Raw genomic sequence first — 144,179 nt, 5'->3', positions numbered from 1 at the left:
AGCAAACAGTATCTTCCAGTAAGGTTGCGTAAGGCTGTCGCATTGAATGGAGATTATGTTAAAAAACTGGGTTTTGTTCAAAATGGCTCTGAGCACTATGCGACTTAACTTCTGAGGTCATCAGTCGACCGAGTTTTGTAGCCAAAAGAGCGGGGAATAATACAGCATATTGGAACCCTGAATAAAACCAACCTGCTTTCAGGGGGGGGGGGGGGGGGGGGGGGGGGGGGGAAAGTGTTGTACCTCTTGTTGAACACCCCTAGTAGAATCTGTACTGAATCAGGCAACTGTCACAGGTGTCAGTCAAGCTTCATGCATTATTGTGTTTTGCCGAATTCATGTGCTTCAGCCACTTTGCTTGCCTTGAATTTTGTTGCTCCTAAAAGTAATTGGTAACACTGAATGATTTGTCAATCCTCCCTTCATACGTTTAATAGTGACATATTCTATTATCTTGAGTCCTTTGACAATTTAGTCATACTGTAAAACGGTTGTTTAATTCAGTAAGTGCCTCTGGAGCAATTTTCTAATATTTATAAATTTTCAAGAATTTTCTTGGGTTTGATTCAAAATGGAGATTCTTTTCTATTATAGAAACTGTTATTTAAAATTTATAAATGCACAGCACGCACAGATGAAAATTTGGTAAAGAAGTATCTTTAATAGAATGAGATCCTACATGCCAACCAGTATGGATATTGTAAACATCCGTCATGAGAAATACAACTCACATTTTTTCACAAGACATAGATCAAGGTGTAGCCACTACGTAGCTCCATTCTATTAATGATACTCTCATTCCTATTCTTCATGTTCAACTTTATTCTGATGCAGTGAGCCAGACATTAACATAGAACATCTAAGACAAAACAAACAAAAAGCAAAGAGTAAATGATTATGTGCACCCTAGAGTCTTTGCCGCTGCCCCTATACTGTGCACACACACAACTATTTGTCTGTGTGCTCCCACACAGCCCCCTCCCTGAAGAGCGGAGCTCCAGGAATGTGCAGGAACTTTTACCGGACCCTTCATCCGGCTCTTGTGCGAATTTCCGGCTGTACTTCCTCCATCGTCGTATCCTCTCGCAGCTTCATCCGGCTCGCTGCCCTACCATCCGTTGCACGCTGCAGGGGCCCCTCGTCTTGCTGCAGGCTCGCCTCCTCTTCTTGTCTTGTATCTTCTAGCAGTAAGTGAGCTGGCTTCACCTGGTCTATTGACACAGTAACACTTATCGGGAACTAGTATAGTCATGGCCTGGTCCGTACGGTGTAGTACTTTATAAGGTCCCGTATACGGCAGCTGCAATGGAGCTCTGATTGCGTCGGTTCGCAACATTACATGTGAGCATTTACTCAATTCCCGATGTACGAACGATGGCCTAACTCCATGCCGTGTCACTGGTTGTGGCCTAAGCTCAGCCAGTTGAGCCCTTACTCTCGTTAACAAGTACGTTAGGTCCATCTCGCCTGTACTCTTCTGAAAAAACTCTCCAGGTAGGCGTAAGGTTTCCCCGTATACTAATTCCGCTGTAGATGCTCCGAGGTTTGAAAACAGTGCATAAGCCTAGGAACACTAGTGGCAATGCTGCTGACCAATTCTCGCCATGGCACATTAAAGCGGCCTTAAGTGTTCGGTGCCTACGCTCTACCATGCCGTTGCTTTCCAGATGATAACTAGTGGTATGCTGACGGCGGAACCCGCACATGTTTGACAGCTCCAGGAACAAGGAGGATTCAAACTGACGCCCTTGGTCCGTCGTGACATGTACCGGACATCCGAACTGTGCTATCCATGTCGTCAAGAATGCCCGACTGACTGTCTCTGCTGATATGTCTGAAATGGGGATTGCTTCTGCCCACCTCGTAAATCTGTCAATTGCTGTCAATAAATACCGATAGCTTTCGGACATTGGCAACGGTCCAACAATATCCAGATGCATATGTTCGAAACGACCAGTTGGCCCGTCAACTTTACGCACTGGCTTCTTCACATGGCGCCCCCACTTTACATCACTGACAATCCAGACATGTCTGTGCCCACTTCCGACAGTCTCTCTTAATTCCTGGCCACATGAAATGCTCCGTCATTAATTTTACACTCGCTTGGGGTACCGGATGAGCCAAACCATGTAACCCTTCGAATACTTCCCAGCGCAAATTCTCCGGCACAAAAGGTCTAGACCATCCCTGTGGGGTATCGCACCATAATGGTATTGTCTCACCTTCCGGACACAGTTTTTTTAACTTCAACCCGGTGGGAGTGCTCTGCCGAAAAACTTGCAGTTGCGCATCATCCTTCTGCTCTCTTGCCGTACGTGTTCTTTTGACTTTGGGGTCACCACTACGTAGCTCCATTCTATTAATGATAGACTCGTTCCTATTCTTAATGTTCAACTTTATTCTGATGCAATGAGCCAGACATTAACACAGAACATCTACGACAAAACAAACAAAACAATGAGTAAATGATTATGTGCACACTAGAGTCTTTGCCGCTGCCCCTGTACTGTGAACACGCAACTATTCGTCTGCATGCTCCCACAAAGGTAATCAGGTGGATGCAGAAGTTTTTGACTTGCAAAAAGCATATGCCTTGGTATTATACCAAGTACAATCAAATTGGGTAGAAAATTAAATTTGTGACTGGATTGAGGATTTCTTGTCAGGAACAGTGCAGCATGTTATCTCACATGGAAATTCATCAAACCTCAGGTGCCCCCTGGGCAAGTGTCTTGTGATGCTTGTTGTTCACACACTACAAACTAATGACCTGGCAAACAGACTTAATGTTAACCTTGGACTTTTTCAGATAAGATTTCAAAAGAATGCAGAGACTGGCAAGTTGCTTTTAAGTGTTCAGAAATGAAAAAATAATGAACTTCACAGAGTACCATGTAAACAAAATATCAATGGCTCACAATTGTAGTAAGTCAGCTGATACAAAATATCTGTAGGCTATGTAATGATTTGTGAGGATATGAAATGGAATAGGGTGAATCATAGTTTCATAATGTAGCAGACTCTGGTTCATTGGTAGGATACTGGAAAATGCAAGAAGTCTAGAAATGAGATTGCTTATAAAATACTAATGTGGCTCATCCTAGAATATTGCTCAAATGCTTGGAAACCGTATCAAGTAAGAGTAACAGGGGATCCTGAATGAATACAAAGAGGGGCAAGCACAAATGGTCACAGGTCTACCTGAATTATGAAAGTGTCTCGTGGAAACACTGAAAAACTTAAACTGGCAATGCTTGAAGACAGACTTCAACTTATTAAGCTTCAGACTCACATACTTTGTGAAGAACCCAGAGATATATTTATCAGATCATTTGTATCCCTTCCACAGAGACCACAAAGACAAGATTAGATGAATTACAGTGTGCACAGAGTAATTTAAGCAGTATTCATCTCGTGTACTATATGCAAATGAAATATGAAGAAACCCTCATATGGTACAATGGGAGTAATCTCTGCCATGTACTTCACAATGGACTGGAGAGTAGGGATAGGAATGTATATGTAGAAATGGGGGCACCTCAGTGTTATTATCCACTGTTAAACATGGAATTTCATGTGCACTCACTTATCTCTATTTCTGGTACCTGTAACCATTTACTATGTGTTTAGGATTGGAAAACATGTCTCTTTTTTCCTGTGTACAAGTTTGATCCAAGTTCCATTATTCTCTTGGCTGCATCTGGTAGGGACGCTTTTTGGTAACTTTATCAGCAAACATCACAGTTTTTGAAGGATCTTACAATCTCCCTTGGAAATCATTTATGCACGCCAGAAACAAGAGTGGACCAAGTATCAAAAGTTGCCTGACATTAAATATAATGTTTTGCCCACACTGAACGTTTATTTTATTCTTGTCTGATCATTACTTAATGTGACCCATTACTTTCTATTGCTACAATATGATGTTATCAATGGAAGAAGAATGCCATCATCTCATTTATTTAGCAAAGTAGAATTATATGAGCTACATGATAATCTTTGCACAATCAGACAGACAGACTTACCGAAAACATTTATGCTTAGTTATACTGAAACTGATTCATCATATTTTCTGTTGAAAAGCATTTTAGGAATCAAAAGTTAGCTGCCTTTAACAGATTATTCTCAGGAAGGTCGTTCAATGTTCTATTACTAGCTATTTTCAAAAAAATTCTGTTCCAATGTGTATTCAGACTTTTTAGATGGAGGAAAATGAGTGCACAATTAGGAAACACTTTCTTATCTCCAATTTTATGGACAGGTGGAAGTAAAAGAAATCCTGTGTTCACACTGTGTTTATACCAGGAGAGAGATACCAGAAGTGAAACAGGTCCTGGATGCCATGTAGAATACAGGGTGTAGCCAACTGCAAGTGTTGACTCTTGTCAGAACCAATGATCAGTGCTGCTCTGTATCAGAAGAGATTCTTTCTGGCTTCTTGTAGATATCTAAAATGATGAAGACAGCCACTCTTGCTTGCAAGATGTAGACAGAACTCACCCTTTGTACCATCACTGACAGGACTAATGGCGAATCTTTAGTACAGAGCCAAGTGGAGGGTCTGGATCAGAGGTGTAGATGGTTCTGTGGCCAAGTAGGCTGAAGATTCCTTGACTTGCACCATAAGGTGCAGAGGTGTGTCGGGATTCACTTAATAAATCAGGAGTCCACTACTCTCAGGAGGTGGCTACATGGTTAGCAAGGGCTGTATGGAATGAACTTGTGGATGACTTCAGAAGTTCACCGATGCTTTTTGCGGATGATGCTGTGGTATATCGAGAGGTTGTAACAATGGAAAATTGTACTGAAATGCAGGAGGATCTGCAACGAATTGACGCATGGTGCAGGGAATGGCAATTGAATCTCAATGTAGACAAGTGAAATGCGCTGCGAATACATAGAAAGATAGATCCCTTATCATTTGGCTACAAAATAGCAGGTCAGCAACTGGAAGCAGTTAATTCCATAAATTATCTGGGAGTACACATTAGGAGTGATTTAAAATTGAATGATCATATAAAGTTGATCGTTGGTAAAGCAGATGCCAGTCAGATTCATTGGAAGAATCCTAAGGAAATGTAATCCGAAAACAAAGGAAGTAGTTTACAGTACGCTTGTTCGCCCACTGCTTGAATACTACTCGGCAGTGTGGGATCCGTACCAGATAGGGTTGATAGGAGAGAGAGAAGATCCAACGGAGAGCAGCGCGCTACATTACAGGATCATTTAGTAATCGCGAAAGCGTTACGGAGATGACAGATAAACTCCAGTGGAAAACTCTGCAGGAGAGACGATCAGTAGCTCGGTACGGGCTTTTGTTGAAGTTTCGAGAACATACCTTCACCGAAGAGTCAAGCAGTATATTGCTCCCTCCTAAGTATATCTCGCGAAGAGACAATGAGGATAAAATCAGAGAGATTAGAGCATACCGACAATCCTTCTTTCCACGAACAATACGAGACTGGAATAGAAGGGAGAACCGATAGAGGTACTCAAGATACCCTCCACCACACACCGCCAGGTGGCTTGCGGAGTATGGATGTAGATGTAGATGTAGAACTGGGCATCTTTTTAAGTTAACAGTTCTCAACAAAGTAAACACAGGTTAAGGCCCAAAGGGCGCACGTCAAACACAGGATGAGAGCACACTGAGATTATAGTTGTAAATTGTTATATTTGTGTTGGGAAAGAACCAGAGCTCCAAGTGCTAATAGAAAGCACTGAAGCTGAAATGGTTATAGGTACTTAAGGGGGGTAGGACGTCAAACGGGCCGACTTATAGCAGGAGAGGCACCACAGGACATTTTAATTTTCACTATCTATACTTTTACAAATAAATTCATAAAAATTTGTCAGCATGACCAAGAAGTATTCAGGGTTCACATTGATAGAAGTGGACGTTGAAAAACATAAAACCAATTTGTTTTATATGTGAAATTCGACCATTTTTTCCCATTACCATTGGCTGAATTAATTGCTTTAGGTGCACTTTTCTTCATAAGTAAGAGACTCTTCAACGAATTTTCCACAGCACGCAAATCATATTTAAAGGAGTATGAAACTCTAGAATTTATTTAATTTATGAAAACTGACTGTGTTATTACATTTTAAACTTCAGGTTTAGAAAAAACTCAAATTTTGTAGTTAATTATCCCAATTTTTACCACAATTTTTAATAGATTTGGAAAATACTAGAGTTTTGCATTAAGGAGTTTGTGTTTAATAAGCATACCAGGTTTGATAGCAATAGGATATTTATTTTGGATGCTACATGTACCTAAGTACAGAAAATTGTGTTTTGCGGGAAATGGCCATTAAAGTTTCTGCTTGTATTTGACAGTTTTAGAACTGTCCAGCACCATAAGCATGGTTTTTTTTTCGTTTTCAATATCAGTTTACTTCCTCTTCACATTCCTATGATGCACTCTTCTTGATTTTGTGACCTCCAAAAATGATTTATCTGCTTTCACTACATGCGTTCTGTCTATCGCATACAAAGCTTTGATACAGTTCACTCCGGGCTTAATTCCCATTTTCTCTAACGCATATTTTCTGCTTTGCACACCGTCATTAAAACATGAAACTGCATCATAAACACCAATAGCAAGTGCATTTTTTCCCACAAAAACGGTTTTTGGCAATCTTTCCCATATACATTGGTTAAAACTTTCATTTGGGTTTTGGGTACCACCAGGAAGGCATTTCTTCAGTAAGTTTTCATTTGCAAGGTCCCCGAATATAGGTTTGATGGCTTCTATTACAGCGGTTAGTAGAGAATTCATATGATGATATTCTTCACCACCAGCAATTGACCTTTGGTAGCCACACCATGATTCACTTCCTTTTGGGCGTAAGTTGTTGATGGGATTATTGTCTGTGGACATTTTGTGGAAGTATAAGGCCCAAACTGCTTGCTTCATATTTTTCAAGTCCCCTGTGTTCCTTCTTATTGCCAAACCATAATATCTCTGTAGTTTGTCAGTTTCTGCGTCCGTCAGTCACCCTCTCTCTTTTATTCCCTTCCCATCAGATAATTTTTTTCCAGACAAATTTTGTCTAAGACTTCTAAGCCTAGTGCCAAGTCTTTTCTGTACATGTCCCACACATTCTAACTTCTGCACAATAGTCTCAGCTGCATATGGTGCACACTTTTGAACCTCAAGGAAAGCTTTACTGTCACCATCACCAAGGTACTTCACATAATGCAGACCACGGGAGGGCATGGCGCTGCACCTTCATACACTTAAGACCAAATTACATACCTTATAACTCGTCAAATATATATGTTTTATATATCAAATTATTCAGGAAGATGTGCACTACAAAATAAGCATATTTTTGAAAAATCGATTTTTTAAAAATTTTTGACATCCTACCCCCCATAAGGCAAGCTAATGCTAGTCGTAAGTTCAGTTCTTACCAAGGAGCTAACAGTGTTCAGAAATGACAGGTTACATTCAGTTGGTGGTGGCAAATTTGTTGCTATTCGTAGTAGTTTATCTTGTAGTGAAGTTAAAGCAGCAGTAGTTCTGATTTTGTATGGGTAGAGGTTATATTTGACAACTGGAATAAATTAATAATTGGTTCCTTGTACTGACCCCCCCCCCCCCCCCCCCCAACTCAGATGATGCAGTTGCTGAAAAGTTCAAAGAACACTTTAGTCTCACTTCAAATAGGTACCTGACTCATACAATTGTAGTTGGTGGCAAATCAAATCTACTCTCAATATTTTCAATATTTTGGTGAATACACATGTTTTAAGTTGATGGTTGGCATAAAAACTGTCTGAAATTTTACTAAGAGCTTTCTCTGAAAATTATTTTGAGCAGTTAGTTCAGGAGCCCACACATAAATGGTTGCGATAACACACTAGACCTCTTAGCAACAAATAAATCCTGAGCAGATAGGAAGCATGATGGATACAATAATTAGTGACCACAGTATCGTCATAGCAAGAGTGAACTCCATAACATCTAAATCCACCAAAAATTAGTACACAATATATCTATTTAAAAAGCAAATAAAAATTCACTTGACTTCTTCCCTAGAGACAGCTGCCATTCTTTCCAAACTATGCAGTAAGTGTAAAACAGATGTGGCCTACATTCAAAGGAGGAGGATTGACAGCACTTTAGAGACTCATACCAATGTGGTTAATGCAAGGCAGAGCAGATCTCCCATGGTACACATAAGTGGCTAGGGCACTGCTGCAGAAGTAACACAAAAAGCATACCAGATTTAGAAGATCACAAATCTCCAAGATTAGTGACATTTTATAGACACTCAAAATTTGGTGTGGGGTTCAATGAAATGAAATGATCGTATGGCATTTATTGGTCGGAATATCCCCTTCGGGGTTCGGCCACCGAACTGCAAGTCACTTCAGTTGACGCCACTTCAGTGACTTGCGTGTCAATGATGATGAAAACTATGATGAAGGACACACAACACCCAGTCCCATGCTGGGAATCTAACTCAGGCCCCCTGGCATGGTAGGCGATAACGCTACCGCTGCGCTACTGAGGGGGTTCAATGTGAGACACTTAATACTTTCCACAAGGAAACCCTTACTCTAAATCTGGCATAAATTTTCAATACATTCCGGTTGTAGTAAACTGCACAGCACAGACATCGGCATCTGTATGGCACCCTCCTATGATTATCTGTTTATCGACCATCTAAAGGAAACTTTCCTAGCCTCCAAAAACTTCCAACCCCTACTCTGGGTCAGGTTCATTGATGATATATTCATGATCGTGACTCAGGACAAGATACCCTCCCACATTCCTTGAAAATCTCAACACCTTTTCTCCCACCTGTTTCACCTGGTCTCCCTCTACCCAATGTGACACCCTCCTGGACATTGACCTCCACCTCTCTGATGGTTCTATCTATACATCTGTCCACATTAAATTCACTAACCACCAACAGTACCCGTATTTTGACAGCTGTCATTCCTTCCACGCCAAAAAATCTCTTTCGCACAGCCTAGCCACCGGTGGACGATGTATCTGCAGTGTTGAAAACTCCCTTGCCCAGTATGCTGAGGGCCCCTCAAAGGCTTTCACAGACAGGCAATACCCATCAAACCTAGGCCACAAATAGATCTCCTGTGCCATATCCTAACACACCCACAACCCTCACACCACCCCCAAGAACCAGCTACAAAGGTGTGCCCCACTCATCACCCAATATCATCCTGTACTGGAAAAACAGAACTGTAATTCTTCACCAGGTCTTTGATTACCTCTCATCCTGCCCTGAAATGAGCAACATCCTACACAAGGTCCTTTCCACCCCCCCCCCCCCCAAAAAAAAAAAAACCTTATGTTCCATCATTCTCCCAACTTACACAACGTCCTAGTTCACCCCTATGGCACCCCCACTCACAACCTCTTGCCACAGCGATCAAATACCTGTGGCAGACCAAAGTGCAAAACCTGCCCAATACACCCACCTAGCACCTTCCCCTCCAGTCCTGCCACATGCTTATCATACCCCATCAGACAGCAGGCCACCAGTGAAAGCAGCCACGTCAAAATACCAACTCTGCTGCAAACACTGCACAGTCTTTTATGTTAGTATGGCTACCAATAAGCTGTCCACCTGTATGGATGGCCACCAATTAAATGTTAACAAGAAAAACATTGGCCACATGATGGCATAACATGCTCAATTTCAATGGCTTCTTCACAACCCAAGCCACCTGGCTCATTTCCTCCACCACCAGCTTCTCAGAACAAAGTAGATGGGAGTTACTCTTATAACACATCCTTGACCCTCGTAATCATCCTGGCCTCAATTTCAAGTAATCCACTATAGGCCTACTCCCATATCCTCTTCCTCTACCCAACAGTTTTCCCTTCCTCTGTCTTGTCATCCTCTCTCAAACCACTTCCCCATATCGCCTGCAGCATGTGCCACTAGTGATGTCACTACAATTGTGCTATCCCATTTACCAGCAACCCCTCCCTCCTGCATTATTTGTTAACAAAGCAGATGCCTCTTTCTGAGCCACTAGCTACCCACCCTATGTCTCTCTACCTGCCTCCCTCCAGCAACACCACCCGACACTACCCCCCCCCCCCCCCAACAACCATTTCACATGCAGCAAAAGAGCATTGGCATTGTCAGTCTAGCTGGAACTGTGTAGGGGTATAGGGGCGTTGCGTGTTTTGTGTGTGTGTGTGTGTGTGTGTGTGTGTGTGTGATTTCACTCTAGCTCGTCAAAGGATAAAATCCAAAAGCTAGCACAAGCCTTCACATTTTCTTCCTTTTTTTGTGCGCCTATCAACAAGTCAATGCTTCTGCTTTTCAGAGAGTGGTCTCCTTTGAACCTAAAATATGAACAGATATTTTATTAAAGTCAAAGGCATCCTATAGTCTTGGGTATTCTAGAGGAATTTTACCTGAACTATTATTGCTAGTCACATGTGAAATCAACTATCTATAAACACCAGTTCATCCCTAATGATACAACATAATAAGGCCAAAAATGCAACTTTCTATGATAACTGAGTACAGGCCTCAGCTGTCTTAAATGGCAATAATTTAAGTTCCAAGGACACCATTACTAGTCACACTGACTTATCCAAAAATATTTAATGTGACGAAATATTGAAGTGAATAACCATCTATGCAAAACAATCCCCATCAGTTCACTCGGTTACATGTATAAAGTCGACCACAAAAAGTGTGCTGAAAATATTCCGTTACAGCCAGTGGATCCACTGTTCACATACATATGGTACTTGGCTAACTTGATTAATCCTAACATACCAAATGTGAGGAGGGCAGGGTGTCAGTTTTATGCCCACCTTTTGCAAATATTGTAATCTAGTTGAGTACTTTATAAAACTTCAAAAAATCTATTGTTTTTAATAAACTCTTCTAAAAGGGTTCAGTGACTGTTAGAAATTTTTCAGATCAACTTACGTCTAATTGAGGTGATCATAAACACCTCCCCCGACCCACAAGTAGGAGATGTTACTTTTCACAACAAATGACTTATTGAATAAACAAATAAGATGCCTAGACATCAAATTTCACTGTGTGAATAACAACCAGGGTTGCCACGGGTTCTGGAAATCAGGAAATACCAAAGAATTTCCAACACATAAGGGAAATTTGAAATTATATATATATATATATATATATATATATATATATATATATATATATATATATATATATATATATATATATATATATATATATATATACACACACATACCAAACAAAAGCGCTGGCAGGTCGATAGACACACAAACAAACACAAACATACACACAAAATTCTAGCTTTCGCAACCAATGGTTGCCTCGTCAGGAAAGAGGGAAGGAGAAGGAAAGACAAAAGGATATGGGTTTTAAGGGAGAGGGTAAGGAGTCATTCCAATCCCGGGAGCGGAAAGACTTACCTTAGGGGGAAAAAAGGACAGGTATACACTCGCACACACACACATATCCATCCACACATACACAGACACAAGCAGACATTTGTAAAGGCAAAGAGTTTGCCCAAAAGGTCTTTAAATATGTCTGCTTGTGTCTGTATGTGTGGATGGATATGTGCGTGTGTGCGAGTGTATACCTGTCCTTTTTTCCCCCTAAGGTAAGTCTTTCCGCTCCCGGGATTGGAATGACTCCTTACCCTCTCCCTTAAAACCCACTTCCTTTCGTCTTCCCCTCTCCTTCCCTCTTTCCTGATGAGGCAACAGTTTGTTGCGAAAGCTTGAATTTTGTGTGTGTGTTTGTGTGTCTATCGACCTGCCAGCGCTTTTGTTCGGTAAGTCACCTCATCTTTATATATATAATATATATATATATATAAAAAATTGCTTCGTCCCTTCGTATAACTCCCCTCAACTTACAGTCAGTTCTGCAACCACTTTTTGTTGCTAGCCTAGCAGCTGCCGCCAAGAAGCATGACTAGTGGTTTGTTTGGATCTGATTCTCAGAGACTGTGGATGCTGTGGCCTTAGACAGCAGTCATGTGTGCACGAGTTGTGTTTGAGTGATTGTGTGAATGTGTGGGCACTCTCATTTTAAGACAAATGGTATGGCTGAAAATTTAGTTGTGAGAGGATTATTGTCTTTTCTACATGCCTGCCTGCAGCTCAGCAATCATTTTTATGGTGAGCTGCTCCCTATCCTCAACATTATTAATTCTCAGGGTATTTTAAAAAGTTGTCTGTTGCGTGGATTGATCACCATGGTTTCATTTCGTCGACATGCTGTCAGCAGCTCGTAAATAGCTGGCCACATGAGTGGATTTAGAAGACAAGCCAAAACTGCAGGCCGTTTCTGCAGATATCTGCAATGGATGAGGCCTGCCGATCTGAAGCCATTTGGTTCCATCAATGTCCACACCCTGCCCTTTGGGTCTAGTCTCACAAATCTGCCAGCAGGCCAGATTTGTTTTTGTGTGGCATAAAGTAGCAGATTTTCGTGGTTTATCCATGGACTCGACACTCCAACGCTCCTCAGTGGGCTAGAGGCCATGGGTGATGGATTTTTCAGGATAGCGACTATCTCACCACAAGTATGTTGTGCAGTGTGGTGTTTTATAGACATTTTATTTGTTCTAGTACATTCTGGCACCTCAAAAGTAGTTCATATGTTAGAAAGTATTGACGATAAGAAGATAAAAATTGTGTCAGTTGCTGGCGGTTTGTACACTTTGTATTCACGTATTTCTCGAAAGAAAAATCACACGATACCCGTAAAATAATAGATATAACACATTGGGTAATAACCAACAATAACAAACATAGTAGAAACAATATTTTATGGGGGTCACAAAGTGTTGGTTTACACAATTCTTCTCCACCTTCTACACTTCTTTCAAGAGGCTCACTTTTTTTCTGAGATTATTTATGAAATTAGTGGAGGTATTTTAAATCTGTCTTAACTCCAATGAAACGCGTACATAACATCAATGGTCTGAATGAAACACATACCATTTGCCTTGCTTTCTCCATCTAAAAACAGTTCATTACAAAAGATGTTGACATTGGTAGTTAAGATTTTTGCTCACAGGCCAATCCATACCAAGTGGTCCAAGAAAAAAATAATTGGTTTCTTGACCATCTCAGAAAATTTTTATTTTTGCTGGGTGAATTCCCAATGTTTAGTAGTCACAAAAATATTTTTAAAAAATTTATTGTTTATTATTTTGAAATGGCAGCCATATTTGTTCCAGGCCACATGAGGTTTTTTTGTATTTGCAAGCATCTACATTTTTTACCCTTATTCAGTAGTGGATTGTCCTATTGTCCTAAGCTTGCATTTAGTTCAACACACTCTGGACTACAAATTAACATCATCATCACTTAGATGAATGTATTCTTTAATATATATTTAATAGTTCAAAGTTATCAGCCATAAATTAAAAGTCAATTTTTGAACTGTAGTTTTCCAAAGAAAGATTAATTTTTCTGCTATTGCACTGTATAGTATAGTTACTTTTTATAGAGTATCAACGGTGAGCAGCTTACACCTAAAAAATAAACTATTTTAAAAATGTATTTTTTTAGAAATTGAGTCATTCCATGTCAAATCAACACACCTATTCTACCTCACCCTCTTATATTTTGCTGAAAGTTGGTAACCTTGCAGTGGCCACTGAGACTAAGAAAAATACCAAATTTCAATTTTTTTACCTCAAACCATTCCTGAAACATGGCTATGTAAACTTTTCAAAAACCAGCCAAAAATGTGTGAATGGACTTTTTTTAAATTGTCCTAGGAGCTCCCCTAATTGAGCTAGAGAACTGGGAAAGGTGTCATTTTGCAGCATTTTGCATGCTCTTTCCAGGGATATACAACAAAACAAAGCTTCTAATTAATAACCTTTTTCAAAATACTAATTAATATTTAGATTTAATTTTTTTACAAAAAGTACATAATTGAAAATTTTCAAAATATTTCCATAACTACTTCATACTATTGTAAATCACATGGCAAAATATAAATCTGGGATGATGATGGGTTCACTGTTAAAAAAAATTATTCCGGACTCTGTTTTTCACTAACGGCCCTAGTTTGACCAAATTGACCTTTAACAAACAGGAATTTCTTTAAAATATACTGAAAGGTAAGTAAAAAAAGTATTAAAAATATCAAAACATCACCTTATTAAACCAAAACTAATCAGCATATTTTATAATTAAGTTGATTGCTTATTTTAATTTCATACAACTTCACTAATAGTATATTAACAGATATAACAAAAACAAGAAATTGAGCATTTAACTACAAACTGAAATAAAGTATGAATAAATACAAGTATTTACATAATAGTTCTGGTCCATGATGTCTGAAATGGAACTATTAAACAAATTAAATACATAATGCTTGTTTTTGAGCAACAGGTATCTGTACATAGCTAAATTTAACACAATAGGTACTAACAATAATTTTGAAACAACTTTCTGTAAAATAAACATTAACACTAACCTGAGACAGAAATTAAGTTTTGAGTTGAAATCAGTTTCCCAATAAATTGTCTTGGAACTTCACATATTACATTTTAATATAGCTGACCGAGTTTGGTTTACATCATTTTCATTAAGAATGTATGTTCTCCCTGTCGGAGTAAATGGATTCACTTTTGTGACAACATCTGCAACTGACACCCACAGGACATCTGCATGTGCAGGATAAGAGAATGACTTAGCTGGTCCACATGGATGAAGAAAAGTTATTTTCACTTCATCAAGTTCTTCGTTTTTTTCTAAAATGTACCCAAGCCTTCAGTTTCTGAAATATACAGTGGTGACACAGCCTGATATATCTTGTAACTTCAGTTTGTCTGGTGATGTAGTTACTTCCCTCTCCCAACTCTGCATATCACCTGAGAAGTATTTGACTATTAATTTTGATGTAGTGTTGGGAATGAAAGGATGAAATTGCTGAGTTCCTTTGATTGTCAATGCCTCTTCAAGTCGCCTTTTTAAGAATATTTCTGAAGCAGCATAGTCTTCTTGAGTGGAATACGCAAAATCAACATTTGTGATATTATCTACTGCCCACTCAAATAGATCTCGTGCGGTTTGGATCTGATTTTGGTATGGCATTTCCAAACTTGCACGAGCTGCCAGTCTCTTTACTGAACCCCCTACTCCATCACAAGGCCCTTTCCCATGTGCTGTGGCTGAAAAGTGCCACTCAGCTTTTATGTTGAAGTCTTCCTCATGAAGGCACAGGTTCAGGAAGTTTTTCTTATTTTTATACTGAGCGGCAGAACCGTCAGAATAATACCATATCTTTTTTGGAATCTTTTGAAATTTATTTGTTAGATATGAAATTAGCTTCTTTTGAAAGGTGTAAACCGCAGTTGTATTGTGCTCCAGGCAATCGGAAACAATTACAAAGCTCGTATTCTCAATTTTGTCTTCTTGGTAATCTGTTGTCTTGTCTAGTGGAAACTGAGCTTCATCCTGTAGAACTATACTATAATTTTCTGAAAAATCACATATGACAACAAATTCAGATTCCATAAGGTTTTCTCTTGTGGAGTTAAGGAATGTTCGTTGTTGCTTGGCAATGAAGTCATGCCGAATCAAAGTCGACATCTTACTACAAAATAAACCTATGAATTCTTCAGAAGTATTCTGAACAATTTCCAGATTACATCGGTCAACTGACATCCACTGTCTGAACTGAACTTGTTCAATTAAGTTTACATGAAAAGAGTCTTTTAAAATTTTACGTATGACAGTTTCTCCTGGGCAGTATTCACAGTTTCCCATGTTGCAATCAACTGATGGATGAGTTGCAAAACATTTTTGCAATACACTGGTTATAATTGTTTAAGCTGCTGTTTGTTACTGAATTTAGTTTGGCATTTTCTATCATTAATTTTACGTTTTGGTGAGTTGTGCACACGCAGACAGTGTGTGTGCCACTCCGGCCAGCTAATACACAATGTTTTGGTCTCAACGCAGCAAATTTAGAGAAAACTATTTTTATGTTAGGAAACTTATCTTTAAAATGCTTGTAAGCTTCTTTAAGGTTACACAAAATAAGTCTTTTTGATATTTTTGTTTTATTTCCATTTGTTTCTGTAATTGTCACACAATCTTTAATACCTGGCATTGCACTGCTAATTTAATCGTTTTCATAAAATGAATGTACAGTTCTGACAGTTTCTGTTGGTAAACACTTCCCTGGTTTTGGGTTTGGACCTTCCACGAATCCTTTCTCTTTCAAAATTTTTTTGGACTGCCGAACAATGTAATTTGGAGCATTAAATTCCCTCATTTTCCTGACGCTCCACTTTTCAGGTAAACTTGTAAGAATCATTAGTTTTTTGGTCTACTTATAGAGTTTTTAAAATTTCTTTTAAGATTTTCAAGAATGGATTCATCAGTATCAGTATCTGACGAAGTTTCAAGAGCAACAAAAAGTTTACGTGTCATGGATGAGATTTTCTTCACTTTTGATTTGACGTAATGCCTGGATGTTAAGTTTTATCTTGTCAATTGGGGACTCACCTAGTTCTTGAAGTGTTGTGTTAAATGTTTTAACAGCTACTGAAGTTGGAGTGAAGTCAGGGTCTTGGTATCTGATGATTATCTCTGATCCAGAAGATTCTTCAACACTTTCATCACTGATGGGCTCTGGTGTATTTTTCAATTTGGTTACATCTTTCCTACATTTATCACAAATCTTGGCACCACTTGGTATTTGAGGAAATAATTTGGGCATCCATGTTGTGACATTTCTCAGTTTTTTTCTGTCTCTAGTAAAATGATTTGACTTCTTCAATGGATTACAACACTGCCCTCTTACAGCACTGCACTTTTTTACTTGGTTCCATATTTATACAAAAAATCACTTATAAACTGTCTTTCAATGTATAGATTTCCTTGAAAATGAACTATTAAATATAATAGATACAGACTGGTCAACACAGAGGTAACAATTGATTTGCACTAAAACCACAGTGCACAATAATGCTGTAGGCACACAAAGCCTTAGAAGGTAACAATGCAGATTACATCATCTCAACAATGGCTCCAGTCTCTGAATTACTGTACAGACATCAAGCCCTATGTTTACGGTCCTCTACTGACGTACTACCTTAAAGGTCAGTTTGGTCAAACTAGGGCCGTTAGTGAAATTTTTTTTTTAAACAATGAACCCATCATCATCCCACATTTATATTTTGCCATGTGATTTACAACATTATGAAGTAGTTATGGAAATATTTTGAAAAAGGTTATCAATTAGAAGCTTTTTTGTCTATCACTGGAAAGAGCATGAAAAATGCTGCAAAATGACACACTTCCCAGTTCTCTAGCTCAATTAGGGCAGCTCCTAGGACAATTTAAAAAACGTCCGTTCACACATTTTTGGCCAGATTTTGAAAAGTTTACATGACCATATTTCAGGAATGGTCTGAGGTAAAAAATTGAAATTTGGTATTTTTCTTAGTTTCAGCACCAAGTATACCAACTTTCAGCAAAATCTAAGAGGGTGTGGTAATTTTTTTTTTTTAATGTGTGTTGATTTGACATGGAAGACTCAATTTTTCCATTTTGTGAGCTGCAAAATCTTTGTTGTGGGACCAGATACAAATTTGAAAATTTCACAGTTAATAGACTGTTATGATATCAAACTTCAGAAAAATTTCAACTTTGAGATTGAATAGGTAGTTACGGAAAAAAAGATTACAAACACAAGTCAAAAATACAATTGGGTCATTCCATATCAAATCACCCAATAAAAAATAAATTTTACACCCACCTCCTTAGATTTTCATGAAACTTGGCTCAAATGGTTCTAATACCGTCCTGACAACACCTGCAATTTTTTTTTTCTGTATCTCTTAGTTTTTTTAATAAATTTTTAAAGTTTGTATGTTTTGCGTTTTCCGAACCTTCGGAAATGGTAAATTTAATTTGTATTCAAAACTTTAAAATTGCTTATCTTAAAAACTCTTTTAGATAACTTCATGAATTTTTGCAGCAAGTTTATTTATTATACATATTTGAAGATAAAAATGATACTATTAAAATATATTAATATTTTCTATGAAAAAAAATATATGTATTTTTTTCTTTTTTTTTTAACGGATGTTTTGTTTTATAAGAATTGCAATATCTACAGTCTCAGATCTGATAGAATGCTCAAATTTGTTTTAATTTGCTCTTAAACATATAGGCTACTTGATAAAAACAAAAATAATTATGGCTTTTTATTAATTATAGTAGATTACATTAGAATTATGTACAAAGATAGTGTACTTACGACACTTCTGTATAACCCAACTGATTGCTTGAAATATTGAATTTTTTGAGTAATTTTGTCTTTTTAATGAACATTAATGCTGATTCAAACTGTTTTTCCACTTCATCCAAGAGCTTTCAGTTCTTTTGATACAGTCTTTTTTGAAGTAATACATTCTTCCAGTGCCGCTTGATTGAGGTGCGTCTACTACACAGACTATGTGCTCCAAAGGCACTATGCAAGAATCTTCTCTTTCAGGCCAATAAAATGATGCAGCTGGTCCTGAAGGATGTAGAAATAGAATTTCTGCATCTTCTTCATCATTGAATATTGTTTTTACCAGTCCAAAGTACCAGTTACCATCATAATTTGCAGCCACATAGCTATTTATGGATGGTTCAACACGAACCGAATCAGAAGAAGAATGGAAAGAAAAGACTAAGGAGGATTTTACACTATCTGTAGTCCTAATTTCAAGGTTTTTTGTTGGAAGTGGTTTGAAGTTATGAAAACAACTTGTTCCAGGAATGGTTCGGGTTGCTGAAAAACTTTTTTCTAGTTTTAACCGTAACAAATCAGCTTCTTTTTTGTCAATAAAGTGAAAATGAAATTTTTCAATACTTTTTTCACAAAACTTGTACACATCAATTGCTGTCATTATTTGTTCTTCATCTGAAACCTGTAGACTGGCTTTCCTTAAAATTCTTTTAATCGTTCCTCCTAGGCCATCACAAATTGACTTCCCATGACTTGTTGCAAAAAGAGTGTTGGGCCTTCAAATTAAAGTCTCTCAAGTGTTCAGTCAAATTTTTAAAACTGTTTCTATTTTTGTACTGCTCAGCACAACCATCTGTAATGAACTGAGTCAATGTCAGTGTGATGTAATGGTAGCCACTTTGTAATTTCTTTTTGTACAAAGTTAACAAAACCTGTGTCATGTTCTTGGTCATCACTAATAAAACAGTGGTTGGAAACAAAAACATTGTTTTCCTCATTTCTTAGAAAAACTCCAACTGGGTGTAGAGTACAACCACCTCTATTCCAGTGGTAACTTTGGATCTCATTTTGTATAACAAAGGAATAATTTTCCCTGAAATCCATCACAATAATTGCTATTTTGGGTGGTGGGTCTTCTTTCAATCTTTTAAAGGCTGCTGATTGGGATTTTGCTATAAACGAGTGCAGGGTGAGCTTTTCCAATGACCTAACCAATAAAGAAATGTAGTCTTCAACACTGATAGACTGTTTGATCATTTCTGCCCTGTCTGTGTTAACCCACTGACTGATTACAATTTCTTCTTCTAAATCATAATCTTCACTTAGTTTTTCAGTTAAGTACTCAGTTAGTGCAGTATTTGCAGAACAGCTGTCGCACAATGATGTAGCATGAATTTTTGGTTTTCCGTGTTGCACACAAGCATCTTAATTAGGTCTTTAAAAGATTGTTCAATTTTCACAGCATCCAGTAATAGTTTAACATTCTGATGGATACTGCATACACATACAGTGTGTGTACCTGCAGCACCAGCAAGGATATACCATTTAGGTCTCAAGAAACAAAATTTTGAAAATCCTACTTCTACCTCGGGATTCTCCCATTTGAAAGAGTAATAGAGTTCTCTCAAGTTATTCAAAATGAATCTTTTTTGCATGTACACATTTTTTTGAACACTTTGTCTTTTGTTCCAGGTAGCACTCTGGAACTTTCATCCTTTTCATAAAAATCTGTTACAAGTCTAACTGTATTTTCAGAAAGAGTTTTACCTTTTTTTGGACCAGGAGTTTCCAAAATACCCTTTTCAGATTTTAGCTTTCTAGCTTGTCGCACCATGTACTCACTCACATTAAATTCTTTCATCACTTTATTTCGACTCCAAGAATCTGGAGCCAAGGTCAGAATCTGGATTTTTTTAGACCTCCCAACAGATGAAATCTTCTCTTTCATAAGAGAAATCATTACATCAAAATCCTTTGCTTTCTCAACCACACTTTTATCTTCTTCGTCATCATCAGAACTTGGTGCATCATATTTTAATGCTTTTGAAACCGCCTTTTTTGCAGTCTTTTCAATACTGCTAACCTTCCTTTTAAAATGAGACCCTTTACTTTGTTCTGACAAGCCATGAAGCTTTATCGGTGTTAAACCTAAATTATCAAGAGCAATGTTTGTTTGTACGAGGGATTCATTTCTGGATTTCAATGATTCTAATTCAACCATGACTTCATCACCTGTTTCACTTTCATTGACTTCAACTCTTAATTTTTCCTCACAAAAGTTACGGCATGTAGAGCAAAGCTTTTGTCCCGGTTTTATGCTAATATTTTTTGTCAGTATTGTTTAGAAAGATCCAAGCCTACACTTCAACGATTTTTCGATGGGCTTTTTGTGTTTTTTTTTTTAGTGGGTCTACACATGCTTGATACTTTTCAAAAATATTTAAAAAGTAGTAGCTGTGGTGTGAACATATATTCTTAAATTCACACAGATTAATTCCAGATCGTAAGTCAATCAAATCTCTTCCTTCCTGACTCAATTCAGATACCGGTTGTAACTTTTTTGAAGGTGTGTAGGTTGCTTGGAAACAGTCAGATTTTTTAAATAACCCTACGCTACAGGTTTGAATATCTGACATACTGATTTCACTTTTGGTCTGATTACTGTTCTGGTTACTTTTATAGGATATTGGAAAAGAATCTCTGTAAACTAAGTAACAGTACTTACTGAAAGTTCGAATAAACTTAATAAAATACTATCCAAGCACTATTTAACACTGTAATAATTTTGTACTTCAAAATACAGGAGTAACAAAACAAAATCCAAGCGTACATTGTTACTCCAAGAAGACAAAAACTTATTTTCGGTGTCTAAGTCACTTGGTACTTTTTATTTTTAAAATATAATTAATATTATTTTAAAAATTAGATAACTATTAAACAGGTTAAAAAGTCAACATAATTTTTCTTTTATCTAGTAGCCTATACAATTAAGAGTATTTTAAAACAAATTTTAGCTTTCTATCAGGTCTGAGACTCTAGATATTGCAGTTTTTGTAAAACTAAACATCCGTTAGCTTTTAAAAAACACACAACACACACACACACACACACACACACACACACACACACACACACAAAACAACAACAACAACAACTCTTAAATTTCTTTCATTTGGAAGATTTTAATATATCTTTATGGTAATTTTTTTTAACATTTAGATATAATACACAAACTTATTCCAAAATTTCATACTGATATCTTGAGTATTCTTTCACATACAAATTTTTTTATTTGTGAGGACACGTTTAAGTTACGATTTCCGACTGCTGAAAAAACGCCAAATCTAAAAACTTTAAAAATTTATATATAAAAAAAAACTATAAGAGATAGAGCAAAAAAATTTTACAAGTGCTTTCAGGACGATAAAAGAAGTAATTGTACCAAGTTTCATCAAAATCTGACATGGTTGGTGTCAAGGCCTGGGTGACTTGACATGGAATGACCCTTATCCAAGATAGGCAAATTTTAATTACGGCTCAACGCTTCCAGAAGGTAGGTAGGAAGGTTTGTACTGCTATCATGAACTGAACTACGTTCCAGCAGTCAACTAAAGTAGCAAGATTTGAAGACAAAGAGACGCAAAATGTGGGCAGGAAACATGACAAGCTCTCTGCAACATGAGAAAAGCACAGTAACTCTTGTGGGAACATAACATACTAATAGATAAGTCCAGGATGGAATAACAGTAACATGGAAAGGACATATTACTACTCACCACCTACAGGGGCAACTGAGCCATAGACATGCACAATGAAAAAGAATGCTAGAAATACTCCGACAAAGTCTTTCTTCACAATCAAAAAGAGACACTTAATATGAAAGCTGAAATAGTTCTAGCATTCTTTTTCATTGCGCCTGTCCTTTAGTCAATGCCTCCCCTATGTGGTGAGGAGCAACCTACCCTTTCCATATTACTGTTATAGTAATAGGAAACATATACCTCAAGAACTGAACAATGCCTCAAGAAGAGAGACACCGTATATTCTAGTTAACTTGTTTTCAGGGATTCGAGTATTGAAAATATTCCAATCACAACTGTCTCTCATATTCCCCATGAAAAAATCCAAAGGAAACTCCCTGTTGCACGTGCATTTTAACACAGCAACTGAGCCACATACTAGCATTAGGAAAGCAAAAAGCTGTGTTATAATTAAACTAAAAGCAGTGTTGACCGATTTATCGAATGTGTGAGGAAACCTTCAACTACGTGGGCTAAAGATGATGTTGGCTGACTGTTTCCTTTGCTCTTGTGCACCCAGCAGCGATAAATGATTATAAATTGTTCCTATTAAAAAACCAGAATTAGAAAAAAAAACCCTAACAAGCGACAATTTCTTCAAGAATTGGGACTCTAGGTCACGAAACCAAACTGCAGGAAGGGTTGCATACATTGAAGTACTGTAGAAGTCTGTAGTACGGCATGTATTCTGGGATGGGAAATCGTACAAAACTATGGTTCAAAGGAAGTTCGAGGAGCTAAAGATAAACGTCACCAGTGCACTGCTGAAAACTGGTAAAAAGAAGAAAAGTTCACGAAAGTGCGCAAGCCAATCATAATATCCAGCTCTTTTACGAGCTAAGCATACAGTAAATATTGCAAGGAAAAATGTTGTATGTCCCAGGTGTGAAGGAGATTCGCAAGAAAGTGATTAACAATTTTTCCCCTGAAACTATAAAGTGAGAATCCTTTCAGTTTTACCTCAGATACATAAAATATTATAGAATTTTACTACAGTTTTTCATAGTGATTTATTCAAGAGTTATAAAATTCCTTTTACTTGTGATTTAAACAGATTGCTCAAGAGTAAACGAAAAGTAGAAAAAACATTGTTGAAGACTGTGCTAAAATATATTTTCGGATTCTGGAACTACTTACACATCAGTATACCTTTAAAAAGTGTGTTAGTAAAAGGCAACAAATATTAACGAAATTTCTATTTCTCGTGGTAGTCACAGATTACAGTCTCGTTGGTTACATAAATTACCGAAAATGCGTTGGTACTGCTGGGATTAACTGAAAGTAGCAAATGTTTCAGTGGCGGCGGAAGAAAATACTCAAATTCAATTCGTATTAAAGCGCGGAGAGGAATAACAATATTTAGTTTACTCGTCGCCAAAGTAACAGTACTAAACTCGTAATAAGAACTTACAATGTCGGTAACAAATTCTGAAATACGAACTTTACATTTATTATCGGCACCAGATATTTACGGCTACAACCATTCTCCAACTTTCATAGAGAATTAATTTTCCAAGACAGCTTGCGGAACTACACCATATTTCATACACTCCACACTCTTCTATTAACACAATTACTGCAGCACAAAACTTGATAAACCCATTCGAGTTTCGACGCACCTGAGGATACTAGTCAAAGATACTACAAAGTACCGCGCGGTTGATTATACGGGACTGAGATCTGCTTCATTTGTGAATGATCTACAAAAGCATGTTTGCAACCATCACTGCATAGCTAAACCTCCCATCGATAAATGCGTATTTTAAATCTTGAGATTAAATTTTAACAGGCAAATTTTAAGTATAGCGAGCAGCTGTTGTTAACTTGCGATCGACACTACCTGCTTTTCTGCTACAGATTTTATATTAGGTTTAGATAAGAATACATTTCCTTGTTCGTTATAAAATATTCTCTTTAGTTTAGAATGAAGACGACAGCGTAATATTCATGCTTTTGCAGCAGTGTGAACTAAGATATTACTAACTGTTGGATCTATTTCCGTCGCTCAATCATCAATGCGGGCAGTATTTGTGTTTTGGTTGACACCGCGAGAAGTGTGACCATAGCAAAGTAGTTTTGCGGTTGACACAAAATGATTAATGATGTGCCATGCTTGACGTACATGGCACTGTACATTCTATCGTTTCACGTACTTCAAAGTAATTCGAGAACGTCAACTCTATGGAAACTAAATGCAGAAGAAGGAAAAATAATGGAAGCAAGTCATTTTCCTGGGATTGTTACATTACCTGACGTTAACAGCGATTCGCGGATCGCTGACAGTGACCGGATATTTAACATTATTACGTCAACAATACATTTTGGAAAATCGTGGACTAAACAGAGCATGGAGTATTACTGCACAGATTGTCAAGGAATGAATTATGCCCCTAATGATATGTAAGTCCTATACTCCTCTATAACATTTTTAGTTGTTTTTCGTAGAGCTATTGTACCTGTGACATTTATGGTGCTTATGGGGTTGGATTTGGACGTGCTTCACTGGTATGTTGTTCTAGCGCTAAAGAAGTTCACCGAATACGAGCAACCCCCTGTTACTAGCCACACAGCCCGTGTGTGTGTGTGTCCAATCTGACACTACCAGAACCGAAATCTAGGAGAAACTAGTGTGTGACATGCTACGTCATTGCTGTTTGTTTATTCGTTAGATACAGTCTTTTAAAGAGTACCGACAGGTGGTCGCTGGCCTGGAACTAAGTTTGTAATCAAAGAAGCTGTGGACTGCATATGTTAAACGCTAACGACTAGCTATCATTGATGTTAATAGTCTCGGGCTATCATTACAGTCTTTCAGGGACCGTATGTGAAAGATGTTGGTGAGCAAGATTTGCATCTGTTGTCTAACATTTTATTGTAATCACCACAGCTTTACGTCTGTGACTTGCAAAATCTTTCATTATGCTCCTTCTTTTAAGAGAGAAAAGCTTCTGAAGAAAGCAGTTTAGAGTACTTATACACAAAAATTAGCCAAATCATGGTGAAACAAAACACTGCATACATCACAAATAGCACAATAAAGTACTCCAGCATGCCACGAAAAGCTAAAAAGTACCTATTTATTCTTTATAGTAGAACATTTATCATAGAACAATAGTATCATGTAAGAATGGAGGCTTATTTACTCTGAGCATTGCTTCTTGGCATGTAAATAAAAGGTACAGATGTTTTTAAAATCTAGACAACCAGATAGTTTTTTTTTTTAATGACAGTTGGCTAATAGGGCTTGTTTTAGTAATTTATCTTGTATGTATAAGGGTCCTCAGTCTCTCTGTTTACAGGGTTTGGACAAAAATGTGGAAGCATGAGAAACTCAACATATTATTGTGCCTAATACAGTGTAGAAAACGTCCAGCCATCCTGATTTAGGTTTTCCATGATTTCCCTAAATCGCTCCAGGCAAATGCTGGGACGGTTCCTTTGAAAGGGCATGGCTGACTTCCTTCCCCGTCCTCCCTAATCCGACGAGACAGATGACCTCACTGTCTGGTCTCCTCCCCCAAACAATCCGACCCAGTATAGTAAACATGGCATTCAGAACTACTTCCAGCCATCTCAGAATGGCTAAATACAGGCCCTGTATACCTTTCAAGAGAATTTTATACCATTCTTCCTGCAAAATACTACCAAGTTCAGGTAACGATGATGGAGGTGGATGGTGATCTGGTACTATTCACTCCAAAGCAGACCACAAAGGCTCATTAATACTGATATCTTGCTGCCTTTGGTGGCCACGAGAGATGCAACAATTCATCCTTGTGCTCACAAAACTAGTCCAAGACAATGTGAACTGTGTAAATAGGGGTGCTGTCATCTTGGAACACAGCATCACCATTGGGGAACAAGTATTGTACCATGGGACAAAAATCATCAGGCAGAATGGTCACACAATGCTTGGTAGTAATAGGACCTTCCAGAATAATCACGGGCCCCATGGATTGCCGTGATATGGCTGCCCAAATTTTCATTGAACCCCCACCATATTTCACTCTTGCGATGTAATCTCGACCAGAGGTAGGAAGCCATGTGAAACAACACACATCCAACCAAATGACTTTCTTTCGTGACTCCATAGTCCAGATTTTATGGCATTGATTCCATATTTTCCTGTTACAGGCATTTCATTGCTGATGAATGGACTTTGAATTCCAGTTCACTCAGCAATTCCCTGCTAATGGAGCTCCTTTCATGTTGTTTTGGTAGTGACAGTGAGAGGGTTCACAAGTACAACATTGAGTTCTGCAGGTGCCGTCCTTGTCAAATATAACAGTGTAACCTGCAGACTTGGCTACAGTCTGCACTTATGTTCAAGCATGCATTTTCTGCACTGGATCCATATTTTTGTTTTCGTCAAAGACCACATCCTGGATTGAGTGGAGTCTAGATAAAACTCATTTTTGTATATTTTTTTGTAGTTGTGAAAATAACACTTTAGTTGACACTTGTTTTCATTTGTAGCAACAAATGTTTTCAGAAGAAAAGCAACTTGATGCTTAACTGAAGCCTATGATACTGCTTCACCAACTCACAATAAAACTGTAACTTTTCAATGTGATAGTCCTTGGGATGCTTCAGGGATCAATATGTCAGCACAACTAAGATTTTGTATCTATATTTGGTGGTGTCACCTACTCACAACCAGTTTGTCACCTTTTAACTTAACCTAACGCATGCTATGCCTCAGTATGTCACCACAAACTACATTAGAAAAAGTGATACAGACACCAAAAAAATATGGGCAATGTTCGGTTCTCTTCTGTTTTCATATGTATGACATCACAGCATCATTATGCCATATGACTAAGTTGACATCCAGTATCAGTAGTTTCAATTGACCCCAGTGGGGAAGTTAGTGGCTGACCTTTGAAGCTGAACATATTCAAATAATGCAGTACAGACTTACTAAAAGTCAAAACCGATTGTGATACCATTTATGTAACATGAGGTTGAAAAATATAATCAAATAATTTTAGTAATTTGATGAAAGGATAGATCGCTACTCTCTCTCTCTCTCTCTCTCTCTCTCTCTCTCTCTCTCTCTCTCTCTCTCTCTCTCTCTCTCGGGAGAGAACACAGTGACAGAGTAGTCGCAGAGAGAGAGAGAGAGAGAGAGAGAGAGAGAGAGAGAGAGAGAGAAGCTCAACTAGAACATGACCACTCTCTCTGGCCTCATTGGCTGGACTTTTGTTGACTACTCTGTCACTGTGTTCCACTAAGGCAGTCTACCTAGTCTGTTTATATTCTGAAGAGGTCTTTCTATGACATTGACATATCTACTTTACGTAGTATTGTTATTGCTTTGCTAAATAAGAACTTGGTGACCTTAGTTGTTTTACTCCAGAGTGCAATTCTGTAAGAGTGTAGAGAATTAAAGTTTTCAAGAGAAGCCAGTATGCTGGTCTTAAAATGAACGAACTGAGAGATGTCATTTGGCATGTGTTGGTATGAAGTCAATGTGTATGTAGAAATCTTACTTACCTTCTTTTGTTTGGTGGTGGTGGGGGGGATTCATCTGTTTTCCCAAAACTTAAATGCATCTTGATTTCTTTGTATAAACACATCCTCTTGTTTTTTTCTGATGAGAATATGATTCCATCCTTGTAAAAGGGTGCCATTACTGTGTTTGTTTCCCTAGTGTAATTTTGTGATCCACCTGACTGAAGGCCTTTTTAGCATCGCAGAACACTACCAGAAGGGTAGTTCTCGTTATGTCACTCTGTAGAGTGTCTTTCTTTGAGAAGAAATGAACAACTTATACTTCAAAAGATGAATCAGTTTTCTGCTGTAACCCATGTGACTAAAAAAGAATTGAAACAAGTGAAAGAAGTTAAATGGGCTTGTAATTATTGGTGTCACTTTTTTGTGTGAAATTATTTGTCCTGAAAGGCTGTATTTAAGTGTAGAAAAATTTCAGTATTTCGCTGATTATGTTTTTGTTGTCCTTTTCAGATGCGCCTGTATATCGTAGTCGCATATTAAAATCAAATGGAGTACATTCAGAGTTTTATATGATGGTCTATGCTAATGTTTTGGTGTTCTTCTAATGCACCTAGGAAAGTTAACTTTGGCTGCTAACAAATAGGAAGGAAAAATAAAGAAAAGAAAAGGGAAAAAAAAGAAAATCTAAGACTGTAATAATTTTAAAAGTACACAGTCATAGCCAGAATGGTTTCAGTATTGGCAGCATAACAACCTTTTTTTTAAAGAAAAGTTTTATTTCAGTTTCCCAGTGCTTCTGATTAATAATTATTTATTGACTATAAGTTCTAGTCTAAAGATTATCTTCAGGTAGGCCCCTACATTAAAGTTATGTACAACAGATACTTGAAGATCAAAACTAAATATGTGTAAAGTATTATTTATCAGCTGTTCTCTGCAGTTGAAATTGACTCTTTCAAATATTTGAGCCACGAGACACCAACTGCACTAAATGTAGGGCTAATGATTTTTGTTACTTTTGTAATTGTTAAAATTTTAAACTGACAAGGATTTGAATTTTTGAGGCCAGTGCCTGTCGGTATTTACAAATAGCCTCTACTAAAGTCATTATGTATTTGTGTTTGTGTCTGAGCAGGTGCTATGTTTACTGCCACTGTGTGGAATTAATAGAGTAGATGCTGATGTATGATTATTTTATTCACATAATGTATATCACAGCCAATACTGGGAACAAAGCTCCTATTGCCTTACTAGTTTTATTTGACTGTTGCTTGATAACGTCCTAGACTGATTTTTTTTGTCTTGAAGTATATTGTTCTTTACTTTCTTGATAACAAACTGTAAGATCTGACAATAGTTGTGTTGTAATGAGCTTTAACTCTTCATTTCAGCTTGTTCTCAGAACTAGGTGGAGATTTCTTTTTATGATACAAGGTACTTTAATACCACATGTTATCTATCCTTGGCCTCTGCTTCTGTTTACTTTTTTCTGCTTATGTTTTATGGAAAAAATTACTCCAAATGCTGAATAAGTACTACTATATCCAAGAAAATTTGATTATTTTTTATTAATACTGCTTGCTTAGTAAATGTCTTCCCATTGTTCTTCTCAAATGTTTTCTCTGAACATCGTTATTGAGTCATTGTTTGTTTTTCTGTTGCATGTTTTTGTTCTTTCATGGAATGAGCATAATAGTTGGGTGCATATTGTTGTCAGTATTAAACCGTAATTGTACATCACAATCACCGAGCAAAACCGTTATTTTTCAATAGCTGTTGCCTTGACATTCAATCAATGCAGTGGGAACTCTATTGTGTGAAAATAAACTGAAGCAGCTTATGAGTGTGGTAGTGCTGCTTCATACTCCCCATCCACCCTTTGTTGTTGTTGTTGTTGTTGTTGTTGTTGTTGTTGTTGTTTGAAACCTACGTTATTGGCATTGCCATTCCTAATTTTGGTATGAGTTCTCGTAGCCAAGATATGTCCAATATTTAATGCACTTTCCATTATAAATACCTAAAACTACAAGGTAAATTCAGAAGCACTATATTACATAATATACAAAACTCGGAAAAGTATTTTGATGGATATTATGCACATATATGGTGCATAACGCAGAAGGTCGCACCGTTTTAGTAGTGGCCCAGGAATGGCACTGCCTGGAGTCGAAGTCTGGACCAACAGTGAGGAGCAAGAGCAGGTGAAAGGCGCGGTATTGCCTGTCTGGACTGGGCAGGTAGGCAGACGTTTCCCCTTCACATTCCAGTAGTGGCAGAATTCACAGTAAGAATGCCTGGCTGACACACAGGACGCGCTGGGTGTTGGTCTGGCGTGCCGAACATGATGTACTCAGCTGGGCTAGCTTTTAAATGCTGGTTCCTTGCACTGAATTTGCTGAAGGACTGCATTTATGGGCCACTGTGAACCATCTAGAACAGGGCAATGACGGGTCTGGCATAATTTTCGACGACGCAGAACTCAATTGAGTCAGAGTGGCTTCTCAAAGGCTGGCCGCAGGGCATTGATGCCCAGGACGATGTCGCGGAAGTCTTGCTGCTGAGGGCTGCTGATCAAGCAGGAACAATGGCTGGCTGTAGCCGATGTCCGTGTCTTGTGGCCTAATTTCGGCGCTCGTGGTCAAACAACACAGGAGCCAATTGCACATTTCAGTGACCAGCATTTGCTCTCTGTCTGCGGGCTTGTTACAGTTCTGGTTTCTGACTTCTGCTTCAAGTTCTCCTATAATTTTGTTCCGTACAGTATTCACAAACCTTGTAGAACCCGGGGCTTAAGATTTTTGTATCTCTAATAACCAATATTTTCTTTTGTGTTTATATAATCATCTTGTCATCATCTAGATGTTTCTGTTCAGTTTTAATGATTTTAAGTGACATTCATATATGCATAACACATGTGCCGAGTCTCACTCACCCATTTATTTTCCTTTATTGAGAGACAATGTCAGTATTTTTTAACCATTGCCGTAGTAGGGTGGCTAGGGTGCTTCAGGGATACAGATAGTTGTACTGCAGTTGCAGTTTCATCCACATTTGGGGGGGGGGGGGGGGTGACTGGTATCTTTTAGAGGGGCCAGGCACAAATATGATTCCCAAAAAAGGCAAATAGTTGGGTAATAATGGTCTATATGATTGACTGACCTAACTTTGCAAATTGGCCAAGGTGGCCTTGCAAGTTTGGTACTGTGGGAACAAGGGGAAGACACAACTATTATTTTTTCAGAAGTCATGGATGGCTTAATGATGATATCCTCTTGGGTGAGATATTCTGGAGGTAAAGTAGTCTCACATTCAAATCTCCAGGCAGCAACTGCTCAGAAAGATATCATAATAAGGAAAAGCAAAACTGGTCAGAGCATGGAAAATTAAAGAGTCCTTAATTGGATATAATTTAAAGAGGGAAGTAAATAGGTTGAAATTCAGTGAAGTGGTAGCTACTGAATTACGGTGGCCAGAGGATCGAGACCTCTGGTCAGGTGAGAACAGAGCTATAAATACTAAATCAAATAGGGGCAGTACAAGATTTTGTTTGAGTAAGGAAGTAGAAATTTTGGTGAGATATTGTGAAGAGCATGGTGAACACACAGTCATAGGTGAGAGACAGACTCACAGCTAACACCCACCACAGTAGTAAAATATTATATGCTAACTCCACAAATGATTCTTGAAAGAATGTGCAATTAGATACATGAAGTTATTCAGATTATGATTCTGGACTGGAATTAGATAGTAGAAAAAGGAAGAGAAGGAAAAATTGTGGAATAGGGGGCAAAGAGTGAAAGAGAAAGCCTTCAGGTAGAATGCTACACACAGCACCTTTTCACAATTGCAAACATCTGGTTTAGGCGTCATGAATTGTGTAAGACAGAGCAGACACCATAAGGTTTCAAATAGATTATTTAGTGGGAAGACAGTTTTACTCCATATTTTAAATGGTAAAACATTTTTAGTGTTGATGTAGACTCTGACTAACATACAAATTATGAACTGCAGATTAATACTGAAGAAACTGCAGATTAATACTGAAGAAACAGCAGAAAAGTATGTGATGAAGTAGATGGAACCTGAGTAACTTAAAAAACCAGAAAATCAGACTTTTGAAGGGAGCATTAGGCAACAAATGACTGAAACAGGGGAAAGGAATACGCCAGAAAACTGTTGTGTGGCCGAAGCTTGCTTGTTTAGCAGTCTTTCCAATGTGCTTGTCTGTGACTCAGCATCTCCACTATATGGTGGGTAGCAATTCATCCTTTTCATAATATTGCCATTGTTCCATCCTGGATTTTCCATTGCTTGATATACTGAATTGAATTGACAAAATGAGAAACTATAAAAATGAAGTAGGCAAAAGGCATACAGGCACCTAAATATAAGATTGAAAGAAAGTGCAGAATGGCAAAGCAGGAATAGCTAGTGAAGAAATGATAAGCTTTAGAACTGCACTTCACTATGAGAAAGGCAGTTTCTGTCTATAGAATAATTCTTGGAAGAAAGCAGAAGTAGCTTCATAAATATCAAGAGTGCAGATGGCAAGCCAGTACTAAGGAAATAAGGGAATGCTGAAAAGTGGAAGGAATATATAGAAGAGCTATACAAAGGAGACAAACTTGAAGACAATATTACAGAAAGATTGATATGGTAAAAGATAAGATACAGCAAACAAAATTTGACATTGAAAGATCTAAAACAAGGCATCAGGAGTAGATGACACCACGTCCAAATCTATAAACTTGAGGGAACCAGTCATGGTTAAACTATTCTGTGTGGTAGTAAAGATATATGATGCAGACGAAATACCCGCAGACTTTGAGGAGAATGTAATAATCACAATTCCTAACGTCAAAAAGACAGGAACGGAAAGCTGTTAATATTACCATACTATCAGTTTAATAAGTCATGAATGCGAAATACTGACATGAACAATTTATAGAAAAGTGGTGTAATTGGTAGAAGCCAACCTTGGGGAAGATCAGGTTGGGTTTTGGTTAAACATAGAAACATACAAAGCAGTACTGACACTATGACTTGACTAAAAAGTGCTGGGTAACAAAATGTCTTAAATTTAGTGTAAACGCAAAGATCCTTATCATAGAAAACTTAGCCCTTGTGTGTCTACAGATACAATGATGATGTGTAATGGCAGTATACTTAATTGCACAACAGTTTTATAAGCATTCTATCAGTTCTGCACATTTTGGATTGTGGCATAATGTACTCCAGGAAGATATCTGCAGTTTCAGCACCAACAGTGTGAGAGATTTTCACTTTTTCCCTCTCCCATGACCTCTTCTTCATCACTTTCATCATAAATTTCCTGTACACTTTTTGTCGTCTCTTCATCTTTTATAGTTTGGCCATAAATAGTTTCTCGTCTAGCATTATATGCAACAGCAATTGATTTCTGCTGAGAGGTTCAGTTCAACTTATTTCCAATTTCAAGTTTCCACTTGAGGTCTGCATAATGTTTTCTTTTAGAAGCTGTGATACTGAAGCATAAATAAAGCCACAATTTCAAGCATGTATAGCTTTGTTTAACATTGTAATTAACAACATTGTTGCACTGAACAATTCATTATTGTACGTGTCATTTCTGCTTGAGCTACTAGAGGCTAGATATGGGCCGGAAAACTGAAAGGCCGGACCAATGAGAGCTGGATTAATGAGATTTTAGTGTACATAAATTAAAGAAAGGCATACCTGTTCCTAGAGAGGACCACAAAAACTCTCTTTTAACATATTGCGGTAACATTCGCCATCCACTGTTAATGAGTTTTTAGCGTCATCTTCAGAGAAGTATGATCCCGTTACACACTCAGCTGAAGTACGCTTGCTGATGAGCTCACCATTTAGCATCCTAACACACTACTCACACCTACCAAATGCCGTGCCACACAGTCACTCATTATGGATGTAAACGCTTCTCTGTAACTACACAAGGGTTTTCTCTATGTCCTAGTCCTGCAGTTTTGCTTGTTTATGAAACCTTCCAATAAAGAGTGCACCTAATCAGTGAACATTATTTTCATGTGTGTCAGTTAGATTTTATTGACCCAAAGGTGCATACTTTCTCTCAGAATTCAGTGTGCTAGTTCTTGGAATATCCAGTTGCTTTGAATATCAGCAAATAGGTTTCACTGGACTTACTGCAACATTATCACTCACAGGGCTAATGTTTACCACAGAATGACAACATGAGGATGTCCCAAGGGTTTATTATCCACAAACGAATGTTCTTCTCAGTTTATTAATGACTCTAATATTAGTCAACATCTTTGGTTCCTTAGGTTGATCAAATATTCTACAGAGCTGGCAAACAGTCTCTGCACAACATTCACCAAATTTTTAATATGTTTTAAATACGTCAACATGCTGTTCTGCCAAGGAGCAGAAAACGGATGGAGATCAAGCAACATTCTGTACTTCTAACTCATTGGAACAGAAATTATGGACATTTCAATGTATTTATAGTTCATCCATTACTACAGGGGAGCATAAATAATTTCAGAACAAATGTGGAGGAGTTAAAACTGCTGTTACTGGAAAGACTCCCTATGTTTGTGTCTCCTATAAATAAATTTTAAACATATTGACACCTTTGTGCTCAGGGGATACAGGCTCCACTGAAAGATGAACTGAGTTGGAACTGGGGTAAAGATGGAGTGGCCATCTTTTTGAATGGCATTTACAAGTTCCCTTCCTTTCTGAACAGCCATTGAGGCAGTCAGTATAAAAGTGCACATTCTGCATGAAATTACACTTTACAATGTTTATCTCGCCTCCACGACAACAACATATGGATATCTGTGAGGAGGCCAGATGAACCCATGACTCCTGAAGAGGGCAGCATCCTTTTCAATAGTTGTAGGGGAAACAGTCTGGATGATTGAATGATCTGGCCTTGTCACATTCGCCAACATGACCTTGCTGTGCAGGTACTATGAATGGCTGAAAGCTAGAGGAAATGGTAGCTGTTTTGTTTTCCTGCCTGTGGACATGGTGCTCTACAGTATGGCTTAATGATGATGGCATCCTCTTGGATAAAATATTCTAGAGGTAATAGCTACCGCCCCCCCCCCCCCCCCCCCCCCCCCCCCCCCACCCCCACCCCCACCCTCCGTTTGCATCTCTGGGCGGAGTGTGCTTAGGATTAGTCCCCAATAGGCTAAAATTAATTAATTAATTAATAATAGTAGTAGTAGTGGTAGTAGTAGTCTGTGGCTCAGAATGTGGAATATTGGATCCCCTAATCAGGTAGGGAGGTCAGAGAATTTAAAAAGGGGAATGAATAGGTTGATGTTAGATATAGTGCAAATTAGTAAAGTGTGGTGGCAGGAAGAACAGAACTTTTGGTGTGGTCAGATCAGTACATGGTTATCAACACAAAATCAGATAGAGGGTAGTGTAGGAGTAGGCCTAATAACGATAAGAAGATAGGAATGCAGGTAATTTACTATGACAAAATTGTTAAGGCTTTCATGGCCACTTGTTGACAAACTGCCTATTGGCTTCTGTCTCGGGCTCTTCAGCTGACGTTCGTCTAGTGATTTTACTGACATTTTGCCAGCTTTAAAACAGTCATTCTTCCCATTCTCCATATGTGAATGAAACGGGAAGAAACCCTAATAACTCATTCAGTATGACGTACCCTCTGCCTCGCATCTCACGGTTGTTTGCAGAATATAGATGTAGGGAGCAAGATGAGATCATACCAAGTTTCACTCACTTCTCAAAGATATGGAAAGCCATAAGGGAAGATATCGGAAACATTTCTGGGCACCAATAACAGCAGTAATGAAGTGGGAATGTCCCCAGCCTATACCTGGAGACATCATGTAGGTAGTGGCAGAATGCTTCAATTTGATCACTGCCACTGAAAACTAGGATCCAGCTTTTTGCCACCTTGGCTATTAATGAAAAAGGGTGGTTGGAATTCTTATTCCAACAAACCAAAAATTCCAACTGTCCCTTTTCGGTATGGAAGATGTGTTGTGTATTGTCTTGATCAAGGAGACTGTACCTGGTAAGAATTGAATCCAGTCAATCATGTTATAGTATCATGAAAATGATGCAAACAAAATCTTCATAACTCTTTTTAATAAAATTTGGCTGATTGGAGACTTTCCCCTCACGGAGACAGGCGATTGTAGTTCCCCTCCTGAAACCTAGGAGAACTGCATGTTGCCCTGTAGTTATCGTAGCTTGGCCCGTACTAGTTGTGTAGAAAGACCACCAGAATGCATGGTCAGAAGCATGTGACCTGGATCCTAGAGTCACAGGAACTTACATGGTCACTTCCAGTGAGAATCTGAGAAGTATTGCTCAAGCCTCGACTTCATCACCCTGTTGGAAGCAGGAATACAACAATCTTTCCTATGTAGGCAACATGCCAATGATATATTCTTCAAACTTGAGATGCTCTGTAACATAACTTGGGGGTATAACATCGTGGAACAGCTCCACAAATGCGGTTTTGGATGTTGCTACTCATATTCAGACAGTCCTTTCTGTCTAAATTTTTTAATATAAGGTCAGCAATACTCTTTCAGAAAGATTTGAGGAGGAGTTTGGTGTTCTTTAGGGATCTCTCAGCAACTCAGTTTTCTGTAGCCAACAGTGTTACGATCACAGTTGAGGTCTCTCATTCAGTATTCGTTGTATATGGATGGCTTTGCCACATTCTGTTTCTTCCCCAGTCTTGCAATGACTACTCCTCAACTATGGCTAAAGATAACATATTTGGAGAAATGTGTTTGTCTTAAATAATTACCAATGCCCTTTTAACCCAACTGCTCTTAAAATGAGGGATGCTGTTCTCATTTTTTTATGTTCAGCAAGATTTCAGAGTCTTATATTTGATACGAGGCTGAGATGGTTACCACACCTCAAGAGTATAAAGACCTAAAGCCATTAAATATATTAGAACACCTCAGCCATAGGCCGTGTGAAGCAGACTGATCATGTCTGCTCGAGTTTTACAATGCCTTTGTGCAGTCCCACCTTGATAACAATTAGAAAACTAGTCTACTTTGTGCATTTTCATTTGCTTATAATGTCAGACATTACATTTTGGGGTAACTCTTCCCATTCATAAATGATGATGAAGTCCCATACCCCTTGACAGAGCGCAGGGGATGATGCGGGAGACACGCACCGCTGTACTAGGCAAGATCCTAGCGGAGGTGGTTTGCCATTGCCTTCCTCCGACCATAATGGGGACGGACGGAAGGAAGAAAGAAAGGAAGGAATTTGCAGCTGTCACTTGGATAATACTAGTGGAAATCAAATCTCCATTTGGATACAATGCCTTGATTCTTATGCAGTAAGGTGTGCAGTATTCTGCTGCATCATTTCCAATATGCTACCATAAAAATTAAAAAATTTCAGCAGTAATCCTTCACTTGAAGCAGGAGCTTCACTTGAACCGGACTGCATTATTGTGCTACGTCGAGGTTGGTGTCATTCACCATCATGATTAATAAGAAGACCCAGAATTAATTTAGTTTGATCAGCTTACAGAAGGAATTTTACCTCAAACTGTGTTTTTAATTCCATGTTTTACACACCTGTCCAGCCAAGTGTGTTAGTATGCCATTTCCAGGACATGGGGAGATGAGCTTGACAGTGATCAAGTCTGCTTCGTGGATTGACGATGAGTGCTGGTGAGCCAGCTGCCTAGATGTGGTGTTTAGGCATTTTCACATGCCCAACTAGGTAAATATTGGGATGTTACAATATCCTTCCTCAGATAAAATTTTTGCGGGCATTTAGAAAACATTCTCTGAATTGCAGTTAGGATTAACTACAGAGACAGGCAGATGGGGCACATAGATTCCATACAGGGGAGGAGGGGGTTGAATAAGATACTGCTAATCCCAAACTCCAGCAGCATCCATGTTTTACAAAAATTTTTCTATGTTGTATTTTACATTAGTTACCCGTGGAGGAAATTCCACTGGATGCTCTAAATATACTATCAATATTTAGTTATCTAATCCATTCAGGGTGTATGATGCTTAATTATATGCACTCTTGAAACTGGTGGAAGAGATGAGATGTATTCACATGCACATCAGGTTATCCATCACATCTACCCTGCAGAAAAACATATCCAGATGGTCCATGACACCCTTTTTCATCAAGACATAGGACAAGGTGGTGTCATTCTGTTGGGTACCAGGGAATGTGGAATTCACGGTAATGAAGGGGTAACTACACCTGTATGAAAAATATTATTTTCCAGTGTGCTGCTCCTGTACATACAGGGTGCTACAAAAAGGTACGGCCAAACTTTCAGGAAACATTCCTCACACACAAATAAAGAGATGATGTTATGTGGACATGTGCCCAGAAACGCTTAATTTCCATGTTAGAGCTCATTTTAGTTTCTTCAGTATGCACTGTACTTCCTCGATTCACCGCCAGTTGGCCTAATTGAAGGAAGGTAATGTTGACTTTGGTGCTTGTGTTGACATGCGACTCATTGCCCTACAGTACTAGCATCAAGCACATCAGTACGTAGCATCAACAGGTTAGTGTTCATCACGAACGTGGTTTTGCAGTCAGTGCAATGTTCACAAATGCGGAGTTGGCAGATGCCCATTTGATGTATGGATTAGCACGGGGCAATAGCCGTGGCGTGGTACGTTTGTATCGAGACAGATTTCCAGAACGAAGGTGTCCCGACAGGAAGACGTTCGAAGCAATTGATCGGTGACTTAGGGAGCATGGAACATTCCAGCCTATGACTCGCGACTGGGGAAGACCTAGAATGACGAGGACACCTGCAATTGACGATAACCCTAATGTCAGCGTCAGAGAAGTTGCTGCTGTACAAGGTAACGTTGACCACGTCACTGTATGGAGAGTGCTACGGGAGAACCAGTGGTTTCCGTACCATATACAGCGTATGCAGGCACTATCAGCAGCTGATTGGCCTCCACAGGTACACTTCTGCGAATGGTTCATCCAACAATGTGTCAATCCTCATTTCAGTGCAAATGTTCTCTTTACGGATGAGGCTTCATTCCAACATGATAAAATTGTAAATTTTCACAATCAACACGTGTGGGCTGACGAGAATTGGCACGCAATTGTGCAATCACGTCATCAACACAGATTTTATGTGAACGTTTGGGCAGGCATTGTTGGTGATGTCTTGATTAGGCCCCATGTTCTTCTACCTACGCTCAATGGAGCACGTTATCTTGATTTCATACGGGATACTCTACCTGTGCTGCTAGAAGATGTGCCTTTACAAGTACGACACAACATGTGGTTCATGCATGATGGAGCTCCTGCACATTTCAGTCGAAGTGTTCGTACGCTTCTCAACAACAGATTCGGTGACCGATGGATTGGTAGAGGCGGACCAATTCCATGGCCTTCACGCTCTCCTGACCTCAACCCTCTTGACTTTCATTTATGGGGGCACTTGAAAGCTCTTGTCTACGCAACCCTGGTACCAAATGTAGAGACTGTTCGTGCTCGTATTGTGGACGGCTGTGATACAATACGCCATTCTCCAGGGCTGCATCAGGGATTCCATGCGAGGGAGGGTGGATGCATGTATCCTCGCTAACAGAGGACATTTTGAACATTTCCTGTAACAAAGTGTTTGAAGTCACGCTGGTACGTTCTGTTGCTGTGTGTTTCCATTCCATGATTAATGTGATTTGAAGAGAAGTAATAAAATGAGCTCTAACATGGAAAGTAAGTGTTTCCAGACACATGCCCATATAACATATTTTCTTTCTTTGTGTGTGAGGAATGTTTCCTGAAAGTTTGGCCGTACCTTTTTGTAACACCCTGTATAATCACCTCTGTGTTGAGATACAGTATCAAGAAGTAGTTGCTAGAGTTTGGAATCGCCAACAAATCTGATCAATGAAACAACAAATGATCCTCCTCCTTCTGACAACTGAGGTGGGAGGAAGTACTTATAATGCACCTCCAGATAGGGCACTGTCCTCTGACACACAGATTCCTCCTCCAGTGCACCTGTGTGCAATGCTGTTCACCACATTTTAACAAAACGTGTTTTATATCAATATATAAGGGCAGCAACTGGTTTACCAGCTTATCTGCCCTCCTTTTTAGGTGACAAGAAGGGAATGTAGTTAGTGTAATGTCTAACCTTTTACATATGTTATTAGGTAGAAGGTTTTAATACGTTTCCATTGTGGCTGGTATCATCTTTTTCCCAGTGATGAATCAATCACAATTCCCTGGTACAGCATTTTAGCTATTGTTGTTTTTGTAGTCTATGTATTGTAACTATGGTTTTTACAAATTCATTGGAGACCTAGCCTTAAATATTTTCTGCTTCCATGTGAAAGTATGAATACGAGTGCATCAGAGTAACACTTTATTAATTTTACCTTTTGAAACATAATTTTAAAAATGTTAGCCACAATTTATTGATTAGGTACACTAATAATCTTTTTCAAAAATTATATTTATAGGAAAATGTTGAACATGTTCCAAAGAGACTCCATACAAGACATTCTGGTAACTCTATTTTTATTACTGCTATAGTTTTTGGGATTCTCATCAGTTGATATGAATAATAAATGAATGAAAAGATGAAAGCACTTAAGATACTTCCTTGTAAGACTGTAACTGGCCAGTTTAGTGTGTTACAGAAATTTCGGGGCACTGATTATGTGGAAGCAGCTACAACTACCTAGGGAACTGTGGTGTGAAACTACACTCCTGGAAATGGAAAAAAGAACACATTGACACCGGTGTGTCAGACCCACCATACTTGCTCCGGACACTGCGAGAGGGCTGTACAAGCAATGATCACACGCACGGCACAGCGGACACACCAGGAACCGCGGTGTTGGCCGTCGAATGGCGCTAGCTGCGCAGCATTTGTGCACCGCCGCCGTCAGTGTCAGCCAGTTTGCCGTGGCATACGGAGCTCCATCGCAGTCTTTAACACTGGTAGCATGCCGCGACAGCGTGGACGTGAACCGTATGTGCAGTTGACGGACTTTGAGCGAGGGCGTATAGTGGGCATGCAGGAGGCCGGGTGGACGTACCGCCGAAATGCTCAACACGTGGGGCGTGAGGTCTCCACAGTACATCGATGTTGTCGCCAGTGGTCGGCGGAAGGTGCACGTGCCCGTCGACCTGGGACCGGACCGCAGCGACGCACGGATGCACGCCAAGACCGTAGGATCCTACGCAGTTCCGTAGGGGACCGCACCGCCACTTCCCAGCAAATTAGGGACACTGTTGCTCCTGGGGTATCGGCGAGAACCATTCGCAACCGTCTCCATGATGCTGGGCTACGGTCCCGCACACCGTTAGGCCGTCTTCCGCTCACGCCCCAACATCGTGCAGCCCGCCTCCAGTGGTGTCGCGACAGGCGTGAATGGAGGGACGAATGGAGACGTGTCGTCTTCAGCGATGAGAGTCGCTTCTGCCTTGGTGCCAATGATGGTCGTATGCGTGTTTGGCGCCGTGCAGGTGAGCGCCACAATCAGGACTGCATACGACCGAGGCACACAGGGCCAACACCCGGCATCATGGTGTGGGGAGCGATCTCCTACACTGGCCGTACACCACTGGTGATCGTCGAGGGGACACTGAATAGTGCACGGTACATCCAAACCGTCATCGAACCCATCGTTCTACCATTCCTAGACCGGCAAGGGAACGTGCTGTTCCAACAGGACAATGCACGTCCGCATGTATCCCGTGCCACCCAACGTGCTCTAGTAGGTGTAAGTCAACTACCCTGGCCAGCAAGATCTCCGGATCTGTCCCATATTGAGCATGTTTGGGACTGGATGAAGCGTCGTCTCACGCGGTCTGCACGTCCAGCACGAACGCTGGTCCAACTGAGGCGCCAGGTGGAAATGGCATGGCAAGCCGTTCCACAGGACTACATCCAGCATCTCTACGATCGTCTCCGTGGGAGAATAGCAGCCTGCATTGCTGCGAAAGGTGGATATACACTGTACTAGTGCCGACATTGTGCATGCTCTGTTGCCTGTGTCTATGTGCCTGTGGTTCTGTCAGTGTGATCATGTGATGTATCTGACCCCAGGAATGTGTCAATAAAGTTTCCCCTTCCTGGGACAATGAATTCACGGTGTTCTTATTTCAATTTCCAGGAGTGTATATCTCAGCCTTTTGAGGACAGGTCACTACATAATTATATGCTACTGTGTAGCTCTCGCGATCCAATTCTCCCCCTGCGGGTCCGGGGTAAGAATAGGCCCGAGGTATTCCTGCCTGTCGTAAGAGGCGACTAAAAGGAGTTTCAACCGTTTCGGCCTTCCATGTGATGGTCCCCCTTGGGGTTTGACCTCCATTTTTCAAAATTCTACAGAAATACGAGCCTTTTGGGGAAGGACGCCTTACGTGGTGTACCACTGGTCCTCAGTGCACTAAGACCTTGGCACTCGGCATTGTAACGGCGTTGTCACCATACCCACTATTCCTCAAATTGGGCCTAAACGCCTGATGGATTGTACAAGTTACGCCCATAGTGCGTCCCCATCTGCACCTACGATCATGATGGACTTTCCATGGCACCCGAAATCCAGCACGCTAGCCAGCCCGTTGTGGTGGGGTCGTCATGTACCCTCTAGGTTGTAGCCCCCTGACAACACAGGGATCGTGCTGCCGATACCTGAGCTGCATCCTCCCCATGTCGGCCAAGGAGTAGATGCCCGTCTCCTTGGGGCATCAGGACTCCCGGCAACGGTCATCCTGCCAGGTGGCCCTTGCTGAGGCTGGGTGGCGCCTGTGGGGAGAGCCCCTGGTCGGAGTGGGTGGTATCGGGGCGGACGTTTCGCAGATGAAACGTCAACACGTATCAGGTCGCTCTGCAGCCGAGTCTTTCAAAAGGAAAGGTACTGTCTCTGGTTCTGGTTCTCCTGCCCTTTCCCCCTTGGCCACTCCCTGGGAGGAGGGACAGGCCCGCCAGCTTGGGGCGAAGTACTTCCCCCACTATTTGGTCTGTTCTCGAACCGATAGGGGGACGTTGGCCACCACCAAGCCCATGTTCTTTGTTCAGCACATCGAGGACATCTTCGGGGAAATCGAGGCTCTCAGTAAGATGCGTTCGGGGTCCGTTCTTATAAAGACCACCTCCGCCACACAGTCGGCAGCGCTCCAGGCGTGCGACCGACTAGGGAACATCCCAGTGTCCATTGTCCCGCATCTGGCACTGAATAGGACGCAGGGGGTTATTTTTCATCGGGACCTCCTGCTGCAATCTGATGAGGAGCTCAGGGCCAACCTGGAGTGCCGAGGCGTGCATTTCGTCCAGCGAGTCCAGTGCGGCCCCAAAACCCGTCGCATCGACACCGGGGCCTTTATCCTCGCCATCGAGGGGGACGTTCTCCCGTAGAAGGTAAAAGTGATGTGCTACCGGTGCGACGTGCGACCTTACGTCCCGACTCCTATGCGCTGTTTTCGGTGTTTGCGCTTTGGGCACATGTCGTCATGGTGTGAGGCTGAGCCCCTTTGTGGCGATTGTGGACGTCCCCTTCGTGAGGAACATACATGCACCCCACCACCTCGGTGCGTTAATTGTCCTGGAATCCACTCGCCTAGATCCTTAGACTGCCTCGCGTATCAGAAGGAGAAGAAGATTCAAGAACTCAAAACTTTGGATCGTCTCTCTTATTCTGAGGCCAGAAGAAGTATGACCGCCTCCATCCCGTGACATTGACCACTTCGTTTGCCTCAGTCGTGTCCACTCCTTCCACGGTATCCTCACCCCTATCCTGTCCCCCCTCCACCTCCTCCCCCCATCCGGGGTCTATGCCTCCGCCTCCCAAATCCCTCCCTTCCAAATCCTCCTCCCCCGCGGCCCCCGCCCCCTCTGCCCCAGGGGCCACCCTTCCTCCGCCTGAGAAGCGATCCTCTTCTCAGGCGTCCATCGGGGAAACGTTCCGGACCCCAGCTTCCGAGGTCTGGCGTTCCAAAACGGACCCCGCGCGTGAGGACCTTCTTCGGGTCCAGCCCACCATCCCTGTGCCTCCTCGGACTTCCAAGAAGGCCTCCAAGAAGTAGTCTCTATCCCCCTCTCCACCCCGGTGCGTTTCGACTGACGCTCCATCTGCGAGTCGCTGCTCCCAGCCGTCCTCAGTTTTGCCGGGACGTTCTGCTGCCAGGCGCTCAGCTGGCCTCTCGTCAGCAAATGATGCTGTCCCTCCTACACAACCAGGGACAGCGGCTGCAGCTGGCGATGACTCGATGGAACAGGATCCGCCTCCCGCCGGTTGTAGCGTTGTTCCATCGAAACCTGGCCCTCTGCGGCCGTCGAGGTGACCAGCTCTTCCCCCGTCTCGTTCCCCCTCTTTTTTGACTAGGGATGGCCTTGTTACATTGGAACATAAGAGGTATTCGATCTAATTGGGAGGAATTACAACTGCTCCTTCACCTGCACTGTCCGCTCGTCCTTGGTCTCCAGGAAACCAAGTTGTGCCCAACTGACCGTATTGCCTTTACCCACTATACCTCGGAGCGGTATGACCTCACCCCTGTGGACAGTATCCCAGCTCATGGTGGGGTCATGTTGCTCGTTCGGGACGATGTCTATTACCATCCCATCCCATTGACCACCCCACTCCAAGCAATAGCTGTCCGTATTACTCTTTCTGCTTTTACTTTTTCAGTTTGTACCATCTACACTCCATCGTCATCCGCAGTTAGTCGGGCTGACATGATGCACCTGATTGTTCAGCTTCCCCCGCCGTTTTTATTGTTTGGCGACTTCAATGCCCATCATCCCCTTTGGGGCTCTCCTGCATCCTGTCAAAGAGGCTCACTCTTGGTGGATGTCTTCAACCATCTCAATCTTGTCTGCCTCAATACTGGCGCCCCGACTTTCCTCTCGGACTCTACTCATACCTACTCCCACTTGGACCTCTCGATCTGTTCTACCACTCTTGCCCGTCGGTTCGAGTGGTATGTCCTTTCTGAAACCTATTCGAGCGACCACTTCCCCTGTGTCGTTCGTCTCCTGCACCACACCCCATCCCCACGTCCTTCGAGCTGGAACATATCGAAAGCTGACTGGGGACTTTACTCCTCCCTGGCGACCTTTCCGGACCACGATTTTCTCAGTTGTGACAGTCAGGTCGAATACCTCACGGCTGCTATCATCAATGCTGCCGAACGTTCCATTCCTCGTACTACCTCTTCTTCACGTCGCGTTTCCATCCCCTGGTGGAACGAGGCTTGTAGAGACGCTATCCGTCCTCGACGACGTGCTTTACGCACCTTTCGCCACCATCCTACGTTGGCGAATTGTATTGGATACAAAAGACTCTGAGCGCAATGCCGTAGAGTCATCAAAGACAGCAAAAAAGCTTGTTGGGCCTCTCTCACCAGCTCTTTTAACAGTTTTACTCCCTCTTCTGTCGTTTGGGGTGGCCTGCGCCGGCTGTCGGGCATTAAGGCCCACTCCTTGGTACCTGGCCTGACCTCAGGTAATGAGGTCCTCGTTGATCCTGTGGCTGTCTCCAACGCCTTTGGCTGGTTTTTTGCGGAGGTTTCAAGCTCCGCCCATTACCACCCTGCCGTCCTTCCCAGGAAAGAGGCAGAAGAGGCTTGGCGACCTTCCTTCCACTCGCTGAATCTGGAAACTTATAATGCCCCCTTTACTATGCGGGAACTCGAACGTGCGCTTGCACTGTCCCGGTCCTCTGCTCCGGGGCCAGATGCCATTCAGGTTCAGATGCTGGTACACCTTTCTCCAGCGGGCAAAAGCTTCCTTCTTCGTACCTACAATCGTGTCTGGACCGAAGGTCAGGTCCCCATGCGTTGGCGTGACGCCATCGTTGTTCCTATACCCAAACCCGGGAAAGATAGACACCTTCCTTCTAGTTACCACCCCATTTCTCTTACAAGCTGTGTCTGTAAGGTGATGGAGCGCATGGTTCATGCTCGGTTATTCTGGATTCTTGAATCTCGACGGCTACTTACCAATGTCCAATGCGGCTTTCGTCGCCGCCGCTCCACTGTTGACCACCTTGTGACCTTGTCGACATTCATCATGAACAACTTTTTGCGAAGGCACCAAACGGTAGCCGTGTTCTTCGATTTGGAGAAGGCTTATGATACCTGTTGGAGAGGAGGTATCCTCCGCACTATGCACAGGTGGGGCCTACGCGGTCGCCTGCCCCTTTTTATTGATTCCTTTTTAACGGATCGAAAGTTTAGGGTACGTGTGGGTTCCGTATTGTCCGACGTCTTCCTCCAGGAGAACGGAGTGCCTCAGGGCTCCGTCTTGAGCGTAGCCCTTTTTGCCATCGCGATCAATCCAATTGTGGATTGCATTCCACCTAATGTCTCAGGCTCTCTCTTTGTCGATGACTTCGCGATCTACTGCAGTGCCCAGAGAACATGCCTCCTGGAGCGCTGCCTTCAGCGTTGTCTAGACAGCCTATACTCATGGAGCGTGGCAAATGGCTTTCGGTTCTCTGAAGAGAAGACGGTTTGTATCAACTTTTGGCGATATAAAGCGTTCCTTCCGCCATCCTTACATCTCGGTCCCGTTGTTCTCCCATTCGTGGAAACAACTAAGTTTCTAGGGTTCACATTGGACAGGAAACTTTGTTGGTCTCCACATGTCTCTTATTTGGTGGCCCGTTGTACACGTTCCCTTAATGTCCTCAGAGTTCTTAGTGGTTCATCTTGGGGAGTGGATCGCACTGTCCTGCTTCGCTCGTATCGGTCCATAGTCCGATCGAAGCTGGATTATGGGAGCTTCGTCTACTCATCTGCTCGGCCATCCCTCTTACGCCGTCTCAACTCCATCCACCATCGGGGGTTACGTCTTGCGACCGGAGCCTTCTACACTAGTCCTGTCGAGAGTCTTTATGCTGAAGCTGCCGAATTACCATTGACCTACCTGCGCGACGTACTGCTGTGTCGGTATGCCTGCCGGCTGTTGTCTATGCTCGACCACCCCTCTTATCAGTCCTTCTTCGCCGATTCTGTCGACCGTCAGTACGGGTTGTATGTGTCTGCCCTGCTGCCTCCCAGAGTCCGCTTCCGTCGCCTGCTTCGACAATTGGATTTTGCCCTCCCTACCACCTTCAGAGAGGGTGAGAGCCCGACACCACCTTGGCTCCAGGCTCCGGTTCATATTTATCTCGACCTCAGCTCACTCCCGAAGGAGGGTACTCCGGCTGCAGTGTATTGCTCACGGTTTGTCGAACTTCGTGCTCGACTTGCCAGTCACACCTTTATTTACACCGATGGCTCCAAAACTGACGATGGTGTCGGCTGTGCCTTTGTCGTCGGGTCCGCCACCTTTAAATACCGGCTCCTCGACCAATGTTCCAGCTTTACGGCCGAGCTTTTTGCAGTCCATCAGGCCGTTCAGTATGCCCGCCGCCACCGCCATTCATCGTATGTACTCTGCTCTGACTCACTCAGTGCTCTTCAGAGCCTTGGAGCTCCCTATCCGGTCCATCCCTTGGTTCAACGGATCCAGCAGTCCCTCCATTCTTTCGCTGATAATGGTTCTCCTGTCAGCTTTCTGTGGGTTCCCGGACATGTAGGAGTGCCTGGGAATGAGGCTGCAGATGCTGCAGCCAAGGCTGCAGTCCTCCTGCCTCGGCCAGCCTCCCATTGTGTCCCGTCATCTGACGTTCGTGGGGTTGTTTGTAAGAGGCTTGTGTCGTTGTGGTGGGATGCTTGGTCATCCCTCCAAGGAAACAAGCTCCGGGCAGTAAAACCGCTCCCAACTGCTTGGACAACCTCCTCCCGACCATCTCAGCGAGAAGAGGTCATTCTGACCAGGTTGCGGATTGGGCATTGCCGGTTTAGCCGCCGCTACCTGCTCTCTGGTGACCCAGCCCTGCAGTGCCCTTGTGGTCAGGCATTAACAGTGCGCCATGTTTTATTGTCGTGTTCCCGCTTTAGTCAATCTCGTGTTGTCCTGTCCCTGCCATCTACTTTACCGGATATTTTAGCTGATGACGCTCGAGCAGTTGCTCGTGTTCTGCGCTTTATAACTTTGACTGGCTTGTCCAAAGACATCTAACTTTTTTACTTATTTTATCTGCATCTTTGTGAGGACTTTCTGGTGTGTCCCTCTCCCCTTGAGTTTTACTAGATTCCATGTGCTCTAACAACTGTGACTGGGCGCTAATGACCTCAGTAGTTGAGCGCCCTTAGACCCCAAAAAAAAAAAAAAAAAAAAAAAAACAATTCGAAGCCTCAACTTGTCATTGGCTCCTCCCTTTCTTTCGAAACCTGACACACCTAATCATTTCAGTATACACTCTGCTTGGAGTAAAGGATTTTGGTTACTCTTTAACAGTCCTGAGGCTTGGATACATCAAAATCCTCTGCTGTAACCTTTCTTTCCGATAGACCAGTCTCACAGCACAGTAAGAGTCCATCTGTAGGGGCTAGAAGGAAAGAGGAGCAGCTTGTGACAGGTTGAAGAATCGAGTTTGTAAGACACACTCAGATGGCACATTGGTAATTCATTATCAACAAAAGGCACTACTTGGCATAGAGTAGAATACTTCGTTCACAACTAAACAGGACTCTTCAGAAGAAAGATTACATTCCAGTCACGAAAGATTATCAAATTAATTTAGGGAAGTGGTGTTCAGTATGGATAGTAAAAATCTACTGTTGCCTCAACTGTGTTTTCTGAGTGCCATAAAAAACATTTGAGAGCCTACAGAGTTATGTAGTCCCTTTTTCCATCCCTGAGTAAAATATGAAAGAGTGGAGCTAATAGTGATAAAATGTACCTTTCAATATTTACAGCTATACTCTGCAAAGCACTGTGAAGTGCACTGCAATGCGCACTTCTCATTGTACCAGTTATTAGTGCTTCTTCCCATTCAATTCACATACACAGCATGAGAGGAATATTTGCTTAAACGCCTCTGTGCGCACTTAACTTAAAAAATATATTTAAATATAATAAAAAGTAAAGAATGTCAGTGAAAATAGGATACCAAATCATCACAACTGGGAATTGATTAGCAATGTATTTAAGGAACCATTTTAGATTCATCCATTAGTGTGCTTGGAGAAACCTCTTCTGATGCCATGAATATTTGATGACATCTACAAACTTTCATATAGAGTTCACTCCAATTACGTGTTGGTAAAGTGGCTAAATAGAATTTTCTGCATATGAGCCATCACCCATCATAGCCAAAATTTAGTATGTACAATTTTGTACTGGTCAAAACATTATTTCATACTCATAGAACAGGATGAAAGCTCAAGAAATAAAACAAAATTATGGAAATTTTGGGGTGTATAAATCAACATTGCCTTATGCTATGGATGCTCATAAACCTATGATTTCCAGGAGTTTTTTTGTCTGTGTTTGATTCCTGATTTTAACAATGAAAGTATCAGAATTTAATCAATTTTTGTTACTTCCAGTGTAATTGTTGTCCAATTTTTGATTATTATTACAGTTTATAAAAACATGTGTTGCACTAAAACATGCAGCAGAGGTATAATGGAGTTTACCCACTATAATTTTTGGAGATAGCCTTTCTACGGGTACTGACTATAGCCTAAATGCATATTTACACTCTTGTGAATTTGCAGTAACTCTTATCACAGAGGGGAAAAAGTCATAGTGGGGAAAACAAGGAGAAATTATGATGATACTAAAAAAATCAATTTTGGTATCAGTTATCTGACAAATGCCAAGACTGCCTGTCAACCTGCCAGCACGTATACATCAATACTGGGAATATTGTGGTTCTCTGGGAGATGAGTGGAATCATTTTAAAAACAAATTTAAATCTATATGGTCAAAACATAGTACTACCATAAACAATAAATATTGAATATACCTCTCTCCCTCCTCCCTTCTTCCTCCTGCCTCTCAAGTGTGCCCCCACAGATATCTGAACACAGCTTATCAGCTTATGGGCCAACTGCCCCCCCCCCCCCTCCTTTTCTCTCCCCCGTTTCCCTGTGTGGTCCCCCCCCCCCCTAAACCTGGTCCCACTTGCCAGCTGTATGAGATCACACTGTGTATCCAGGGACAGTGCCAATTCTGGGTTGGTACCTACTATAAGGCCAAGACTAACAACATGTCCCATACTTGTCAAGCTAAACTTGTTAATATGTGAATGACTGTGACAGCCATGTCTGCAGCAGTGCTATGTTGGCCACAGAGGGTGCCTCAGACGTGTGTGTGTGTGGGGGGGGGGGGGGGGGGAGGGGGACCGGCGGGCCGTCAGTCGGTTGAACAACAAGAATCATTTGCCATGGTGTTGCACCACCAGTCACAGGCGCTGGACAATCAAACCCACGTACTTCCATAATTGACTTCTATTTTGTCTAGTCGGCAAGCTCCTTAGTCTGTGTCACCTGCTGTTTTAGTCTCCGTGATCCCCATGTTTTATCCACATCCCTTTTCTACATATGATGAGTCTGTTGAGAAATGCAACATATACAAGAAACGGCAGTGACAACATTGTCTACTGACATTATTTTGTGTTGTGACTTGTTCCTCTTGTGGTTATTGCCCAGAATGTATCAAGTCCTATATCAACATGCTCATTTGCAGGATCAGTCTTCCTTAACGTTTGACCTAATGTGTGAACTTCTTTTAGAATACTACTGTGAGTGCACCCATGTCGTTGCATCGTGGGTTGAGTTTTACTGCTGTAGGAAGCAACCACATCAACCCTATGGAGCATGGGAGACTGAAATCCATGGAGTAAGTCATCGTCGTCATTTTGTGGTTGATGTGCATAAAGAGCCGTATGCTGGTGGTCAGATGGTGAGAGGTGCTATCATTCGTTTAGCTCCATATAGTGAGGTGCAAGAGCATACCGTTCAGCTTGAAAATCTATCCTTCTCCACAGTTTTAGCTATTGCACAGTCATTTGAGGTGTCGCAAGCTGTGGGTAACAAATTTGAGTCATGGTGTGAGGTACCAGCAATCCAATCCTCTCCTCCACACCAAGCTTCAGATAGTTTGCAGGGGAGGACATGGTCACGGTGATCTGCACATGATCCTGAGTCGAGGCGGCCAGCCACGTTCCCAGCAGCAGCCGCACCAACAAAGTAAACAGCAATGAATGCGTTCCTTGCACCCATCCTGTCCCTATAACCCCCCACCCCCTCCACTGAGGCTGGCCCCTCTTTAGTAGGTTTGTGCTTGGCTACTATGGGGCCCCCGCCTTTGTGGCATCTTTTCCCTTCTGTGCTCCATGTCTATCTTCTTGCTGTTCTTTTTCCCGTCCCTTGGGGAACATGTCTGGGATGTTGTTGGAAATGTGTTCTGCATATTCAGTCACTGATATCAAAACAGTCTCTCTGCTATCTTTCGTTCCCTGTTTCTCTTTTTCATTCCCCACCTCTTCTCCTTCCTCCGCTTTGGTGTTTGAGGTTCCTGTTTTTCTTCTTCCTTCCCGTGTACTCCTGAAGGCCAGCCCACACATCTGACATGTAACAGGTGACTGGGTAATGTATAATTCCTTGGCTGACCCTTTCAATCAACTTATTGTCATCTGCCGTAACACGTGAGCACCCATGTTCCTTTCAGACCCCCATCACACCTATTTCCATTTCAAGCTCTCCTTCTGCACTGCCCAATTTGCCCATCATCTCGAGTGGTCCGTTCCGTCTGATGTGTTCTTGAGCAAACATTTCCCCTGTGCCACCTGATTGCTGACTCATACCCCACCTACATGCACACCCAAATGGCAGCTTTGTAAGGCCAACTGGAGGCTTTACTCTTCCCTGGCAACCTTCAACGAAAATTTCCCCAATTGCGATGACCAGGTGGGAATATCTTATAGATGTTACTGTTACCATCACAGAATGTTCCATTCCTCTCACTTCTTCTGTACTGCGCCATGCCCCAGGCCCTTGGTGTAGTGAGGTATGCTGTGACGCCATTCGCACGCGGAGACGTGCTAAGTTTTTAACCATCATTCTACAATGGCAAACTGCATTCCTTACAAGTGGTTATGTGCACAGTGCCGTTGCATTCTTTGGGGTAGCAAAAGAGCTAGGTGGATTTCCTTTACTAGTTCTTTCAATAGTTCCATTCCTTCTTCCATTGTGTGGGCCAACCTCCGACAGCTCTCTGGGACCAAGGTCCATTCCCCAGTTTCCAGCCTGACCATAGCAGATGATGTCATAGTGGACCCTACTTATATATCCAACAACTTGAGCCACAATTTTTTGAGATTTCAAGCTCCTCCCAGTGTCACCCTGCTTTACTACATTGGAAACGAGTGAAGAAGGCTGAGGCAATACCCTTCTCTTATCTGAATCGTGAGTGCTACAGTGCCGCCTTTACTATGAGGGAGCTAGATCATGCTCTCACTTCATCCCAGCTTTCCACACCAGGGCCAGATGATGTTCACTTTCAGATGTTGCAGCACCTTTCTCTTGTTGGCAAGCACTTTTTCCTTCATATGTACAACCACATCTGGATAGAGGGCACGTTTCCCAGACGCTGGCATGAAGCCACTGTCATACCCATACCTAAGCCCAGTAAGGACAAACATCTTCATTCTAACTACCACATCATTTCTCTCATCAGCTTTGTTTGCAAGGTGATGGAACATATGATTCATGCCTGGCCCGTGTGGTGGCTTGAGTCTCGCAGTTTACTAACCACTGCACAGTGTGGATTTCGAGCACGCCATTCTGCAGTTGACCATCTCGTCACTTTGCCCACCCATCTCGTGAATGGTTTTCTGAGGAAATCCCAGACTATATCGTCCATACTCTCTGAATGTGGGGCTTCCATGGCCACAAGCTGCGTTTCCTTGAGAAATTTTTAAAAGACAGAGTTTTAAAGGTACACATAGGTTCACTTGTCGTACACCTTTATCCAGGAAAACAGTGTGCCTCAGGGCTCTGTTCTGAGTGTCATCCTCTTTGCTATCACCATTAATCCTATCATGGCCTGTCTCCTGCTGGGCATATCCAGCTCCCTTTTTGTTGATGATTTTGCCATCTATTGCAGTTGTCTATGTACCTGTCTCATTGAGCGGCTTCTTCAGCGATGTCTCGATCGTCTTTACTCATGGAGCATTGACTGTGGCATTCATTTTTCCCCTGAGAAAACAACCTGTATGAATTTCTGGGGGCAGTATTGGTATTTTCCACCATCTTTACGTGTTGGGCATGTTGCACTTCCGTTCATTGAAACTATGAAATTCCTGGGACTCGTGCTTGACAGGAAACATTCGTGGCCCCCTCATGTTTCGTACCGGGTGGCTGCAGTATGCGATTCGTCTGTCGTACATGTCCTCAGTGGTTCTTCCTGGGGAGCAGATTGAACCACCCTCCTCCATTTATACTGGTCCATTGTCCATTCAAAACTGTCTGCATGTCTGTCCCTCTTACGTCGTCTCGATACTATCCACCATCATGTCATCTGTTTGGCCACTGGCACCATTTACACTAGCCTGGTTGCGAGTCTGTATGCAGAAACTGCCGAACTACTGCTGTCCTAGCACTGTGACTTTCTCCTCAGCAGATATGCACGCCATTTTGTCAGCCAAGTGTGGCAAACAATCCTGTGCCTCCTCCTTCAAAGACTCCTTTGATCGCCAGTATGGGGCGCATCCCTCTTCTCTGTTGCCTCCTCGATTTCGCTTTCGGCTCTTGCTCCGGCAGCTTAACTTCTCGTTACGTGCCACTTTGCCGATAGGTGTGAACCCTTCACCACCTTGGCTTCATGTGTTGGCCCATGCTCACTTTGGCCTCCATTTGCTCCCTGAGACACTACTCCAACCGCATTCTGTCACCTTCAGTTTCACAACCTTCACACAGAACTTCCCGATAGTACCTTTGTGTACACTGATGGTACTTGGTCTGACCACGGTGTCGAGTGTGCCTTCACCATTGGCACTGACGTATTTCGAATCCGCTTCCAGAACACTGCTCTGTATTCACAGCAGAGGTGGTGCAAAGTTCAAAAGTCATACGAAAAAGTATGTTGGCAACTCTTTGTCCAATGTTGCCATAGATTGGATTCGCTTCGCTTATGGTTTCATGCCATTTGGCAAGAAGAGCCCAACATATCTACTCCACAGGGACCAACCGAGGATATTGCTATTACACTTGCACCTTCCACCTGGACATCAACCCATGCAGCTGCCGTGCCTCTTTGGCCGGGGGTGGATGTCTGGGCATGTGGTTTTGGACATTGCCCTAAATGGATTCCAGCTGTTGGTTCCAAATGCCAGGGGTGGTGTGTCTGTAACATCTGCATAGAGAACAGTCTCTGCTCAAGGCATCGTTATCAGTTCGCCTTCACGTGGATGGTCAGGCAACCTCTGATGATGTCACACCATTGCCTCTGAACCTGTCCACATCGGGAGTTACATCACCTGCTGCTGCTGGTTCTGCACTCCCATGCAGGCATGGGTATCTGTCCATGGTGGCAGAATCTGCAGTTCTTCTCCTGCTTCCGACACAATAGTCAGGGATTCTGTCATCCATTCTGGAGCAACCACTAATAGCAGTATCATCAGCACTGCGAGTGCCATAACCAGTGTCGATGCCCAAGGTCGTCAGGGAAACAGCCCTGGCATTGCCGGTGTTGTTATATGGTTTGACATGGGAGGTAGGCATAGAATCGGGGTTGCCACAATTTCTGGAAATAAGGGAAATATCAGGGAATTTCAAACATTCAGGGAAATCGGGAAAATATCAGAGAAATTTGAAAAAAAAAAAAAGGAGAAATTGTTTGTTTACTGAGATGTCATGCATTGTTGCTGGCTGGGCACAGCTGAGTACATGTGCTGCTTCCTAGCCCCTCATTCTTACTGCTTCTCCCCTTCCCATCATTCCCCTCAGCTTGCAGTCAGTGCAGCCACAGTCTTGCCATTAGGCTAGCAGCTGCCGACGAGAGGCAGGGAAGTGTGAGGAATAGCTTCTTTGGATCTGATTCTCAGCACGCGCGCATCAAACCTGTGGTTGAAAATTTAGTTGTGAGAGTGTGATAGTCTTTTTTTTACGTGCCTGTCTGTGACTCAGCGATCATCTGTATAGTGAGTTGCTACCTATCCCCATTAGTATTGATTGTCAGAGTATTTGCGCAAATTATCTGTTGCATGGATTGATCACCACGGTCTCATTTCATCAACATGGTGTCTGTGACATGAGTGGACTACCATGACGGGCCAAAACCACACGCCATTTCTGCAGGCCTGCCCATCTGAAGCCCATCGTTTCCCACTAATGTGCAAGCCCTGCCCATCGCATCTAGTCTTGCTGGCCCATAGGCCGGGTATATTTGTGTGAGGCATAATGCAGTGGATTTTCATGGTTTATCCAAGGACCCAGGACTGTGGTGCTCCCAGGCAGACCAGAGGCCACGGACTATGGATTTCAGGAATTGCAACTGTCTCACAGCAAGTACACTGTACAGTGTGGTGTTTTATAGATATTTTATTTATCTAGTACATTTTGGCACTTTGAAAGTAATTTATGTACTAGAAAATATAAATGATAAGAAGAAGAAGAAAATTGTGGCAGTCGCTGGAGTTTTGTTTTCTATGTACTCATATACTCCTTGAAAGAAAATGCACACAATACCTGTAAAATACTAGACATAACATAGTGGATAATGACCAACAATAATGAAGATAGAACTAACATGTTATTGGTGGTCACCTATAGTGCTGGTTTGCACAACTCTTCCCTACCTTATTCACTTCTTTCAAGAGGTCTACTCTTTTCTGAGGTTATTTCTGAAATCGGTGAAGGTATTTTAAATGTGTCTTGCAGCTTATAACATTTCTCTAACTACTCGTAATAATGGGGTTGTTTTACTCATTGTATCTGGCAATCTGTCGCAATAGAATTCCTTGATTCTCAGTCACTGTGAAAATTCCAACTTCAGAAAAGTTAAAATTAAAAATGAATCTCTTATTGTGTTTCAGCTAGAAATTTATTACAATTTCAAACTAAATAAAGGCATCTTGACAAATGTGAAATAAGTTGTAATATACTTACAATAATGAAATAAATATGCACAACCAGCTACATGCTCTCTGTCCAAAATCCCACAAAGTGCTGACCGACCCTGCCAATATGGCTACCCCTATATATATGTTCTAAACAATCCCGAACAATCCTCGGCATTGTTTAGAATCATTTTTCTATTACTTAACAATTAAAACTCTCATCCTAAAGCAAATGTCACATTTTGAAGATTATCTAGATTTTTGTATATTAAACACGAGCGAATTCTAGTCGATAAACTATACAAGTACATATTTTTCATACACCTCTATGTTAGAAATTACTGTTCATGGCTAAAATTTACGTGTTTGGATTAATTTTAATAGGACTGTTACATTTCAAACTCCAAGGAAATGTGTATTTTTGTCATCAAATGTGTTTCATTTTATTGAAATAAAATAACTACAGTGGTATTAATGAAACACTTATATCATTTGGCTTGCTTTGTCCATCAGAAAACAGTTAATTACAAAAGATGTTGATGTTAGTACTTAACGTTTTTTCTTACATACAAAAGTCCTTTTTCTCTCTCTCTCTCTCTCTCTCTCTCTCTCTCTCTCTCTCTCTCTCTCTCTCTCTTTTATATATATATATATATATATATATATATATATATATATATATATATATATATATATAAAAAAACCCTGAGATCTCAAAATTTGTCAGGGAGAAATGGTAAAACTTGTCTGGAAATCAGGGAATTTCACTTGGGGAAACTTATGACAGCCCTGAAACTATATATCAATCACCATCAGAGCTCGCCATGGCCTCCAGTCTGTTTAAGGCTAGTCGAGCTACACTTGGCCTTAGTTCTCTCTGTGTATTGCTGCAGCTCTTTGTGTAGGTAATTGGTTCCTGCTGAATGTTATTTAAATACTGTGTTCAAGCTGTTGATGCTTCCTTGGATTAAAGTTGTGTTTGATCTATTAGTCATGTTGTACTTATATCTAATTATGACACTTTGTTGCCTTAAATTGATGCCATGATATATCCAGTATCCTTGTAAAAGTGTGAACAGAGAAAAATCAAGTATTGAGAAGACATTATGATTTGCATTATCAGTTCCTAGAATCATTGAATTGTAGAATTTCAGAAGTGTACCTGGTTTATACAGCTTATTCAGATTGTCTTCAAAGCATGTTGCTATCATATTTACATTTCAAATGTACACTCAGTATCAGTATATCAGCAGTTTTGTAAATATTGGGTGTAATTACACGGTTTGCTAATCCTATCTTAATATTTGATAATATTTACTCAAGCACACTAGAAATATTTAGGTTATCACCTTCAAAATGGTTCAAATGGCTCTGAGCACTATGGGACTCAACATCTTAGGTCATAAGTCCCCTAGAACTTAGAACTACTTAAACCTAACTAACCTAAGGACATCACACACACCCATGCCCGAGGCAGGATTCGAACCTGCGACCGTAGCAGTACAGCGGTTCCGGACTGCAGCGCCAGAACCGCTAGACCACCGCGGCCGGCTGGTTATCACCTATATGTTAGTATTATAAGGTGCTAATACTAGTAAAACCTTCTGAAGAGAATTTAAGCATTATAATATGATACCAGTGAATTTAACAAGTATGTAAGACAAAGTTATTGGTTACAGATCCAACAATAAGCAGACTGAAAAAGTGAATAATAAAACAAACCCTACAAGAAATGACTGGAGCTCCAACAGGAACACAGTGGATTTAGACATAGATGAAAAACTGGATTGTGGAAAGCCAGTAAATTTTACTTATTATGACAATCTTGTTGGAGTTGCAAACAGACACAATCATCCACATGTACCAGAACCACAAGTGTCTTTGATATTCAAAAAGCGAAGTACAAAAAATATTGAGTTTGACGTGAATGCCTTGGAAAGAAAACTGAAGAAAGCAAAACGAGAGGTTTGTATTAAAACTGAATGTGTCAGTTTTCAAGTGTGACTGTGTCAGTTTTCAAGTGTGACTGTGTCAGTTTTCAAGTGTGAATGTGTCAGTTTTCAAGTGTGATAAGTAAAAAATATACATAATTTTCTTCTCTTCAATACCCAAGCATTTACCTTTTCATTTTCTTGTTATCTATATTTTTATTGATAAATTGATTGATCCAAGACCAGAGGTCCATCTGTATTTTGAAATTTGTTTGTTGGTCAAATCCACTTGTCCTGTTTTGGTATTCAGTAAGTGGTTATCATCAAAACAAACCACTATTGTTTGGGTAGATTGCTCTTATGAAAACTGGCAATTTGTAAAGGAAAAGTGCAGTTTTCAATATGTTGAATTACTCTGCTTTTCCTTAATCTGACAAAGACCAAATGAACATGTTGTTCCTTGTTTGTACATTATTTTTTCCAGCACTTTTTTTAAGTGCAGTGACATCTGTCTTGTTTATTTTTATATGCCCAAAAAATTTCATTCTTTGTCTAGTATTTATGTATATTATAAAAGAATCCTCACATTGTGATATTCTTGAGATGCCTATTTTAGTTATTGTTTGTTTTGTTGTGTATTCTCTTTGGTGTAAATTCCTTTGCTGTCACACTTCGTGGTTGCTGCATATGCTCTTATCTTTTTCCCTACAAAAGATTACTTCTGTTTCTTCTAGTTTAATTGCATTTGTCTCCTTATTTGTCTAAACTATTTATTGGGCAGCTGAATCAGTCTCTGATGTAAGTGTCATTGTTGAATTTTCTTGTTATTGTTATGATGGTAAAACTATTGATCTATCATTTGGCAGAAGCAGGGTTAAAATCTCTCCCCCTCCTTTTTTTCTGCAATCATCTCATTTTTGTGTTTCATGCATGCTATTGTCCTATACATGTTCATTATTTACATTAAGATGAGAGGAGCACAGTTTGTGCTGCAGATTTGTTATTGTTGTAATACTTTCTTCAAATAATCTCTTACAAACATCTGAAAAATTTACTTAATAGGTGTGCTTATAATTGTGATAGAAAACATTGCATAAGTGTAACACCACTCCTAGCTTAGACATTCAGTATTTATTTTAAAAGCTTCTGATATTTTGATAGAACATACGTACATCTGTATGTACCAACTTTTATTACCACACAATAATTAATCAGAGATGCATCATGAGTGCCTATCCTTACATCTCAAGACTGATAATGTAACTTCACTTTATTTTACAACAAATATTTAACGAGAAGAAACGCCTTCATCTTCGTAGCTTCAATGATGTCAGTTTGCCATACAGGCTTTTATTGTTGGGATTAAACCATTGTTTTATTTTGTATTGTTCACAACTATGTAGTATCAGCTGTGGAGCCATTCTCAATTGTTTGCAATGACGTCAGATGTAACACCTAAAATAATGACAAAATTTCCAAAGGATGAAATCATTTTTGAACACCATAATCTGCCACTTTATTAAGCAGAGAGCCCCTATTCTTGACATGTCTTGGGGATCAGTAGCAGTCTATACTGATGGCTCGATGGTTTCCAGTCACACTGGCTTTGCTAACGTCCATGTGGGATGTAATGAAATCCACTCCTTGCCAGTGTTTTCATTGTGGAATTGGTAGCCATCTCTCATACTCTTGAGCATATCCGTTCCTGCACTGGTGAGTCATTCCTTATCTGTAGCAATTCTTTAAGCAGTTTACAAGCTCTTGATCAATTTTACCCTCCTCAGCCATTGATCCTGACCGTCCAAGATTCCCTTTTTGCCCTGAACCAATGTAGCCGCTCAGTGGTCTTTGTCGGGACACCAAGTCATGTTGAGATCCCAGCGAATGAACTCTCTGGCTACTGGCAAGCAGGCTCTTAAGATCACTATCTGGAACTGTATGTTTTACCAGTATCATGTCACCAGGTTTTAAGGATTTTGAATATGAAATGGCATATTCTGACTTTTCCAAACTAACTATGGGAGATAAAGGATACCACAAATTTGTGGAAGCCCTCCAAGTGGGCCTCTCGCTTGGACTTCATCATCCTTTGCCGGCTCCACATCGGCCATAGTTGGTTGATTCACGGTCATCTCCTCTGTCATGAAGGTCCACCTCACTGTCATTGTGGTGCCCGTTTGACGGTGGTCCACTTTTTGCTGTACTGTCCTGCCTTAGCTGCCCTGCAGCAGACTCTTGATCTTCCTGACTCGCTACCCCTGGTGTTAGATGATGCCTCGCTAATTGACCTGGTTTTACGGTTGATTCGTGAAGAGTGTTCTTATCATTCTGTATAAGGGAAGTTGCCTCAGCCTTGATGGCCTATTAAGGGGTTGGCAGGACACCCTGTTAGTTCCTCTGCACCAACCAGACAATGGTTCTCTGGGCTTGGTGGTCTGCTCCTGTCTTCACCCTACCCTTCCTTTTGCTCTTCTTAACTCTTCGACCATGTTCTGTTTTGCTTAGTGTTCTTCCCATGTTTTCTTCATCCTGTCCATGTCACTAGTCTTTTCTGTGTGTTGTTGGATGGTGTGCCTCTGGTAAGTGGCAGGGGGTATATTCATCATCACACTTTCTGCCTTTGAGTTGTTTAATATACCTTGGCACTTCTTTCCTTGGGTCTCGTGCACTGGGCCATTCATTGGTGCGCAGTTTTGGCGACTTGCTTATTCCAGGTAGGAGGGACCGATGACGTCATAGATTGGCCCCTTTAGTTGTTGAACCAACCAATCAACTGATTCCTGTGCACCAAGATCACTCCGGTATATAGGTGGATGCGTCTGCCACCACAACCAGTGGGCGACCAGGAGAGAGTGGTGTGAGGCAAGGGGCAAATTTCAGTGTGGTTTTCAGGTGAGTAAAATTCCAGTCGCAGTCAGTGATCCACTTGTAAGGCACGCCCCTTTTATGTACATGATTGAAGGGTTGCACATTGTGTACCACATGGGTTAAGAACTTGGAATAATAGTTTATCTTGCCCAGGAACACCTACAATTCGGATAGGTTTGTCAGACAGGGTAAGAAATCTGTTGCAGTGACATCCTGATCAGTGGGCCTGATTCCCTCTTTGGTTAGCCAATGCCCCCAATACTCCACTTCCATCTGAAGAAAACCTGCACTTCTCTAAATGAAAACACAGGCCTGTGTCCTGGAGGGTGATAAGGTGTGGAGATTTTTCAAATGCTCTTGGCATGAGGATCCTGTGATAATGAGATTCAAGTAATTCACACAAACCGGAATAAGATGCGTCAACTGTTCCAGAAACCACTGGAAAAAGCAGGAGCTGAGACAATGCTAAATAGAAGCTGCTTGTACGTATATAATCCAAAAGGCATATCGAGACAACAGTATTCTGTGATTCATGATCTAAGGCTAACTGGAGCTAAGTATTGGTGAGATTGATCTTGGAGTGATATTCTCCTCCAGCAAGTTTAGTGAGGTAGTCTTCCAGCCAGAGGATATGATAAGTATCTATCTGCATTGGAGCATTGGTTGTAGCCTTGAAATGTCCACATAACTTGAGAGAACCATTTGGCTTTTTGATAATGACTAGCAGAGTGGCTCACTGCCTCAATAACCCCAGCAGTCTGGAGATGATCTAACTCCTGCTTCCCAACAGCATGTAAGGTAACCAGAAATGATCTGGCACAGTGAAATTGAGACACTGTATCCAGCTGAAGGGTGATGTGTTCCTGACATTCTGAACACATTCTAAATCTGGCTGAGCTAGAGACACAAATGCAGTGTAGAGATTGTCCAGTTCCTGGAAAGGAACTGCAATGATACAACCTTGACTTCATCAGAAATAGAAAACCGTAACAACGTAAAGGCACCGAGGCCAGAAATGTTGGTAGCAGATGGGTTCTCAATGACAAATGTGATGAGTCACTTATGCTCTTTTAGGCTACAGTGAGACAGACGTGACCATGAAGAGGAATAAGCTGTCACCATAGGTCACCAAACACCACGAGGGGTGGGGGGAACAATTCAGTTGAGCCCAGTTTTGCATGTTGCCTAATTTAATAAAGAAATGATGGCCCCTGTGCCCACCTGGAAATGGACCTCCTGGTGAGAAATGCCAAATGTGAGAAACAATTTCCTTGTGAAATGGTTGCATGTGTACAGTGTCTTGGTGCACACGTCGGATGGTATGGGAGCGGGTTGCGTGGCTGCGACACACTGACACGCTGAGTGGAGGTACCTCTCTTTTCCACAGCTTGTAAAGAAACCCCAGAGAACTGGACTGTCTGCTTGTGAATTAATGAGAAAACACTGCAGGCACAATGGGAGTGGTCAACATGACCGATGACAAAGGTTGACTGGAGACTTGGTCACCATAGATGTCAGACAACAAAGAATCACAGCGTTGCAGCAACCTTGGTGGTGTTGTGAAACTGTGACATTGAGGTGGAATGAATAATGGCATGTTAACCGCCTCAACTTGTGACCTTGCCATGAGTTGTTCGTTAGCAGCCTGTGTAATTTTGAATGAATGTGTGACGCACAAGATGTGCTCTAACACAGGGTTATCCAATTTGAATGTAACTGTTCAGACCTCAGGATTGGATGCCAGCTGACCCACATCACCACAAATCAGAGTCTGCATACAAAGCCTTGCAGCCTTGATTGGCGCAAGTGAAATCGCATTTGACCTTGCTGAGGCCTTGCAAGTTCGTGACTCAGGAGTGATATGATTGTCCAGGAAGTTTATGATATTGGTGAAATTTGAGCTTGGAGGCATTCAAATTATGTCTCTGGGAATAATAATTAGTCAGAAGAGTAACATACCTCTTGAAAGGAGAGCACAATGAGGCCAAACAGAAGCATTTGCAGAGCAGAATTAGTGTATGGGGACGCCCATGACAGAAATAATGATCCCTGTAATGAATTGTCCATGACTTGAAGTCTGTGAAATATTGCTTCACTCGATGCAAATGTGTGTCCCAGTCCTCCTTATCATCACTGAAAGGCGGAAATGATAGAGAACGAATGAGCGTATTGACAGTTGGATGTGCTGAGGCCTGTAGCAGACTGGCCTTGTACACTCGGAATTTGTCCACGTGAAACAGAAGCAGACTTTTGTAAAAATTATGCCTGTAGTTGCTGCTGTTGCATTAGCTGCTGCAGGGTGTTCCAGCAGGCAAACCAATTTAATGTTCATGATACCAAACAGTTTCCTTTTCCTGATTGCCAGTGCTATAACTACAAGTAGCTGGGTATCAGCACACACTTTAAAACCCAGGAGAGAAGTGGGTGAAGCCGCAAGGCTGAAAGACCACCTTGGAAGAGAAAATGACACAAAGTGGTAGTCTAGCTAAACATGGTTGGCAGGTGGTTGATGGGACACACAGGGACAAGCCCAAAGCAGCCTATTTGGCAGTGAGGTGCAAAGGACAAACCTTCCTCTCAGCAATGTTAACAGGCACAGAGCAAAAGAGGAGACAATCCAAATTATGACTAGGGAGAAAGACTAAATGCCAAGTAAGGTATTTATTGATGAAATCCGTAGTACAGCAGTGATATTACCTGACAATATCAGACACAAGTACAGAAATGACTAGCTGTTCACTGTGCTGTCTTATTTATACCAGCCATGAGGAACACTATTGGCTGGCGTATTCACGTGGTGGGGTAGGTGGTGCACTCACTGTAGGAGTGCAGTGGTGTGGTGATGATATGTTCTAGAATGGCCATGTGTGTGTATTTCCGTGGGCAGATATTCAATGTCCATGGTTCCAAATATCAGAATGTTAATCACCATAGGCTGTCAGTTCATCAGGCAAAGTGCCTTTATTGCACCTTGTATGTGTTTCACATTACTGGTTAGTTTCAGCCTTTGGCCACCTTCAGATGTCTGTGAATACAATACCAAAAGAACAGTAAACAGTAAGACAAAATACAAAGTATAAAACAACCAGTGATTCTTTAGTAGACACAATAAAAAAAAGAACTTGCAGAGTATGACCCCCTTAGAAGCACATTTTTGGTTTACAGCCAGTGTACTTATCTCTCTCTATCCTTATATTTCTCATATTTTCATCACTTGTACTGCATCTGTTGTTGCACACCATGGAAAACTAAAATTTTAGAAAAAGAATGTCACATTTACGTAATACTGTTTATTGTTTTACCTGGATGCTACATATTACTGCTGTTTCTAAGAAGCACTATGGGAAATTGAGTTTTGTGTTGTCATAGATCTTATTGCAATATACTGTGTAAAGAAGTGACTGCTGTGTAGCCCATTTTCATAACACTTGGTGTAATGTGGGTAATTCTTAGTAGTTAAATGTTTTAGTGTATGGTATTCTCCCTTTCTGTGTATATACCATTTTTAAGCTTGCTTCACTTGTATTGATTTTATTATGTCAGGCCAGCCATCCTTTGCTTCTTAAATTGTGCCATAGACAAGTACACTGACTGTAACCCAAGTATTTGTGTTTACCAGATCATATCCTATCAGTTCTCTTTTTATTTGTTGACTAAACAACTAGTGCTTGCTTTAGGCCAGGGTGGGCAAATGGCAGCCGGCAGTACAAAAGTGGTCCACGAAGTGTTTTTGTGTGACCCACCAATACAATCAGGAAAATATGTCTTGAATCAAGATACCCTTCCCATGCATAACCGAAGGTATTCAGTAGGACAGCGTCGTCAATAAGCTTGCGCAGTGTAGATACTGTCCGTGCAAACCAAGTTGTCACTCGACACGGGGGCTGATGGATGAACGTAAAGGCGTTGCCAATTTATGCTCACTCCTATCAGGCACCACTCAGAGTACCAAGAGTATCGACATGATTTGTGTATACATGCAATGTGCAGCACTTTTCTGGTAGATCTGATTTATTTCGATGTTACCTGTGCAACAGCAAGTAAATAAATGTCAACTTTAGTGAAACCACAAACTTTCAAAAAAATGTAAAATAAGTGATGAATGTCTTGTGTGTAATGAAGGAAATGTAAAATCACTGATGAATATTGTGTGTATAATGAAGAATCGATCTTTTCTGAAATGCAAAGTGAACTAATGAATGCAAACATTTCAAAAGGTGCCGCCCTCTGTTAAGCTCTGCTTCCACAAAATGGCCCCAGAGCTACAAAAGCTGCCCACCCCAGCTTTATGACTATACTTTGAATTTTAATTATGTTAAATATTTTATACATATTGCAGGCACCTTAGAATGGCTGAAACTATGTTGTAGTGAACAATATAAAGTAAATAAATGGTTTAATCCTAACAATAACAGCCAATGTGGCAAATTCATATCCTCCAACAAATTTCTCATGGTTCTAGACCCCATTGCAACTAGGATATTTTAATAAATCACACATGAAAACAATGCTTATAATAATGATTAAAATTCTTCTGGTTGTTGTAGTACATCATTCTATAAAATAATTTAATTATAAACTTAAAGCCAATGTTTAGAGCGTACGTTATTTTGTACAATGGTGCAGTCCAACACGTACAAGAATTTTAATCATCATGACACCAGCTGTTGGAGGCTTCGTAGTTAATTCTTATAATGTGCTCTTTAGTTCTCTTGTTCACTTAATCACTAGACAATGAACCCATCAAGGAAGAAGTAGACGCTCTGTTTCCAAAAACAGCAACCCCCTCCAGGGGGGTCCACATTTCTTGCGAGTACGTGCTTTGCCATCATGGAGCCCCATCCGTTGCAGTGCTAATTCCTCTTCCTGTGCTGACCTACTGTTCTTTTTTCCTGTCTGCCTTTCCACTGGTTGGTCCTCTTGGTGCTGACTGTGCTTGGATCTAATTTGTGATTTTGGACACTTGTTTGGTTCCCTTCAGACACACTTATAACTCTTCATTTTTAATAACATGGTCCACTTCCTAGGTTTCACTTATTACTCCTCTTCCAAATTTTACAGGAGTGTGGATCATGCAGGGAAGTTCGCCAAGCACGGTGTATATTCCACCCCTTGTGATTTTCTCTCTTTGCATCCTTCCTTTGTTGCAAAGGTACTATGCCCAAAACCCAGCACAATAGTCATTCCATTGGCAGGGGGGGGGGGGAGGGGGGGGGAGGGGATGGGTTGTCAAGTACCTGCACAGTGGTCAACCCATGCATGGATTGCACTGTTGACGCCTGGGTTGGAAACTACCCATCCAAGCCAAGGAGTATGTGCCTGTTATGGCTGGGGCACAGAGACTCTGGACAGTGCAACAAAACCATTATTTTTATCGAGAACTTTGAGGACCAATTTTGGAAGCTGAGTATGTGGCAAACTTGCAAAATGGTCCATTGTTGTTTAAAATTTCCTTTGCTGCCTAATCTACAGCTCTTCAGGGATGTGGTAGCCTAGGTGATATACCTGTTACCATTGCTCCACATAAAACTTTGAACGAGGTCCAAGGAATCATCTTCCATAGAGATCTTATGCCCCAAACAGATGAGGAGCTCCAGACTAATCTCCAGTGGCGAGGTGTATGTTTTATCAGATGTGTACAGAAAGGGCCAAACAATAATCGTATGGATACAGGCACTTAGCCTTTGAAGGGAATGTCCTCTTGGAGAAGGTTAAGGTCATGGTGTACAGGTGTGATGCGAAATTATGTCCCACCACCCATGAGGTGCTTCTGATGTTTATGCTTTGGGCAGACATCATCCCACTGCATGACGCCAAAATGTGGTAATTGTGGAGGTTCACTCCACGAAGGTAGTCAATGTGAACGATCACCTTTTTGTATCAACTGTGTGGAACACCACCCTCCATGTTCATCAATTTATCTAGTTGTTAAGAAAGAACAGAAGATCCAGGAACACAAATCTATTGACCGTCTCTTGTATAATGAGGCACAGAATAAATATGAATGCCTACATGGTGCGGATATGGCAATCAAGCCTTTGCAATGTTTACTTATCTCCAGGTAGGCCACTTACATGTGTTGAATTGAGCACATTAATCCAACAACTTCCCCCACCCCCCTCCCCCTTTTCTCTTGCTTGGGAATTTCAAGCACACCAACCACTGTGAGGGAGTACCATTTCATCTGGTAGGGGCCTTCTAATTGACAATCTTCTCACAGATTACAATCTGTGCTGCCTCTATCATAATTCTCCTCCGCACTTCAGTGCCACCTTTCTGGCTATTGATCTAATGATCTCTTTCCTCTAATCTTGTGGCTTTGTTACATTGGTCACTACAGAACAACCTTTGTGACAGTGACTACTTTCCAGTGAGCCTGTAATTTCCCTGCCACCACCAGACAGACTGACTGATTACCTTATTGGACACTTCTTAGGGCCAACAGGCCTCTGTTGTTACATTTGCCGCCTGTGTGTCAAATCGTATTGATGAGTTTGTGCGAGGTGTCTGACATGATGCCCCCTCTGCTGGAACAGGCTGTTCCCCTTTCTACAGGTCCATCCCCTACCTCCATCCCCCCACTACTACCAACGCACCATCAGCTGTTGCTGTGGTGGGCCAAAGACATTGTAATAGCTATTCAGGAATGCCAACAAGCCCTCAGCATCGTTTGCAGACCAACCTTATCACTTCTAACCAACTTCATGCTGAGGCACGCTATTTAATCAAACTCGGTAAGTAGGAATGCTGAGAGCATTATGACTCTTTTCTGGGGACGAATGTCTCTCCAGCTCCAGCTCAAGCATAGGCTAAGCTCTGTGGTTTTATGGGCTGCCAATGTTACAGAGCTGTTCCGTGACTTGACGTATGGGGTGGTTCTTGTACTGATCTGTCAGTACCTGTAGAACACCTTGCAATCCACTTAACAGCGTCGGCATCCTCTTCTTATCTGGCTACCTTTCCACTGCAGAAGCAAAAAATGGAAGATGTGCCCTTATGTTTCACTCTTCACAGACTGGGTACTACCTCAGGCACTTACCTCATCCCGACACGGCCCCAATCTCTGAGTCAACACAGGACATTGTGGGATGCCTTTCTTTTGGACCTGTGTAAAGTACTGACTCTAACCCAGAACGCCTGAATGTTCCCCAAAGGCAACGTCTCCTAGGGGATTCACCAGTATATTCTGTAAGTTGATAGAGATGATGGTGGTCTACAGATTATGCAGGGTTCTTGAATCTTGGAGACTTTTATCTCCCTATCAGTGTTGTTTCTGGGATGAGTGACCAACAACTGACAATATATTTAGGTTGGAAACAGCAATCCAACAGACTTTTTCTCAATGCCAACACCTAGTCACACCCTTTTTTTTTTTTTTTTTTTACTGCGTAAGGTGCCACTTTTACTGGCCCCCCATGACTGGGGCTTTAGAGGTCCCCATAACGATTTTTGTTTGTGTTTTTATCCCACAAGTTGTTCTGGGTTAGAGTCACCACTTCACACAATTTCCCATGGATCTAAGAATGGCAGTCCCACAGGGTACTGTTTTGAGTGTCACTCTTTCCCTCATCACCATTGATGGGTTGGTGATCTCTGTTGGGCCGCTGGTCACCAATGCTGTGTGTGATGATTTTAGCATTTGTTACAGCTCCCCCTGGTAGCCTCTGCTGAATGCCAGCTCCAAGGAGCCATGTGGCAGATCTCTGCAGGCTATTTCCCATAGTTTCCAATTCTCTCCTATGAAAACACAGGTCATACATTTCTGCCATTGCACCACCGTCCATCCTAAACCAGAACTTCACTTAGGTACCCAGCACCTGGACGTTGTAGCACAGTCTCATTTCTTGGGCCTCCTTTTTGATAAAACAAACTAACTCATGTTCACCATCTTAAGACTAGTTGCATGCAGAAGCTTAACACTCTCTGTTTCCTTACCCACCATCTTGGGGTGTAGATCGTGCTACTCTTTCAGTATTTACTGGTCATGGTCTTGTCCCAACTGGACTGTGGTTGCCATATTTATGGCTCAGTAGCTCCTTCAGCTTTAAAACTGTTAGACCTGTTGACCACTGTGGTGTGCATCTGACCACTGGTACCTTTTGGACTTGTCCTGCAGACAGTCTCCTTGCTGAAGGTGGGATCTTCTCCCTTCAGGTTTGATGGTACCAGCTCTCCATGATCGTCCTACATATCCCATTCTCTTTACATACGAATGGTGTCATCCTCCTTATTCCCACCCATGCGTGGGAGTACTAGTTGGTATGCATCTCACTTCCCTCTGCCAAGATCTCCACCTCGGCTCCCTTTGTTTGCCCACCTGCTCTCCCTTGGTGGTGCCCAGGCCATGGATTAAGACCAGTCTCTTCCAAAGTCCTAAAGTCCTTGATGTTTTGGCATCTATTATGTCCATTTCTTTGAGAGTTCCAAGATGCTACTATCTTTTAAAACGAGCTCTAAAACTGTGGATCAGATGGGATATACTTTTATATCACCTGCCAGTATGGAATTAGCAGAGCCTTTAATTTTATCAAACGTGCCTCCTTTGGCCATTTTTAGTATGTACTGACTCAGTGAGCACTCTCCATGCTGTTGACACTCTCCACGCTGTTGACCGTTGCTGTAGTTGCCACCCTTTTGTTTCCACTGTTCATGTCCTTCTCGGTGACCTTCGTCATGCTGCCTGCTCACTTGCCTTTCTTTGGATCCCCAGTCATGTGGGTATCGCAGGGAATGAAATGCCCGACCATTTGGGTAGAGGAGCACTTACTTGCTTCCCATTCTCTTTGCTGACCCCAGCTGCAGATTTGATCTCTTTTCACTCAGAAATGGAATGTCATTTGGTGGGCTACTGCCCCATCTAATAAATTTCTCACCACCAGGGAAACTACTGCAGCATGGGGCTTTTCCTTCCACATATCCTGGAAGGAGTCCACAGTCCTATGTCACCTCCATATCGATCACACCAGGTTAACCCATAGTTTCTTTTCTGTAACAAGCCATCCCCACATTGTGGTTGTGGAGCCTTACAAACAGTAGCTCTTATCTTGGTTGAATGCTGTCTCCTTTCAGTTCTCCATGTTTCTGGACTCATTGCCTCTAATATTGACAGATGATTTACGGATGGTTGAACTGGTTCTCTGTCTTCTCTGTGAATGTGGCTTTTATTTCAGTTACAAGGTTTTAATCTATGCCCAGAGCAGGGGCAGGGTGTTTGGGGATAGGGTGTCTCCCATTGTATGCTAGCTCAGGGGTTCCCCAATCCTACCTCCTTGACCAAGCTATTCCTTCATCCGTATTTTACTCTGTTTTAATCGCCTGTAGATTTGATTTGGCTCCTTTCTGCTGCACCCAGTTTTCTATTCTGGGCATCGCACTTTGTCAGATAGTGGGCGCCCTTATCTATAATGGTTCAACGGTGGGACAGTTGTGGGTGGATGTTTCATGTGGCATGCAGAGCACTGGGGACACCCACCTGCTGACTGCCCAATGTCCTTCATCTTGCTTTTATTATTGAGGTGCAAGAGATGTCCATTGCAGTTTTAGCCTTCTCACTTTTACTGTTATGAATCTCTCACCCAAATCAGAACACATTCTCAGTGTCTCTACTTCCAGATGCAATACTCTGGGATCAATTGTTGATGACCTCATTGTTTGGTCCCCCCTCAAAAACAAAAAAAAATCACCCAGTGAACAAACAGCATTTCACAGTTCACTCACTCTCTTATAAAGGTACCTTCACACTGAAAACCAACTCCAACAAACTCAGTTGACAACAATTTTCAACACGAAATTTGACCTAGTTTTCGACTGTTGTCAACAGTTTTTTGAAGTCGAGTCTGAACAACTAGTTGAGGGAAGTTTTGTTCAGAGTTTGTAGTTTATGGTCAGTGAGCAAAAAATACGGCAGAGTTGTGTGGCTTGCACATGCTCATTTGACGTATTGTCTGCTGTGTTCCTTTCCACAATGGCAACTCACGAGTGGACGACAAATCCAACAATTCATTTTTTGTTAGAACTTGAAATGAGGAAACCTCTGTAGGATCCTTCCGATTCTGCATATAAAGACAGATATAAAAGGAAAGATTTGTTTAAAGAAGTTTCAGATAAAATTGGTATACCACTTGCGGAGTGTGAAAGGAAATGGACAAATATGAAAACACAGTACAATCGTGAGCATTGTAAAATGGTCAAAACCGAAGGTGGATCTGGGACAACTGAGATCTACGTTCTGAAATGGATATTTTATGAGCATACGAAGTATGTGGAAGGCGTGAACAAGCCAGGGAGTAAAATATTTGCAGTCGTGAGTAAAATGTCATTCACTGAGGTAATTGAAGCTGTAAGACTTTTCGTCGGAAATTTCGTAATTACAGCTGCATTTTCACCAGAAATTTATTTATCCTGTCATATCATTTTGTCAACATCTGATACAAAGTAGTGTGCAAATTAATGGCTTACATTGTTAATAATTTATGCTATAAGGGTTTTGTTTGGTAGTTTTTTTTTTTTTTGTTCGTTCAGTGGTTTGGGATGACACCTTCTTCAATCAACAATTCAATTAAGGCATGTTGATGACTTCTCATCAACCAATTGTCTGTGTAGGGTTCCATTCTTTGCACTTTAAAACACAGCAGAAAACCACAGCAGTGAACAATTAACTGAAGCTGTTGAGGAGATCCTACTGAAGAGTCATGTACATGGTGCATAAGAGTGCCACCCTCTCCCCCCCCCCCCCCCCCCTTTCCCCCCTTGCAGGCCCGGGTGTTAGAATAGGCCCGCGGTATTCCTGCCTGTTGTAAGATGCGACTAAAAGGAGTCTCACACCTTTCAGCCTTTATATGATGGTCCCCTGTAGGGTTTGACCTCCATTTTTCAAAATTTTCCCGAAGAGCGAGCCAACATGGTGCATCGTGTCCATCGTGCATTGAGATATTTAGCCCACTTTCTCATCGTGACATTGCAGTTCTGCTCATCCTCCATCTCTTCAGTGAGGACACCTTCCTGGATGCATTTACCTCCACCCACCATGCAGTGTCATTTTCTGCTACGATGATGACCATGGAATTCTTTGCACCTCATATCCAGTACGGTAGCCAGTCCGTTGTGGTGGGGCTGCCATGTACCCTGTTGGTTGTAGCCCCTGACTACACATGGATCGCTCTGCTGGTGTCTGCACTGTTAACTCCCCATATATGCCAAGGAGTAGATGCCTGTCAACCTGGAGCTTTGGGACTCCCGACAATGGCCATCCTGCCAGGTGGTCTTTGCTGCAGCTGGGTGGCACCTGTGGGGAGGGCCTCTGGTCAGAGTGGGTGGCATCAGGGCAGATGAAATGTGATGAATCGTACCACGTCATCACTTGCTGGTGATCAAATGCCAGCAGTCTCCAAGCATTCCAAGTCTCGGTACAATGCAAGGAAGTGTGATCCTCAATCGTGCCCCTCCCTGGCCACATCATGGAAGGAATGCCAGGCTAAGGATGGCAGCGAACCTTACTTGCCCTGGTACCTCGTATGTACGAGAGCTGATGGGGACTCCTTTGTCTCAATGAAGCCTCAGTTTTTTGTAGAACATTTAGAGAACAAGTTTGGGGAGAGAAGATGGACAGCTTGACCAAAATGTGGTCAGGGTCAGTCTTGATAAAAATGGCATCCCCTGCCCAGTCTCAGGCATTACTCACTTGTGACAAGCTGGAGAATGTTTCCATTACCATCATACCTCATAAGAGCTTAAATATGGTCCAGGGTATTATATTCCACAGGGACCTTCTTTCGCAGTCTGACGGTGAGCTGCGCTCCAACTTGGAGCGACGAGGAATTCATTTCGTACGGCACATCCGTCGGGGTCCGAGGGATAATCAGGTTGCCATTGCTGCCTTCATCTTGGCCTTTGAGGGTGACACATTACCTGAGAAGGTCAAGGTGGTGGTCTACCGCTGTGATGTCGAGCCATATATCCCTCCCCCAATGCAGTGCTTTAAGTGCTGGAAGTTCGGCCATATGTCTTCCCATTATACTTCCAGCATCACGTGTTGATATTGTGGACATACATCCCATCCCAATACTCAGTGTGCCACGCCTTCCATCTGTGCCATCGGTGGAGAGCATCATTCCCGTTGCTAACCAGACTACAGGATTTTACAGCAAGAATGGAAAATCATGGAATACAAGACCCTGGACCAACTGACGTACACTGAGGCCAAGAGGAAATTAGAGCACCTACATCCTGTGGCTCTGACCACCTCTCATGTTGCTGCTATGAGAACAGTTGTAGCTCCATCAGTTATGCGAGTTCCAGTTGTCTCTCTGAGCCAGAAGACTACACCTACCCCCTTGATGGTGGGGGGGCACTTCCCTCCCTGTTGCTCCCACACCACCTACCTCAGGAGCACTGTCCCCCCCCCCCCCCCCCAACCATTGGGGACACCAGTCCCCTCTCCCCAGCCAGAGAAGCGTAAGTCTTCTTTGGCTCCTCTCACTAGGAAGGGGACCCTTGGGTCACTCTGTTCCCAGGTTCGTGCTACTGTGAAAGACTACACCCGCCAGTGGCTGAAGTGCCCAAAAGCAGCTGGTCATAGGGCTTCACGATTGTCCTCAATGCCGGAGACTGAATCAGTGAAGGCCTCCCAGCCAGAGAAACCCCAGGATCAGCGAGAGAAATCCAGAAAGAAGACCCCCAAGACCAAGGGAATTGCGGTGGCACCCACACCACTGCTGCCTACAAGGTCTGCGTTTGAGGATGAGATGAAGACTCTGGCGTCTGCTGAGGACCTAGATCTCGCCAGACCCCCAGACACAATGGATATAGCCTGTTCAGGAAGTAAATCTGTGGCAGCAGGTGACCCTGAGGTGTAGGCTGCCTCATTGAGTGTTTCATGCCTTCCCAGTCTCACGATCATTTCATCCTCCAGTGAAAATGCAGCAGTTTTTTCCACCACCTGGCTGAGCTACGGCAACTGTTAAGCTTTACACCTGCTTTCTACATTGCCCTCCAGGAAACCTGGTTCCCGGTAAAGCGGACCCCTGCCCCTCACAGCTACAGGGGATATTACAAGAACCGTAGTGAATATAATAGTGTCAGGTGGAGTTTGCGTTTATGTCCTGAACCCGGTATGTGCCTCTTCAAACTTCTCTTGAAGATGTGGCTGTCAAGATATGGATGACGCAGGAAATAACTGTCTGCAACGTATATATCCCTCCAGATGTTGTGCTGGCTGCACTGATTGATCAACTCCCTAAACCTTTCCTACTTTTGGGAGATTTTAACGCCCATAACCCCTTGTGGGGTAGCACCATGCTTACTGGCCATGGCAGAGATGTCGAAAATTTACTGTGCCAACTCGACCTCTGTCCCTTAAATACCTGGGCTGCCACACATTTCAGTGTGGCTCATGGTAGTTATTCGGCCATTGATTTATCAATTTGCCTTCTCCCATCTATCCACTGGAGATCGCATGACGACCTGTGTGGTAGTGACCACTTCCCCATCTTCCTGTCACTTCCCCGGCATCATGCCCACGGATGCCTACCCAGATAGCCTTTTAAACAAGGCAGGCTGGGTGGTCTTCACCTCTGCTGTCACCGTTGAATCTCCCCTGTGTGGTGCCATTGATGTTGTGATTGAGCAGGTCACTACAACGATAATATCAGCAGTGGAAAACGTGATCCTTCGTTCTCTAGGGTGCTCCCAGCGGAAGACAGTCCCTTGGTGATTGCCGGAAGTCGCCGAGGCAATTAAAGAGCATTGGCGAGCTCTACAGCGACACAAGTGGCACCCTTCCCTAGAGTACCTAATAGCCTTTAAACGGCTCTGTGCCTGTTTTAGCCTGCTTATAAAACAACGGAAACAGGACTGTTGGGAGAGGTACGTGTCGACCATTGGGTGCCATACGTCACCTTACCGAGTCTGGACGAAGATCAGACGTCTTTTTGGGTACCAGACCCAACAGGTGTCCCTGGTGTTAACATCGATGGCGTGCTCTCTACCAACACAAACACGATTGCTGAGCACTTTGAAGAGCACTAAGCTCGAGCCTCTGTGTTGGAGAACTATGCCCCAGCCTTTCACACCCTCAAACAGCGGATGTAAAGAAAAGTCCTCTCGTTCACTGCACGCCACAGTGAACCCTATAATGCTCCATTTACAGAGTGGGAGCTTCTCAGCGCCCTTGCACATTGCCCCGACACAGCTCCTGGGCCGGATCGAATCCACAGTCAGATGATTAAACATCTCTCATCTGACTACAAGTGTTATCTCGTCATCATCTTCAACCGGATATGGTTTGATGGCGTCTTTCCATCACAGTGGCGGGAGAGCACCATCGTTCCAGTGCTAAAACCCGGTAAAAATCTGTTTGATGTGGATAGCTATCAGCCCATCAGCCTCACCAACGTCCTTTGTAAGCTGCTGGAATGTATGGTGTGTCGGCGGTTGGGCTGGGTCCTGGAGTCACGTGGCCTACTTGCTCCATGTCAGGGCAGCTTCTGCCAGGGTCGCTTTACCACTGATCATCTTGTGTCCCTTGAGTGTGCCATCCAGCCTTTTCCAGATGCCAACACCTGGTTGCCAATTTTTTTTAAATTTTTTTTACTTACGTAAATCATACGACACGAGCTAGTGACGTCATATCCTTGCCACATTGTATGAGTGGGGCCCACTCCCAATTTTTATCCAAAACTTCCTGTCACTACATACTTTCTGTGTCCGAGTTGGTGTCTCCCATAGTCCCCTCACCATCCTTTGGTAGCGAACATCCAGGAGTCCATCTCTGCCCTGGAATGGTCCATTCATTCAGTGGTGTTTGTATGGACCGCAGGACACATTGGAATCCAAGGCAATGAACATGCTGATAGGCTGGCAAAACAGGGTATGTGGAAACTGCTCCTGGAGATGGGTATCTCTGAAACTGATTTGCGTTCTGTCTTATGCCGCAAGGTTTTTCGGCTTTGGGAGACAATTGGCAGCTCCGCATTGGCCATATGTGGCTCATACATGGCTACCTCCTCGGTCGCGAGGACTCATCTCAGTGCCGCACTGGCTCCCAAATCACAGTCTTCCACCTCTTGCTGGACTGCCCACTTCTAGCCACTCTGCGGCGGACTTTTAATTTTCCCAGCATTGGTGTTGTCCACCGCCGGTAGCTGAATGGTCAGCATGACAGATTGTCAATCTTCTGGGCCCAGGTTTGCTTTCCAGCTGGGTTGGGGAATTTTCTCTGCCCAGGGACTGGGTGTTGTGCTGTCCTCATCATCATCATCCTATCATCTTCATCGACTGCAGGTCGCCGAAGTGGTGTCAAATTGAAAGACGGGCACCTACTGAACAGTCTGCCCGATGGGGGAGGGGGCCCTAGCCATACGATTAAATAAAATAAATACCTTCAATGTTGGACAACAATGCCTCAACAACATCTTTAGTTTTCATGTTTTTTTCGTGAGGGTGGGTTTTATCATTTGATCTGAGTTTTAGTGCATGTCCTTTGTCCCTCTGTGTCCTCCACCCTAGGGCTTTTAGGGTGGAGGTTTTAATGTGTTGCTGAGTGGCTGGCTTCTCCTTTTTTATTCTCATGGTCAGCCAGCCATTGTAATCTGCTTTCTTGTGTTCAGTCTCTTCTCCCTGTTTCTCGTGTGTCTCTGTGGTTTCCTTGTCCTGTTTTGTCCATTGTAGTGTTTGTTGTCCTTCTGTCATTCTTCTGGTTCTTTCTTTCTCCTGTTATTGTGCAGTACGTCTTCTTTGTTTTCTTTTTTCCCCTCGGGTAATTGTTCTACTGGGAACAAGGGGCTGATGACCTCGCAGTTTGGTCTCTCTTTTCCCCCCCTTGTAAACCAGTCAACCAACCCCCTCCCTCCCCCCCCTTTTCCTCTGGCCTTTCCCATGATTACAAATATTTCTCTCTGTCTTCTGACAAATTAGTTTGGAGTTTGTCTTCTCATGAAAAACATGTCATTTTGCGTTCTGGATATAACATCTTCTGACTAATGTAATTTACTTTTATCTCCTTTGAATTAATCTAGAGTGATCTGTGCTGCACCTCTTGCTCAACCCAACACTAAACTGTTTTTGTATTATACTACCTGAAGAGACCTGCTATGCCTAGTCTCTTTTTTCCCATTTCCTCAGGAATTGGGGAAAGAAGTGTTTAACTGATTATCTCATTTGCATGGAACCTAACTTATTCAGCATATGTTCTTATAAACTGCATTTGATATTTAGGTTTGGAATGCAATGACAAGTAAGTTTTGTGATGCCCCAATACACATACATGCTACATTTAGTTATCTGTGTGAAGAATACCATTCTTTTAAAAATCACTCTGCAACATTTGAATATTTTCCATGTGCTTCATTGATATTCATATTGTACACTAATCTTATCAGAAATTGGAGTATTTTAAATAAGAATGGTAGGTTAGTTGAAATTATTAGAATTTTTGTTACAAATACTGATTTGTTTTTCCTTTTACATTTACTATTTACGCTTTTATGAATTTTCAGTCTGCAGTAGAGTGTGTACTGGTTTATTTGAAATGTCCTGGCAGATTAAAACTGTGTGCCGGACTGGGGGTTGAACCTGGGACCTTTATTGTGGTATGCAAAGGTTCTAGGTTTGAATCCTAGTCTAATACACAACTTTAATCTGTGATGAAGTTCCTCTGATGTCATTTAGAAGCTTTTTTTGTGAGGGCATTGTGGGAACATTGAGTAAATTTAGGACTTCTTTTAGGAAGTTAACACTTTCATTTTGGTTCATCATTGTGTCAGTGGTGTTTTCTTTTTAGAAAGTTGCTGTAAGCTGTGCTGCATGCAGTGTAGCGTAGCCGTGTGGTTATCACTGGCTGACATGTTGCAAGTCCTCAGTTCAAACCCGAACACTATTATTGTTATTTAGTATTTGTCAATTCTGTAAGGTTCTCCAATTTTCCTATCTTTGTGATGTTTGTACGTTCAGGAATATTCGATGTCAGCATAAATAGCAGCACACTCTTTATAGGAGCTCTGTTCTGTTCTGGTGTGCAGTATGTTGGTGTTTGTAATAAACATGCATCGGTGCTAAGTGCCATACTTCATTGACAACCCTGCTTTCAGATTCAGAGTTAAGTTTGTTACTGTGTGGATGCGCCAGGTACTTCAAAACATCTACATCACCCTGGCTCGTGAAAGCTGTTGCTTATACAGACACAACTGGAATACAAACAATATGTAGTTCTCTAGGACTGTACATTCAGCATGCCATTGGACTCCAGAACAGCAGCAAGTCAACTGCACATCAGACATCCATCAGTGTTTTTCAGATACACTGGTCAGGATCTGACAAAATTACTGAAAGAATTCAACCGAATTGTCAAATACATTAAGTGGGATGACATGATGTGTTTGGCAAATGTGTACTTTCAGTTGTACAGTACAGCCCAGCTGTGTGACTTGGGAACAATGAACAGCAGCTTGATAATCGGGACAAATCACAGATTGAACTGAAGGAAACATTCGGCAACAATCAACAGCAAGTCGATAACAGCTGAAGAACAGGGTCTGACATCATGGGAAATGACACAATCCCACATACAGAATGTTTTGGCCCTATGCCACATTGTGAAACAAATATGACTGACGCTGATAAAATCCCTCACTTACTGAAAGGGGTTGCAGAAGACATATACCAAGCTCTTCTGGTAAAGAATGCCATACCAACTGAGGAAGTCATCAGGTGTACCGGCACATCTATGAGAGGCAACAGAAAAAGCGTTGTTCGAAAGAAGTGTGTCTGACTCCTGAATGTGTCACTATAGCAGTAGTGGAAGACCACCAAAACCTCACCTCCCTCATACACCAGGTGGTGAAGAAAAGAGATGCAACTATCTATGGAACAAGATTAAGCAAGAGATAAGAACCACAAATGTCAACCCCACCCATCAGGAGGCAGTAGAGAGTAGTGAAGAAGAGATCTGCTGATCTAGCACCAATCTATGCCTCCAGGAAGAATGAAGTAGACAAACTCAGACGTATTCCATAGCTGTTAAGCAACAACCCAGCACTCGACCAACATAGGTACAATTAACTCCTCCACCAAGTACAATGCCCCACATAAGAACAGATATTTGGAGGACAGAGAACATCATGCAGGTGTGTTTCCACTTCTACACCTTGCACTCGTGTTACTGCATAGAAAGATGATGAGTTTTTGACAACTACCACACTGCCAGATGTCAGCCATCATAACAGTTCCGTTCATACCAGTCAGTTGCAGGTGACTGTAGCTGACTTGTGGAATCAAGCCCATCTTCTTACCCAGGACAACATTGCTTTCCAAGAAGTCATAGCCATTCCCCATTGCAATACAGAAGAACTAGCCATTAGTTGCTTTCCAAAAAGTCATAGCCATTCCCCATTACAATACAGAGGAAGTAGCCATTAGTCTAGCTGCAAAATTCAGGAAAACTAAGCGTGGCAACTATTTATGGAGATGTGGCCACCACACCAATTGTACTGTACGTCACAAATGGGAAATAAGTCTAGCTGACAGGAAATATGTATTGCAAGGCTATCAGTGAAAGAACACAGCCCTTCACATTTGCCATTTTACCAGATTGTAGTCATAATGTTATTCTCTGATGAGACTACTTGCAGGCATCACTAGCGATCAGATGTTATGAAGGATCAGAGCTCTAGATTGATGAAGATATTCCAACAAGGACACATAACAAAGATTGCTCTGGGTGATTGTTTGCTGTTGAAGATGTTATCCTGCCATCATCAACAAGACACATTCCAGTCATCAATCGAAATGTTCAGCTAAACTGTGAAACATTCATAAATTCCAAAAATCAACTCTCACTCACAAAAGAAATCTACATTCCAGCAATGATCATAGGCATTGTAGGTGGACAACTGTCACGACCAGCCACTAATCATCACTAAAGGTGTGCGCACAGGGGTAGCCAAGCCAGTCCAGGAACAACTACTTAGTGCACTCAAAGAAGAATTGTGCTCCACTTCCACTGCAGACAATGCAGGAGAGGAAGCTACTATTGAACTGACAATATGATCTGGTCTGACCAAAGAGCAACAATGGTGAGTGCCAATTTGCAGATACTTTCAGATCCGGAGTGGAGAAAAGATAGACCAAGCGTTTTTTTTTTTTTTTTTTTGTGAAGTATATGATATTGCATATCAGTAATGAGGATCATCCATCAATCAGCCAGTGCTTGTAAATGATGTTGCCTACTGAACAATGGATAATCCAGGAGGAAGTGGACTAGATGCTGCAAGATATCATTCAACCTCCAAAGTGTCCTTGGTCCTTTCCTGCAGCCCTTGTGAATAAGTAGGACAGCACATGTTATTTCTGCATTGACTATTGATCGCTGAATAAAATTGTGTTAAAAGCTGTCTACCCATTGCCACACATTGATGACACTCCAGACTGCTTAAGAGGAGCAAAATATTTCTCAACTGTGGACATAGTCTAACCAGGAAGAGACTGCATTCATAAGACTTGATGGCCGCTGAGTTCAAAGTTATTCTGTTTGATCTGTGTAATGGTCCAACCACTTTCGATCATATAATGGACAACCTGCTTCATCACCTTAAATGGGCACTGTTTCTTTGCTACTTGGGTGATCTCGTCAAAAAGACATTTGAATAACCTCTAACTCACTTGACAACTATGTAGAAATGTGCTCAGATTGCAGGCCTCTGGATTAATCTGAAAAAAGGCTCTTTGTCACTCAAGAAATAAAAATCTTGGGGCAACTAGTAATGGCAGTGAAGTCCATCCCAGTCCAGAGGAGACAAGAGCAATCGCCCATTTTCTTACTTCACAGAACATTCATGATGTGGGTAGTTTTCTCAGAATGTGCTCATACTACCAGTGATTCAGAAAGGACTTCTATATTGAGGCACATTCCACACAAGAACTACCATAAGGAGAGGCCAGATTTTTCTGGAATGAAATGTAAGAAAGATCTTTCCTTGTCATAAAGGAAGCACTAACATCTTCAGTCCTAATACTGTACAACGAGAATGACAAGACAAAATTTCACACTGCTGTTACCAGTTATGGTACAGATGCAGCTACAGGGCAAATTCAGGAAGTTGCTGAAAAGATGATAGTTTATGCATTCAGAGTACTTTCCAAGTCCAGGAGAAACTACTCTACACCTGAAAAAGAGTGCCTTGCAGGTGTTTGGGCCATCAACAAGTTCCAGTCATATTTATTAGGCAGAAGCCATATCCACACAGAAGGATGCTAACTGTCTTTCTAAGGAATCCTTTGGTGGAACAGAGTAGCATAGATAAAATCTCAGTTATCAGTGCATGAATGAAATTACTGCTAAACGGAGGGAGATCAAGCACTGCTGAAAATCACGAAAGCCTTGAAGAAGAAGCAATCAACCAAAGGATAATTCCTATTAATATATGGAACATTGTATAAGAGGGACAATGTTCCAGTTGGGTGGAAATGGGTGTTCATCATCTCAGCTTATCTACAGCCAGGTATCCTGAAGTATTTTTGCCACACTCCTACATTTGGTTGCGTGGAATTCATGAAGATTCAAGATGCCATTGGATACAGGTATCACTGGCCAGGTCTCTGTCGATCCATTACACACTATGTGAGCCATTTGTAAGGAATGCCAGTGACGGAAGCACATGCCTCACTCACTTCTGAGGTATGTGGTACCAATTCTGCTTGCAGCAGTGCTACTCCACTGAATTGTAATCTTGAAGTTTGCAAATGAGAATCGATGGATAATAGTCTGCACTGATTTCCTGACCCATTACACTGTCACCAAACTGTGCTTTTCTACAAAAGCACTGAAAATTGCAAAGTTCATGGTAGAAGGTATTATTTTGAGCTTTGAGCACCATGATTGTGGAAAACTTTCCCAGGCATGGCTAGTATCAGAGGTAATTTTATGTTGTGACATCACCTGCAGGATGTGATCTGCCTACCACCCACAGATGAAGGCCCTCGCAGAATGCTTTAATAAGGTGTTGGCAGATATGCTCACGATGTACGAGGGTGTGTTGAAAAGTAGTGCCTCCAAATTCTTTATGTGAAAACTTTTAAAGTGTCCTAAACAAAACAAAACTTCAACATTATGGATCTTTATTCTTCACGTCCACATATTTATTTGTCAACATAGTCACCCTGCCCGTGAACACATTTCTCCCAATGAAAAACCAGTTTGTTGATATCATCACTGTAGAATATTTGGCTATTTTGGCAGAGCCACAACCTCACCTCTGCTTGCATTGCTTCATCACTATCATAGTGAAAACCTTGAAGAAGTTGTCTAAGTTTTGGAAACAGACAAAATGAGATGGGGCCAAATAGGGAATGTATAGAGGATGATTGATGACAGTGAACCCAAGACATCAGATTGTTGCAGATGTAGTAGTGCTCATGTGTGGTCTGCATTGTCATGCTGAAGGAGATGATGCTCCATGTGTGAGCAGTTAGAAACTCGATTACAGCACGTTGTTTGTCATGTATCAACACAGTTAAGTTACACACCTCCACATTACACACAATAATTCAGAATCCTCTAGCTGCAAAGGGTTACAACCTGCATCAGCAAAGCAGGAAAGTGAACAGAGTAAAGTGTGTGACATTTAATACCTCAACTGAAATTAAGAACAGAATAAAAAATTCAAAGGCATTACTTTTCAGTACACCCTCGTACATTGATGTCAGAGAGATTGTGATACAATACTGCCCTTAATGACATTTGCATGCAACACAGCTGAGCAAGACAGTACAGACTTTACAGCATTCTTTTTCCTCCATGGTCAAGAGGTCGAAATGATGCTGGATATACTGTTTCCATGTGAACTGGATGATGCCCAGAATGACTATGTGAAACACCATCACTGGGACCAAAGAAGCAAGGCAGCTGGCTTGCATATAGACTATTGATGCCCAGGAGAAAGATGGCGAGTGCTATAACGCCAAGCAGAGGCCAGTGAGACACAGCTGGGAGGTTTGGTTTGAATTTCTATGGCTATGCACAAAGTGGAACTATTGAAAAAGTTACTAAAGAGCTACTTTGGGCTGTTCATGTCCTTCGTCACTGGTCAGACATTATGACTTGATTTGTACACTGCGTGGTTCTTTAGTGGATACAGGAACAAGGAACAAGTACTGTTCATGAACAAAGAATACAAATACTAATTTATTCTACATCTAATATCAAGTAGTAAAAATAGTACGTAACTTTGTTGCCGTAGTTGCAGCATCAGTCACTAACAGTAGCTTTGGATGTAGAAACCTATACAGATACAAAAGATTTATATACTGATCAGCCAGAACATTACGACCACCCACCTACTATCAGTATAAACCCATCCAGGCAATAGAAGCGTCACCTGGCGAGAAATGACTGTTGATCAGACACATATACGGCGCCTGTAGTATCAGTGAGCGTGCTGTCCGTATGTAGAATTGGGAAGGCGTGCGATCTATCTGAGTTTTCCTGAGCGCAGGTAGTGATGGCCTGGAGGCTCGGCATGAGCATTTTGGAAGCTGTATGACTCTTTGGGTGTTAGAGGAATGCTGTGGTGAATGTCTTCAACATGTGGTGAAACCACGTCCAGGCATCATGAGGTTAGGCAGCGACACCTCATTACAGATGTCATAGGCCAGGCAGACTGGCAAAACAGGACAGGTGGCGAACTGTGACAGAACCTAACACCAGACTTTAATGCTGGGCAGAGTACAAGTATGTGTGAACACTCCTAACGATGGCCCTCTGCAACTGACAATCCGTGCATTTGCCAGTGTTAACATCACGACATCAGCAACTACAACTGAAGTGGGCACATGACCATTGACACTGGATGTTGGCACAGTGGTAGAGTATTGCATGGTCTCATGAATCCCAGTACCAACAGTTTCTTGACGCTTGTACTGCGGGATGTAGACACACTGGCGGTGGCTCTATTATGCTCTGGGGAACATTCATGTGGGCCTCCACGGGTCCAGTGTTCATGCAAAGCACCTTGGTGGCCAAGGAGTAGCATACACTGGTTGCAGACAATGTACACCCCTTAAAGACAACAGCAGTGGCATTTTTCAACAAGATAATGAGCGATGTCACAATGCAGGAGTGTGATGGAGTGGTTGAGGAACACAGTAGTGTGTTCCAGTTGATGAGCTGACCCCCCAACTTGTCAGATATGGGATGTGATTGAACGTGGCATCAGAGCTCAATGCCCCCTCCCCAGAGTTTACAAGAATTAGGGGACGTTTGTGTGTGTGTGTGTGTGTGTGTGTGTGTGTGTGTGTGTGTAGATTGTGTGCTAACTCCCTCCAGTGATCTACCAGGTTCTCATTACTTCCACACAACAGTGCATTGCCATCGTTATCCATGCCAGAAATACACATACCGGCTATTAGGTAGGTGGTCAAATGCTTTGGCTGATCGGTATTAGTATGTCACTCTTCAATACAATGTCTATTCAGATTATGTTGAGTGTGGCCACTATAAAAGTCTGTAAATGTTATTCAGCTGACAAAAACACAAAAAAGGGGCAGTGAATGAAATTTCGAACTTAAGTACACCACCTGCTGGAGTTCCACAGAGGGGAGCAGGATAGTCATTAGTGGCAGTGCCCTCCTGCCACAGTGGCAGCTATGGGAATTGCGATGGTGTGACTGGCGACACACGTATTTGAAAGTGCAGTCTAACGGACAATGCCAGATACTGTAGTATGAAGCTGTACTACATTCTTGTGGCACAGATTGATGGTGTGCACTTCTTGTTCAAGAAAACTGAAGGCCTGCTCAACGATTGTGAAAATTTCAAAAGAGTAGCTGCCTCCAATGCTCACCATAATGAAGAGAACAAGACAAGAATATGAGGATTTGCCAGTACTGCCATGCAGAGGGCCATTGACAAGATCTGGATCCAGGGTTCTGTTGTTAGTTCCAGTTAAACTCCGGAAAGAGTGGGTAATTTTTTCTCTGGGAGGGGCAGCAGTACCGCAATCTGTGGTGCACGCAGTGCAACAAAGCGGCTAATGTCACTGGCTGGTATGCTGCAGATTGCTAGTTCAAACACAGCCACCAGCAATTATTTGTTATTTAGTATTTGTTCTCTCTGGAAGGTTCTTGAAATTTGTTATGTTTGAACATTCTGAAATATATGATGTTTGTATAAATAGCAGCACTCCCCCATCCAGGAGTTCAGTCCTGTTCAGAGCGTTCGTTGGTTTTTGTAATAAACATGCTTTCAGATTTAGATTTGAGTATGGTTACAATATGACAATATTCTGTATCTTCTGATTTATTTGTTGAACTATGTCATCTTTTTATTGCTAAAATTGTTTGGTCACAAAGCCATTCTTTATTTGCATAGGTTCTCCATAGGTGGATAAAACTTTTTGATGAGTTGTTCCTGTGGCTCCATTACACTGAAGAACTCATTGTTAGGACAGTTTTGCTGGGCTGTTCTATTTCCAAGTTGTAAGCTAGAATATTCGGTAATATTCTAGAACAGTAGGAAACATTTTTTTAAGATGTAGGAATATTTGCAAAATCTCAAGAGCATTACAGAAAAATCTCAGTTTTTTTCATTTGAAAAATGCATTCATGCGAACAACAGGTGTCCTGGTGACCACCACAATATGATGATCATCACTTGACTTACTCATATCTCCATTACCACAACCGCTATCAACCACTCCACTGGTAAAAAATCTAAAGGAGTAAGATACAGCATCCTCGGTGACCGTTGCTACTGATCCATATTCCAAGGAATGTTAGGATTAAAAGATGTCACCTGAAGACTAGCATGTGCCGAGGCCCTGTAACATGATGGGATAACACAACCGATCCAATCAACTGTTTGCCTGCCATAGCAGACACATACGCTCTTGAAAGAATGTGTTTCCACAGATGCATGTAGGTTTTCATTGTATCACCGATGTGAGTTAAGTGTTGTTGGTACACCCTGAGTGAAAGTGGCTTCATCATTGAACAGTATTAATGGGATTGCACAGCAATATGCGGTTAGCCAGTGAGAAAATTCTAATCGCTTACCTTCATCTCCTTTTAGAAAGTGCTGAATTTGCTATAAATGATAAGTACAGAGGCCATGCACACATAATGGCCATCGTATACTTGTTTGTGGAAATCTCTATGTACTCTTTGAAGGACTTAATAATGTCCTCTGCTTCATCCACACCTTGTTCATTTGCACTTTCAGATGAAATTTTACTGCAGGGCACTCCATCAATCTCACGCAGTTTAGTGAAAATATGAATAAACACACTTGAATCTGGTACTCAGGCGTTAGAAAATAGTCAGTCGTATTCTCTACAAGCAGCAGCAGTGTTTCCCCTGTGAAACATGTACACAAACATCATATTGGGATATAAGCATTTGTACAATGAACAGCCAGTCTGTTGCCAGAAGTTTAAATAAACAAACATGGCCTAGATTCTGATACTCCTATGAGTATCTTCTTCAGAAATACATGCCATTACATTGGCTGCATTAAAATATGTTACATGAATCATGAGCTAACCAGCTCAGATATCATGCAGTAACTGTAATTAATATGCCCATTGAAACTGTAAAAGTGAGACAGATATGGCTAATGAAGAGATGCAAACATTGAAGTCAAAACCTGTAGCACAACTAGAGGCAGGGATTAGAAAGGGTGTTAGAAAGAGATGGCAGACAAAAGTAATTGAAAACTACCCGATGTTAATTTTAAATCAGTGTTGTTAATGTTACTGGTGATTTCCATTATGATAAGTTACCTGCACAGGTGGGTGTAAGTGTAGGTGTGGAATATTGTGTGTGACGTACCTTCACTCATGAGGCATGCGATTTCAGAGATCGTGCATCCATACAGTTCACAGGCCCACTTACAGACGCCACCTGGATTGGCCCCCTGGCACGCTCTGGTAGCCGCCAAAAAAAACAGTATTATCTAAGCGATCGCAAACGAGTGCTCAGCCTATTCTGTAACCTGTGTTACTGTTGTCCGTTCAGTGCTACGCACAACCTGTACTTCATTGTATCTTATGTGTTGCTCTGTAAAGTACTATGTTCCATAAATCGTGTTTGCTCTTGCTGTAGCAGTATGTAATAAAGTTTTGATTAAAATTAATATTACAATGAAATTGTAAATCATTTTCATGTATAATTTGTGTAACGTATTTATACTTTTAAAAACATGTAAACACGCGAAGTTCATTTTTGTTGTGCATATAGATTTACCTTTTCCTATTTAATAAAATATTCAGACACACAAGTAACTGAGCAATGCTGGGTAACCAGTTAGCATAATTATGAATGAAAGATTGTCTGGGTAGAATCAGTGTGCTCAATGTTTTTGTACTGTTTCAGAAACCAAAGTCTGTACAACTTTACAACCAGATAGGAAACTTCTGGAGAATTAAAGGTGATGCACAAAAGTCTATAGAGTGCTTTAGAAGGGCCCTAGCAGTCTCACCACATAATGCGGAGGTAAGAATGATAGTTTCATTTTAAATGGTTTAAAAATATTTATGTATGTAGCGTGCACTTGTAACCTTTGCTATTCGCATGAGGGGGTGTTATGCCTCGAAGACAGGTAATTTTTTGCTATCTTTTGACTCATTGGTTTGGAGATGGGTATCAAATGATGATGTCTGCTCTTCACGTCACACAACCTTTCTCAATGTGAAATATGGGAGAATGTATAAGATTCACTTTAGTTAACACAAGCAGGGAAATTTATTCTGTCAATATTCACAGCTTTTGAATAGATTCAGATGTTGAAAAAAAAATTGCACAGTCTCTGATATGAATGTGACAAGTCAGATTATAAAAGCCACATGCATGATGGAGAGCCAGTTTTCATCTCTGGCATTTGGAAAAACTAGTGTTGAAAGTTGGTATCCAAAGAACCTGAATGGTGAAGTTGCGTAGGATGATCAGCAGTAAGGTAATGCATATTACCAGTGAAAGTGATTTGTCAGTGTTCATTCATTCAGTTTGAAATATTAGTGGTAACAAGGTCTTCCTCCAGGCTTTGAAAGCCCAAGGGATGTTGACTGGCTGCCTTGTAATTCTCTACCTTGCGGAGCTGTGAGGATGTAGTGTAGAGGGGCATGTAGTGAACACTCTGCTCTCCTGGTTGTGTTGCCAACTTTCCAGATCATGGAACTCCTGCTTTTCATTAGAGTTGCTCCTCGGTTGGCATCATGAAACTGACACCAAAACCTCCAGATGTCAGACACTCGGATCATTACCGAACATTTTATGTTGATAGGGTACGAACCAAAACATCGATTTAGTTCATGCTGTGCGCTGTCATCCAGTAGAATGTGCATAGACGGTAATGAAAAATATCACCAGAACTTCGGAGCACAGCAAAAGTGTATCTGTGAGTGACTGTATTGTAGATCTCAGGGGTGAGAAGGTAGACCATTCGTCGTCATACCAGAGATCGCACTTCCAAACCCAGTTGATGACAATTTTGTTTAACTGTTTATGTGTGAAACTGTTATATGGGAGAAGATTTTCCTGAAATGTAAAAGGACTTTTTTTAGTCTGTGCCAATTTTCTTTTGGCAGCCTGATTCCACTTCGTTAGTTGAGCATTATGTACTTATCATTTTTTTAATTTTGTTTATTATTACTACTATTACTTCCACTTGTGTGATGCAATTGTTTCTTTATTTTTTCTCTTCTGATTGTATATTCTGTGAAACTACAAATTCACTCTATAGGTTTACTACTGCCAAAGAAACGACACGCAAGCAGACTGCCAAGAGAACATTGCTGTAAACTCCAAACAGCCTTTTTACATGTTATAAACATGTTGTCTCATATAACACTTTCACATATAATGCAGAAGAAAAAGTTATTGGGATTTGATCCTGTAGGAGGATCTATCACTCTACCATTTCCCCAGGCAAGCAACATGGGTTAGTTGCACACAATCATGCTTTTGATTTGCCCTGTAGTTCTGGTGTTACTTTTAATTAACATTTATGCCCATTCTGCTGGATGACAGCACATAGTACAAACTAAATTAGAGTTTTGGTTGATACTCCATTGACCTGCAACGTTTGGTACTGATCTGAGTGTCTGACACCTGGAGGTTTGGATGTGAGTGCACCCCGTACTAGTACCCCGTGAAGGAAAAATCATTGGCAGGACCAGGAATCAAATCCAGGTCCTCTGCATTGTAGCCATCCATGTTGACCAATCAGCTACAAAGACGGACAGAGATTAGTGGAAATCGCACGAATATGAACACTGGGCAACATTCACTGATTAGCTGATGATCAACATTGTACTCCACTGTCTCCTAGAGTACCCTGCTGGTTATCAGAAAGTTGAATCCAGCTGTTGTACCTGCAGAACACCCTTCTCTTTTTACCATGACATGGGAGGGTTGTGTGCCCTGTTGACTACCAGTGCATGTGGAGATGAAGTTACTGACAAGTCAGGCATGTTTGCTGCGTACTGCATCAGTCTTCCTCATCCCTCATGTGCAGTCGTGTCATTGCTCAGTGGAGGAGTCGTGTGTCAATGGAAAACTTGCAAGCTAGAGTTATGGAACAAGAAGTTATGACATGTTAGATCTAGTGCCAGACCTTTCAGAACATTTGGCTTTCTGTGTAAAGAATATACCTTGTAATTAGTTTTTAATTTTAAACACAAATCAGTTAAAAAACTAAAGGAATATTGTTATGTCTAGAGTCTTTACGAGGTACCCACATAGTGATTAGAGATCAGAAGCAAACTCGATACACTCACTCTAAACTCACCAGCTGGTCCTATGACATCATCTCTAAACTCAACATCTCTGTATGCTCAGAAACTTGACTTGTGAGTCTCTGTCATTGATCATTTAATTGAACTCTTGCCACTTGAGTCTGTTCTTGGGTAAAAAAGGAGACAGAGTACTTAAGTTCGCAAATATTACTGAGGACTCACAGCAGTTGCTGCAACTGTTGGCATGATGATTATTATATACCAACACAGTGAACATGTTTCATTTATATGAGAGGCAGTCTGATGAAAATGAGACAGGTGGAAAAAATAGACAAACTGTATAATATTTCAAAAGTAATCGCCATAACTTCTAATACATTCCGCTATGAGACACGACGGTCAGTGCCTTCATGGAAAAATGTATGTGATTACCTAGGGAACCATGATTGTACCCAGGCAAGCACCTCTTCATCTAAAACGTATCAGTAGTGATGAACGTCTTTCTTCAGGGTACCAAAATTATGGAAATTGCATGGTGTTCCTAGCGAAACTTCTGCAGCACAGTTGAAACAGCCGTGGCAACATGTGGGCCTGCCCACTTAACCATTCTGATGTGAGAGCAATGACCCAGAGGCTGCAGCAAAATCTCTATCTTGTCACTTAATACTGCTTGCCTAATACAAATCATCAGACCATCAAACTGAAGAATTCTGTTGTTCCGTGGTTTATGCCATGTTTAGTCTAGACAGTATTTGCTAAGATGTAATATTTTATTATTGAAGTTTCTTAACCTAAATGCAGAAGTGTTACAGTCTGTATTATGACCTCTGTTCACAAATTTTACAGTGTTCAATCTTTGAGATACAATTTTTCCACTAAAGTTTATTCCTCTGAAGGAGGATTTTTTTTTTTTTTTTTTTTTTTTTTTTTAAATGCATGGTGAGTAATTACTATCAGGTGTTTAATAGATAACTGTAGCACTCAACTGATACTATCTCATCGGGAAATTGGAATGATCAAAGCTCAGTTGTGGGGACACAGTTCTTCAGTTACTTGCAGCAAGTGACCAATATGTCTCACCTAGGCCAACTGATGGGTTATCTTTGAGGGCTGGATAGTATTAATAGTTTTCTTCCTGAAATATTTTTTTTTAGTTCTGCCATATAGGCTGTAACATAATTACTTCTCAGATTTCATTATTTGTAATTATTCTCTATTTACAGGTGCTGCTTAATTTGGCACGGGTGCTGTTTAATCTGCAGTACCTTGATGATGCCATTTACTTGACGAGGAGGTCACTGGAAGTGCAGCCTCCAGATAAAAATGCTTGGCAGCAGTATTTTACTCTTGGTGAGATCTTCAAGGTCAGTCTTCTTTCTTCGGTATATTCTTTGTCTTTACTCCCCCCTCCTCCCCTTCCCCCCTACACACACACACACACACACACACACACACATACACACACACACAGCTTAATGTAAAATCTCTTTATAAAGCATGCTGTATGGCTCTATGCATGCGTGCTATCTATAATTTTCAATGTCCTGTGTGATAATCACCACCATTTTGAACACACTTTGAAGTATGACAGGAAATAGATTTAAAAAAAGTTTGGCATATTGTATGATATAACCACATATTAACAGCTTAATTGAATGCAATCACATTATCTTTTGTAATGTTCCTGTTCATATGATTGCTTGATTTGCCCACAGTGATTTGGTGAGATGTTAGGTAATCACCCAGTGTGCTATAACAAAATAGATGCTGCTGCATTATAACAAAGTTAGTAGTATGGACAAGAAATAATTGTTTTATTTTATGGCCAATTTTAGTGCTATTTTTGTTCATCTTTTATTTCCCCCTGGCCCCCCATGCCCCACATGTGCTCTAATTTTTTCCCCAGTTTTGGTGTTATTTTATGTCAACTTCAGTGTTATTTGCTGCTAGTTGCGGCAATATTTTTTGGCTGTTGTGGTGTTAGTTTCTGAAGGCTTATTTTTGATGAACCATATGTTCCTATTTTTACCTTATTTCATTGTTTGTCAGAAGATGCACCTATCAATTGCTTTATATTTTGTGGCATCACATATCATTTTCTTTACATTATTAAAAAATAAATATTGTATATTGAACCTATTAAATCCAACCAGTTAAAGTAAAATTATCTTTGCAACCAAACACCATTGAAAGTTTCCAAAAGAAAACATTATCCTATCTTTAAAGTTGTCTTCTGAGACATTATGCCACCAATCTGACAATACTCCATTGTAGTGTGGAAACAACAGCCAGAGTCAAATTTAAACACAGAAGACAAACTGCCTTCAGCACAACAACAGATTTTTACAGTGTGGTGCATATATCCTGCTGAAACAGAAAGTTGCTTTTTTGCACTAAATTTTGAAGGGATTTACATCCTTCCAGGATATCTGAAATGGCTGAGACCCATCATTCTAGGTGCACATAATAGAATCTTTCCATTTCAACGTTAGTAGAATTCATTATCATCTCATCGTTGTTGCGTGTACACAGACTTAATGTTTGCATACATGACCTTGAGGGTTGTCAGCCTAATTGGAAGGTGCAGCCTAATGTGTTAATTGTTTCTGTCTCTGCCTTATGTATTTTTGCCTTCATATGTCTCAAAAGCTTACTGACTTAATCTCCATAAATGAGGCAGTTTTTGCTTGTAACTTGAAATACAGGTAATGTTTTACTCAGTGGCATGAGATTTCCCAATATTTTTGCACAACAAACATACCAAAAACTATATTGTTTGGAGAGAACTTTAATGTGGTTAATCAGTTTAATGCCTATTTTTGTAATACACAAGTATAAATGCGAAAATCATCTAGTACTGCCCTTCAGTACACAGATATGTAAATCAGCATCATGCCAAGTCGGTTTGCTTCTATCAGCCAATCGCAGCATAGGACACATGATGTTATGCAAATGTGTTTATGGTGGTAAAACACAACACTGAGAATATTTATTCAGTGTAATTTTTATTATTTTTTGAACGAAGTTTGTGGTGACGACATGATCTGTTGCTTAGGCTGGGTCCTACGGTAGGTTGGAAGGTATCAGGTGTCAGTGTTTGTTGGTGAATCAGTATCTGAATGACTTGGGATGGGTCATTTATCATGGCCCAATAGGTTTCTTTTTTGCTGTGTGTGTAATGTCTTATTATTTTTTAAAGTCAAGTTTATTGTCTATAATACAGCATACAGTCACCTACTATCTTTATCTTGCAATTGTTGTTGCCTACTTTCACCCAAATAAACAAATACTCGCCAGAGTTGAGCTGCTTCTTTCTTCTAGTTGACAGAGAAAACAGCTTATCTGGAACCAATGTACCATACGGAATCGTAACTAGTAGTCCTGTACTCTGTTATACTCCACGTCTTCCAAGCCAGAATATTTGCATCAGGAAAAGCCTCAAGGCCACCATAATTTACATGACTGCCCCATACAACATCCAAGCTCAACCATGCATGGCCTCCAGAAACAGCTGAAACATCACAGATAAACTGCATTCGAAGTCCATGAAAGACACAAGGACCCCCAATAAAATTGGATGATATTGAGAGTCAGTTTCATTTACTGTGAAACTGAATGTTGCCATTGAAATTACAGTGAAATAAATGTTGACATTAGTGTTGTGTCCAGTGAGAACTGAACTGACCAAACTACTTCCTTTTCCAAGACAGTTTGTAATTGGTTAGTCTACAATTTGATTTCCATCATTAAATTGTTGAAGAAGACAAAAATTCAGTTTTGATGTGAGAGTGGAATTTGGTAGTAAAAAAAAAGAAAAATAATGGAAAAATAGTGGGAGAACTTGGAAAGGGGGGGATGAAAGTGGAAGTTGGCTGATAAAATTTTACAACACTTACAGAATTTTCTGTCCATAAGGATCACGCAGGAATGGTACTCCATCTTGCAAATTAAAAGTTTGATTGTAATAGTTTTACATAATTTTGTTGCTTTGGATATATGAGGGGTATTTGAAAAGTCCGTGCAAAGTCCGAGAGATGGCACCACTGGCGCGTATAGAGGTTATGTTTAGTTAGTAGCATCTTTGGAAAGAACTCGCACCAAGTTTCAGCCATATTGGTCTATTTCTTTGTGTTCGGCATTCGTGTGAATCAAGGAAGTCGAGTGAGCGTCAAAAAATGGACGAAAAAGAATTTCGCTTGGTGATTAAACATTACTTTATGAAAGGCAAAATGCCTCAGGAGACTAAAGCTTGATAAACATTACGGTGACTCTGCACCTTCGATTAGAACACTTTATAAGTGGTTTCAAAATTTTCAGAGTCGCCATATGGGTACAAGTGATGCTGAACATTCTGGACTCCATGTGGAAGTTATGACTCCAGAAATCATTGATAAAATCCATGATATGGTGATGGATGACAGAAGAGTTAAGGTGTGTGAGATTGCTAATGCTGTGGACATCTCGAATGAATGGGTACATAACATTTTGCATAAACATGTGAATATGAGAAAGCTATCTACAAGATGGGTTTCGCAATTGCTCACGCTTGACCAAAAACAGAATTGTGTGAAATGTTGCAAGGATGGTTTGCAGCTGTTCAGGAAGAATCTGCAGGACTTGAAAGCATTGTTTCGTCACTGTGGATGAAACATGAACACATTACTATACTCCTGAGACCAAACGATAATCTAAACAATGGGTTACCAAGGGAGAATCTGCACAAAAAAAGAGGCGAAGACCATGCCTTGGCCGGAAAGGTTGTGGCGACTGTCTTTTGTAATTTGCAAGGGATAATACTCGTTGACTATCTGGAAAAGGGTAAAACTATTACAGGTGAATATTATTCATCTTTGTTGGAGCATTTGAAAACCGAGCTGCAAGAAAAACGCCGGCGATTTGACCGCAAAGAAGTCCTTTTCCATCACGACAATGCACCAGCACACACCTCAGCAGTTGTGGTTGCAAAATTGATGCAAATAGGATTCCAATTCGTTTCAAATGCCCCGTTCTCCAGACTGGGCTCCCTTGGCCTACTATTTGTTCCCCAATTTCAAGAAATGTCTGGCAGGACAAAGATTTTATTCAAATGAGGAGGTGATTGCAGCAACTAATAACTATTTTGCAGACTTGGCCAATTCCTATTATTCAGGAATGGAATGGGTGGATGGGCATGAACGTGTATTTTTCTACATCTGAAGGATTTTGACTGGTAGCTCAATCCACTTTTAAAGGTACTTTGAATGTGCCTGTCAGCAACTCACTGCCTCCTCTTTGTGATGAGTAGCAGTTTATTCTATTTCATTTTGTTATTCCATCCCCGATTTTGTGCTGTTTGATTTTACGTCATGGTAAGACAGAAATTTTGAAACCAGATTTTTAAACAGCAAAACATATCCAGTGGTAGTTCTGGGTTCTGTTCGTAATTTATTAGTTATGAACTGCAGATTGAAACTGAAATTGCAGAAAAGTAGGAAATTAACCAGGTGGGACCTGAGGAAGTTAAGGATACAGGATACTTATAAATTGTGCAAAAATCTAAATTTTTTATGTCTGTTAAATTCTTAGTCTTTCCTGATTACATTGATATATACATTATAGGATTTCAAATGAAAAATTACCTACATATACCAAATTTTAATGTTATGGTCATGTATGCCGCCACCCCCCCCACCCCTTATTTCTGTTATAGAAACCAGTATAATTTCGAAAAGAACTGTGAACTTTCTGTTTCCAGTGATTATCTATATGATACATTGTATATGTTTGTAACTGTGCAGGTTTGTAGTGTCTGTAATTGTAAATAATTATCTTTGCTTGTATTTACTTTTGTTTTGCTGCAGCAGTTTGTTCACGTGTTACTGAATGTTTCTTGCCAAAGTGCCACATATCTTTGTGGAAGTACATATCCTTTAGTGTGCAATAAATACGAACTATGCCAGGCATCAAGAAATTCAATAAAAGGAAATTCCGTGGTAATCAGTTCACAAACAAAGCAAGCCACACTGTTAAAAGCAACCTATGTATCAGTTCTTCACGGAAGAAACTCCCACATGGCACACCTCCTAGTGATTCAAATTTTTGTGTTAACAATGACGCTGTTTGTAGTGGATTTGTTGTTGTTGAAGTGGGCATCTTAATCTCCTTTGTAAAGGATGTGGTGAAATGTAAACAATGTGATGGTGTAAGCTGTCTGGAAATAACTGAAAAACAAAGTACCAGGAAAGGTTTAGCATCAAAATTAGTTGCTCTGTGTAGATCCTGCAATAAAGCTACTGTGAAAATGACTTCGAACATTGTGCAAATTAATATTATGTGAATTTGAAGTTAGTGCATGCAAGGTGTGCAATAGAAAAAGGAAAAAAGGCTGCTCAAACATTTTGTGGTTTGGTGGACCTTTCTCCTCCTCCCAGTAGGTTCAGCAAGTATGTAAAAATACTTTTAGGTGCCTTGACAGTTGTGTCTAAAGCGTCTATGAAATGTGCAATAGAAGAAACTGTAAATATTAGTGGAACCAGGGACATTGCTGTTGCACTTGATGGGACATGGCAACATCGAGGATATTGTTCCTTGAATGGTGTTGTAAGTGCTACTTCTCTGGAGAAAGGAAAGTTGTTGATGTTGAGTGCTTATGTAAGTACTGCCACACCTGCCATGGTAACAATGAAGGACATATTGAACATCAGTGTTGTGATAATTATGATGGTTACAGTGAAGGTATGGGGTATGATGGAGCTCTAAAAATATTTCCAGGGTCAGTGCTCTTTTATAACGTTACATATACGATGTACTTAGGCAATGGGAACCCTAAAGCTTTCAATAAAATTAACCTTGATAACAGAACTGGAGTGTTGTGGACATGTGCAAAAGGGGATGGGTGCTAGATTGAGCAAGCTACAAAGCGAAATGAAAGAAAAGTTGTCATCTGATGGAAAATCTCTGTCTGGCCGAGGCAGATTGACAGAAACTGAAATAGACCTCCTTCAGAGTTATTATGGACTGGCCACTAGACGAACTGCACCTCTGAATGATGATACAGCAATAAGAAAAGCTGTATGGCCCACCTACTTTCATAAGTTGTCCACAGATGACCACCCTGTTCACAGACTTTGCCTTAAAGCAGCAGATTCTTGGTGTGGTTACCAAAAGGCAAAAAGAAGTGTTCAAATATACCATCATAAGCATTCTCTTTCTGAGCCAGTTATGAATGAAATAAAAAACAATTTTTAGAGACATGAGTGACCCTGTTTTGTAAATGTCTTCATGGGGGCACTCAGAATACAAAAGAAAGTTCCAACCATTGCACATGGGAAAGATTACCCAAGAATATTTTTGTAGAACTAAAGGCATTAAAAGTTGGTGTACTAGATGCAGTGATATGTTTCAATTATGGATTGAAGAAAGGTTGGAAGTCCTGAGAAATTTAGGCATAAAATGTGGCTCTGATATGGAAGATCAATTGCTTGCATGTGACAGTCAATGGGTGCATGAAGCTGAAAGATTCACTCTTCAATTTACCAAAGAAGCAAGAAGTGCTAAAAGGAATGCCAAGAGGAGGCTTGAAGATGAAGAAATGCTGGAGGATGAAGACTATGCTTCAGGAATATTCTGAGGCAGAGTTTAATTGGACTCATATCTTCATTCGCAACTTCCCGCAAATTGTATTTTTTCAGAATTCAGGTACAGATATTTCCTAAAGTTTATAAAGCAATGCTCTAATTTTTTTCTGTAACTTTCAATAGTCCATACTTATGTAGTAGACCTTAGCTTTATTGCAGAATCAACTAAATTATAGAAAAAATAACATTTTTACTAGGAAAAAAATTATAAAAATTAAAATGTAAGATGTGATATATTTTTATCCTTGTAATATACATAATAGGTGGAATTATGTAAGTCTATTACCTCAGCCATCATGTCTTGCAAAAATTTGGTCTCCTTCAAATGTATAACATTGGATTAAAAGGTACCTCAATTTGAGGAAGCATTTTGGAAAAAAAATTGCGTCAGTTTCTTTGTAATTTTTTTAAAGTGTGCTGCATTACCTGATGTCAACAAAAAATCTGTAAAACATATACATTATAAACAGTGCCTAAAAGAATTAGGTGTTGATTTTTACATAATATTGACCTAGAAAAATACCCTGTATCCTTAAAAGACTGGAGAAAGAAGTACAGTAAAATACGAAAGAGACAAAGTAATAAAGACAGCATAGGACTGAATGGGCAAAGAGATAAGGTGCAGTAGAAATAATTGGATAACAAATGAGATAAAGAATTTAATTATTCCAAGCAAAAGCTTGGAATGCTTAAAGGAAGAGGAAGGATATCAGCCATGCCCTTTCAAAGGGACCGTCCCACCATTTGTATTAAGTGATTTCCCTAAATCATGGAAAACCTAAATCTCACTCAACGACGTCGTCATATGTGTGTAGATGACTTGATGATTTCCCTTGACTTACCAAGCACCCTGTTTCTACAAAACATTTGTGCCACTCATAAACTGTAGGCCCACTAGGAGGATCTTCAGCGTATTTGGTACGGAAATTATGCTATACTGTTGTCGCCAACCTAGATTCTTTAAACCAAAACACACATCTACTAGTACGCTTGAGTCCAGTGAAGGCAGCCATCTTTAACGCAACTGCCGCTAGCACTCCTTGCGATGCAATTCGGCAATAGCAAGCTATGTGAGACAAACTTTATATATTTCTGTACAAATTAATACTACAATCATCTCTGTAGGTACTGTGAATTAATTTATATGAATTCTGAAACTTGTAAAGTCCTTTTTGAAACACACAATACAAGTCATCTTCAGATCATCATCAGATGATTTGTGTTACATAGTAACTTGCTAACTGGTTACATCCAGAGAGGTGCTCACGATGTCCAAAAAAAAAAAAAAAAAAAAAAAAAAAAAAAAAAAAAAAAAAAAAAAACCACCTGTGAGGATTACCGATGTCACTGTAATTCTCTTTCTGTTGGAGGTGGCTAGAAACTTATTGCCAAATCAAATCAGCTGATGTTGAAGGAATTAGTCTGGGAAAGTAATAGATGATTTTTGCTGTTTGGGTAGAAAAAAACTGATGATGGCTGAAAGAGATGACAGATTGTCATTGATTATTCTTGAAAAAGACATATATGCTAACATTGAATATAAATGTATGTGTTAGAAATTCTTTTCTGAAGGCATTTGTCTGGAGGGTAGCGTTGTGTGGAAATAATACATTGAAAATAAACAGTTCAGATAAGAAGAAAACAGGAGCTCTTGAAATGTAGTGCTATGGATGAATGCTGAAAATCAAATAGGTTGAATGGATAACTAATGAAGAGGTAGTAAACTGAATTTGGAAGAAAAGAAATTTGTCATCATCTTTAATAAAAGAAAGGCTCAGTTGATAGGACCCATATTCCAGTATTAAGGAATCCTAAACTTGCTAATGAAGAGAAGTGTGAGGAGTAATAATTGCATAGGAAGACCAAGGCTTGACACAAGTAAGCAAGTTCATATGGCTGTACCAGTAGCTATGCAGCGATGATGAGGCTTCCTTCATTCCTTCTTTGATATTCAGGTTTAACAGTACAGGAGAAAGAATTTACCATATCTTAAACCCTTCTTAATTTGAGCACTTCTCTTTTGGTCTTTCATTGTTATGGCTCTCTTGATTCTTGTATATTCTTCGCCATTCCCTGTACCACATAATTAATTTTCTGATGCTCTCAAACATCTAGTACCACTCTACTGTGCCAAAAGCTTTTTCTGTGTTGGCAAATCTTATGGAGATGTCTTGATTCTTACCATGTTTTTATTGGTCACTTTCTTCTCTCTCTCTCTCTCTCTCTCTCTCTCTCTCTCTCTCTGTGTGTGTGTGTGTGTGTGTGTGTGTGTGTGTGTGTGTGTTTTCAGTACAAAGTTTGCAACTGATTTGAATTTCCAGATGAGTTGAAGACTTGAAATTTTAAACATAGCTCATAACTGGATGACAATGCAATATTAACTCACTTTCTTGTCAGGTGTGTGGCAGAGGGTACAGTGTGTATCATTGCCACTTCTGTTGCAGTTGAGATGGTTCGTGGGAAGGACGACTGCTAGTAAGCCTGCTTGTGACCTCACACTCTTGGTCTTTTCACAAAACATGCATAGGAGGAAGCAACATATTCAGCCAGGTTAAGAGAAACTGAAATAAACCTGGGTTTCCACAGGTCTCTGTTGTAATCTCAACAAAATGTTGAAATCGATTGAAGAATTTCACACATACACAACTAAAAATCAGAAAACAATTATTTAAAATAATGTGAATTTTAATAAAGCATGTTCTAAATTAGACTAAAAAGTATAAAATAATTTTGCCTGTCACCAAAGAGATTGTCCTGAAAATTTGCAAATCTGAATTTTTAATTAGCTACAAAAATACTTGTAAGATTTAAAACAGAAACACATTGGATACATGCAATAAATAATTGATACATGAATAGTGCTTGCCATTATTATTGTCTATTGCATCTTCTCCACATTTTTCATATTAAATCTTCCAAGTATTTCCATTGCTATTAAAAATTCACAATTGCAAATCTTAAGGATTGTCTCTATCGATATAGGAGAAATTATTTTATACTTAATGGTATATTAAAAATTCATTTTTATTTAAATAATTATTCTTATGTTTTGCTTCCATTAGTAAGTATACTGTCCTAAAGACACACTAACTTCTGCTAAAATATCCTCAGTTTTCTTTTCAATTCTTCTGTGAACTATTTTTGTCAATTACTTGATTGTATTAGCTGTCTAGCTGATTGTGTGTTAACTCGCATTTTGTACCCTTGTTGTCTTTGGGATGGTGTGGATGATATTCTTCTGAAAGTCCAGAGATACATCTCAAGTCTCATGTATTCCACACACTAACTTGATTTTTTCTCCTCTGATGCTTTTAGGAAATCTGCTGGAATGTTATCTATTCTTTGTTCCTTCTTTGATTGCAAGACATCCAAAGCTCTCTCAAATCTGGCTAATGCTGGATCCCTCATCTTCCACTCGACGCCAGCCTCCAGAATATTTTCATATGAAAATGCCATTGTTTTTCTACACGGTAAAGTTTCATGTACAAGAGAAATATTAGGTCTCATATTAAAAGCATGTGTACCAAGTAAGGACAATGCTCCAGAATACAAATGTAAAGCCATAATGTTCTCCAAGCAAATGAGTTGTTCACTGAAACAAGGACCCATCCCAGTACAGATACATTGCTGCAAAATAAAACTTTGTGCAACAGGGATATGGAACATTGTTGTAAGAGTTCCTGTTATAGGACATTTTTTAAAGAAACAAAGGAACCTATTATTCCCGATGTCCACAGATAACCCTAGTATGATGATTAAAATGCATTCATAGACAGTATTGTTAAAAGCTTTGTAAAAAGATCTACTGAAAGTCAGCAGTCAGTCAGAATTTACAGAAAGAAAAAAAGAAGGAAACAACTTTTAATCCTGTTCTTAAGGACTTAGGCAACAAAATCCCTACATGCAGAAGCACAGTTTGTGCATTTCACAAGATTACTAGCAAATGTGTAAGAACTCGAAGTTAAGTTGTATTTCTATTTGTGATTTCAATTTGATACCTGCCATTTATTTTACTCGTGTCTGAACCTATAGGATATTTCTATTTAATATCCCTACACACTCTTACAACAAGGTCTTTTTATGAGTCAACAGATTCTGTATGCTTCATTGACACTATAAAAGTAATATAGTGCTACAAGATGTCATTATACATAATGATATTATCTGCAAAATATCTGAAGTTAATATTGTCAGCAAGGTTGTTAATATACAATTTGAACAGCAGGAGCCCCAAGGCATGTCTCTGTCGTACAAATTTCATGAGGTTGTGCTCTCTCTCTCTCTCTCTCTCTCTCTCTCTCTCTCTCTCTCTCTCTCTCTCTCTCTCCCCCCCCCCCCTCTCCCCCCCCCCTCTCTCTCTCTCTCTCTCTCTCTCTCTCTCTCTGTCTGTCTGTGTAGGTGGGTGGGCATGCGTATGCACGTGCGAGGGGGGAGGTACCTTATAATAAGCGATTCAGATGTACACAATGTACATAGCTTTATATGAGTTTTTGAGACCAAGAATTAATAAGCAAATATGAAAGATAATCAAAATATTTTTAAATGTATCTTCAATGGCAGGTTGATGACGCAGACTGTAAAAAGACAAGGATTGGAGCAGTTCAACATCTTTACTTTGAACATGAACCATGCTTTTTTCCAGATTTTAGAGGTTGAATATAATTTCACATTCACTCTTTATTTTCTTTCCAGGTGAGATAAACTAATGTAAAGTACCCTGCTTTCCAGTTAAAGCAGTCCATCAAAAAGCAGTGACTCTCATGCTTGTGCTTAATGTGTTTTATGTCTTTGTGTGTCTGTATGGAATTAATAGCATTTTTTGAAGTTTCATTGTCCTTGTATATAATGCACTCTGATTTTATGAGTCGTAGAAAATAATTGTTAGATATTTTTCCTCTGACATAATTTGCGTGCAATACTGTCTGAACTATTTTTGTGTTCTTTCTTTTCTTGCAGTTTTGTAAATGGATAAAGATTTCCTAAAAAGACAAATATTTCATAATTAGTCTGAGTCAAAAAATCCTGTTTCTTTCTACAAAAAAACTTGATGATTCAGTGAAAATGATTCAGGAGTAAAGTTAACAGCTCACCGAATAATACACACTTTGAGTCATCAACAGGCACATAAACGAGACAGAAAATTGGCTTTCAAATAAATCCTTTTTACACATCCACTGAAACAGAGCAAGTTTATTCATCTTCTTTTTAAAACTAATTGCTGTTGCTAACTACCTTCTATCCATTCATTACTAACGATTTTATATAGCATATTATAGAGTTAGTTCACAACGAACAGATATTATTTTCATTTTCTTTTGACAGCAAGAACATAAGATATTGAGACATTGTAACTGCCATCTTTTTGCTGTTGCAGGCCATTAACTAAGAAGGAAAAAAACAAAACGGAGTTGACTGAAACTGCAAAAGTCTGTCTCAAATGAGAAAAGTTTTACATGTTGACTCTGTTCCCAACAATTACACATGAAACAAGAGTAAACACATTTGCACAAATATATTGAGATGTGGTTGTTAATACACTAAAATATTATTATTTACCTGTTATCTCTCAGGTGGAAAAGACATCATCATCATCATCATCATCACTAATTACATGTTTACAACCATGAAGGTCCACATAGGAATATCAACAGTATTATGAAAAGAACAGAATAGATAGCTATTCACCATAAAGTTAACACATTGAGTTGCAGACAACCAAAATGAAAAGACTGTTACACATTTAACTTTTGGCCAGATTGTTTTACAGAAAAGAAAACACATACACATTCACACAAGTAAGCACACATAATGCACATATGACTTGAATTACAAGCCACTCTGACCAGAGCACGAATGATGGTATCACGAGCCACTCTGGCCAGAGCAGCCAGAGATAGCAGTTTTTGCACATTAAGTGTGCTTGCTTGTGTGTGTGTGTGTGTGTGTGTGTGTGTGTGTGTGTGTGTGTGTGTGTCTTCTTTTCTGAAGAAGAATCTGGCCAAAAGATAAATGTGTAACAATCTGTTCGTTGTGTCTGTCCACAACTCAATGTCATCTTTATGATGACTAGAAATTTATCCATTTTATAATATTGTAAAAACCATGATGGAGTAATTACAACATTATGAAAAGGATAGATGGCACGCACAAGCACACGTGCGACCATTGTCTCTGGCTGCAGAAGCTAGACTTCTGTGTCAGTGTGCATGTGTATGTATCTCCACAATATGGTGAGTAGCAATCTGTCCTTTTCATAATGTTGTCATTTCACAATATTGTTAATTACATATTTTGATGGAAGTCAGTTTAATCAAAATCTGATAAAATTTAAAGATAGTTTGTGTGTAGTCTTTATATGGGTAATGCCCATACATAGGTATTGTTGATATAAAGAAGGCACTGACACCATCTTAATACTCCCACCAGAAGATGGAGAGAATGATTCACATTATAGCATAATGCCTTTCTATCAGTCTCTCCTTATTAGGAATCCAGGAACTTTATATTAGTAAAGCTGCACTTGTTTCGAGCTTGAAAAAGCATTAGCTGTTCTGTTGTTAGCTTCTGGAAATCAATGTAACAATCATTTTCTTTTTGGCAGGCATATGGTCATTACCAAGAGGCAACACTGCATTTACGCCATACCTTGGAGCTGAAGCCTGACTTTCAGCCAGCAGTTGCAGCTTTAAAAGATATGGAAAGTTTGCCTGATACGACAATTCATGTCTACACACTTCTTATAATCATATGCTTGGTGAGTATTTGAATTGCAAATTTTCTACACTGTAATAATAAAAATGTAAGGTCACATCTCATGTCATTGCAGACCTAAGACAATACAAGTGTTAGAGAGTGTGGTCAACAGTTCAGAGATCTGGGAAAGAGTTAAAGGAAGGAGAGGCATGGATTAGATAAAGAACAACAGATAGGAAGAAAATGTAAAGAAACTGCAAATAGTTGATGAGAGGTATAAAGCCATAACTTTGAGTATTAGGAAAGTAACTGGCAAGAAAGATGGAGAAGGCTGGAGGAAGAAATAGAGAGAAAATAAAAATTACCAAAAATCATGGCCTTTTGCTAGAAATGAAGCACTCTTGACCAAGTGAACATTGATGTATTGATGCTAGGAGCAGGAGTGTAATAGGCATAGGCCCTTTTGTTCCCCTGTAATTTATGCTCCACAACATGGTATTATGTTTCATACATTCTGTGTCCATTGAACCTTATTGGCAGCTTTGTGATTCTTGGGTTGACATAGAAAGCTTGAGTTTGGAATGTATGCAGGGTGATTCTTATTACTGTTAAAAAATGTTGGAAGCAACGTAGATGATGCTGAAACAAGTAATTTAATATAAGATACACAGAGTTGCAAATGTCAGGAAATACCCTAAAAGTGGATGACAAATGTTGAACATGTGAGATCACCAGATGACGTACTGCACTGCATGTGTAGCGGTTGAGCCTATCAGTCTGTCGCACCTGATCATCCCATCCCAAGTCAAGTATTCATGTCGGTGTGACTCTGGATGCATCACACAACTTTAGCCTGTGGAGCTCAGTGTTCAAGTCATGCATCTGGCAAGCAGTATTTTTTTTCCCCTTTGCTTTAGACAGTAATATGTTTACATTGAGGTAACATTTATTATTTTATGTACCTGTCTTGTGGTCTCCACTGTTTTATTGCGAAGTACAATACAACAAAAGCCTTGCATCACAAGTAAATGAGCATAAGCTTCTTAATTGGATCATTGCCAATGAGTGACCTGTATTTGTTCATTAAATAATGTCCATAAACAAAGACATGAATGGACAACAGGAAACGGCCATCCTGATTTAGGTTTTCCGTGATTTCCCTAAATCACTCCAGGCAAATGCCGGGATGGTTCCTCTGAAAGGGCACGGCCGACTTCTTTCCCCATCCTTCCCTAATCCGATGAGACCGATGACCACGCTGTCTGGTCTCCTTCCCCAAAAAACAACCAACAACAACAACAACAGGAAAGAAACACAAAAGAAGAACACTTATTAGAATGAGATTTTCACTCTGCAGTGGAGTGTGTGCTGATATGAAACTTCCTGGCAGATTAAAACTGTGTGCCTGACCGAGACTCGAACTCGGGACCTTTGCCTTTCGCGGGCAAGTGCTCTACCAACTGAGCTACCGAAGCACGACTCACACCCGGTACTCACAGCTTTACTTCTGCCAGTACCTCGTCTCCTACCTTCCAAACTTTACAGAAGCTCTCCTGCGAACCTTGCAGAACTAGCACTCCTGAAAGAAAGGATATAGCGGAGACATGGCTTAGCCACAGCCTGGGGGATGTTTCCAGAATGATATAATTTTAAAAAAAACTCTCTTCAATCCAACATAAAATTTTGTGGGATACAAAACTTTTCGAGAGTGGTGTAACACAGTGATTTGTTTACTTTGCTAGTGAAAGTGGCATGGCACATGTTCTATTATTTATTTGTTTGCTTGTTGTTGTAGTAGCTGGCATTACATTTATTTGAACAAAGCGTGGTGATGCATATGTCAAGTCAAAGGACTTGCATTAAGAATACATGGTGTTCCAATGCTCATATCACTATCTGAACAAAATGTTTTCTCTTGTGAGATAAGTGCTAAAATTGTAGTTTTGATAAAGCAGTGACTTTGTACTCTCCAAATGATCACCAAGTCATTGAGGCATGTAATTTTCCTTCTGATTACTTCATATGTTAGAGGTACAAATGAAAGAACCGTGCTAAGGGTACTTTTTATTTTAGAAAATAATCTCTGTTCGACTCTTGAAGTTAGTAGCAGATACACTTCTGCAACCCAATAATAATAATAATAATAATAATAAGTGAATAAGCAAAAAAAAGTGAAAATAGAAGGAAACAAAACCAAACATTCAACACAAACCAAAAGAAATTTTACCAGACAATAGATAACACATACATTAAAATAGACAATCCACCAAACATAACAGACATGGAACACTTCTGGAGCAACATGTGGTCAAACCCGGTACAACATAACAGGCATGCATGGTGGATACAAGCAGAAACTGACACATACAAGATGATACCACAAATGCCTGAAGTGATAATTTTGCAACATGAAGTCACTCGAGCAATTAATTCTACTCACAATTGGAAAGCCCCTGGAAAAGATAAAATAGCAAATTTCTGGCTAAAGAAATTCACCTCAACACATTCACATCTAACTAAATTATTTAACAGTTACATTGCTGACCCATACACATTTCCTGATACACTTACGCATGGAATAACTTATCTGAAACCTAAAGGTCAAGCAGACACAGCAAACCCAGCTAAATATCGCCCCATAACATGCCTACCAACAATATACAAAATATTAACTTCAGTCATTAAACAGAAATTAATGACACATACAACACAGAACAAAATTATAAATGAAGAACAAAAAGGCTGTTGCAAAGGAGCACGAGGATGTAAAGAGCAACTGATAATAGATACAGAGGTGACATATCAAGCTAAAACTAAACAAAGGTCGCTACACTACGCATACATTGATTACCAAAAAGCTTTTGATAGTGTACCCCACTCATGGTTACTACAAATATTGGAAATATACAAAGTAGATCCTAAATTGATACAGTTCCTAAACATAGTAATGAAAAATTGGAAAACCGCACTTAATATCCAAACAAATTCAAATAATATCACATCACAGCCAATACAGATTAAGCGTGGAATATACCAAGGAGACTCATTAAGTCCTTTCTGGTTCTGCCTTGCTCTGAACCCACTATCCAACATCCTAAATAATACAAATTATGGATACAATATTACTGGAACATACCCACACAAAATCACACATTTGCTATACATGGATGATCTCAAACTACTGGCAGCAACAAATCAACAACTCAACCAATTACTAAAGATAACATAACAGAAGTATTCAGCAATGATATAAATATGGCTTTTGGAACAGACAAATGTAAGAAAAGTAGCATAGTCAAGGGAAAATACACTAAACAAGAAGATTACATATTGGATAACCACAGCGACTGCATAGAAGCGATGGAAAAAACGTATGCCTATAAATATCTAGGATACAGACAAAAAATAGGAATAGATAATACAAATATTAAAGAAGAACTAAAAGAAAAATATAGACAAAGACTAACAAAAATACTGAAAACAGAATTGACAGCAAGAAACAAGACAAAAGCTATAAATACTTACGATATACCAATATTGACCTACTTATTTGGAGTATTGAAATGGAGTAACACAGACCTAGAAGCACTCAATACACTTACACGACCACAGTGCCACAAATATAAAATACATCACATACATTCAGCAACAGAAGGATTCACATTAAGCAGAAAGGAAGGAGGAAGAGGATTTATCGACATAAAAAACCTACGTTATGAGCAAGTAGAAAATTTAAGAAAAGTCTTTATAGAATGAGCAGAAACTAGCAAAACACACAAAGCAATCACTCATATAAATACATCGGCTACACCACTGCAATTTCATAACCTTTTCTACAACTCTTTAGATCACATAACATCAACAGATACGAAGAAAGTAAATTGGAAAAAGAAAACACTACATGGCAAGCGCCCGTATCATCTAACACAGCCACACATCGATCAAGACACATCCAACACATGGCTAAGAAAAGGCAATATATGCAGTGAGACGGAAGGATTCATGATTGCAATACAGGATCAAACAATAAACACCAGATATTACAGCAAGCATATTATTAAAGATCCCAATACCACAGCAGATAAATGCAGACTTTTCAAACAACAAATAGAAACAGTAGATCATATCACAAGCGGATGTACAATACTAGCATACACAGAATACCCCAGAAGACATGGCAATGTAGCAAAAATAATACATCAAGAACTTGCCATACAACATAAACTAATAAAACAACACGTTCCCACATAAAAGTATGCACCACAAAATGTACTGGAGAATGATGAATACAAATTATACTGGAACAGAACCATTATAACAGATAAAACACCACCACATAACAAACCTGACATCATACTCACCAATAAAAAGAAGAAATTAACGCAACTAATCGAAATATCCATACCCAATACAACAAATATACAGAAGAAAACAGGAGAAAAAATTGAAAAATACATCCAACTGGCTGAAGAAGTCAAGGATATGTGGCATCAGGATAAAGTTGGCATTATACCAATTATACTATCAACTCCGGGAGTCCTATCATGCAATATCCACCAGTACATCAACGCAATACAGCTACATCCAAACTTATATATACAACTACAGAAATCTGTAATTATTGATACATGTTCAATTACCCGAAAGTTCCTAAATGCAATGTAACATATACCGTACAGTTAAAAGGAAGTCACACTTGATCAAGGTCCGTTTCACTTTCCATTTTTAACCAGACCTAAGGTCTGAGAAAGGAAAGATGATGATGATGATGATGATGATGATGATGATGATGATGATGATAATAATAATGATAATGATAATGATAATAATAATAATAATCCCCGTGGAGGCCCGGGAAAAGAATAGGCCTCCGGTATGTTCTGCCAGTCGTAAAAGGCGACGAAAAGAACAAACCACTAACAGGGCTAAACCCCCTTTTAGTGTGATTACTTGGTTCAGGACAGAACTAAAGAAGCCTCGGACAAGCGCCGTCATGGTCGGGGACGACGCTTGAACCCTATGCCCGCCCACAATGGTAACGACACTGCTAGCCAACTGGAAAATGATTTAAATCCAAATAGAGGTGTTTTGCAGGATATGCTTCCTGCAACCACCCTAGAAGGAAAACAAAGACAGAGGATGAGATGGTCAGATGAAGTTAATCGACACCTCATGTTCTGTTATTACCAAGGAACAAACCTAGGAACCAACACAACTGGATACAGATCACAAGTATACACAACATTTATTACCAGATACCCGGAATTAAAATTTTTAACAGAACAACGACTAGCTGATCAGATCCGTGTAATAATAAAAAATAACAGGATACCCCAGTCAGAATTAGAAAACATCAAACAACAAGTACAACAAATACTGGAACAAAATAATGTGCAATCAGAAGAAGAAGAAAATGCAGTAATGGACTCAAACATCCCAGAGCAAACAAACAAAGACCAACACGCATCAATTAAACAATCGGAGGAAAACGAAATCTTAAGACAGCCATCAGAACAAGCACAAATAGAACACGAAGAGACACACGTGTTAGATATAGAAGAGAAATTTCAGCTGACATATATAGAATACAAAGACACAAATACAGACATCAGACCATTCTTGCATAGACCGCCAAATAACCCACAAGTCGAAACAACAATAAAAACTATCAACACAATCATACACAACAAAATAAATGAAAATACAACTATGGAAGAGTTACAACTACTGGTTTATATAGGAGCACTCACTACACTAAATATACACACTAGGCAGAGATCAGAACAAACCAATACACAGAAGAAACCCACAAAACCAGCATGGCAACACAGGCTACAGATCAGAATAGAAAAACTGAGAAAAGACATCAGACAGCTAACACAATTTATAAGAAATGAAATATCACACAAAAAACGAAAAAGGTTAGGTAAAATCTCACAACAAGAAGCAATAGAGCAATTAGATGAAAAGAAGCAGAAATTACAAGCATTGGCCAAACGACTTAGAAGATACAAAAAAAGTGAAAATAGAAGGAAACAAAACCAAACATTCAACACAAACCAAAAGAGATTTTACCAAACAATAGATAACACACACATTAAAATAGACAATCCACCAAACATAACAGACATGGAACACTTCTGGAGCAACATATGGTCAAACCCGGTACAACGTAACAGGCATGCACGGTGGATACAAGCAGAAACAGACACATACAAGATGATACCACAAATGCCTGAAGTGATAATTTTGCAACATGAAGTCACCCGAGCAATTAATTCTACACACAATTGGAAAGCCCCTGGAAATGGTAAAATAGCAAATTACTGGCTAAAGAAGTTCACCTCAACACATTCACATCTAACTAAATTATTTAACAGTTACATTGCAGACCCATACACATTCCCTGATACACTTACACACGGAATAACATATCTGAAACCTAAAGATCAAGCAGACACAGCAAACCCAGCTAAATATCGCCCCATAACATGCCTACCAACAATATACAAAATATTAACTTCAGTCATTAAACAGAAATTAATGACACATACAACACAGAACAAAATTATAAATGAAGAACAAAAAGGCTGTTGCAAAGGAGCACGAGGATGTAAAGAGCAACTGATAATAGATACAGAGGTGACATATCAAGCTAAAACTAAACAAAGGTCGCTACACTACGCATACATTGATTACCAAAAAGCTTTTGATAGTGTACCCCACTCATGGTTACTACAAATATTGGAAATATACAAAGTAGATCCTAAATTGATACAGTTCCTAAACATAGTAATGAAAAATTGGAAAACCACACTTAATATCCAAACAAATTCAAATAATATCACATCACAGCCAATACAGATTAAGCGTGGAATATACCAAGGAGACTCATTAAGTCCTTTCTGGTTCTGCCTTGCTCTGAACCCACTATCCAACATGCTAAATAATACAAATTATGGATACAATATTACTGGAACATACCCACACAAAATCACACATTTGCTATACATGGATGATCTAAAACTACAGGCAGCAACAAATCAACAACTCAACCAATTACTAAAGATAACAGAAGGATTCAGCAATGATATAAGTATGGCTTTTGGAACAGACAAATGTAAGAAAAATAGCATAGTCAAGGGAAAACATACTAAACAAGAAGATTACATATTGGATAACCACAGCGACTGCATAGAAGCGATGGAAAAAACGGATGCCTATAAATATCTAGGATACAGACAAAAAATAGGAATAGATAATACAAATATCAAAGAAGAACTAAAAGAAAAATATAGACAAAGACTAACAAAAATACTGAAAACAGAATTGACAGCAAGAAACAAGACAAAAGCTATAAATACCTATGCCATACCAATATTGACCTACTCATTCGGAGTAGTGAAATGGAGTAACACAGACCTAGAAGCACTCAATACACTAACACGATCACAATGCCACAAATATAGAATACATCACATACATTCAGCAACAGGAAGATTCACATTAAGCAGAAAGGAAGGAGGAAGGGGATTTATCGACATAAAAAACCTACATTATGGACAGGTAGACAATTTAAGAAAATTCTTTCTAGAACGAGCAGAAACTAGCAAAATACATAAGGCAATCACTCATATAAATACATCGGCTACACCACTGCAATTTCATAACCACTTCTACAACCCTTTAGATCACATAACATCAACAGACATGAAGAAAGTAAATTGGAAAATGAAAACACTACATGGCAAGCACCCGTATCATGTAACACAGCCACACATCGATAAAGACGCATCCAACACATGGCTAAGAAAAGGCAATATATACAGTGAGACGGAAGGATTCATGATTGCAATACAGGATCAAACAATAAACACCAGGTATTACAGCAAGCATATTATTAAAGATCCCAATACCACAACGGATAAATGCAGACTTTGTAAACAACAAATAGAAACAGTAGATCACATCACAAGCGGATGTACAATACTAGCAAATACAGAATACCCCAGAAGACATGACAATGTCGCAAAAATAATACATCAACAGCTTGACTTACAACATAAACTTTTAAAACAACACATTCCTACATACAAGTATACACCACAAAATGTACTGGAGAATGATGAATACAAATTATACTGGAACAGAACCATTATAACAGATAAAACAACGCCACATAACAAACCTGACATCATACTCACCAATAGAAAGAAGAAATTAACACAACTAATCGAAATATCCATACCCAATACAACAAATATACAAAAGAAAACAGGAGAAAAAATAGAAAAATACATCCAACTGGCTGAGGAAGTCAAAGACATGTGGAATCGGGATAAAGTTGACATCATACCAATTATACTATCAACTACAGGAGTCATACCACACAATATCCACCAGTACATCAATGCAATACAGCTACATCCAAACATATATATACAGCTACAGAAATCCGTAATTATTGATACATGTTCAATTACCCGAAAGTTCCTAAATGCAATATAACACATACCGTACAGTTAAAAGTAAGTGACGCTTGCTCAAGGTCCGCGTCACTCCATTTTTAACCGGACTTAACGTCTGAGAAAGTGAAGATAATAATAATAATAATAATAATAATAATAATAATAATAATAATCTAACTACTGATGGCTAGAATACAATGGTCCATGTTTTATTACAGAATAAATAGCCCTTCATGCTGGAGAAAACAGATTGCTTGTTTTAAATGTTCAGCAAAACTTCACACTTCATGAAACACAGAAAAGGAGTATCCTATGACTAGAATATCAGTAACTCAATTAAAATCAGTTACAGTAATTTATACAAGTAAGTGTGTGTAAAAAATTGTAGGTAAATGAAACGGAATGATTACGTAGGCCCAGTCATAAGACAGGCGACAGACTTCAGTTTATTGGTAGGCAATTGGTAAAATGCAATCAGTCTACAAAGGAAGACTGCTTACAAATGACTTTTTAATCAGTTGTGTGTCATCCATACCAGATACAACTAACTGGGGAATTGAATGTATATAAAGAAGAGCAGCATGAATGGTTACAAATTTATCTGACTCATGAGTGAGCATTACGAAAATGATGAGAGACCTGAATTGGAGGCTCTTGAAGATAGATGCCAGTTATCCTGCAAAAGTCTACTTCCAAAGTTTCAAGCACCAGTATTAAGCGAAGGATAAATTGTATTCTTCAACACCATTTATACTGCTCTTGCAGTGATCGTGAAGGCAAGATTAGAATTAATAAGAGCATGCTCAAGCACGTTTAAACATTCATTCTTCCCACAGTACATACACAGTTGGAATGGAAAGGAACCCTAACATGAGACACTATGCTATCTCAGTACCTCTGCCATGCACCCAACAATGATTTGCAGTGAATGTATGTAGGTGTAGATAGCGCCCGTAGAAATTAACCCAGATTAAGCTATTTTTAAGATCTCATTACACTGTATGGCAAAATCACCACATTTTCTTTCTACCATACTATCTAGAGAGAATGTGAAGAATGAGAATTGATAATAGTAAAAAATAATTTAAATAAATTCTAATAACATTTGTTTATAGAATCTGCCTTTGAAAATATGGACCAAAATAATCAGGAGTAAGATGGGATGACAGTGAGATTTCAGGCAGTTGTCTCACTTTTATTCTGACCTTAATTTGATATTTGAGATATTCTGTCAGAAGCAATCATGTACAGTAAATTTGCAACACTGCTTATCAAACTGACTCGTTAACCTGAACTTTTTCACTAGGTGAATACAGTTCCTATCGTTCTTGTAGAGTTACGTAGATGGGCTGCAGAATGTGTGCTGACCCAAACAGATAGGAAAGATATTTACCAAAACTGACAGTGGTAATGTTAACATAATTTATACAGAAAAGAAAGGGAATAGAGAAAACTTACTACATGAAAATTTATTGCAAACAACTAGACAAGGTGAAGTAATGTAATGAATACGAGCAAGAAAGAAAGAAACCAGATGACCAGCTTATTGTACAAATTTCAGCCACCTGATGTACAAATGTAGAACAAAACCATTTAATATGTAGTTATAGTGTATATGGTGATTAACTCCAGCTGATAGAGAGAAAACGTGTCCAAGCTTACTGAGTTATAAGTTTTTCATCACAAATATAGGAATAGGCACATTATTTTAAATGGTGCACATTTTAAATAAAAACCAGACTGGTAAATGTCTGCAGCTGTACAGCAGTTAAGAGGCAACATGATTGGTGTACATTTCTCAGCCCTTAAACAGTTTGAATGGTGAGAGGAAGGGATGGGTGCGGGTATACAAAATCCAAAGACAAAACAATAACGCTGTAATTTTTGTGTTCACCCCTGATATGAGCTGTGTAATCTGTAAACAAAGCCAAGTTCGCCCTGATCTGACAGTTGAAGGAATGCCAATGGTGGTAACCTGAAGTTCCAAGTCCCTAGCAGGGTCGGTATCTGCATAGAGGCTAGACTTACTTCATTATGCACACACAGTGTTCTGTACTAGACTGAGCTGCAGCTGCTTGCTTAGCCCATTGTTGTGAGCGAATGAGTCCAAGTGACACACTGTCTTTACCTCTGGTGGCACTGCTCATTCCTGAACTGTAATGCCTCCAAGCCACTATCAATATCATCCACTGGCTGGGAGATTAAATCCCTTCCCTCTGAAATCTGCACCTAGGGCTGTAAATGTCATGGTCTTTGCCACTGTTAGTGGAGGAGGGAGGGGGGAGGGGGCAAATGTAGGGGGAGAATTCTTTGTTGACAGATCTAGTGCCATCAGCTCAGTGGTGACCCCATCAGGAGGCCTGGTCGAGCACAGCACGAATGGTGGAGACGCTGGCATCCCCATGCCAGTAGACTGTCCCATTGCCACCATCATGAAGGGAGGTTGAGACGGAGTGCGTGTGTGTGTGTGTGTGTGTGTGTGTGTGTGTGTGTGTGTGTGTGCGCGCACCCTGAAACAGGTATCCCATGCCTAGGTGGGCCTGTCCCCTCACGTGCTCAGCATTCGTTTGCTGAGTATGGTTGGCGACCCCAGGGTTCATCAGCTGGAGACTGGTAAGCGCTACCATCCCCCTGTCACTGTAAGCTCTGGGCGAGCTCTAGTGACCAGCATGTGGCGCAGCAGTGGAATGTTGTGTGTTTCGGAGAACTGGAGCCTTGGCTTCACTGCCTGGAGTGTGAGGAAGGTACACGCCTCTAAAGGGTGTTACAAAAAGGTACGGCCAAACTTTCAGGAAACATTCCTCACACACAAAGAAAGAAAACATGTTATGTGGGCATGTGTCCGGAAACGCTTACTTTCCATGTTAGAGCTCATTTTATTACTTCTCTTCAAATCACATTAACCATGGAATGGAAACACACAGCAACAGAACGTACGAGCGTGACTTCAAACACTTTGTTACAGGAAATGTTCAAAATGTCCTCCGTTAGAGAGGATACATGCATCCACCCTCCCTCGCATGGAATCCCTGGTGCGCTGATGCAGCCCTGGAGAGTGGCGTATTGTATCACAGCCGTCCACAATACGAGCACGAACAGTCTCTACATCTGGTACCAGGGTTATACGAGCACGAACAGTCTCTACATCTGGTACCAGGGTTGCGTAGACAAGAGCTTTCAAATGCCCCCATAAATGAAAGTCAAGAGCGTTGAGGTCAGGAGAGCGTGGAGGCCATGGAATTGGTCCGCCTCTACCAATCTATTGGTCACCGAATCTGTTGTTGACAAGCGTACCAACACTTCGACTGAAATGTGCAGAAGCTCCATCGTGCATGAACCACATGTTGTGTCGTACTTGTAAAGGCACATCTTCTAGCAGCACAGGTAGAGTATCCTGTATGAAATCATGATAATGTGCTCCATTGAGCGTAAGTGGAAGAACATGGGGCCCAATCAAGACATCACCAACAATGCCTGCCCAGACGTTCACAGAAAATCTGTGTTGATGACGTGATTGCACAACTGCGTGCGGATTCTCGTTAACCCACACATGTTGATTGTGAAAATTTACAATTTCATCACGTTGGAATGAAGCCTCATCCGTAAAGAGAACATTTGCACTGAAATGAGGATTGACACATTGTTGGATGAACCATTCGCAGAAGTGTACCCGTGGAGGCCAATCAGCTGCTGATAGTGCCTGCACACGCTGTACGTGGTACGGAAACAACTGGTTCTCCCGTAGCACTCTCCATACAGTGACGTGGTCAACGTTACCTTGTACAGCAGCAACTGTTCTGACGCTGACATTAGGGTTATCGTCAACTGCACGAAGAATTGCCTCGTCCATTGCAGGTGTCCTAGTCGTTCTAGGTCTTCCCCAGTCGCGGCTGGAATGTTCCGTGCTCCCTAAGATGCCGATCAATTGCTTCGAACGTCTTCCTGTCGGGACACCTTCGTTCTGGAAATCTGTCTCGATACAAACGTACCGCGCCATGGCTATTGCCCCGTGCTAATCCATACATCAAATGGGCATCTGCCAACTCCGCATTTGTAAACATTGCACTGACTGCAAAACCACGTTCGTGATGAACACTAACCTGTTGATGCTACGTACTGATGTGCTTGATGCTAGTGCTGTAGAGCAATGAGTCGCATGTCAACACAAGCACCGAAGTCAACATTACCTTCCTTCAATTGGGCCAACTGGCGGTCAATCGAGGAAGTACAGTACATACTGACGAAACTAAAATGAGCTCTAACATGGAAATTAAGTGTTTCCGGACACATGTCCACATAACATCTTTTCTTTATTTGTGTGTAAGGAATGTTTCCTGAAAGTTTGGCCGTACCTTTTTGTAACACCCTGTATAAAAAAAATCCCTCAGTCTCAAGGTGCATTACATGCTGATGAGGTGAATGGGTGTTGATATAAAACAGTCTGTAGTGAACAATCTCTGGGGCACCTGCCACCCTCCATTTGTGTATAAGGCTTGCTCAGGCAGGCAGGGCTCTGCCTGGTTCGATGCCTGTTTCCCTAGTGTCTCGTGGAATGGTCTCATCAAACTATTACTCCTGATGGAGTGGGTATACTGTCAGGTAGTACTGATTCCCACTCATCAAGGAGAGCTCGGTTGGTCAGTCCTCGCAAAAAGTAGTCTCAGAATCATAGTCACAGGGCATTAGTGTGCCATAACACTTTAATTGTAATCAAGCAACCGGGGGAACCTTTGAGAAGGTCTCCCCTTTTTATATTCACAAGGCATTGGATTGTGTGAACTGCTCCAGGGACCACCCAGTGTGGAGCAGAAATTGTGGTTTACAATGAGAAAAGAGGAAAATTAAGAGGTTGAAAGTCAAGAGACACATACCCTTTGGTGAAGCTAAGAAAGCTTTCAAAGCTATGCAACCTCCGGTTTTTTGTACTTCTTTTCCACTTGCCCTTAAAACGCCTATCGCCAAGTGTGACACCTCCACACAAACTCAGACCACAGATTAAAGTACAATCACATGCTCTTTTCTGTGCACCTGTGGGGGGAAACGCTCCACTTGAAACAGAAGTCATTCAGGAACCCTCAGCAACGGCCTTACCACCTAAGCCACATACCACTGCCCACCATCAGAAGCCAACTAAGCTGTCCCCGTAACCCAAGCAACAACAAAATGTCCTTCGAATAGTATTTCCAGGTCCAAAAAAGTAGTAGTTATTTGTTCAGTTGGGTGAGCTCTCTCCCTCTCTGATGGGATCTATGCTCTTGAGGATATGGACTTCCGATCGAAGGAACCTGAGGGTCGGGAAATGGCTAAATTTCCCCCTGACCTCCCCAGTAAGTCACCACCTCCGAGGGAGAAAGATGTGAACAACCTTCGCTGAACGAGTGCCACAGGGACTTCTGTGTTACAGTGGAATCTAAATGGATGTTGTTCACATTTGGAAGAATTACAGCTCCTGGTCCAGGAGAAACTATTCTGGGTCTGCTTACAAGAAATGTATCTTAAAGTCACTGACACACCTGCATTATGGGTTTACAACCCATACAGGAAGGATGATACAACTAGCTAAAGGTGGAGTGGCTGTTTTCATTGATGATAGAGGTTACGCCTCTCCTGTCGCTCTTACCAAGAGCATACAAGTGGTTTCCATCAAAGTTCTAGCACACTATTTATCACAGTATGTTCCTTGCATCTTCCACCTTGTGATGCTTTGGATGCAGATGCACTTGCAGAACTCTCCCGGGCGCTCCCACACCCATGCCTCCACATGGGGGACTTCAGTGCACACAATGTGCTGTGGGGCTCGGCTGCCGCTTGCTCCAGGGGTCAGATGATTGAGCGAGTTGTTTATTCTGAGAATATCTGCCTTCTGTATGCACAGCTACAGGGTCTTTTTCAGCCACTGACCGTAGTTTTTGTTCCCCAGTCATTGTAGACTCAGTTCAGTGGGAAGTGCCTACAGATTTACATTCTAAAGACCACTTCCCAGTGAGGATCTGTCTGCCGATTAGGACGGTGGCTGATAGGAGACCATACAGATGGATCATACAAAGGGAAAATTGGATGCAGTACAGTCAGCGGTCGCAATCAGGGTCAGGCGAGCAGCTCTGTGGAACTTCAAAAAGAAGACCTTGATGCCTTCAGATCTGCGAAAGCACATGTGAGGAAAGTGATAAAGGAACAGAAGAGCGCTTCCTGGAAGGAATTCATGACTTCCATTAATTGGTCCACTTCCACTGCAAAAGTTTGGGAATCAATAAGACAGATTTCAGAGAATAGCTGTACACATCCCCACATGGACTTGTCAAGTAATGGCTTCTTGGTGGACATGGCAGGAGACGTGGCTCAGGTTTTAGCTGAACACTTCTTTACTGTCATTATGTCATCCAGACAAGCTCCTGCTTTTCAGGTGTTCCTTAGGACTGCAGAGATGAGGAAGCTCAGTTTCTTCTTGCATAATGAGGTAGTCTAAAACTTTCCATTCTCTATGTGGGAACTGGAATCAGCTTTGTCTGCAGCCAGAGACGCTCCTCCAGGACCTGATGACTCATTATGCCATGCTTCATCATCTGTGCCCTGAAGCGAAAGGACAGCTCATCTCTTGTTTCAGTTGGATCTGGTTTGATGGACAGTACTCCACAACGTGGAAGGAGGTAATAAAAGTAATTCCATTCTGGAAACCAGGCAAGGACCATAGTACCCCTAACAGTTACTGGAGTGTAGCTCTTACCAGTTGTATGGGTAAGACTCTTGAACACGAGCTCAATCGCCATCTCATCTGGATGCTCAAATACTGAGGTTACCTGAGATGCTACCATTCCACCCTTGACAGCTTAATTCTACTAAAGACGGCAAACAAGGAGTCCTTGTTATGCCAGAACCTTTCCTTTGTGTGTTTTTTGACCTTTAAAAAGCATATAAACTACTTCACGCATGGCGACTACTCGGATGCGTGCCACTTCTTATCCAATCCTTTCTTGATGACCGGAATTTTCAATATTGCATTGGCAAAGCCTTGTCTGTCTACTATGTTAAAGAGAATGGGGTCCCTCAAGGCTATGTCCTCAGTATCACGTTGTTTGCCGCCGCTATCAATGGCAGTTCCTCAGCAGTCAAAAGCCCTGTGAAATGCTCTTTGTTTCTGGATGATTTCACAATCTTCTACTATTCGTCTGATATTATAACAATGACGAGGCAGCTACAGCTGACGATTAGGAGGCTGGAAACCTGGGCCAGGACAACTGGTTTTCGGTTCTCACCTGAGAAGACTACATGTGTCAATTTTAACTGTGCTCATCAAAGTTTTGACCAACCAGTGCTCGCAGTGGGGGACTATACTTTACCTTTCAAGAAACTGTGCGCTTTTTGGGTTTATTATTTGACTTGAAGTTAAATTGGCTCCCACACCTGAAAGGTCTGTGAACAAAGGGCTTCCAGTCATTGAATATTATGAAATGCCTTAGTGGAAAATCATGGGGAGCTGCCAGGTTCCACCTCCTGCAGTTTTATGTAGGCCATTTGTTTGATCGTGTTAAGATTATGGCAGCATGGTCTATGGATCAGCCCGTGTTTTCTACTTCAAGATGTTAGACGCTGTCCACCATGAGGACATTCAGATATGAACTGGGGCCTTTCGGACCAGCCCAGTTCAGAGTCTGTGTGCAGAGGCTGGTGAACCACCACTCTGGATTTGGCACTGTATCCTTTTGGCTCGACAGGCTCTGAAAATCTCAGCGTCATCCCAGCCACTGGTATTTAATGCAGTGGCCCAACCCACCTTTGAACGGCTGTTCAGAAATCGACCCCATGCGACCAAGCTATTTGGAATACATGCTGCAGACTCTCAAGAATCTGGATCTATCAGGCATCAAACTATGCAGCCAGGGATGGAATGCATTGCCGCCTTAGTGTCTTTGGAGGCCCAAAGTGGTTTTAAGCTTGACACAGTACAAGAAAACTTATACTCCAGATTGCGTTCTTAGAACTTTAAATATGTACCACAGTCTAATCATTGGTTATAGAGATCCTGGCAAGAGAATGTCCTCGGTTGTTCTGCTGTTTTCCCTGATAGGGTTTTAAAGGGTGTCTTCCTGAACAATTTACAAATTATGATGCGGAAATATATGGCATTCTGATGGCACTGGAGAGGATTCACCGACATCACCATACAAGATTTCTTGTCTGTTCCGACTCACTTAGTGCACTGCCAAACACTTCACCAAATGTATCCAGTAGACCAGATGATCGATCTCATCCATGACTCCTTACAGTGGCTCCAGCACTATGGCAAGGAGGTGATGTTTTTCTGGGTACCTGGCCACATCAGGATACAAGGAAATGACATAGCTGACAAAGCCACAAGGAAGCATGTTGGGGTGGTGTTGTCGGTCAATGTCACATCCCATTGCGCACCATCATCTCATTTTCTGACAGACGCATCTTGCGTCAGCAGGAGACTGAATGGTTACAGATGACAGGAAACAAACTGTGATCTCTCAAATTGACCACAGAGGCATGGCAGATTTCATGTCAGCCTCACCGCCGGAAGTAGATATTGCTTACCAGACTGCGCATCGGACATAGCCTTTTAACACGTGGCTTCCTCCTCTGGTGGGAGAATCCACCACTTGGTGACGTTTGTGGCATGCCACTCTCAGTTCAGCATATTGTGGCAACATGTCCTGCATACTGATATTAGGGCAGCCCTCAGTGTTGATGGAGATCCGCCCACCATACTCGCAGATACTGATTCCAGTGTTACAATAGTGGTGAAGATTTGTGAACAGCCAGGCCTCGTCCCTAAATTGGTGGGGAATGGAGGCTTACTTTAATACATTATAACCTGCTCTGCATGTGGGGACGGCCTTCATCACCACCCATGATACTGGCATGCTGTCTTCTCATCAGGGTGCTGATGACCATGATGTTGAGTGCCCCTCACTTAAAATAGTCATCATCATCAATTCAGCTTCCTTGATCAAACATGTCATGTAGCAATCACAATAACTAGATAAGAGACAATGGGACGCTTGTGGAGTTGTGTTGACAGTAATTATTCCCCGACTCATACTGGTTTGTAATAGGACTGAAAATTGCTATTATTTGTACAAAGTACCCCCCCCCCCCCCCCCCCATTATAGACTGCACAGTCACTAGCAAAGCATAAGTGCAGATACAGAAGCCATTCCACACTGAACCACTGCTTCCAATCTGACCATCTCCAATCCCAATGAAATTTTCACAGATGTTTCCTACAGAATAAAACTAAGATGTGCTAGCTTAGAGTGCAAAATATAAGTATTCATGGCTTTATGAGGCTTTCAGTAGAGGGCTGCAAAATGTGAGAGGCCTGTGACTGAGCCAAATGTAAGATGCTAATAGCACTTCAAAGGAGATATTAGGACCTGTTGAGTCCTAAACCATAGCAGTTGTATATGAGTACTGCCAAGTTATTAATATGTAAATATGCCATCAAAATTTTTGCTTCAGATTTGTACAAATTTGTACATAATGTATTGATGTCATATTATTATACAGTACTGGTGCTATTTTCTTTATTTTTTCTTTCATTAAAATTTGTTTTAAAGAAGTTTTGCAGTAGAAGAGGTTTGTTTTGTTTTGGGGACTCGCCAAATAATGTTATAAAGTGAACTTGAAAACACTGCTATCAAACATTCACAGACCATCATTCAACTAGTGCATTTTTTGTACAAGAAACCTAAAAATCTGGCTGTAAAGTAAAGCTTTTGCAGAAGTTTGTTATTGCACATAACCATCCACTTAAAACATTTTCATTCCAGTTAAATTTGTTATCCTCGAAGGAAGCTAAAACCTGTACTATTTAAATTTTATAGGTCTTTTTGACAACCCAGGATGAAACTGTAACGTCAGAAGCCACTCATGGCATTAACCAACTTTGAGGAACAAACGTCAACAATTTCAAATCTCCCCCCCAGGGGATCCACAACTCTTTTGTGGATACGTGCGTAGCGAGCACGGGGCCCCGAGCTAATGTGGCCTTCCTTCCTTTCCGGGCTGCATACCTTCCCTTTCCGCATCCTTCCCCATCCCCTGTCTTCACCCCCCCCCCCCCCCCCTCACCTCTTGCTCTTTCCTTCACTTTCTCCCCCTCTGGGAGTATGGTTTGCGCCTACGTCCGGAGACGGACGCTTGTAAATGTACCGCATTCTTCTTCTTCCTTGCTTGTATGTCTTCTTCCTTCCTTTGTCCATCTCCTTTCCTTACCTCTTCTCTTTACCCTTTTCTCCGCTGCGGCGTTTGAGACCCCCTCTTCTTTCCTTTCCCTTTCTCTTTCTTCCTCCCTGTGCGTGTCTGAAGGCCGACCCACGCACTTCCATGCGTAGCCGGTGACGGGGTAACGCGTAATTCCCCGCCCCGGGTAGACAGGTAGGACACGTACGTACCCCCTGGTAAAGGCCAGGCCCAGGGAGGGGTGATTACCCGAGCTGATACCTTCCGAAAGTGCCGATTGGTCCCTCCGTCCGTATGTCGGGAGGTGTGACCTGAGGTGTGAACAATCACCTAAGGCGGGTGTGCCCTCGGTGAGGGCCCCCACAAGGGAGGAGCGCGCCATCGGAGACGCCGGTAATCATGGGGGATTCTTCCGCAATGGTTTCCTCACCTTCCACTATGTCTGCTCACAAACGTAAGTTCACTGAGTCTCAGCCACAGACGGTTCTTCCATCGTTGCCACAGTTCCTTGTTGTTTCTCGGTCTGACGAAGGTCACGACTTTTCCACGGTCAACCCTTTCATTATTCAGAAAGGTGTCGACGCAATTGCGGGTCCTGTAAAGTCTTGTTCCAGATTACGGAATGGTACCCTGTTGTTAGAAACACACAGTGCCCTCCAGGCTCAAAAATTGCTGCGTACTTCTCTGCTCCACACCTTCCCTGTCCGGGTGGAACCGCACCGTACCTTAAATTCCTCGCGTGGAGTCGTTTATACACGCTCCCTCGATGAATTGTCTGACGAAGAAATTCAGCACTACCTGTCTGACCAGGGCGTCACCGCTGTTCATCGGGTTATGAAAAGGGTTGACTCGAACATCATTCCAACCCGCACTGTCTTCTTGACTTTTGACAAAGTTCAACTCCCATCAAAAATCAAAGCAGGCTATGAGATAATTTCCGTTCGCCCTTATGTCTCAAACCCTACGCGTTGCTATCGATGTCAGCGGTTTAATCACACCAGCCAGTCCTGTTCCAATCCGGCCAAATGTGTTACGTGTGGCAGGGATGCCCATGAGGGTGCTTGTCCACCTCCATCCCCTCGCTGCATCAACTGTATGGGTGACCACGCTGCTTCCTCTCGAGATTGCCCTGTTTTTAAGGACGAAAAGCTGATCCAGGAAATAAGAGTGAAGGAAAAGGTGTCGACCTTTGCTGCTCGAAAGTTACTCGCCAGTCAACAGCCCACCGTGCCTCAGAAAGGAAAATACAGCGCTGTCCTTGCTTCTTCTCGGCCAACAAAGGAGGCGGCCACGCAGACTTGCGACCTCACATTTAGTACCACGGTCGTCAGATCGGCCAGCGCAAAGATCGCCCGTTCAACCTCACCTCTTTCGCCTGCCCACTCTATGGCTCACCCTTCGTCGGGTTCTGCTAAATCTCGAGCCCAAAAGTCAGACGCCAAGTCTACAAAAAAAGAGCATTCTCGTGAAGAGTTTTTACGTACTGCAACTTCACAACCATCGGTTCCTCCTTCATCTAAACATACCTCCAAGAAGGCTACGAAGAAACACAGTTCCTCTCCTTCTCCGCCAAGGCGTGTCCCATCTACAGCACCACCTGGCAGAAATCGCCCTCGGCCATCTTCTGTGTCGCCGAGGCGCACTGTTGGTGGCCGGTCAACTGGCCGATCGTTGGTGGCAGGAGCTGCTCCTGACCAACCTATGGATCAGGATCTTCTGCCTTCGACTGAATGCCATTCCATGCTGTCGGTCGCAAGCTCTGAGCAGTCGTTGAGTTGACAGCACCCTTGGTGCCGTTCCTCCATTTTCTGTTCACCCTATGTCCATTATCCACTGGAATATCCGCGGCATTCGCGCCAATCGGGAGGAATTGTCGATCCTCTTACGATCCTACTCGCCGGTCATCTTCTGTCTTCAGGAAACAAAGCTGCGTCCCCATGACCGCTTTGTTCTCCCTCATTTTCAGTCCGTCCGATATGACCTCCCCTCAGTTGAAGGCACTCCAGCCCATGGAGGACTCATGATTCTGCTCCATGATACTCTCCATTATCACCCAATCCCCTTAAACACTTCCTTCCAAGCTGTCGCCGTCCGTCTTTCCCTTTCTGGATACACGTTCTCTCTTTGTACGGTATACATTCCATCGTCTACACCAATGGCACGAGCTGATCTCCTTCATCTTCTTGATCAGCTTCCACCCCCCTATTTGCTGGTTGGGGACTTCAATGCCCACCACCCGCTTTGGGGATCTCCACATCCTTGTCCACGTGGCTCACTATTGCTAGACGTCTTCCACCAAGCGGATCTAGTCTGCCTCAACACTGGGGTCCCTACATTTTTGTCTGCCTCCACGGCAAATTTATCCCATTTGGACCTTGCGGTCGGTACTGTTCCGCTAGCTCGGCGCTTCGAATGGTTCGCCCTTGATGATACACACTCGAGTGACCACTTTCCATGTGTTCTTCGACTGCAGCCTCAACTGCCATATATGCGCTCGCGACGCTGGAAGTTTGCCCAAGCCGATTGGACACTTTTTTCGTCTCTAGCGACATTCGATGACCGTCGCTTTCCCAGCGTCGACGATGAGGTCACACATTTTACCGACGTTATTCTCACAGCTGCGGAACGTTCAATACCACGCACCTCCGAATTGCCCCGGCGCCCTCCAGTTCCTTGGTGGAACGAGGCCTGCCGTGACGCAATACGTGAGCGGCGACGTGCTCTTCGCATTTTCTGTCACCATCCAACTTTGGCCAACTGTATCCGATATAAGCAGCTCCGTGCGCGATGCCGTCGCGTCATCCGCGATAGCAAGAAGGCAAGCTGGAAATTCTTTACTAGCTCATTTAACAACTTCACTCCCTCCTCGGAAGTTTGGAGTCGGCTTCGACGGTTCTCAGGCGCGCCTAGTTTCTCCCCGGTCTCTGGGCTCACTGTCGCGCATGATACCTTAGTGGACCCCGTCGCAATTTCTAACTCATTGGGTCAGCACTTTGCTGAGATTTCGAGCTCTTCAAATTACCCGCCAGCGTTTCTCCCGAAGAAACGTGCAGCAGAAGTGCGGCATCTTGCTTTCTCCTCTCAAAATCGCGAAAGCTACAATACTGTTTTCTCCATGCGCGAACTCCAACATGCACTCTCTACTTCTCGCTCCTCCGCCCCAGGACCGGATGGTATCCATGTCCAAATGTTGCTGCATTTATCAACCCATAGCCTGCGTCACCTCCTTCGCCTTTATAATCGAATTTGGACCGACAGTACCTTTCCCAGGCGATGGCGGGAAGCTATTGTCGTTCCCGTTCCGAAACCTGGAAAGGACAAACATCTCCCCTCTAGCTATCGCCCCATTTCTCTCACGAGTAGTGTCTGTAAGGTTTTGGAGCGTATGGTGAATTACCGTTTAGCTTGGTGGCTGGAGTCCCACAGTCTTTTAACACCAGCCCAATGCGGATTCCGAAAGCATCGTTCTGCTGTTGACCATCTTGTTGCTCTCTCCACTTATATCATGAACAATTTTCTCCGGAAACGCCAAACGGTAGCAATATTTTTTGATCTGGAGAGAGCGTACGATACCTGTTGGAGGACAGGCATCCTCCGCACACTGTTCTCTTGGGGCTTTCGAGGCCGGCTGCCCCTTTTTCTTCGCGAATTTATGGCAGAGCGCACATTTAGGGTGCGGGTGAACACTACTCTCTCCCGTACTTTCTCCCAAGAAAACGGGGTACCCCAGGGCTCCGTGCTGAGTGTTGTACTGTTTGCCATCGCCATTAATCCAATTATGGATTGTCTCCTTCCTGATGTCTCGGGCTCCCTCTTTGTGGACGATTTTGCGATCTACTACAGTTCTCAAAGGACCAGCCTTCTTGAAAGACGTCTTCAAGGATGTCTCGATCGCCTCTACTCGTGGAGCATCGAAACCGGCTTCCGTTTCTCACCCAGTAAGACCGTTTGTGTTAATTTTTGGCGACGTAAGGAGTTTCTTCCGCCCTCCTTACATCTAGGTCCTGTCAACCTTCCGTTTTCCGACGTCGCTAAATTCTTGGGTCTTATGTTTGACAGAAAACTGTGCTGGTCCTCCCACGTTTCCTATCTTTCGGCTCGCTGTCTGCGTTCCCTTAACACCCTCCGTGTCCTGAATGGTACCTCTTGGGGAGCGGACCGGGTGGTCCTTCTCCGCCTCTATCGCGCCTTAGTGCGCTCGAAATTGGATTATGGAAGCATAGTCTACTCCTCTGCTCGGCCGTCTATTCTTCGGCGTCTCGACTCTATCCACCACCGTGGATTACGTTTAGTGTCTGGAGCTTTTTACACCAGCCCTGTGGAAAGCCTTTATGCTGAGACTGCTGAACCTCCGCTGTCCAATCGGCGGGCAGTCCTTCTGAGTCGTTATGCTAGCCATCTGTCTTCCATGCCTGCTAATCCAGCCCATAACCTTTTTTTCGACGCCTCCTTTGATGTCGGGTATGCAGGCCGCTCCTCCTCCCTACTACCCCCGGGAGTTCGCTTCCGTCAACTGCTCCATTCTCTTTCCTTCCGCTTTCCTAAAACCTTCTTGACAACTTGGGGTACAGCACCGCCTTGGCACCGTCCCCGGATCGACTTGCTCAGAGACCTATGTCAATTTCCCAAAGATGGTACCCCTACACTTGTTTACCGTCGGGCATTTGCTGCTCTATGTGCACAAATGACGGAAGCCACATTTATTTACACCGATGGCTCGAAAACATCGTTAGGTGTAGGGAGTGCCTATATTGTTGGCGACACCCCAAATCACTTTCGGCTTCCCGACCAGTGTTCGGTTTATACTGCAGAGCTTTACGCTGTTCTCCAGGCTGTCCACTACATCCGCCGCCATCAGCGGATACAGTACGTAATCTGCTCAGATTCTCTCAGCTCTCTCCTAAGTCTCCAAGCTCTTTACCCTGTGCACCCTCTGGTCCACCGGATTCAGGACTGTCTGCGCTTGCTCCACCTGGGGGGCGTCTCAGTGGCGTTCCTCTGGCTCCCGGGACACGCTGGTATCTGTGGAAATGAGGCGGCCGATATAGCGGCCAAGGCTGCAGTCTCTCTTCCTCGGCCAGCTCTTCAGTCTCTTCCGTTTACCGATCTACGGAGCGGTTTATGTCGCCAAGTTACTCATTTATGGCATGCGCATTGGTCAACACTTCCCCACAATAAATTGCGGGAAGTGAAAGCCGTTCCTTGCGCTTGGACCTCTTCCTCCCGAACGCGTCGTCGGGAGGAGGTAATTTTAGCTCGACTCCGGATAGGGCACTGTCTTTTTAGTCATCGACATCTTTTAAGCGGTGATCCTCCCCCACTCTGTCCCCACTGCTCTCAGCTGTGGACGGTCAGACACCTTTTAATTGAATGCCCCTATTTTAATCCGTTACGCTCCCGTCTACAGCTATCGCCTGATCTATCGTCGATTTTAGCAGATGACACGCGCTCAGCTGACCGCGTTCTACAGTTTATTAGTGACAGTGAAATGACGTCAGTCATTTGAAGCTTTTTTTTTGTGGACAACCAACCCCTTTCTATAGTGGACTTTTAAGCATTCCTTCTGCCTTTAGTTTCTCCAATTTTCTGACTATGTTTCCATTGCTGCTGATTTTAAATTTCGTTTTTTTCCTGTTTTCTACGTCACGGGCTGGGCGCTAATGACCATAGAAGTTTTGCGCCCTAAAACCACAAACAAAAAAAAAAAAAAAAAAAAAAAAAAAAATTTCAAATCTCACCATTTGAAGAAACTCAGGTTTTTTTTTGTTTCAATTAATTCACTAAATTATCATAATCAACACTGTATCTGCTTTGCTGGTCATTCGAAATTTGCTGTACAAATATTACATTGTTCTACTTTAACTCACTGGAAACTGCAATCTACCTTCCCTGTCAGTCCAAAAAGTTTCTCCTTCTTCTTAAAGTGCCTTATCCTCCAAGGACATTGGTGATTTGTAGTATGATCTGCTGTTTGTTCGAATCCTGCCTCGGGCATGGATGTGTGTGATGTCCTTAGGTTAGTTAGGTTTAAGTAGTTCTAAGTTCTAGGGGACTGATGACCTCAGAAGTTAAGTCCCATAGTGCTCAGAGCCATTTTACTGTTTGTTCATGGCTTTTCTGAACAGCAATTCTGTGCTCATTCCAAACTACTTGTTTCAATTCCTTAGCAAGGATAATCAAACAGTGAATCAAACAATGGAAAATCCAGGATAGAATGTAACAATACGAGAGAAGGAAAGTTGCTACTCACCATATAGGGGAGGTGCTGAGCCACGATAGGCACAATAAAAAGATTCACACAATCATAGCTTTCGGCCATTAAGGCCTTTGTCAGCAATACACACACATACGCACACGCACACAAGCACAACTTGCACACACAGCACACACATCTGCAGTCTCAGAGAGCTGAAACTACACTGCGAGCAGCAGCATCAGTGCATGATGGGATTGGCGACTGGGTGGGGATAAGGAGGAGGCTGAGGCGGGGAGGGGGAGGGATAGTATGGTGGGAGTGGCGGACACTGAAGTGTTGCAGTTTAGATGGAAGGTAGGAGAGAAGATGCGGAGGGGGAGGGGGTAAGTAGCGGAAAGGAGAGAAGTAAAAATAAAAATAAAAGAAATTAAAAGACTGTGTGTGGCAGTGAAATGACAGCGTGTTGTGCTGGAATGGGAACTGGGAGGGGGCTGGATGGGTGAGGACAGTGACTAACGAAGGTTGAGGCCAGGAGGGTTATGGGAATGTAGGATGTATTGCAGGGAAAGTTCCCACCTGCGCAATTCAGGAAAGCTGGTGTTGGTGGGAATGATCCATATGGCACAGGCTGTCAAGCAGTCATTGAGATGAGGGGTATCATGTTTGGCAGCGTGTTCAGCAACAGGGTGGTCCACTTGTTTTTTGGCCACAGTTTGTCAGTGGCCGTTCATGTGGACAGACAGCTTGTTGGTTGTCATGCCTACATAGAACGCTGCACAGTGGTTGCAGCTTAGCTTGTGGATCACATGACTGGTTTCACAGGTAGCCCTGCCTTTGATGTGATAGGTAATGTTAGTGACCGTACTGGAGTAGGGGGTGGTAGTAAGATGTATGGGACAGGTCGTGCATCTAGGTCTATTACAGGGGTATGAGCCATGAGGTAAGGGATTGGGAGCAGGGGTTGTGTAAGGATAGACGAGTATATTGTGTGGGTTCGGTGGACAGCGGAATACCATGGTAGGACAGGTGGGAAGGATAGTGGGTAGGACTTTTCTCATTTCAGGGCACGACGAGAGGTAATCGAAACCCTGGCGGACAATGTAATTCATGTGAACAGAGCGAGTGTAGCCCCCACAACTCTCACTCCGCTTTCATACCCCAGCAACATATGTGACTTTTCTCCCAAGTGTTCTATTGGTTGCTGTCAACGTGAGGCTTGTCAGCAATCTTAACATGAAATAACCACTTCTAGCGTAAAATATGGGCTAACTCTGCCACATAAAGCCATGGGGAAGTGTATCAAGCATGGATGGAAGCACCAAAATGAAATGACATAGACAAGTTGCAAAATAAAAGTGAGTGAATAAAAGGAATACTTACTATATATGCTAAAAAGAATTGCTGTGAGCACAGAATGTAACCTAAATTAGGCCAGGTGGATGGCAAGAGCCAAGCACATGTTGTAATGCCAGTTCCCAGATGTTGAGTTCTGGGAAACTGGTCTCAGGAGGGAGAATCCAGATCACACAGATGGTGAAATAGGCACCGAGGTCTCAACTGCCATGTTATAGAACATGCTCTGTACCAGGATATTGTTTGTTACAAGTATTCACCCTCCATCTATGCCCAGACATTCTGACTGGTAACTTGGTGGTAGTCATACATCATAAGTGTAAGAGCCGTAGGGTAGGGTAGGGTAGGGTAGGGTAGGGTAGCAGAAGGAGCATACATTATTATGTAGATATGGGACGGGGGAGCTATTCTAGGTGTGGTGGGCAGATGTGGTCCTCATTGCAAGGCACACAAGTTTAGGTAGTCATAGCCTTGTCGAAATAACTGATTAATGCTTGGAAGTCTCTTGGGCATGCAGCCGGATTAATTGATCATTATAGAACAAATTTTTGATGGCATAATGAGCCATCATCATCTGGTTACTCCTGCTGACTGATATCCTCGACCAGCTGGTGCAATATATATACCAGTTGTCTCGCCCATCCACTGATGCCCTGTATGGACTGCGCGATGTGCTGACTGCAGTTATGGGGGTAGCTTGCACTTGTGATTAGAGTGGCAGTCCCCAATCTGTGCTCTGTCTTTTCTGTGCTCGGTGTTCTGTTTCCACTGTGTTTGGAGAATTTTCAGTGTCAGAGTCCATGCTTGACTCAGTCGAAATCCATTCTCCTTGTTGACAAGTTTCTCATGTAGCGGGATTTCGATAGCCTCCTTGTATACACAGTCCCAATAGTGGACCAAGCAAGGTGGCACAGTGGTTAGCACACTGGACATGAATTCAAGAGAATCATGATTCAAACTTGTCCCTGGCCATCCTGATATAGGTTTTCCGTGATTTCTCTAAATTGCTTCAGGCAATGGTTCCTTTGAAATGACACAGCCAACTTCCTTCCCCACCCTTCCCTAATCCAATGGGACCAATGACCTCACTGTTTGGTCCCCTCTGACGAAACAACCATCCAACCAACCCAATAGTGGGATGTGTTTTGCATAATTTTTGTGGTTAGTTTCAAAGCAGTGTTCGGCAATTGCGGATTTTGTCTGCTACCGGAAATTGGTGTGCTGTTTGTGTTCCATGCACCTTTCTTCAATTGTGCAAATGGCTTGTCCGGCGTATGTTTTCCCACACTTGCATGGCATGTAATACACTCCAGGTTTCTGGAGTCTGAGATCATCTTTTACTACCCCTAAAAGGGATTTGGTCTTAACTGGTGGCTGGTACACACATTTGATATTTTGCTGTCATAAAATTCTGCCAGTTTTTCCAGATACATTCTTTGTATGGGATGTAGGCTATCTTTTTCAGTTGGCCTTCATCTGTATTGGCAGTGATGTCGTCTGTTGCTTGAAGGCACATCAAATTTGGCTGTCACTGAAGCCATTTTTTCTGGAACATGTCCATGAGGTGGTCTAGTACAAGTTTCTAACTTTCCTCATCAGAAATCTGTAGCTCTGTGGACCAGTGTGTTTAGCAATCCTTCCCTTTGTGATGGGTGATGACAGCTAGAAGCATGAAATTACTGGTCCACATGAATCCTCTTCGGATAGAAAAACTGTGTCCCCATGTTCCATCCAGTTTTTTCCATACCAGAACATCGAAGAATGGCAGCTGACTGTTTTGCTTGACCTCCATGGTGAATTGAGTTTGATTGTGGATAGAAGTCAGTGCAAGAAAACTTGAAGAAACTCACCTTTCTGTGAGGCCAAACATATCTGAAAAGTAGTCGGTTTTAATGGTGCTGAGTCTAGTGCCTTGTCCTCAGTCTTCCATGTACATAATGTATGTATTGACCACAACAGGTGACAAAGGACTACCCATAGGTGCACCATCAGTCTGTTCATGGTAATGTTTTGTCAAAAAGAAATGACTTTGGCGTGATCAGAAAAATAAAAAGTTTGGTGAATGAAGCCAAATTTCTTTTCAATCACTTCCAGCGATTTCGTGACTGGAACACAGATGAAAAGTGACACATCAAAATTGACCATTAAATCTGATCTGGCCAATATTAGTACCCATAGACGTTCTACGAAAAGAACCACCTTCTTGACGCGGTGCTCATATTTGCCAACCAATGGATACAAAACTAATGTCAAGTGTTTCACAAGCTGCTACATTGGCACTCCTATTGTACACACTTTTGGTCTCTTTATTTACCTTTGGAAGCCTATAGAACCTAGGTGGCGCGGCAGCATGTAGTACTTTGAAGAAATTCATTTGTCTTGCACTGCTGTATCCAGCTTGTTGGATCTGTGATCGTCATCTTGTAAGCCGCATCGTTCTAAGAGTTTGTACATTTTCTCTTTGTATTCTGTAACTGTTAATAAGATTATTGAACATCTTCAAAGTACTTTCACAGAAGAGGCAGCAGAGAAACTTTGGCCATGTGCTGCTGCACTCCCTCTTCCATCGTGTGGACCAACTTCCGACCCGACAGCTCTCTGGGACCAAGGTCCATTCCACAATTTCTAGCCGGACAGTAGCAGGTGATGTCATAGTGAATCCTACTGCTATCTCCAACACCTTGGGCAGTATTTTGTGGAGATTTTGAGCTCCATCTACTATCACCCTGCCTTCCTCCATCAGAATTGAGTGGAGGCAGCTCATATGATACCCTTCTCCTCTCAGAATCATGAATGCTACCATGCCACCTTTACTATGAGGGAACTTAACTTCACGTCACTTTCACAATGTGTGAACCCTTCACCATCTTGGTTTCATGCAGCAGCCTGTGTTCACCTTGGACTTCATTCACTTCCTAAGGACACTACTCCAGACTCGCTCTATCATCATAAATTTCTTGACCTGCACACAAAACTTGGTGATAGTACCTTTGTGTACGCTGATAGCTCACAGACTGTCTGTGGTGTCGGGTGTGCCTTTGTTATTGGCACAGACGATTTTTTGGTATCGGTGTCTGGAACACTGCGCAATATTTACAGTGCAGCTCTTTGCCCCATATCAAGCCACGTAGTACATCTGGTGACACAGGTTTTTTTCAGTTGTCATCTGCTCAGACACTCAGTACCCTTCAGAGCCTCTGTGTGCTGTACACCATCCATCCCTTAGTGCAGTGGGTCCAGGAAAGCTTTCGCTTGCTCACTCTTGATGGAGCCACTGCAATGTTTATGTGGGTCCCTGGTCACATCGGTCTGATGGGAAACGAGGCTGCTGAGATTGCTGCCAAGGCTGCGGTCTTCCTACCTCTGCCCACTAGTTCTTCCATTCATCTCTTTGTTGCCATATGTCAGCCAGTGGTGTCACTTTGGGATCACCACTGGTCTTCTCTTCATGTGAGCAAGCTTTGGGGAGTTAAACCCCTCCCAGCAACTTGGCCAACCTTCTCTCGGGCCTCTTGCCATTAGGAGATCATCATTTTAGCTAGATAGTGTATTGGGCACTGTCATTCTAGCCATTGCCATTTTTTAGGTGGTGGTCCCCCACCACTTTGTGCTCATCGTTGTCAACCTTTGACGGTTCACCATTTCCAGACAGAATGCCCACTTACATTCTCATTTAAATTTTTCCACCCGAGTTATCGGCCATTTTAGCAAACGATGTGCAACCTGTCCACCGCGTTTTACTTGTTATCCATCATAGCAATATGGTAAAGGACATTTAATCTGTAGTTCAGGACCTCTGTTGTGTCTATGGTGAAGTATGGCCTTCTGCAAGAAAAGGTCCCTGTTTTTAGCTGTCTTTCCTTCCATCGATTGGGCTTAATGTGCAATTGCTTTTAACTCCATTTTCGTGTATAACCCTAGTGTTATCGCATCCTAAAACAAAACAAACAAATCCTGTGCTGTGCACTTCACAGTGGTTTGCATAGAACACATGTAGATGTAGGTAGGACACTGTCTTCATTAAATCTATTTTTAGTACACATTTACCATAATGGATTATGATAGTCTGCTTGCATACATTTGCACCTGCTAGTATCCTGTTGCAGGACTGATGCCATAGTGCCTTTGTTGTTTGAAGAAGGCTGATGGCTCATGGTTCATTGCTTTCCACAAGGAGAACCAAGCCTGCTAATGAAAAAGCATCAGTTGTAGTCATCATTGATTCCTTCCCAGAAATTCAACATGCTCCATTAACTTATGATCAAATAAATATTCATAATGTGCTATGGATCCCTAGATGCTCCTGCCCCAAGATTGAACAATTAAGAATGTTATTTTGACTGCATTTGTCACCTGTTATATAGACATAGAACAACACACCCTCTGTTACTCCAGGAAATTCATCTTTTGTTATCTTTTCTCAAGCTAGCTCACCTTCATTGGTTCTTTTTTATGCAGAAGTAGCAGGGATTCCATTCTGGAGTGCGGTCCCCTTACATCATATTTACCAGCAATATCTGCCAGGCAACTTTTTGATGTAGCCCAAGTGTACGTTAAGGAGGCACGAAACATCCTCTCATTGAAGTCGTGAAGTTCTTATGAAATGACATTCTACTGTTTTTTACATGTGGTTTTATCTGTGTGATGTACAATAAAATTATATGTTCCTGTCATTGAAAGGTAAACAGTACTCAAACTGTATTGGTGTAACAGGAATGGAGAAAAGAAATAACTGGCATAAGTTGGATTTGGTGCAAGTATAAAGGGTGTTTGGTTTGTTTCAGTACAGATAAAATTAGCATTTTTCCCAGTACTTTTATTCTTACTGTCATAAATTTAGTGTTTTTAATAATTTTATCTGGAATCACATGCAGAGAAAATTGCTTGGATGCAACCTCAATGGGTTGAATTGTCTAAATGTGTACTGTGTTATTCAGCATAGTATCATCATCATATATCAACCTTTGTAGTGCAAGAAAAATAATGGCAGCACTACACTTGTCCAGCAAGTCTACATTTGTCTTCTGCTGATCAAGAAATCATTTGAAACTGATTTTGTTTGCCATAAAGTTTACAAATTACTTTACGCAATAAATCTGTTGACAGAAAATTATACATAGCTGACCAATCAGTACGTGTCACACTAAAATACTGTAGTTAAAATGGGAATTAGTACTGTGGAACATTGTCAGTCACATTATGTATTGGTGGTAGGTAACTCATCAGCAAATGATACAAACTTGTGAGAAAATTAGAGACTCAGACAATCATCATAATCATTGTAAACATACTCTATAATTTTGATTTGGGTTCTGTTATAGGTCTTGGGTGTCTTGCTTGTCATCCTGTCTTCAATGGATGGAGGCCTTGAAGCTGATTTTGCAGAGGCAAAACCTCAACGCCATTTCAATCGCGCTATGGCTATGCGAAGTTTGAAGATGGGCATCTCTCCTCGAGCGCTAAGAGCCAAGAGGTATGCAGGAAACTACCCTTGATTCAGTGCTTGTGAAGTTGTCGGATGTGTTGTATTACCTGCCAAATATATGTGTGTAGTACCTGTAAAAGCTCACCATTTAATTCTGATGTTTCAAACATTAGATAAATGCTGTTGAATGTATATTTTTTATAGAATTTGTTTTATTTGTGATGTAATTTATTTTATTTATTTGTTATAAAAGAACAACAGAAAAAAGTGTTTTTAAAACCCAAGTTTCTGTTTTGGTGCTTACATTAAAACTTTTATTTATTTTAGAATCAGATTAAATCTGAAATCGTGGTGTTGGTCTTTGACTTGCGATGAGCATGCTAGACGTTGGAGGAACTTCTGTTTCCTTTTAACTTTCTGTTTTACTTAGAAGCAGCAATTCAGAGAATTATTGTTACCATTGGTTGTGGTCGTGATGCACACCAGGAAAAGAAGATTCTGTCAATTTTTATTTTAAAGAAATAATAATTGGTCTTATTGTGTGACATAGTGCAATGCATTACTACTTCATATGCTGTTGATGTTCCCTAAAATGTGTTCAAATTTTTTAAATCTATCTGAGAGCAATAAGTAATTTGTCACCATTAATACTATATTTATTGTTATGTCTTTCATTAAATATTTTGATAATGTTTGTGTTGTCCTTTGTGTACTCATTTGCAGTTCCTATCATTTGTACACACAAACATTTGTAATTTGATTTAAAATTGTAATGTGGGTTTTGAGTGTAAGTAGAGGACATGCAGCAGAATTTAGTTCTAGTCATTTTTCTTCTTGTGTGGAAATGCTGTAAACACTTGTATAAGAAACAGTTCACATACTGAGGACTGAAACAGACGTTTCTTTATTATATACAGTATTATAACTGTCCCAGACATATTTGTAATTGGTGTTTGTCATTTGAATCATTTGTTTTGACATTTGATTTTATGACCTTGTTTTTGAGAAATATTGTTTTGTTGTGAACTGTAGCCTTTATGCAGAGAAATGTTTATTTTATTATATACATTATAATTTTTGTATGAAATTCTGCACAAAATTTTTATTGTACAGGTATTCATCTGTAATCGTGTATATATTCTTGATAAATTGAGAAACTTTGATATCAGATCACCAAACAAGAATAAAAACACACAAATTGGTTCTTATTTATTGACATTAATATTTCTTGACATGTCACTAAGCTTTTGATGAGATTCCAAATCTTTAACTTTGTAATTTTGTTGGATAAATTGTTGTTTCAGCTATAGGAGAATAAGCTCCCTTTCTGTGTTTACACTGTTTCTTGAATCCCAGTTATAGTCATTGTTTGTCTGATTTTATTGTCTGCTATATGCACTCAGAGTGAGAAAAGTAGTTGCACCTAAAAGGAAGAGGATTGTAGAGATATGTGGAATGAATTGGCAAACTAGCTAACAACAATAGGTCATATGAGACTGAATCTGTACCAAAAAGAAAATTTATTTGGGAAAACTACGAGAGAGAATTGCTAAACACTCCTTATCTTCAGGAGGCGAAATTGTTAGTACTGTGCTAATAGACACATCTCAGAGTATAAGAAATGATTCCAGCATGCTGAATTATTGGTTCCTTTGGAAGAATGAAAGAGGATAGGGGAGGTTAGAAAGTGTAGGCAGGCTACTCAGATGCCAGGATGAGAGGCGAGGGGAGACAGAGATCCAGCACCTGAGGCATAACTTGCATGTAGCAGTCAGTGGCTTAATGAACTCATAAAATCTAGCGTCTCCCTTACCTTTCCATACGCATATCTTTAGTGTTCTTCCAACAGGACAGAACAACACTCATCCACACGACCTGTCTAATTGACAAGTCAAACTCAGTATTTCTCCATCAAAAATATGCAGGAATTGCACGCGAGTGTACGGTGTACATGGGATGGGATTATCAAAGTGGAATTATCAGTAAAATTGGAATACTATGTGAGAATGTGAAAACCACATCAGTACATTTTACCAAAAGATACTACTTTCGAGTGCGCAACTTCTTAAATATTACATATAAAACTTTTTGGCAGATAATGCTTCAATATACATCATGTATTTTCTGTCCAGTCTGCCTGTATACACTTTGCTGGAGACTACAAGCCTGTTACAGACTGCAGTAAATGGTACAAATGTAAACTGTTGGAGTAACACTATGGATAAGTTGTTTGAAAGGGGAAGGAGCCTATATTTTATGAGGTTGTTATCCCATTGAATGCTGTGTGTGCAACGTAATAGCTGTGCCTCATTTATTTAAAATATTTACGCAGTTTACTGCAGTCTATAACATCATCGCAGTCTCATGACAAAGCGGACTTGAAATGGACAGAAATCACATGATGCACATTGGGGCATCATTTGTTTGATTTCTGTCAGACTACAAAGTGAGGTTAAATTCCACCAAAGTGCTGACAACAAAATTATTTAATGTGCATTTGAAGGCCATTTGTTGGGTTAATTGCAAAGTACAAAATTCGATGTGGATTGACTGAACGTATTGATATCGAACTGCAACTGAAATCCCAACCGTGAGAGTCTACCAGTATAACGAATCAAATGGGTGCGGTGCTCCACCATAGCCAAACAATAAACAAACACACAGTTCAAGACTACTGGATAAGTTGACTACACCTATAGGCATATCAACACTGAACTGCCAAAGCAGTCAACTGCCCTCAGGAAACAGCTAATTTTGACTGCTGCTGAGCTAGCAACGTCCCCAGCCACCATGATCTGACATCACTGACATACACATAGTGAATCATGATGCAGGCTCTCTGAGTACAATGTAACACAAGTAGATTCACCTTTGAGAAAAGTGTGGTTTATCCATTCACACATCTCTAAAGTTGTCTCCTTTTAGAGAAATTCAGAATTTGTTGTTGTTGTTGTTGATGATGATGATGATGATGATGATGATGATGATACATTTTCATTCCAACACTTCTGATGATAACAGGCAGCAGTGTTTGTTGGTTTATCTACACATTTTGTGAGTGGGAACACTATTTCTTATTGAAAGAAGCTGCAGTAATGGGTGTTGATCAGCCAGCATACGTAAAGTTGTTTGTTCGAGATCTTCTTGACCCTTTATATTGCTAGTGTATATCTTGTTTGTCGATTATAACTGACAATTCTCATAGTGATACTATTGTGACCGGTATGAGGGCCACTGCGCCATTAGTATGAGGATTCTCTGAAAATAAAGATGCAGTCTCTGATAAAGCTGTTCAAATGTTTTAATTGATTGTGTACTTTCTTCAAAGGAGGTGTGTATCAAAATTAATCATTGATTCATTCCTGCTGACTTTCTTGGTGCAAATATATTTTTTTGAAAAATGTTTATTGTGATTTCTTGTACTGATCATTAGTTCTGAAATGCTACTAATTAAGGATCATGTTAAACAATTAAATTTTTGGTGAACCATGAACATTCAGTATGAATTACTTGTGCAGATTGTTATGCTCAAAGTTTAATAAGTAAGGAAAAAGTATTATTCCAGTCTTACAAAGAACATTTTTTAGTGATGTGTGATTCCAAAAAGTTATCTTAAAGTGTGTTTAGAATGAAATTATTTCAGAGACTGTTGTTAAGTGAAGATTTTAATGATGTTATTTTCATTTGTAACTGTTCAAATATTTTCTACATTTTTTGGCTATTCAGTATTATGCTCCTTTTTTGATCCGAACCTTATCTTCACAAGGTCTGTAAGCTATTTTCTTGAATGAATAAAATATTGTTTCACCATTATGTCCAATATTCATTGAGGAATGCCTATGTTTTCAGAATAAACTTGTGTAAAAAAAGAAGTCAAACTGGAGGTCATGTTCATGTTTGAAAACTGACCCCTGTATTACTGAGAAAAACACACACACACACACACACACACACACACACACACACACATAATTATTTGATTTGAATATGGAAACAAAAATACAAATGGTCACCATATATAAAGCAGCCAACAAACTACTGTGTCCCTCTGAGTTTAGTTACACCATATGTCGAGCACATCGTGGATCTCAAGTTTCAAGACAAAGTTCATATTTGGAGAACTGAAGTCCCAAGTTGAGAGCTGGTCAGCAGTTCCCGTCCTTGTCCATCCTAATCTCTAGATGCACATAATCAGTGTTGGTGGTGATGGTATAACATTGTTTCACATTTGAGAATGAAGATCTTGACTGTACTGGCCACTTCACAAGGTGGCACAAAACTCCAAAGCATATCATGGCCTGAAGGTAAGCTGTGCTGGGACACACTTCCAGGCATGTGGGGCTCTGTCTGTGTCAATATACATTCTTGTAGTTGCCTGTGGGAACAAGATGGCAGTCTGAAATTCTCTACATGCCAATGATATAAACACATGATTTGTAATGTCAACACCAATCTTATTAACAAACCAAAGAGGATGCCCTTCCTGAGCAGTTTGGATATATTAGCAAGATATAAATACCAGACAGTAATCATGATTGTAAAAACTGAGGAGGGAATGTATGAAAAAGTCTTCAATCACCATACAGAAAGTGCTAAACAAATTGAAATTGAGCTGAAGTCACTAAAGAGATGGAAAAAGTACTTTTTTGTTTTATTGTAGGCCCTATTTTTGGGTACAAATTTGTTGTGCAGCAAGTTTATTCATATAAATATTATCCAACTTTGATTTGTTACAGATCATTACTGTTTGTGTTTTTAAACTCTCATTGCAATGTTGTGGCATGGGATGTGAATGTTTGCAGTAGTACCATATATAAAAAGCACTTTGTATGTCCTGTGATACTATATTGCTAACAATTTTTTAATGGATGGCCATGCTTTTCAAGTTTGTGTTAGCGGGCTTCAATAATTTCATATTATTTGGGACACTCACATAAAGATGGTTTGAGACCTCTTATTCTGTACAAGAACAAAAGGAGTCTCCATGGTGTGCAGCCTGTGCAAATGATAGCAAAACTGCCCATGCTTAAATCTTAATCTAGAAGTTGAAAAAGCCAAGCACTGTGAGACAAAGCGCAGATGAGATCTTAAGGACAGGATAACTGTCATGTGAAATGTTGCATAGTTCTTGACTATGCATCTCATTGTCTGCTCTCATTACTGTTGCCTCTTAAGGAACATATATCTGGAATCATTACTTGAGATTTTAATCAAAGTTATGTCCTTTGCCACAACTACTTCTTTGCATGGGTAGTAAAAAATTTCGTTGCCAGTATTCCTGTTACACAATTTTTCCCTGTTTGAGATAATAGATTTGCCATTTTCTCGCACATATTTCAGCACTTCTGATCCTATGTGCTGTAGCTTTTTCTGTCTCATTGACACTGAAACTATTCACAGATGCTAGAGTATTATATGAGCCGCCAAGAAGCAGAGTGGTGTAAGTCAAAAAATTTTAGTTTTTGGGTTATACCACTCAGTTTACTTATAATGCATAGAAATTTGTTGTGGAGAAGTAGTAGAGTAATAACTCCAATTGGAGCTGCTTGAGAGTGCCAAATTGATTCTTCCTCTTATGCCAGAGCTAAGAACACATACGGGAATAGTGGTATCAGTGAAGCGTGATCGTTTTGTTTCGCATGTTTATTAAAAAGGCATTGCAACAGTACTAGTAAGTATTAGCATTGTTTTCTTTCTTTTAGATTTGTAATATCCAGATGTTATTAAAGCAGAAATTGTCTTTATGAGGGAAGTTTACACTTCATGTTGGAGTCTTAGGTTAAAGCCTACACAAATCAAACAGTGAAGTGTCTCATTGAATACATAAACCACACGTTGTGCTTTGTTTGATCTATTCACAAAACGCTTATAAAAGAATGCTCACATGTCAGATGGCTTTACGCACATTTGGAATGAGGCTTTGCCATCAAAAAGCTCCCAAGAAATAGGTTCCTGCCTTCTGAAGCATGTTGAATTGTATGCCCATGATTCTCATCACATAACAACAGTGTCAGTGATGTAGTAATTGATCAAAATCAGAATTTGAAATTTGCACTAATTCAGATAGAGATTGTAAAGAATTCAAGAAATGAGATCTGTATGTTTGACCATAAGTTTTATGTTATCAAAACACTCCTTTCTGCCAAGCAATAGGGATTTCAGAGTTATCGAGACAAAACCAAGAACAGCTCATATTTTCACTCCGGATGATTGGTGTAATGTCATTCAAAAGGCAAGGAGAAAACAACCCTCTACCATTTGTAGATTGGTCCTTAATGATTTTTGTCCCTACAAATAATCTAGAGAAAAGTGTTACATTTTGAAAGAGTAACACGCAAAATTAATAGTTCAATTGGCTTCACATTCAATGGCTTCATTTCCAGAAAGATTGCCCACATCTTGTTTTTACAAAGAATCTCTTGATGCAGGAACCCCTTTCAAACCTTTGCATATTACAACTTCACATCATACTCGTGACTGTTCTTGCTTGTATAATGTTCAACTCACTGCTCTCAACAATGCTATGCGACCTGTGACTGTGGCAAAAAGGAGAGACATGATGACACTTCTTCCGTACATCCCTCCGGTGCACTGTGCTTTCTTCAAACAACTTCAAGTTTGGCTAAGGAATCTGGATCTCGACGTGTTGATCCTTTAGCAGAGCCCCTCCCCCCAGGTGCTCACCACTCTTTGGTGGGTTCGTGCTTGGCTACCATGGGGCCCCAGCCTTTGCAGCACCTTTTCCCTTCAGTGCTGCATATCTATCCTCCCCTCCTGCTACTCTTTTTCGCCTCCTTTGGGGAACATATCTGGGATATTTTTGGGAATGTGTTCTGAAGTTTCAGTAGCCTGACATCAAAACAGCCCCTCCTGTTTTTCTTTTCTTTCTTCTTTCTTTCTTTCTTTCTCCATCTCCTATCCTTCCTCTTCTTTAGCATTTTTAGGTTCCACTTTGTTTCTTCTTCCTCCTTGTGTGCTCCTAAAGGCCAGCCCGCACTTCTGATGCATGATAGGTGACTGCGCAACATGTAATTCTCACCCTCCCTCTGAGAGGGTCCCCACAAGGAAGGAGTGCGCCATTGGAGACACTGGCAATCGTGGGGGATTCATCCGCAATGGATTTCTCTTCTTCTTCTCTCTCAACTTCTGCCCAAAAACGGAAACTTGACCAGCCACCAGTGACAAAAGTACTACTGCCTGCCCCAAAGTTCCTCGTAGTTTCTAGATCTGAGGACGGAAAGGATTTTTCATATGTCAACCCTTTTGTTATTCAGAAGGGCGTAGATGCCATAGCCGGACCTGTCAAGTCATGTACCAGGATGCGTAACGGTACCTTGTTCTTGGAAACAGAGCACCTTTCAGGCACAAAAACTCCTTCGGGCCACACTCCTGTACACGTTCCGTGTCCGGGTGGAGGCTCACCACACTTTGAATTTGTCGCGTGGTGTGGTATCTACTAGATCACTCGACGGATTGATTGACATGGAGATTCAGTCTTTCCTCGCTGAGCAGGGCGTGACGGCTGTCCATAGGGTCGTGAAAAAGGTCGACAATGACATTGTACCAACCCGGACACTTTTCTTGACCTTTGATAGTGTTCAGCTGCTGTCGCGCATCAAAGCGGGCTATGAGGTTATTTCTATTTGCCCCTACGTCCCGACACCTACACGCTGCTACCAGTGTCAGCGTTTTACCCACACCCGCCAGTCTTGTTCTAATGCGGCTAAATGCGTCACTTGTGGCAGGGATGCCTATGAGGGTGACTGTCCACCTCCATCTCCTCATTGCGTGAACTGTCAGGGTGACCATGCAGTGTCCTCTCGCAACTGTCCTATCTACTAGGATGAACGCTGTATACAGGAAATTCGGGTCAAAGAGAAAGTGTCCACCTCAGCTGCTCGCAAGCTTTTTGCTAGTAGGAAGCCCACGCTGCTCCCAGCGGGGAAATACAGTACCGTTCTCGCCTCTCCTCGGCCTACCAGGGAGGTATCAACACAGACATGCGATCTGACCTTTAGCGCTACGGTCATCCGTTCGGCCAGTGCTAAGATCACCCGGTCAACGTCTCCTCTTTCTCCCGTCACCCCTAAGACACAAGCACCTTCATCAGCTTCTGCCACGACTAAGACCCAGAAGTCAGATGCACAGGCCTTCAAGAAGGAACCGTCCTGTGAAGACTTCTTATGTACCCCAAACTCCCAGCCATTGAGCAGTACTTCGACTAAACGACCTTCCAAGAAGGCTCATAGGAAGAAAAGTTCTCCTTCTCCGCCACAGCGTGTTTCTTCTCCTGCGCCACCCAGTGGTTGTCGTCATCTGTTTCGCCTGGCCGCACCGCTGGTAGCCGAACATCTGGCCATTCACCAGCGGTGGAAGCTCCCCCTCCCAACCATCTTAACATGGTGGACGACGAACCTATTGAAAAATGGACGATGACTCTCTGCCTATTGATAGCAGCAGCAGTGCTCGTTCAAAGCCAGGCCCTCAGTGGCCTTCGAGGTGGCCCCTGCTTGCTTCTCCTTTTTCCTTTTCTTCTCACGATGGCACTTCTTCATTGGAATATTCGCTCCAACCGAGAGGACTTAAAGTTGCTGCAACGCTTGCACTGTCCGCTCGTAGTAGCTCTCCAGGAAACGAAGCTACGCCCATGCAATCGTATTGACTTGGCACACTATACCTCTGTGCGTTTTGACCTACCCCCTGGGGCAGGTATTCCGGCTCATGGTGGGGTTATGTTGCTGGTCCGGGATGATATCTACTACGATCCCATCACATTGCACACCGATCTGCTGGCAGTTGCCATCCAAATTACTCTCCCCACTTTCACATTTTCCATTTGTACTGTTTACACTCCATCGTCGTCTGCCGTCCTAGGGCAGACATGACGCAAATTATTGCTCAGCTACCTGCACCATTTTTGTTGACTGGAGACTTCAACGCCCACCATCCCCTTTGGGGCTCTCCAGCATCCTGGCCGAGAGGCTCCCTGTTAGCAGACCTTCTCCACCACCTCAATCTTGTCTGCCTCAATTTTGGTGCCCCTACTTTTCTTTCGGACACAACTCACACCTATTCCCATTTAGACCTCTCTATATGTACTCCCCAACTTGCATGTCGGTTTGAGTGGTACACTCCTTCTGATATGTATTCGAACGACCACTTCCCTTGTGTTATCCATCTCCTGCATCATACCCCATCTCCATGCTCAACTAGTTGGAACATCTCCAAAGCAGACTGGGGGCTCTTCTCTTCCAGGGCAACATTTCAGGATCAAAACTTCGCAAGCTG

General features: G+C 41.4%; 1 protein-coding gene across 1 annotated transcript; it reads left to right on the top strand.

Annotated features, from left to right (window-relative positions):
* Positions 1 to 23,985: 23,985 nt before the first annotated feature.
* On the top strand, positions 23,986 to 138,679 carry LOC126473432 (uncharacterized). Its single transcript, XM_050100472.1, has 6 exons — positions 23,986 to 24,431; positions 57,097 to 57,382; positions 86,575 to 86,694; positions 90,158 to 90,298; positions 103,152 to 103,304; positions 134,788 to 138,679. The coding sequence occupies exons 1-6, from the start codon at positions 24,124 to 24,126 to the stop codon at positions 134,959 to 134,961; spliced, it is 1,182 nt and encodes a 393-aa protein (XP_049956429.1). The 5' UTR covers positions 23,986 to 24,123; the 3' UTR covers positions 134,962 to 138,679.
* The last annotated feature ends 5,500 nt before the right edge of the window (positions 138,680 to 144,179 follow it).

Source organism: Schistocerca serialis, chromosome 4 (assembly GCF_023864345.2).
Source record: "Schistocerca serialis cubense isolate TAMUIC-IGC-003099 chromosome 4, iqSchSeri2.2, whole genome shotgun sequence".
Classification (NCBI taxonomy): Eukaryota; Metazoa; Arthropoda; class Insecta; order Orthoptera; family Acrididae; genus Schistocerca; species Schistocerca serialis.
The sequence above is the reverse complement of the archived record's forward strand: the minus strand, read 5'-3'. Positions and strand labels throughout refer to the sequence as shown.

Coding starts and splice junctions, on each gene's coding strand:
- LOC126473432 (XM_050100472.1), top strand. CDS start 24,124: ATGATTAATGATGTGCCATGCTTGACGTACATGGCACTGTACATTCTA. Junction 86,695..90,157: donor TCTCACCACATAATGCGGAG/GTAAGAATGATA, acceptor CTCTATTTACAG/GTGCTGCTTAATTTGGCACG. Junction 90,299..103,151: donor CTCTTGGTGAGATCTTCAAG/GTCAGTCTTCTT, acceptor TCTTTTTGGCAG/GCATATGGTCATTACCAAGA.